This window comes from Emydura macquarii, unplaced genomic scaffold (genome assembly GCF_026122565.2).
Source record: "Emydura macquarii macquarii isolate MOO-44397 ecotype Brisbane River unplaced genomic scaffold, CSIRO-AGI_Emac_v2 contig_1390, whole genome shotgun sequence".
Taxonomy (NCBI): domain Eukaryota; kingdom Metazoa; phylum Chordata; order Testudines; family Chelidae; genus Emydura; species Emydura macquarii.
In genome coordinates, this window is record NW_027131527.1 from 12,493,091 (window position 1) to 12,637,269 (window position 144,179).

At 43.8% G+C, this 144,179-nt stretch overlaps 3 protein-coding genes and 1 long non-coding RNA gene across 6 annotated transcripts; 1 reads left to right on the top strand and 3 right to left on the bottom strand.

The window, feature by feature from the left end:
- Nucleotides 1-238: 238 nt before the first annotated feature.
- Nucleotides 239-45,909, top strand: MACROH2A2 (macroH2A.2 histone). 3 transcript variants are annotated; one of them, XM_067552658.1, is made up of 10 exons: nt 9,162-9,189; nt 9,877-9,989; nt 14,123-14,359; nt 20,788-20,894; nt 21,662-21,859; nt 24,701-24,811; nt 26,695-26,794; nt 34,377-34,466; nt 37,806-37,980; nt 45,744-45,909. In XM_067552658.1, exons 3-10 carry the CDS (start codon nt 14,188-14,190, stop codon nt 45,907-45,909), a joined length of 1,119 nt encoding a protein of 372 aa, XP_067408759.1. In that variant the 5' UTR covers nt 9,162-9,189; nt 9,877-9,989; nt 14,123-14,187. The 3 variants fall into 3 exon arrangements, with proteins under 3 accessions (XP_067408757.1, XP_067408759.1, XP_067408760.1); XM_067552656.1 differs by lacking the exons at nt 9,162-9,189; nt 9,877-9,989 and adding an exon at nt 239-836; XM_067552659.1 differs by lacking the exon at nt 9,162-9,189 and having other exon boundaries at nt 9,819-9,989.
- Nucleotides 45,910-47,254: 1,345 nt separating this feature from the next.
- Nucleotides 47,255-69,921, bottom strand: AIFM2 (apoptosis inducing factor mitochondria associated 2). The gene is made up of 9 exons (XM_067552655.1): nt 69,821-69,921; nt 67,340-67,561; nt 64,947-65,062; nt 63,193-63,312; nt 54,024-54,116; nt 53,429-53,537; nt 51,569-51,721; nt 49,212-49,412; nt 47,255-47,468 (listed from the first exon to the last, which is right to left on the bottom strand). Exons 2-9 carry the CDS (start codon nt 67,512-67,514, stop codon nt 47,314-47,316), a joined length of 1,122 nt encoding a protein of 373 aa, XP_067408756.1. The 5' UTR covers nt 67,515-67,561; nt 69,821-69,921; the 3' UTR covers nt 47,255-47,313.
- Nucleotides 69,922-75,949: 6,028 nt separating this feature from the next.
- Nucleotides 75,950-76,862, bottom strand: LOC137156218 (uncharacterized). The gene is made up of 2 exons (XR_010920700.1): nt 76,650-76,862; nt 75,950-76,566 (listed from the first exon to the last, which is right to left on the bottom strand). It is a non-coding gene; the product is annotated as an uncharacterized lncRNA (long non-coding RNA).
- Nucleotides 76,863-123,317: 46,455 nt separating this feature from the next.
- Nucleotides 123,318-126,698, bottom strand: CHST3 (carbohydrate sulfotransferase 3). The gene is made up of 2 exons (XM_067552946.1): nt 126,525-126,698; nt 123,318-125,054 (listed from the first exon to the last, which is right to left on the bottom strand). The coding sequence occupies exons 1-2, from the start codon at nt 126,659-126,661 to the stop codon at nt 123,806-123,808; spliced, it is 1,386 nt and encodes a 461-aa protein (XP_067409047.1). The 5' UTR covers nt 126,662-126,698; the 3' UTR covers nt 123,318-123,805.
- Nucleotides 126,699-144,179: the final 17,481 nt, after the last annotated feature.

Genomic DNA, 144,179 nt, shown 5'->3' on the forward strand with positions numbered 1-144,179 from the left:
CCTGAATGTGTGTAACTGAGAACTGGAAGCTCAGCTAAAAAATAAAATAAGCTAATTTATAGCTTTTGTGATTATAGAAACAAGATTGAAAAATCCTAAACACTTTCAACACCATGTGACAAATAAAAAGAACCCCACAGATGTTATTTTAAAAAAGCTCATGGTTTTTAAGCCAATTTTGTAATATTTGAACTTTTGGGGTTGGCAATACTGCATACTACTGACCCCTTGCAATGCCAAGATGACCAAAATATCCCACTGGCTGGCAGGTCACACACCCTCCCATCTTGGAATAAGTGGCTCCCTTGACACCACTTGGGGTACCAAGCCCTGACCTCGATCTGGATGCTACGGACCAGTCCTGCATATAAGCGTCCCACCAAACATACCAGCGTTTAAAGGACCACTAACTAAACCTCACAATGGCGCCAAACCGCCCCCCAACTGGCAGGCCAGGCTGCTTCTGCACTCAGGAAAGCGATGTAACAAGGCCTGCTTTTTATGCCCTGCCCCACCACAGCACGCCCGCAGCCAAGGCCGGGGACCCCTTGGATCATCAGTGGGTCGGTTTTGAAGGACAGGAGCGGCTCTGAGAGAGGCAGCGCGACACGTACGAGCGGCAGGGGCTGTTGCAGGCAAGCTGCAGTGACTCCTCCTAGAGGCGGTATGTGGAGAAGAAGGAGCCCCCCCTCCGCCCCCGTCAGAGCTGCCGCCGCCATTGAAAGCAAAGATACAATACAAGGGAAAGCTAGCAGCATCAGGCGAGAGCAGCCTAGGGGCGTCTGCGGCAGCAGGAACCTCCCGCAGCTGGGAAGGCAGCGGCGACCTCCGGGCAGGTGAGGAGAGCGGCCCGGCTGGTGCGGGGCATGGCGGGCAAAGCGAAAGCCGGTGCTCAGCCGCTGAGGCAGGGAGGCTGCACCAACCCGCTAGCTCGGGGGTGGGGGGGCGGAATCCTCCGAGGACGGGGGCAGGGCCGGCACTAGGCGGGCCCTGACTGGTGGGAAAGGCCTGGCCGTGGGCGCGGAGGACCGAGGCAGGTCCCGGACTCCTGGCTGCGGGAAGTCCGGGCGCAGGGGGGGGAAGCGGAGCCGGTACGGTGCCCTGCGGGCCACGCTATGCGGGCCGAGCAGGGCCAGGAGCGATTCCCAGCGGCGTGGTCCGGAGGGAGTGTGTGATCTCCCTCTGTGACTTTTCTCCCCGGGACGGGCCGGGTCGGGGCGAGGTGAGGGCACTCCCATTCCGCTTCCCTTTCCGGGACGCCCTTTCGGTCAGAGCCCGGTTAATGGCAGCCTCTTATCGAGCTAAGCCAACAGCACAGGCTCCCTCGCGAGCCCTGCTTTGGGGGCGGGGCTGGCAGCGGACCTTCCGGCAGCGGACCGGAGAGCTTTGAGGGTTTGCGCGGGAAGATTCCCCTAGGGCGCGCCGTTCACACAGCCCCTTCTCCGAGTCCTCTGGTGCGCGGCGCGCCCTGGGCTAGGGCAGCTCATACAACCCTGTCCCCGAGCCGTTCCGAAGCGCGCATCGGTCCGGCATCCCCAGGCCCCCCCATTATGCCCTCGGAGTCGGCGCGCGCCTTTCACCACCCACGTCAGACTGAGACGATGTCCTTCACATGCCCGCGGCTCTAGCCCTCCGGCCAATCACTTCGCGCCTGACACCCTCCCCCTTTTTCTCCTGTGGCGCGCGCCGGTGCTTTAATCACCGGCTCGGCCAATGAGGGCGCGCACCATGCGTACGGGGGGGCGGGTCTGTTGTCTGGCAGGGAGTGGGGCGGCCGCACAGCGCGAGGAAGGAGCCTTGGCAGTTTGCATTTGAAAAAAAAGGCGGTTCAGATTTGACAAAAGGCTGCTCTTGGACTAGAAGCCCGGCCCCTTAAAGAGACAAGCGCCCCTTGTTGTAGAGGAGGCTACCATACCGCTCGGGAAAGAAATAATCTCTAAAGTTAAGATTTTGTCAGGGTTATTTTTAGTGAAAGTCAGGGAGAGGTCAGGGGCAATAAACAAAAATTCAGGGAAGCCTTGACCTCTCCCTGACTTTTACTAAAAATAATCCTGACAAAATGGGTGTGGGGAGGATGAGAGCAAGGGCAGGGTACCTCCCCCCCTGCAGAGGCAAGGAGTTGGGAGCTCTGGGTCTGTAGGCCCCCATTGCCCAGTGGGACTCATGGCTCAGAGCTGGCAGGAGGCTCCAGAGTTCCCCCGTCCCCTGTGGTGGCACAGAGTTCTGGAGTTTTGGAGCTGCATGGGGCCCTGCTCCCTATGGCAGCTCTGGGGGCTCCCCACAGCAGTGGATCAGAGCTCCAGGGGGCCCCTGCCATCCATGGCGACTAGCTGCAGAGGCTGCCAGCAGCAGCTAGGATCTCTGGGGTCCCCCACTTCCCTGGCTGCCCAAGGTGCCTGGGAACTGCAGGGGCAGCAAAAGCATGCTCCACAGGTCCCCCATTTTTATAGGGGGGTACTGAAAGGCATTGAACAAACTGTAAACCCTGTACATGATGAAAACCACTTCAAGCCAGGGGTGCTGCACCCCTAGTTTCAGCACCCCTGCCTGGGGAGACTGAGTAGGGGGATAGCGAATTGAAACATGCCCTGTGCACAAGCCCTTCAGAGCCTGTTGAGAGAGGGCACGCCAGCAGTCACCAGTGCTGGGCTGTCCTGGCTACCACACTGTGGGGGGTACCCACATGGGCTGAAAATGACCCTTAGTTCAGACCCTCAGTTTCCTTTTGTTGTAGAGCTGTTCTGGCTCCCCTGCCGTGACTGCTCTCTCTTTTCTCATGTTTACATTAGTGTATGTCTGTGATCCTGCAGAGGAGACACATGCCCTCAGGCAGATTTGTGCTGCAAACTGCTGCCACCCACTTTATACAAACTCACCTGGGGAAAGGGAGGCTGCATTGTTGGCTGTTGATTATCTACTCTCTCAACCAAATTCATCAACTCCTATTTCTCTTCCATAACACTTCAACTCTCCTGTAGTGAAGAAGGGTTTGGCTTCATCTCCATACTCTAGTGTCTGTCAGAAATTTGACTGTCACCAACTTCAAAACATCTCACATGTTTACTGTTGTCTCAGTTGCTCTTCTGCTGAAGCTGCTACTAACTCCATAGTTTTTTATAACTACTGTCATTTTTGGCCAGTGGCCTTCCTTAAGGGCCTGCTTTAAGGGACACTGTCAACTTGAAATCCAGAAACAAGGTGAGTGCGGTAGTATCTTTTAATGGACCAACTTCTGTTGGTGAGAGAGACAAGCTTTCCAGCTTACACAGAGTTCTTCAGGTCTGGGGCATGTACTCATATTAGCACATATTTCAAGGGGATTCACCTTGAATGGTCCCTTGAAATATGTGATAATTACTTATTGTAAACAATCTGTTCAGATATTGTGTTTAGCTGTGACACAGAGTCACAGACCCGAAGAAGATCTCTGTAAGCTCAGAAGCTTGTCTGTCTCACCAACAGAAGTTGGCTTCAATAAAAGATATTACCTCACCCCCTTTGTCTCTCTACTATCCTGCAATTGGCTACAATAACATGGCACACAACCTGAAATCCAGTTAGTTTAAAAATTGAGTTAAAAGTAATTTCAGTTACTACATCTGCCTCTGTGTACCACTGATGATTTGTGTGGATTTATAATCTTTATTTTTTTACAAGTTTATCTTAACGTTGCTGTGTGAAAAGCCTACATAAACAAAAAGGAATATAACTGAGTATATAGGATAAACAAACAATATATTGCCAAGTACCACAAATTAAGCAAAATGAAAATAATATTTTTGAATCACTTGTAGATATAGTATTAGGTGTTATATGAAACAATAGTAAGTAAACATTTTTTCAGACAAAGAATGGTTTTAGTTGTCTGAAGCTTTCCAAGCCCCTGCCTGTATGTGCTATATTTTTCCTTATTGTTGCCTATTAAAAGGAATATATCTTCCCTTTCTGTTAAATTTTCACAGGTTCTTGTCTGTTGTAGAATCCACAACAAATTCTCCCTCCTATTCAAAATACACTTTGAACTTTTCCTCTTCTCCACTTTACTCCTTCCTGTTCTCCAATCTATTTCTTGTGCTACTCCAGATATCTTTTTGTTCCACTTCATCATTTTCAGAATGGGTAGTATGGCCTGGATGCACAAAGGGACCTAGATGTTGCAACACTCAATGTTGCTATGTGTGACTTTAAGCTGGTTCACACTTACCACGCAATTCAGCGGCAGTCAACGGGAGTTACGCAAACTACACAGAATAGTTTGCGTAACTGACGTCGACTGCTCCGCTTCCCTTCTGCGCGCTGTTCTCACTGCACTGAGCCGACGGGAACAGCGTTCCCGTCGGCTCAGCGCTACGCTACTTGAGGGGGTGGACTTACTCAGTCAACTTCCTGATCGATTGAGCAGGTCTCACTGACGGCTCAATCGATCAAGAAAGATGGATATGGCGGCGGTGAATTTGCCGCCGTCAGTATAAACGTAGCCTTAGAAACCTTGACAAATTACAGGAACAACACTGCTATCCACAAGTTAGGCATCTAAGCTTCCTAGGCAATGAATGGGGACAGACAGGCACCTGAGAATGCAATACACAAAAACCAGCATTGTAGGTAGGGAGCTGCCTAAGCTAGCTAATATAAGATACTGAGAATAGGAGTGTGTCCTAAGCTAGTGGTTCTCAACAGTTTTTTACCCAAGGACCCCTAAAACTTAAATAGACAAGCCTGCGGACCCCCAATCAGAGGTGACATGGGGGGCACCCGGGGTCATGTGCCCCCCACCAAATTTCTGTCTTCCATTTGGCTCTGTTCCCTGAAGAGCTGATGTAGCAGGGCAGGGCAGAGCAGTGGTGTGTCTCCTTGGCTAGCTCCTGCCTGCTCAAAGAGTCAATGGGTGTGAGGCAAACCCTTCTAATGGCAGGGGGAGATCTCTCTTCTGCGGTGATGTTGCAATTTTTGGTGGACAGGCTGGATGGCCTACTGAGGTGAGTCGGAGTAGAGATGTCACCCACAGCTGAAGCCTGAGCTCCACCACCCGGGGCTGAAGCCTGATTTATTTTGGCAGACCTCCTGAAATCTGCTTGCAGCCCCCCAGGGGGCTGTGGACTCCCAGCTGAGAACCAGTGTCCTAAGCACCTCCCCTCATGGAGATAGGAGCCCAAGTCCAGGCTGCAGGGAGGCACTGACCTAAGTCATTTGCTATGAGAATGAGTAAGGCTGCAAGGCACCTGCTGCACTCCATAGAAAATGGCTAGAGGAGAAAGTGGGCAGTGGCACCACAGCCTAACTTAACCCAGTGGTTAGAGCATTCACCTGGGGTGTGGGAGATCCAAATTCAGTTCCCACCTCAGGCTGGTGTGGAGAAAGGATTTGAACAAAAGTCTGCTTTAACCACAGAGCTGTGGGATATTCTGATATGGGGATCCCTCATTCTCTTCTACTGAAGCTCTTCCGCTGTGGATAAATAATTACAGTAGAACCCCATTTATCTGACCCTTCATTATCCAGCTTTCTGTTTTAACTGAACAGCCAGCGCACACAGATCCAGAAGTGGGTGATCTCCTGTGGCCACTGGACGGTTCTGCAGCCTCACACTTTCCCATTCTCCAGATTATCTGAATTTTTGATTATCCAATCTGGCCCTGGTCCCAATTAGATTGGATAAACAAGGTTCTGTTTAAGGGTCAATGAGCCAGCAGGAGAGAAGGCCTCTGTAGCCTGGTAGTTATGACACTCACTTGGGGGGTGGGAGACCCAGGGTCCAGTCCCACTGCTCTCATGACTCATTATTTATTCACAGTGGAACAGCTTCAACAGGCAAGACTGTGGGAACCCTATAGCTCAGTGGTTAGAGCACTCTCTTGAGAGATAAGAAATTCCCGTTCAAATCTGTCCCCCATTAGCCAGAGGGTGGAAATGGAACATGGGTCTCCTCTGTCTCAGGTGATTGCTTTAACCACTGGAATAAAAATGATTAGGGGGGGTGGCAGTAGTCACTATCATCACATTTTAAATGGGACCAAATCTGGCAGGCAGCCTCTGAGCTCACCTACCGAATTGGGCCCTGCATGTAAGTTAGGTGAATGAATGCCTATCTTCCTTGGGTGTGTGGATCTCTCTGGGCCTTAGGTGGGAGATAGGTGTGCAACACCTATAGTGAGAAAACAGTGTGCATGCTCAGAGGCTTAGAAACTTAAGTGTCAAGGGAACTTTTACCATGAAAAAAAAATAGGCACCATGCAGGTTAAGGGGCCTAAAGGTTTCAGCTGGAATTCTGTAGATTGCAGTAGAGACTAAGTCGCAGATTTAAGCACCTAAGTATCTTTGTGATCTGTGCCTACATCATCTCACACTGTAGTCACTGTCTGGAACAACCTCTCTGTACCCAGTTTGACATTGATTTTTTTTTTCCATATCCTTTCCTAAGTACATGAAATATGGCAGTACATCAGAGCTCACTTATTTAACATACTTTGATTGGGACTGGATGAAATAAAGGGAAGTCCTACTTTCATAACTTAAGCTTTGCTACCACACACATACAGATCAAGTTGATTTGTTTTAGTGATCACACTCTGAGGGGTAACATCACTAGCTAGAGCCAGACAAGGTACAGGCAGATATGTTTAAGCTTTCTCTATTCCATTTGGCCAATGCATCTCAATCCTGACATGTTCTAACACCTATTTCATGTTCAGGTTTTCAGAAGTTCTGTTAATGCATCTCAGCCCTGACCTGAAGCTTATGGGGGAAAAAAATCTTTAGAATAGGAAGGAAAGAGTGTTGTAATCCAAAGGTTCTTTGACAGTTGGGAAACAGCAGTTGAGGAGAAACGCAAGAAGCATTTGCACAGAAATGTGTGAGTTGTGGGAGAATAAGGAAAAAGAATGGTCAGGTAAAGAAAGAGATGGAAAATTAGACAGTGAGGGAAGAGGAGAGTCAGGAAAGTGATTTAATTGCACAAAGAGAGAACGTATGTAATAATTTCTCTCTACTTTGAGGTCAAGTACTTATTTATACTCAAAGCTCTACCAATGTGCTTTGATGGGTTCAAAAAAGAAGTAGATAAGTTCATGGAGAATAGGTCCATCAATGGCTATTAGCCAGACAGACAGGGATTGCTGTTTGCCCAAAGCTGGGAATGGGCGATGGAAAGGTTCACTTGATGATTTCCTGTTCTGTTCATTCCCTCTGAAGCACCTGGCATTGGCCACTGTTGGAAGACAGGATAGTGGGCTAGATGAACTATTGGTCTGACCCCGTATGGCCATTCTTATGTTCTTATGATCTTTTAACACAGATGCTGAATACAACCACAATGTTTCTAATGGGCTAAACCCTGCTTCTATTGCATTTTTCTCATTGACTTAGAAAGAAGCAAGATTTTGTCGTGTAAAACCAATGCAAGCGAGATTTAGTATGAGTTTGAGCTAGATAGATAGATACTTGCTAATCATTTGAATGACAATTATCACAAGAATTAAAAAGGATGTGTTAGAGAGGTTATTGAATGTCATAAGATAAAGTGCGGGTTTAAGACACAATATCCCAATAAAGCAGCTTATGTTCCGTATTGCGAAGGAACTTGCTTTCATCGTTATTTTGTAAAAAGCAAAAGTTTATTGAACAGTCACTGGGTCTGAAAACACACAGAACAATTACCAAGGAGAAATTCTGTTAAAATGTTGTGAAATAAAATTGGAAACTTTTGTACAGCCCTGGTAATAAGTACCTAAGTTCAGGAGTGAGATGCAATGGCACTATTGTGTGGCAGTGTACAGATGTTTCCTGAAGTCTGGCATAGCGTTTATCATAGTATTTATATTGCATCTATCATCTGGATATCCCTAATGCAATTCATCCTTTGCTGCCAGAATGTTAAATTCAGCCACAGAATTAAAGGGGGGGCAAGAGGGGGAAAATCAGTTAATGACATAATAAAATAGCAATAACATAATGAAATAGCATTAAAATAGCATGATTGGGTAGCATAGATTTTTCATTTGGTAGCCCCACCACTGACTTTTTAGTGCAAATATTTATCCAGTAAATAGATTTCTAGATCAAACAGCAATTTTATTGGATCCCATACTACAGCATTTGATTCAAAATTGGTAATTCTTTAAGAACTCATGATGGGGTCATGAGTAACTTGGATTCTTAGTATATCTGTCTACCAGGCTGTTCATTTATTCTCCCTTAGTCTTAGTTACCATACCTATATAATCAATACATGCAGAAAGGAAAATCAGCAGCATGATGGACAAGGACACACTGGGTGTATTTTAAACCCCTGTAGATGGTCAAGTGTTTTTCTTTCTTAAATGTGGCATAAGTGTAGTCATAATTCAGTTTAGATTCTCAAAGTGTCTTTGATTTCCCCATGGCTGTTAAAGATGAGCAGTTTTTTTTGAACATCTAGACTAGTATTGGACAGGTGGGCCTTTTCATATATTCACTCACTTGGAATAAATAGAAGAACCAGACCTGGATTTCAGTAGTGTCCTCAAATGGATTTTGAATCTGTCTTCGTGGTGCAGTGATATCAAAGGCTGTTAAGATTCTGATCACAGTAGCACAATATATTAAGTTGTTATCCCCGATTATAGCTTTGTCCTTCACTCCCAAACTGGTAGGGATTGCAAGAGCTGTTGAGGCAACAAGCTTAGCTTCTGCACAGACTGAAAAACACATCATAAAGCAGAGCCCTCCCCTCAGTTCAAGAGGTTTGGGGTGTCACATGCAGCCCTCCTCAACCAGTTTTGTCATGACAATGTAGGACCTTGAAATTGCACATATAAAAATTGGGAAAGATCAGAGAGTTTGTGGCAACCCCCTCCCACCTCCCTTAGAGCATAAAAACTGAAAGCAAGCTGAAAAATGTGGATGTTCAAAAATAAAAAGATTTGAAGGGAGTGGGAAGAGAGAATTCTGTGTTGTTCTTTCATCATGCTCTTGAACCAGAAAATGCCCTTATCTCCAGCCATAAAATAGATTTCCTACAATGCCTGACTTCATGTTACCATAATGCTTTTCAGCTTAACCTCTTCTTTTTTTTTCTTGTTCCATTGCTGTGAATGCATATAACAGAAATTCTTCATCAGCAGAATATCAGATGCTGTTGCCAAATTCTTCATTTACTTCAATAAAGTGACACTGGACTTACTGTGGTGTAACTGGGATCAGACTTATGCTGTAAGGTGGACAACTATCTTTACAAAATTAAAATGTAGCAATTACTTGACAAATAGCTGAAGCTGTATCTATAACTAAAAGCTTTTTATACTGTTTTAATTAAAATGGCTGACTCCAGAGTCATCATAACATTTACCTGGGAAACTAGTTTATCGTTTTCACAAAACAGGAAGGAGCTAGATTTTATTTTCTTTGCTCCTAAACGTAGCCTTGATTGGCCCCTCCTGTGGAAAACTTCCGCAGAAGGAAGCCAGAGGGGCAGAAAAACTGGTAATCATTCTCTTTCGAGTGAGAGACCTCTTCTCAGCTCCATGGAGGCTGGCTCCTTTGGCTGCTCAATAGCAGCTGTGAAGGTGACCCAGAGGAGGGTGTTAATACATTTCTAACTCATATAATCTGCTTCCCAGAGTTCCTGCTGAAAAAGCAGGCACGGAACAAGGGATGGTTCTGTGGAGTACAGCTTATTCCCTGTTTCTCCTCAGTTCTTCCCCCTGAACTTAGTGGACCTCCATTCACATAAGACACAGCGAGAGGGATAGTGTTATGGAGGTGGCTGTCTCTGCCACAAGGAAAGGAGGAACGTTAAAAATAGGCTTGGCAGAATTTGATTTATTTTATAATTTCAGTGGCTAAAATTGATGCTTATTTCTAATCTATTTTTACCAATTTAAATTTTCATGGTTGCAGGAAATTAGGGGGGAGATCAGACAATAATTATGAAGTGGCAGTAGATTCAAAAGGTTAAAGCTTTATAACTGTTAAAAGACAAATCATCAACGTCACATGTCAAAATATACAAGGTAAATATCTTTATATCAAACTAATATGTTTTCAAGCAGCATTTTTCTTATTTTGCCTATCTGTAAAATTATTGATGGAAATATTTTTTGTCAGTTTGTGTGTGTATGTTGAAATCAGTGTTTGCCAACATTCACTGATAGTTAAACTTGGAAGGATTAGATATTTATGTACATATTCACAAGGGATGATACAGTTCCCTGTAGTTATTATAGGCAGAACAGAGAGTGATGCCTGTAGTTCAGCTTGCCTTTCACCATAATACCCTCACCATAATACCCTGCTTTCAGTTGCTTATAGCCTTGCCGAACTTAATCATTGGGGCTGAAATTTTCCATGTTCGTGTATACCACAGGCTGGGTGTTTAACAAAAATAGTTCAGCCATTTTAGAGAATGAGGTTAGGGGAGAAATATGTAGCTTTGCTGGTGTTAAAAAATTCTTACAGCCTTTTAATTGGGAAACTTTAATTCTTCCATGCTTTGAGGTGTGGCAGGAGGATTGCTATGGTGCCAGGGGATCATTTGCTATTCCTGTGAAAATCCATCCAACTTTGACCGAACTCTGCCTCATTCAGTGCATAAGGTAGATAGAGCTCAGGGAATGAATCAGGGTTGAGTAGTGAATGAGGCTGTTGTCTATAAGATCCTGGCTTCATTTGTTGTCATAGTTGGAAGCAAGTAGATTGATTTAAAAAAAGTTTCCCACTGATACTTCTTCACATATTTCTTAAATAATGGTGCAAATCTGATCACTAAAACATGTTAATTTACGACTCAATACAGCATTTTACAACATCTAGGAGGATATACTTTGTGTAATTTTTCAGATAACTTGATTTTTATTAATTTAGGAAATAGTACATATAATACTCATTACTTGTGTCAAGCTGCAGATGCAGCAGCAGTACATTAGGAATGGTAAGAACTAAATCACACACACAAACACACACAGTAGCACTTATATTTTTTTAAACTAAATCTTAAATGTTACATAAATGTTTCACATTTGCAATTACAGCAGTCTCCTGAGTGGCCGGCTGATGGCTCTCCTTAAACTTTTTTTTTTTTTTTTTTAATTTTCATATTTTATTAACTCTAACAGACAAGTCATCACAACACTAAACGTATGCTGTCCTTAAAACTTCTACAACTAGCTCTTATCTTCCCCACTCCCACTGTCCTTTTTATTCATAGACTGAAACAGAAATACGAGTTTTCCTGCTTTTTCAACTCTCAGTCAACTTCTTAGCTTTGAGCGAATAATACCAAACAATGAAAATATTTTCTTTGTGCCTGCAGAGGAAGCTACTGCTGTGAAAAGTTGGCTTAGCAACTGAAGGAACTCTGTTTCAAGGTGCCTGGCTAATGATTTCCACCAATGCAGGGTAGTGACTTTGTTCAAAACATCATCGGTAAACATGTACTGTTTAAATGGTTCTGCTCCAGCCCTGAAATTTATTATGACTGGCATAATTGAGGAGTGATTTTGAGATACCCATGCCATAGCAGTAGCATCTTCTTCAGAAGTCATATCTGGGGTCAAGAATGTTCGCCAGAAAGTCAGGTGGAGTTAGTGCTTGATCCATTCACTTCTTTATCACCTACAGTTTAACTTTCTGGTGAGGTATTTCTTTGTTCAGTGTCTCTTGAAGTGCCTTCCAAATTTCAACAGCATCAGCAACTCAGCAATAATTTATTTGAAGTTTGTTTAAGGCTATGGATATAGGCTTCAGTATACTGAGCATATCCTCTACATTCTTCTTTAATCCAGTGTCAGATACTTTGGATAAGATACTTCCATCTATTTTATCACGGTTTTCTTCACAAAGTTTTATGAGAATAGGCCAGTTCTTAATAAATTATTCAAAACAATTAACCACAGAATTCCATTGAACATCTTGAGGAAGAATTAGTTTGGATCCTTCTGCTCTCTTCAGTGAGGCTGAAGCAAAATACGAAAGTGTTTTGTGACTTCAACAACATTTTCTTTTATTCCTGGAGAAGTCGTACTTAAGACTTGGCTAAAAGATGCATTAAATGGACACTGCAGCCGTATGTTATTAAGGAGCTTCCTTCCGTTTCTTCTTCTAAGTATCTTCTCATCTTTGCCATGTTTGCAGCATTGTCTGTGACAAAACTGTGCACGTGACAGTTTAATTTTTGTTCACAGTTTATTACAGCTTTCACTGCCACTTTTTTAAAATATTCTGTTGTGTGGGCATTTCCCGATGTATCTATTGTTTCTGAAAGATATGCAACCCCATCTTCTGTTGTCAGATAGGCACATATTACTGGATCTTGTACATTGCTCCACCCATCAATGGTTAAACTGGCAAATTTCCCCTCAGTATTTCTTGCACACTGTTCAAGTTCCTTTTCATACATTGTATCTAGCAACCTTCCACCAATGTCTGTTCTACCATATAGTGTGTAGCCTGGTTGTAAGGACTCAACCATATCAATGAAGTGTTTATTGTTAACAATGCTAAAAGGAGAATTTGTGTCATAAATGAACCAAGCAATCTTTTCATCTAGGGTGTCTTGTTGGTATTTGCTGGTCCTTACTACAAACCCATCCATGGTGGTGGTTTTACTGGGTGATTGAAATCTTTTGCTTGCTCCTAGAGCCATTAATTTATTTTTATGAGACTGTAAGTGTAGGTTTAGCGTGTTTGTGATTAGATTTAATTGTAACTATTATTTTTTAAACGAGAGAGAAACTTAGTATTTTATTGAAGATTATTTTTAAAAAATCATTGATTTTTATCCACTCTGGTTGGAAAAGATGTAGTGAATGAGGCAGGGAATTGTAGCAAGAGAAAAGATGGCTTCATGGTTAAGGTAGTTGATTGTCACTTTTGAGAACTGGATCTTATCTGCATCTGCCAGAGTTTCTATGTAAGGCTGGGAAGGTCACTAAAACCAAAATTTTCACAGGTGGCCACTTGTGTATTCCTCATTATCTGGGTGCCCCACTTGATTGAGACACTTGGGGCCTGATTTTTAAAAGTGCTGAACACTCACAACTGCAAGTGAAATTAATGGGAGCTGTGCTTTGAGAATATGAAGTACTACAAAAATGACAACTACTCTGAAAAATCAGATTTTAAGCATCTAAAATTGGACACCAAAATTAGTGAATATATTGACAACATAGGCCTTAATCTCTCAGTTCCCCATCTATTAAATGGAAATAATACTACCCTATCTGATATGTAGATAAATTCATTAATGTTTGTGAATTACTCAGATACAAAGATGAGTGCCATAAAAAAGTTGGTGAAGAAATAATTCTGTATTGAATGCATGTTTTGAATGGTATACAGTAATTTAAAGCATGTAGCTACACACTGAATGGTGAGGATAAAAGAAATATTAATAGCTACCATTCAGTAAGCATTGCTTTTCCAGTGTGCTAATGAGACAGGGGCCTTAAAGGGGAAAAATAAAAGTATGTGGTCTTTTAATGCAAGACTATATAAGAATGCATCCACATAAGGCAACTGAATTAAGTTTGCATAGGCAACCTCATTTCTGGCATTTCCTAATGTTTGAGTGTTTTACTTTGCAACCTTAACATACTTTTAATGTAGTTTTATTTTTATGTAGTTTTATTTACTGTAACAAACAGAACCAAATGCAACTTTCTTAAATAATGAGTGTTACATGCATATCTCTGACCATGGGGTGCTGAAAATATCCCTCTCACTTTGTAAACTGATTTTAAGAGGGTTAGCAAGAATGAAATCCTTCCACTGCAGATGCATCATCATCTACTATGCACAACAAAGAGATGTTTACAGATCTATTGAATAGCAGCAGTTTTCTCCTATATCGTAATCAGTTAATGTGCATTCAATTTTCTTGTATTCCCCAAACTGCCCTTTCTGATCTATTTCTGTCTTAATGTAGAGTATTCAAAAGAACACAGATTATACTCTTTTGAGTGCTCAAATTTTATGTTGTTTGGTAAGGGATGCTTCTGCTTTAATATCTGTATTATTGTGGCCATATCATTGGCTGTGATCTTGGTTTTTTTCTTCTCTATGAGAAGGCACAAGCAAGTCTATATTGATACTGTTCCTTAGAAGTTTCTGCAACACTCACTCTCAATCCATCTCTTTTCCCTTGCAGCTTTTGTGTAGGTGCAAGTAAAGAAAAACATTCTGTCTGCAAATTGAAAGGAACATAGCAGCAAGATGTCTGCCCGAAGTGGGAAAAAGAAAATGTCCAAAATGTCACGCTCAAGCAGGGCAGGTGTTATTTTCCCGGTGGGGAGGATGATGCGCTACTTGAGGAAAGGAACATTCAAGTACCGGATAGGTGCTGGAGCGCCAGTCTACATGGCAGCTGTCATAGAATACCTAGCAGGTAAATTAAGAGGCTGATTTTTAGAAGTGCTCATCATGTACAGAGCCAAGTACAATCGATGGGTTATGCAGTTGTGCAGCACCTCAGAGGGAGGGGAGGAAGCTCTGAAAGTGTATAGAATATACCAAAATGCATTTAAGGGGTTGAGGTTGATTCATTTCACATCTTGGAGCAGCAGGGGCAGCCTGCTTGATCCCTATGTGGAAGGATTGTTTTACTGTTTTGCAATGATCTCTTTGCCTGATCTAAAAGTGCTGAGGCCATAAAGGGAGTTGCATTCAGCAATTTTTTGGCTGAAAAGAGACTCATGTGATGTAGGACTTTGAGAGAGTTGGATGTGCATAGCAGAAGAGAAAAAAAGAGAATTCACATGTTCGTCTAATAGTATGTTCTAGTTAAATTAAACTACATTGTCTTTAGCACCATCTACTCTTACAAAAAAGAAAGAATAAAAAAAAAAAAAAGCCCACAAACAATACTCAAAACAACAAAAACAAAACTTGTTAAAGTGGCTGTGAAATGTGGTTGTGGTTCAGCTTTGTTACGAAACAGTTTCTGCTTGCTTAGATGGCCAAAAAACAAACAAAAACCCAACCATCCCCCCAAACCCTACACACCTTTAATAATGTTAGAGAATGTGTTTTAACCTGGGTAAATACCTAAGCTTTATGTTGTGCCAGGAAATTTAACATAATGCACCAGGAAATGGGAGGTGACACAGGTTGCTGTTGCTGCACTAAGTTTTCCCCTGTGAAATCATTCAAGTTCATTAGTCTTATTTAGACCTAGAAGAATTTAGCCTCAGTTTCACCATAATATAAATTTGTCCACATCACAAAATAGCCCCTGAGCATAATGTCATTATACCTGTTGGGGAGAGGACTCAGGTTGGAATTACAGGTGTGTCACAGATGACGACTGAAGTGTATTAGGAGAACTGTGAGGAGTCTCAGCCCTGGACTAGCAGAGTGTGTTGCAATTCACAATTACAGTTTATTGCAGGATTGCATGAGGGAAGCTTGAATGGAACCTGCCTGCCCACATAACAGCATATGTGTCTGTAGCAACTGCTTTTACACATATTTGATGCTTCTTCTGTTACAACCCCACTCTCTGCCAAAAAAAATCGTAAGGAATACAAATGCATAATACGGAAGGGTTATTTTGACACATTGAAACAATAAGCTGAATCCAATCGGATTTCAGGTTTTTGTTTATGTGCAAGCAATTTTGAAAGTACTTCTGTTCACCCATGGCTCATCCAACTACAAGAAAAAATAAATCCAGAAAAATAAGTTAAGAATGAAATGCCACAGGTTAAAGATCCAAGCTTCAGAGAAATAGTCTCATGTCTGAAATGTTGGTTGTGCATTCCTCTCTTTCATTTTTAAAAATATTAACAATTAAGTTGTTTGTTCCAAAATCTCTTTAGTGTAGATTCTTGAGTGTGCATACGTAAATAAACTCATACTTTCACAGTCCTCTTTTTATATATTAAGGGAACATTCTTTCCCTGATCATTGTAGGCACAGAAGTCTCTTACAGTGGAACTGGTGCATTTGTGCTATGGGAGGGCACGGAGACGGGAATAATTTGAGAAGACCTTGCAGAGCAAGTTTAGCCTTCTGTGGCATGGCACACAGCTGTAAGGGTGTACTTTCATGGCTGAGAGGGGGATTAGGAAGAAGGGTGAGGCCAAGAGGATCCATTGTTACATGGATCCTCCAGTCTCTCCCCCCCGGCATAGTAGCTGCCATGGGCCTTCGGAGGTTGCTGTAGCCATTATGATGGAATAACTGCTGCACAACTCCCTACAACCTGGGGAGGATTCCTTCTCTTTTCCTGTCTCCATGGAGATCCCCAACACTCATATGAGTTTTTTGGGCTTTGCGCTTGGGGATTTTCTCCTAAAGACTTAATCTTGCCCTGATCTCTGGCAGCCATTACCAGGAGGTAGGAGTATGTTGCCAGAAACACACTTGCACAAGGGGCTTCCACCCTTGCAAGGCAGAGTGGCTTATTGTGAACTGTGATAATGTGCTAGTAGGTACTGTTTACTTGTCCTTTTAGCAAGAGCAATTGACATATTGGCTCCATTGATGGCTAGTAAGTTCAGCATAATTTAAAATATTCGCTTGAGAGTAGTTGATATTCGTGAGCCTATCGCATTTTGGAAAAGATTATAATCAACCAGTCAAGTAAATTGATAGATAGAATTTATTTGGTACCCAAAAATCTACAAAGGAATATTTCAGAAAGGTTGATTAAGCTAAGATTAAATAAACAGTAATTGAGAGATATTATAGTTGTCACAGAAGAGTGGCATTTCAGCATGTTATTTAGGGGATTAAACATCTATTGTTTATTGATACTGGCATTTCCAAATCTAAATTCCTGTGCACTGTGCTAGTGAGTTTTTTTAGACAGTCTTATGAAGAGGGATAGTTTAGTTAAAAGCAGATACTATAATTGCTAATGCTGTTATTGTGGTAACTCTTAATACTCATACATGAATCCTATCTGTGTTTTCAGGATGTCTTTGGAAACTTGATGCTTCTCCATGAAACTGTCAGGAAATAAGTAATTATAGATGGGGCTGGTAGCACTGCTTAATATTAAGATTGTCCAATACTTACTAAAGTTATAAGCAAATGAAAACAAGGATTTATAATGGGAAACTAACTGTTTAGCTGAAGTTTTCCATGGTGGGCGTCTGCCTCTGGCTGAATTTTTTTTTTTTTTTTTTTTTTAATTTCAGCCAAAATAATTTATCTATTTCCAAGGGGGGAAAAGTGTTGTTTTGCCTGTATTAAAAATTATGAGACCTTTTCTTTGAAATGCTGCAGTGCTTTGGAGCAGGTAATTGAGATTTGGCAGAAGATGACTTTTGTGTCAGGAATGTGCCTTTTGATGTCCCTATGAAAATCTGGCCAAATTTGGCTAAGGTGTAAGCCTTTGAAAAAACTGCGGTTTGCATATGCTTAGTAGAGAAGTCTTTCATTTGTAACAGCTAAAATCCTTGAAGAATCAATCCTCACTAAGCATGCTCGAGCCTCACAGCTCCTATGTGTGACCAGACTGTGCATGCACCATCCCCACACAGCCTCTGAGCCTGCTACTGCCCACCTCTCAGAAAGATTTTCCCTGTAATTGCTGCTCCAGGCTAGGGTGAAACTGGGTACTGGAACAAGGAGCCTGTCTCTCCTGTGCTCACAATGATCCCTCTGCTAGTACCCAGGCTGTGTGGAGGAAGTCATCTGAGTTGAATACAGAAGGGATAAAAGCTGGACTGTGGGGGAAGAGGAGGAAGAAGTACAGCAGAACCCTATTTATCCAATCTAATTGGTACTAGGGCCAGATCTGATCATCAAAAATTCAGATAATCTGGAGAATGGGAAAATGCGAGGCTACAGTGCCACTGAGAGGCCAAAGGAGAGATCACCTGCTTCTAGATCTGTGTGTGCTGGTTGTTCGGTTAATGCGGAGAGCTGGATTATGGAGGGTTAGATAAACTGGGTTCTGCTGTATGCTGGGACAAGCAATTTGGTGAGACTGGGACTGGACGGGTGGGGGGAGATTGGGACTGGTTAGCACGGAAGACTAGGACCTGGGGAAGTGAAGGCAGACTAGGAATAACTGGGCAAAAAGATTGGGACAGGAAGTTGGGGGAAGGGAAGTTCGGACTGGTTGAGCAAGAAGACTAACTGGAAGTCATGGGGGTCAGTTTGGGACCAGGAACCATTTGACTGGGGAGGAAGGAGCACTGAGATGGGACAAGAAGAAGTGGGGAAACTGGAACTGGCTGGACAAGGAGACTGGGGCTAAGACCTAGTCAGGAAGAATGAGCAGGGGAGGAGAGGCAGATATGACAAGGAGATAGAGTACTGGGGGAGAAATAGGACTGGCTGGGCAGAGCTACTGGGACAAGGAGCCAGGAGGAGATGAAGATTGGATGAGGAGCCCTGTGAAAGACTGGGAGCTACTGAGGGTAGGGGGACAGGAGGAAAGAGACAGAGTGGACAGGTAGCTAGGAGGGAGGAACTAGTACTGGCTAGACAAGGAGACTGGAACAATGAGTCTAAGTAGCAGAGACTGAAAAGGCAAAGAGAATGGAACTGAGGCAAAGAGCCAGGGATGAGGATTAGACGGGACTACGATAATGGCAGAAAAGTAGAAGCGTCTGTGCACACTCCCCTCTACAGCCTGGGGTGGAATTTAAGATTATAGAGTTTTACCATTCCTCTTCTGTCAGTCAACTTTGAAACTCACTGGGTAAATGTGTCTCTTCTCCCTCTAATCTGCTGGTCCACATGGAAGATAACAACCTACTACTCTGTTAGCTCAAGTATCTGTTTGACAGATTGAAGGGTTCCAACCCTGCTGATGACCAGTGTGGTGTCAATACGATACCACATGATGGAATTTCTGAATTTGCTTTAAAAAACAGCTAGGAAATCAGACACGCAAAAGCTGCATCAAAAGAACATTTAAAGTTGCAAAGTCAAGCAATCACAAGTTAGGAAACGCCAGAATGAAAGTTGCCTGTTCAGAATAAAGGTTCCATAGGTTCCCTGCTTCCTTCAGTGCATAGGATGGACCTGCTCTGGGATGAATGTATATGCACAAGGCATATTGCACAGGCAGATTGCACAGGCAGCCTTAATTCTAGCATCTAACTCTTGAGTGCTTGATTTAGCAACTTTAATAATGTTCTTTTAACATAGGTTGTGTTTAGCAGCTGTTTAATATATAAACTATTAATAATTTTTACACAACTCATTACTAATTCCAAACATCTTCTACAGCTTTAACATTCATATTTTGCTTAGGGTTTATTTTGTACACTAAGTAATAGTAAAAACTGAAGGATAAGTTTGCCGTTTTGTTGTCCTGTCTGATGGAAATTGAAGGCCTCTTTTCCTCCTTTGAACTGGTGTTAAACCTCCTGCTATTGTCCCTGGATTGTAGCCAAGTAGTTTTCTATAGATTTCCACTGAGTCTTCCTTGAAGATTTTTGTATTTGTACCTCTTACAGGTTTTTTTTCTAAGACAAAAGAAGTACAATGTCACCAACAAAGGACTGATGTAATTGTGACTTTGACCCCTGTTAACAAATCAAGAAAAGTAAGAGAAGAAGGGGATATTGGACATTCTTAAAAGGAATCAGTGCTCCCATATTATTTTTATGCTTGCTTTATGCATAAAGATACCCAACCAAACAACCTCCCCCCATTAGTATACTAGTAGAGATATCTGCCCAAGGAATAAGTTATTCCTGTTATTTGCTCTATACAAGGTTAAAGTTGAGAAGTTAATGAGTTACACTGAGTGAGTTTAAAGTCATTTACAAAAATTGTAGCAAATAAAAATCATATCTGCCTGTATGTTATCTCTAGATACCTTTTTTTTTAATGATTTAACAGTGAGGTTGTAGGTCACAGCTGAAATCTTATTTCAAATCTAAAGGAAATACTTTTCACATGAACTGTGGCATGACCTTCAACTCCTGGGGTTTCTGGAAGGGATTCATACATAGCCAATAGTTCATGCAGTCAGAATCTCTAAGTTATCTACTTACATCCAAATCAAACTCTTCCTTATGTAAAATGAATCTTCACACAGATTAGTCAACGCCCCTCGATCTAGATCTGTAGCCTATCCTTTCTGTTCTGTTCTACTGGCCTTCAGCATAGTTATATCAATGCACCTTCAGCAGCACTGTTACTTGTCTAGTTCTAAGAATACTCACTGTCAAGATTCTCTTTACTAGCTTTTTGTTTTTTCCATTGGATGCTCACACTGCTTTATTGTTGTAGGATTATTTGTGAATTTTGGAATGCTGACATTTTTTGAAAGAGCTTTTTAACTGGAGATTTGAAGAAAGCAATATAGAATTACATGAACCAATTTTTAGCGCCTAAGCTTCTTACAGTGTCCCTTTAGAGAAGTAGGAAGGGTTCACAAAATACTTTTTGTAAATTCACATAAACATTGACTGTTGTTTTGTTTCTATGTTTCTCAGTAGGCGTGGTAGAATTTTAATAAAAAGATTTTTAGCCTGATTTTCATTTACCCTAAGGTCACTTTACACTGCTTTGGCAATGGAAAGGAGCCTTAAAGTGGCGTTAGTGTAAATGAAAGTCAGGCTGTTTTTATCTTGAGAACATTTGCTGCCATAATAGGATAATTTCTAAGTAGATCAAAGCTGGGATTTCAGTTATTTTCTATTGCCCCTTTAAAGCCAAAAAACCCCCACATGTGCAAACAATACCTCACAGGAAAAGTTGGTCAGAAAGGTGCTACTGCATATCAGATTCTGGGGTCTGTGGAGCAAGATGCTTGATTATTCCCTGAAGGAAGCTTGCACTGCAATTTTGCTAGATTTGTTGCTTTTCTGTTGCTGATTTTTATTCCCAATATGTTTGCAGCTGAAATACTAGAGCTAGCGGGAAATGCAGCAAGAGATAACAAAAAGGGAAGAATTGCCCCCAGACACATCCTCCTGGCTGTTGCTAATGATGAGGAACTGAACCAGGTATGCTTTCGGTATTTTAGTGTACAGGCTTGTTTGTACACTGTAGCTCAATACAGCTGCCGTACGTAAAGTTTAGAAACAGTCCAGTGTGGTATTCAGATGAGTCCAAGATGGTTCCCACAACAGAAAATGAAACAAGAATCTGCCCACCAACATCAGAACAAAAATGATTTTTATGCAGCGGACTTCTGTTTGTGTAAGGAATGGGAAAGGACACCAGAGGTAATCCCTTGTTCTTCGTGTCTTAAATGGCCACCTGCATGTTTTGTCAAGTGTTTTACCACTATTACACAAATGCATAGTTGACTTTGTGGGTGAGATTTTATTGGGTGTGTACTTCAGGGCCCCATTCCGTCAATGGATCCATAAATAGGGCTGGGTGTGCCAGAATCCATTGTTGTCACTTAGAGTATCAGCAGTACTCTCTCACTAATTTATTAATCTGATCCATAGCTGAGTATTTGTCATGCTAAGATTGCCAGATGGAGAACTCCTTAACTGCTTTCATGTCTGTAATTCTGTATTCCTAGCCATCATCTTCAATTTTAGCCTGTTTACTTTTGCTATTGAATAATTATTGTGAAGTGCATTGTCACTTTTGTATGAAGGCAACAGTACAAATGCGACAAATAGAATAAAATGAGTGTTTTAAATATTGTATTAGATACTTGTGTATAGTGCAGTGAAGTCTTTGAGGATGGTTCTAGTAAAAAATGAGGGACTTTAATCAGATAAGTCATTCTTCTTTACACTGCTTCTCCCTGCAGTTGCTAAAAGGAGTGACCATCGCAAGTGGAGGGGTCCTGCCCAGAATTCAACCAGAGCTTCTTGCCAAAAAACGAGGTGCCAGAGGCAAATCTGAAACTATCCTTTCCCCTTCACCTGAGAAGAGAGGGAGGAAATCCTTGGTGAGCAAGAAGAGTGGAAAGAAAGCCAAGGCTGCCAAAGCCCATACACCCAAAAAAGTAAGCAAGAACTAGATTTGGTGTTTTGGGAGATGGGGGAGACTCGAATGAAGAATGACATAGGAGAGTAGGAGAAATTAGATGCGTGCCTTCCCATTGCTTATTACTTGATTGGTATCTTGTTTGTGACAACTGGAAGTGGGAGGTAGAGGTTGATAACGAGTGAGAAACACATGGTCCAGTATTTTCTCTTAAAATATTAGAAGTCAGTGGAGAAATGAGCCATCAAATTATTTCTGTAATGAGCTTCCAGAGTCGTGGCAGACAATGTTTAGAGTTGTTTAAAATACACCTCCTCATTCCCCACCCTTGCTTTTTCCACCCTTCTTCCAAAGAAGCCCAACAACAAAGCAGCAGACCATCACCACCTTCTAGATGACAACTATAAAGTTTTCAGACATACCACCATGACAAGATTTCTGGTTATGATTTCCAGTAGTCAGAGAATTTGTCCTGACATGGGATATAAGCTTGGTGCTGAAAAGGATGCACTATTTCAGCCTTTTGTAATTCTCTCAGAGTAATGTCTCTGCAAATTCACGTCACTCTCCACTTTCCCCTCTTACCCTTTGGTCTCTTGCTGGAGATATGATTTCAATGCTTTTTAAATTTTTTTATCGTAAATTGCAATTACATCTGTGAGAAGGATGAATGAGTTGGAGGTTTTGACTGCTAACCATTCCTTCACTCTATGCCATAGGGACAAAGCTATCCTATATCGCAACCCAAAGCTTTTACCAAAAGTAGTAAATGTACTCATCATGAGTGCACCTCCTAGTGTTAGAGTGCAGTGCTGTCCGTGATCCTTGTCTCTAGCACCCCCTGCAGGCACACCCACTCACCTCTAGGTTCTTCTTTGGCTTGGTCCTCTGGTCAAATCACATATAAGTTCAAAATCCATTCCAGAGCAACAAAAAGTTTCCAACAAAGACCAAGTAAATCTGTAAACTAGTAACTTTTCCACCTTCTCAGGGTTAAGGTGACCAGATAGCAAATGTGAAAAAAATCTAAACTAGGGTAGGACGTAATAGGTGCCTAAATAAGAAAAAGCCCTAAATATCGGGACTGTGCCTGTAAAATCGAGACATCTGGTCACCCTACTCAGGGTCTACTGAAGTCCTTTTACTGGCCCTACCTCAGGGCCTCCCTCACAGAACCCTAATCTGCTTCTGCAGAGTTCTTTCTCTGTTGCTTCTTGTCTAGCAGGTTTTCCCCCCACTGACTCCTGTTCCTGGGGACTCTAGTAGCTTTCCTTAGGGATCTCCCTGCCACCTGTAGGTTCTAGGTAAAGCATCCCGACCACATGAGCCTGCTTTGCTCCCTGTTTGTCTCCCAGCCTGCAGGAGAATCCTGTCTTCTCTGCAGTCTCTCCCCTATTGAGCTTTCTCAGTCTGCTTATAAGGTCCAGGTGTCTAATGGATCATAACATACCTCTGCCCCTGTCTAGCAGGAGGCAGTCAATCACCTCACAGGTAGAGCATGTCTCTAATTGGCTTTTTTCCCCATTGCTAGCAGATGCAGCGGGTTCACCCTTTCACAGTAGTTTGAGTTCCACCTAACTCAAAACATTACTCTTTGGATTTTTTTCCCCAAAACCTAATGAGGCTACAGACCCTATATGTTAAGAAGTCTATGAGATTTTGTTTGGATAGTCATTTAGATCCTCACCTAGATTTTTTGAAGTCTTGGGAGATAAATGTAAAGATAATGCCATTTATGTACATCATCTGTTAAAATGGATGAGATCATGCACTTACACCTTAGCCAGAGTAACAATATCTGAGCATTTTAGGGGTTCCTCTACAAAGGCTATAATTGTGTCAATGACATGCCTCTGTAATGTTTTCATCATAGAAAATGACTATAGCTGCTCTCTGGAGTTCTGTTCACACCTTTATGCAGCACTATTTTCTTGACTTGCACTCAGATCCAATATTTATTTTGGAAGGGGAGTTCTGCAGTCCTTGCTCAGCCCGTCTTTCTGGGTTTGTACTGCTTGCCATACTCCCAGAACTGGGAATATTCAGAGACCACTTCTAAGAAGAAAGTAGAGTTACTTAACAATAACTGTAGGTCTCTGAGAGTAATGCCTCCTTTGCATATTCACATCACTCTCCACCTTCCCCTCTTACTCTGAATTCTACACTCTCAGAACTCTGTTTAGCAGGAGGAGTTGAGGTGTTGGTCGGTATGGCATCATTACATCCTTTGATCTGAATGTTCAGAGCTGTAAGGGATGTTCATGCAGTCCCAGTGGGCATGGTTTTTTCCCTTGAAGACTCCTGAAGCTAGGCTGCACCGAGGGGTGCATCCCACAGATGTGAATTTGCAGATGCTACACTCTTGAAAAACTAGTTACTGGTGAGTAACTTTTCTTTACTGTTTCTGTAGGTCACCTGGGTGATTGTGTGATGGGTAAAAATGTGATAGAGGTGCCACTGGATTATGATTTATTTTCAAGTTCTAGTAGCTGCTCCCAGTTTGTTTTGGCTATATAAATTAGAGCATTTAGCTTTGTTATTTGGTTTGAATGCCCATAAATAAATACAACTTATAAGTAAAGTAACAGAACTAAACATCCTAAATAAGCTGCAGACATATGTACGTACTACTGAGTCTTACAATACCACAAACCTCCACTGTGCTCCACCTTTCTTCTTACTGTGTTTGGAAAATAGTAGAGAACTCTTCTACTACATAACTTTTGGGTAGTAAAAAGCTACGGTATGGCTGTCATCCTATGAAGTTGAGATGAAAAGGATGTTGTTTTTATCATTTGAAAGATTATAATCATAGGCTTTTTTCTGACCTTGCTTCATTTTGCCTTTTTTACCCCAATAGAGCAAGCAGAAGGAGAATGAAAAAGAAGGTGCCTCAAATTCAACATCTGAGGATGGACCTGGGGATGGATTCACCATCCTGTCTTCTAAGAGCCTTGTCCCAGGACAGAAGGTAATAGAAATCAGAGAACAGATATTATATAGTAAGATATGATCACACCAGTGGATTTTAAATCAGCAAAAGTATGTTTCCCATCCAGCATGAACGCAAGCTCTCCCCCAACATTCTGGCTCAGTTATTTGGGATTTAAAGCTGGAATCAAAACCCATTAAAATCAGTGAGTTTTGGATCAGGCCCTTATACGATTTGTCTGGAGAGTAAAGGTTTACAAGATCAAGACTCAATATTCTTTCTTCCAGGTGAGAGTGAAATGATGATCTGGATCTCCCAGTTTAGCTAAATTGGAGGATTGGGGCTATGTTTAATTAAGGCCTGGCTATGCTGCTTCTTGTTGTGTTAACAAAGCATGATTAATATTCCAGATAAAATGATTTCTAACAGTTTGGCTGGCCAGAATTCTAAAAAGGTTCTAACAGAATTTGCCATGTCCACATTGTCCAGCCAAACTTTCTAACAAAATTCTTTCCTTCCTTTTTTTTTTTTTTTTTTTTTTTTATGGTGGTCAGGATAGTTTTTAGCTTCCTTAGCCTCTTATTATCATTCCATTAGAAAGATACTGTATAATTTCTTACAGACTTAACTATGGAGAGCTTTTTCATTTTAAACGGTAGGATCTTTCAAAGAAAAATACATTTCATGAAATTTCTTCTGCAAATCTCCCCTTAGGAGTTGCATGCCTTGCCATATAAATCTCAGAACCATTTAAAAGTACTCAATCACTGGAGCCATATGTACACTTTGTCAGGCCCTCTTTGGCACTGGCTCCATTTGAGATCAGCACCTAGGGCTGTTGGCCTAGGCCCCTATATGTAAGGCTCATGCATTGGCACCAAGCCTCCAGCACCTCCCCCAGGTTTCAGTACTCCAGTGTCAATTTGGTTTGATTCATCAGCAACTGGATGTGTTGGCCTGTAGTCCCTCTGGTTTTCCAGACCCTGCTAAGCCAGTACTTTAGCATATGAAGGAGTAGCCCCAAGTTACAGATTGCATACCACAGCACATAAAACTGGCAGGTTCTTTTAGAGCAGTAGTGTGACTAAGTGGATGAGCTTTGGGTCTGCTCTGTTTGAGATAAAGGTCTTGTACCCAATTCCACCAGAAGTGACTTTGTGCAACCTCCCATTTACTTCTGTAAAATGGGGAGGACTGATACTTACCTTGCTCCTAGAATAAAGTTATTAGGCCTTGCTCAATAATAATAGTTGTGAATTGCACAGAATTATTAACACCAGTCAGTGGAATTGGTTAGACTCACTGTTTTCTTGCTACCAGCCCAGTGTATCTTCCCCTAGGCCAAAGAGCATTTGCAACAGGAGGAGAATGCATTTTGTATACATCCAAAAGTTCAAGTCTGTGTTTCTGCTTCAGAATGAATTAGGGAGACTCAGTGAGGTTAGGAACATGCTCACTGCAAATGAAGTACTCTCAGTCAGAATTTAAGAGCAAGTCTCCAGCAAGCTATACTTAATATATGCGATTAGTGAGTTTCCAAAGCTTATGGAGCTGTGATGTCATTTTTGTATGATAGTCTCAATATTTCTGTCCACTTTTTTTGTTGTTGGGAGTGAACTAGGAGAGAAGTGAGACTATAATCTATACTTAGAATAGCCTTTTGGAACTCTCATTAAGGCTTCAGTTACTGCTTGTTTCCAGTTCTCTGATTGATGTATGGGAGAGAAATTAGGCCTGGTTTACACTAGAGCATATAAAAATAAAGTTTAAAAGTTGGAATCAGACAACTGGATTACAGTGAAATAAATAACCCATGAAAGAGGAGTCCATCTTTCTTCTCTTCTAATCATTTGGTATGAAAATAATTTCACAGTTAAAATTATTAGTTTAATTCTTTCTACATTCTCATCATTATCTTGCAGCTTTCTCTGACACAAAGTGACGTCAGCCATATTGGCTCCATGAAAGTAGAAGGCATTGTTCACCCAACAACTGCTGAAATAGACCTCAAGGAAGAAATAGGTAAGGCTCTGTTGGAACCAGCAGAGGCAAATCTAGCATTGGACTGATATCTGGTCTACTGTTTTGACTGCTGAAATTTAATACTCCTTTATGTCTGTCCTGAAAACCAGGCTGGAATAGAGCAAGGATGGCAAATTTCAGATATTTGCAGCAATCAATGACTTGGTAATGATAGCCAACATGCAGATGAGATGACAAATGCCATGATCAAAATGGTATACGTTCAATATCTTATCATTTTGCCTTCCAAGTCAAAGGTTGTTAAATCCTCTATGGTCCATAGTATTAAGACTAATTGTGGACCTAGTTGGTGGCTGCAGCTATTTTTTTTATTATTGCCTTTTAAAAGTTTTCCTCTTTTTATACTCCATGGCAGCTAAAACAGTTAAATAACCAATTTTTCTTCATTAAGTAGTGTCCCTCTGGGTGCTCCACTTGAGGTGCGCATGCACCTCTGTAGTCCTTGATTGGAGATTTTCAGTTAGTAGTGTCCATTCATCCCATGCATGCACTCTGTCTCCTCATGCCAGACACTGAGGCTATAAAAGGAGTGCACAGATGAATCACCTTTACTTCCTCCTCAACACTTCAGTCTGAGACAGAGCCTTGATGTGTCCACCTTGAGCATGCCTCAGCTTTGTATCTCTCTTACAATACTTACTGCGGTTAATTGTTAGTTTTAGTGTTATTATAGTTAGTATAGCTAAGTAGGAAGAGGATCGTTTCTCCTCTTTCTTTCTAGTGCAATGATTCTCAACCTATTTTTACCTAGGGACCCTTAAACTTAAACCTGCAGCAACCCAATCAGAGGTAATGCATGGGGGGTCACATGGGGTGACATCCCCCTCCTCATTTTCTATTTGCCCTGCTCCCTGAAGTGCTGATTTAGCAGGGCAGAGCAGTGGTGTGTCTCCTTGGCTAGCTGCTGCCTGCTCACAAAATCAATGGGTGTGAGGCAAACCCTTCTGATGGCAGGGGGAGATCTCTCTTCTGCAGTGATGCTGCAATTTTTGGTTGTGCCCACCCAGCCCAGACAGGGTGGATGGTCCACTGAGGTAAGTCGGGGTAGAGGTGTTGCTCCTTCCCTGAGCTCTGCCATGCGGGGCTGAAGTCCTGTGCAGTGGGGCTCGGATTGAAGCCTGATTTATTTTGGCAGACCTCCTGAAACCTGGGGGGCCGTGGCCCTCTATTTGAGAACCTGTGCTTTAGGGAACTTGTTTCCTCCTGGCAGGGCATGCCTCGCTTCTCCAGGATTTAAACACTGCCTCTACTGCTGAGAGACCATACAGTGAGCAACAGCCACTCTAAGTGCTTCCATTGCTCAGGGAAGTCCCACATCTCCAATAAGTGCAACTTCTGTCTAGCAGCCCTCAAGTCCAGGGCAAGGAAGAACTTGAAGATTAAGCTCAGACTGTTTATGATGGAATGCTCCCTTCAACCTGCGCCTGAGCCAGATCAGGAGATCTCCCCCTTACATCTATCTCCAGATAGATCCAGCACCCCTTCTGTCTTGGCACATCCTTCCCTAAGAAAGGGGAGACTTCCAAAAACAGGAGTGCAGATTTTCACCTTAAGGAGCCAACTCTGAAAAAGACCAGGTCTCCAGAGAGAGCTACAGTCTCTGAAGCCTCGACTTCTTGGCTCAGTACCATTGAGTCGAAGAACTCCTCCAATACAGGCAAATCCATGAAGTCCCGGAGCTGTAAGGAACAAGTACACTGTTCTGATAAGACCTCGTTACCATCTTCAAGCAAGAAGGGAGAAGACAGATACTTGGGACAGGCACCATCAGGTTTGGCCCACCCATGGTACCTTCGTGTTCCTCCCAACTGTTACCTATGTAATCTGCCCAGCCATCGGTACCTCTGCATTCAGCTCCCTTGGCACCAAATATGCAATGGTGCCAGGTATCTTTGGCATCAATTTCAGTACGCCCACCAATGGTACCATTGGCGACTGTGGCCTCAGCTATTATTTCAGTACCAATCTCTTACTCAGTACCACAGGAGTTTAGATATACAAGAGGCCTCTCAATACCAATGAACCAGAGTCCCCACTCCTAATGGGTACCGAGCATCTGTAGGTGCCAATTCCCTCATCTCCAGATTACTGCCCTCCAGTACTGCAGGACTTTCCACCATTTTTCTGTGGGTGCCCCCGCATTGAATGAGATGGAGGAAGATGAGGGAGACTTTGGAACTCTCCTCTATTTCTGTTCAGGGCTCTCCAACATATCCCTGCAGGAACTCTTTGACTGATAGTTACAGGGAGGATCACGCTTGCTATCAAGGGTGGTGGAACCAACCCTGCATGCTGCATTCACTTCCACGTGGGCCCCCCAATGAAGCATACTGGGACCCCTGGTCTGCCTATCAACAGCAATTTGCCAAACCACTGGTACCATCTTATAGGGAGGCCTGAGTTGTTCAACCTTTCCCTCCCCAACCTGCTGCCCCCCTCCCTCTTCCTCCACAGAAGGAGACAGTTGAGGAAGAGGAGGGTAGGATGAATAAGGAAGTCACCCCTCAAACAGCTATTTCATCCTTGTTCCTGGACGAGGCACTTATGACACTGCCATTATCCACGGTCGATGACTTCCAGCAATTTCAAGATCTCATTAAGAGAGTAGCTGACACTCTTCAAATTCCAATCAAAGATAAAAAATTCACAGTATAGACTATTGGCTAGGTGGGAGTCAGCAACACCTTTCAGAGTGGCATTATCCATCTATGAGGCATTCCTAGATCTGGCTGTGATGGTGTGGCAGACACCTGCCACTGCTCCACCCATCTGTAAATGGGTGGAGAAGAGGTATAATGTTCTCTCTAAGGATTCTGACGTTTTGGTCTCTCATCCTCCACCCAGCTCTCTGATGGTGGATGTAGTAAATGAGCAGGGTAGGCATAATTTTTCTAAGTCTACCCCATATGATAAATACCAAAAAAGAGATTGGACATCTTTGGATGAAAATCCTATTTGTCCACAACTCTACAGTTCAAGATCATGATCTGTCAGGCGGTCATGGCCAAATATATTTTTACAAATTATAACAGAGTCATGGTTTTATTGAATATCTGCCACAAGAACATAGGGAGCAGTTTCAGTCCATCATTTCAGAGGGCCAACTGGTGCTCTTCAAGCGTCATTGGATGCTGCCTAAACTGCTGCCAATCCATCTCCATGGTGATGTTATGTGCATGGCATCATGACTCCACCTCTCAGGGTTCCTGAAAGAAGTCCAGAACACTGGAGGACCTTCCCTTCGATGGTCATAAATGTTTCTTTGAAACCATGGATGAGTCCTTGCACACTGTGAAGGACTTAAGGGCTATCTTATGATCCCTGGGTATATACATACCTACAAATACGAAAAGACTTAGTAGGTCACAGACTGCCCGGAGATTGCATCATGTTCAGTTTTCCAGGTTCCATAGATCAACAGACCTCCTCCTCCTCCTTCCCCCCCCCCCCCAAAAAAAAAGGCATAGATTTCAGAGGAAGAGAGCCACCCAACCACCCTCCAGGGCCACCCAGCCATCATCAAAGCAACAGTTTTGACAGGTTGGTCAAGGGTTCAAATCCTCCCGCACCAGTGGGTTTACAGCTGTGCCCATTAGCCCACCTCCCTGCCCTTGCTTACCTCCCACATGCTTGGAGGCAGATCACTACAGACAAATGGGTCATAGAGGTCGTTACATTGGGCTATACCATCCATTTTATGTCTCTCTCTTCCAGTCCCATTCCCCATCCTTCTTCAGGGATCTCTCTCACAAAAATTTACTGAGGCCATGTCTATACTAGTTAGCTTACAGCAGCACAACTGCACCGATGCAGCTGTGCCACTGTAAGATCACTTGTGTAGCCGCTCTGTGCTGACATAATAAAACCACCACAAGAAGCAGCGGTAGTTATGTTAGTGGGAGAAGGTCTCCCACCAACATAGCGCTATGCACACTACCTCTTACGCCAGCAAAGTTTATGTTGCTCAGGTTTGTGGGTTTTTTTCAAACCCTTGAGTGACATAAGTTTTGCCGACATAAATGGTAGTGTAGACATGGCCTGAGACAAGAAGTGAACTCTGTCCTTTGATTGGGAGCAATAGAGCTGGTTCCTCCCCCTCACAAGGGGCACGTCCATCTCCCTCCCAACCCCCCAGGTTCATGGCTCCCTGCTGGAAGCATGGCAGGTGCCCAGCAGGGAGCCGAGAGCCCAAGGGAAAGCTGTGCTCCTGGCATGGAGCCTGGGGGGAGTGGGAAGCCAGGAGCCTCAGGTCAGCACCTGGGCTCTGAGGGGAGGGGGGGGTTGGGGCAGCACCTGGGCTCCCCATGGGGAATGGAGAGCCTGGGGGGGCAGACCAGCTCAGAGCAGGGAGCCAGGCATCTGGGCAACAGCCCGGCTCTGAGTGAGGAGCCTGGGTAGGCAGCCCAGCTCAGAGCAGGGAGCCTGGGCAGCAGCCTGGCGGGGAGCCTGGGGACAGCCAGGCTTTAACTGGAGTCCCCCATTCACCAAGCTTTCTTGTCAATTTCAGGGCTCCAGCATGGAGCTGTGAAATTGACAAGAATGACAACCAGCAGCTGATGTAAGTAACTTGCAGGTCCCACAGGGACAGTGCTTTGCCCTCACTACACCGACATAAGTCCTGCACCTCTCGGGGAGGTGGAGTTATTATGTCGGTGTAATAGAGCACTTACATTGGTGGGAGCAGGGCTGTAGTATATGCACTGACATAATTAGGTCAATGTAAGCCACCTTATGTCGACTTAACGCTGTAATGTCGACCAAGCCGCAGTGACAGCCAGAGCCTACCGTCCCTCAGACAGATTCATAACATTGTCAAGTCTGGTATGGGCAATTCAAGGGAGCCTTTGGACCACAATAAGGGACTGTCTTCAACTCCTGGGGCACACATCCGCTTGCACCCTTGTGACTGGCTGATCATGGAAGGCTGTTTCTCTGATTCTTCCAGAGATGGCTCAGAACAACCTGTTCTGCAGTCAGTGACCCTTAGACAGAGAGGTGATGGTTACTTTACAAGTGAGGAACAACTTAAGCTGGAGGAAGGATCAATTCAGTGTCTATGCAGGCATTCCTTTCTGTCGCCAGCCCCATCAGGGACAATAACAGACGCATCTCTGTTGGGATGGGGAGCTCACTTCAGTGCCCTCATAACCCAGAACTGAAGAACAATATGAGAAACCAGTCTTCACATAAATATGTTGGAGCTCAGGGCAGTCAGGAATGCTTGTCTTCATTTCTTACCCCTCATCAGGGGAAATCAAATCAGGGTCATGACAATCAACATATCCTGCATGTTTTATATCAACAAGTAGGGAGGAGCAAGATCTCCTTCCCTGTGCACCGAAGCCATGAATATATGGAATTGGTGCATAACTCATCAGATTCAGATTTCAGCAGTCTACTCCCCAGGTATTCAGAACACCATGGCCAATGTCCTCAACTGACACGTCTCACAGGATATTCCAAAGATGGGGCCTGCCAAAGGTGGATTTCTTCACCACCTCCAAAACCAAGAATGGAAAATTCCTGTGATGCATTCAGCAGTGTTTATGGACACTCCTTTCTGCATCAGTTTTGCGTGGGGTGCGATGCTGTCTGATATATGAGTAACCATTTATAATATTATTGATGTCAACATTGCAAAATTACAACAAATCTTGCAAAATATGCCATGTAAGGTATCAGTGGAAAAGTTACGACTTACTGAATATGATAAGCTCATCTATATGTGTGTATCATCTTTGTGTTGTAAGCTATAAATATGTGGGATATTTCTGTACCTAAAACTTGTGCTGTGCTACTGGGTGACACCACCAACAGATTAGCACCAGCACTGTCCAGCCTGATTGAGGGCCAATCCAGGGCCATCAACTACCTATGAACCTAGGGAAGAAAAGCCAGGGGCTATGCCTATGAGTCATCAGGACATGTAGGGAGGGACATGCTTGTGGTCAGGGGGGACTGCAAGTGCTTTTCCCTGCCCATGTGCTGTGAGCTGTGTTTGGGACAAGCCACATGGCAGAAACTATAAAAGGCTGCTTCACCATCTCCATTTTGTCTTCATTCCTGCTTCCTACCTCTGGATCAACTATTCTACATCTGAAGCTGTGAAACAAAGGACTGAGACCCATCCAGGTCCTGGATTTACTCCAGAGGAACTGTACAAGCCTGCAAACTCCACAATTCTGCTAAGAAACTGATATATATGGACTTTGAAGTCATTTGTATGTATCTGATTGCTTTGACCATTTAATATCTCTCTGCTTGTTTGTTTCTTTTCTTTTATAATAAACCTTTAGTTCTAGTTACTAAAGGATTGGCTGGCAGCGTGGTATTTTGGGTACGATCCAAACCAGTATTGATCTGGCAATGTGGCTGGCCCTTCGGGGATCAGGAGAACATTTTGGTAAAGGGAATAGAGTTTTTAACTTCTCTTTACTGGACCTAGATGCTGATTGGGAGCCAGAGACTGAAATGCAATAAAGGGGGCTGTGTGTTTCTTTTTTGAGGCTTCTTGATAACCAGTGTGGGAAATCAGGAGCTCAGTTTGTGACTGTTTGGTGAAGCTAACTTCAGTGTTAGCCACCAGTTTTGGATCTGCTCTCCTTTTTGTAGCCTGCCCTGATCCTGGCATTTTCAGGGGGCTACCCTAGGCACAGACGGGTCACACTGTGCACATCTTATTTATGATCGTTTCTAGTATGAGAAATATGGTTACCATGCTTTCATCCTTCTCAGGCCTATCTGAGGAGCAAGTACTGCAAATCCTACTATGCACTTTTCTTTAAACCTATACTGTGAAAAAGGTGGCATATTTTATAGAGAACTAAAGGTCAGGTACTTCAAATAATGAAATACTAGTTCACTGTATCAAAACTAGTAAAAAAAGTGTTACACACTCTATTATGTTCAAGAACTCAAATAATAAGCAGCCATAGAATCATAGACATTGTTGGACAGTCCCACAAAAGCATGTCTTAACTTCAAGATTTTAGAAAAAATTAGCACATTTAAACCTTTTTAATTCCCTATTCACATGTATCCTCTCACTTTTTCTGTATTATAATACCAGAAGAACAAAGAGAGGTGGCTTTCTGTTTGTGATGTCAGAATCTAATTTTTACAACATAACCTGAGAATTGAACAGGCTTCATGTACAAAAATGCATTTAAAAAAAATTAATACGACATTATTTCCTCTTGGTTGTTTATATACTAATCTCTTTTTGCTGAGTGGAGTAGAAGAGAGGACATTTTTTTAGTTTGTTCAAGTTGAAGAATATGTGGTTTAAACTTACAATTTTTATTTCATACATGTTTAGTTTACACATTAACAAACCTTTATTCATTTGGCTCTTGTAAAATGAATAAATGTTAATAAAAATAAGCATTAATAAAAACAGGCCGTTTAGGATTGATATAAATCCTGGCTAATAGAGTGAATCAAGATAATACATGTATAATTTTTGTTCTTGAAACAATTTGCTGTTGTATTTTCTTTTTAAAATAAATACAGTTTGGTTTGTATGTTTCAAATAAAAGCTTATTGCTTTGTTTCCTTGCAGGCAAGGCCTTGGAAAAGGCTGGAGGGAAAGAATTTTTAGAAACAGTAAAGGAGCTCCGCAAATCACAAGGACCTTTGGAAGTTGCTGAAGGTAAAAAGGGTGCTACGTTATTTTTTTGAATGTATCAGTTTTTCTTCCTCCCAAATACTCATTGCTTTCTCCTGCCACTCTGATCTGTGCTTGGGTCAATCTAAGGCTTTATCACACTGGGAAATATATATATTCATATCTCTCTTTTTAAAGATCTCAGAGAGGCTCCTATGCCTTCCTCCCTAAATGATGCTGGCATAAGGGACATACCTGGATGACAAAGAGGGAGCACGGAGTCCCTGTTCTGTGCCCATCATGTGGTTTTGGTTTTTAGCACATTGGCAGTAATTAGGCTGCCTTACCTTACACCAGGGGACCATTTCTGCCTGTGGCAGCCCCAAGATTGGGGGAATGCAAAGGTGAGCTTTAACACCTTTGCTCTATCCTCCATCTCCAGACTTCCACAGGGTGTGCTCCTCAGCCATAGTCAAGAATCTAGCTCACAGTAAAATGCATGCAGTATAAAAAGAGCCGTAGTTCATAAGTTACCTTGTAGTAAATCAATTTTATTAGAACTAATAATCAAAGCAGAAGTTTTCCCTTACAGTATTTTAATTGTTTGAATACAAATATAAATGTAAATCTTGTGATTATCTGTCTTTTTCCTTAAATTGCTATTCTCCCATCCCTGGCACAACAGCTATATTATCAAAAATATCATTAGGAAAGAAATAACTTGTGGAAATTTTAAAATATCTGTGGCAATGTATAGTTCTCAGCTTACTTTGTAGAGATTGCATCTTACTTGTGAACAAAATTAACTGTGATTTATAGGGATTGGAGATGGAAAAAAGCTTATGTCCAATGTTCTTTCAGATCCACCAATGGTGAGGGGGGAGAAGGCAATTGCCCAGGGGCCCAGCAATTTAAAAGGCCCCGGGCCTCTTCTGCCTGTCACATGGGCAACACTCCACCCCCCACCCCTGCTGCTTGTCCTTCCCACCATCAGTTACTGCTTACGTCCTTCCTCTCCTCCTCTGCTCTCCTCCTCTCCCCTCCGAGCTATCACTTGCCACATGAGGGAAGGGGGAGTGTGGAAGAGAGGAGGGGGACCGAGCGGGGAAAGGAAGAAGCTCTGGGGTGGACCATGGTGGGGCCGCAGGCGGACGAGGCAGGGACAGGACTGTTCTGCCCTGGGGCCTGGAATTGCGGTTGGTGGGCCTGTGTTATCTACAATACATTTTCTAATACTTAATCCAGTCTGGTGCCTCAAAACCGTGGAGAGTGGATGCTTTATATAGTTTAATTTTAAAAATCCCCAAAATAAACAACCTAATTTTAAAAGTCCTAAACAAAGGGGTGGGGCATCCACCACTCCCCTTGAGAGACTTGCTACAACTAATTTCGTATCACAGTCAGACTGATTCTTAAACACACACTGAACCTTTGGAGTAAACTACTTTTTTACCCATCTACATCAATGGAAAAGAAATTCTCTTCATTCATCCTTTTGCCAGGGAAGAAAACAACCCCAATAAAATTAGTGTATTTTACCATTTGTGTGGTCAAATGCTATGTGGTATTTTTAAAATTGCCACTTTCATTGTTCTAGATGCTAGTGTATGATACTAAAAGTTTTTTAAATGGCCGGAGCTCTCCTGTAAACTACTATGCTCCATCCCAAATATTGACTGTATGTCAGTGATGGGTCAGAAAATTCCTGTGTATATTTTAGGTAGCATCACCTGTAGATAAAGTTTCCCAACACTTTCCATTATAAAGTGAATAAGGAGGAGATGTTATTTTACCTCTGTATTTGGCACTGTTAGAATACTTAATCCAGTTTTGGTATCTGCAGTTCAAGAAGGATGTTGATAAATTGGAAAGTGTTCAGAGAAGAGCTATAAGAATAATTAAAGGATTAGAAAACATGTTTTATACTGATAGACTGAGCTCCTTGAGCCTATTTAGTTTAATAAAGAGAAGGTTAAGGGATGATTTGATTACAGTGTACAAGTACCTACATGGGGAACAAATATTTAATAATGGGATCTCTAATCTAGCAGAGAAAGGTATAACACAATCCAGTGGCTGAAAATTGAAACTACCGTATTTCCCCATGTATAAGATGCACCTTTTTTCAAAAAATTTGGGGTCTAAAAACTGGGTGCGTCTTATACAGTGGTACTTACCGGTGATGTACCGTAATACATTTATTTTCAAATTTCGGGCCCCAAAATTAAGGTGCATCTTATACATGGGGAAATACGGTATATAAATTCAGACCGGAAATAAGGTGTAAATTTTTAACAGTGAGAGTAATTAACCATTGAAACAACTTACCGAGGGTCCTGGTGGATTCTCTATCACTGATGACTTTTAAATCAAGATTGGATGTTTTTCTAAAAGATATACTCAAGGAATTATTTTGAGAAAGTTCTGGGGCCTGTGTTATAAAGGACATCAGATTAGATAATCACAATGGTTTCTTCTGGCCTTGGAATTTTTGCTTACTACTTTGCTAAACTTTATCCATTTCCTTGAAATTGAATGGCACCCTGGAGAACTGGATTCTATTGTAGCCTCTGCAAGTTCCTGTGTGATGCTGGGCGAGTCACTTAACCAAACTTTTCATAGTGGGACACTAATTGTATGTTCCTCATTTTCTGTGTGGTCAATGTGAGACATCTGGTGACAGCTTTGAGGAAGTGCTAAATACTCACAACTGCAACTGAGGTTGATTAGAACTGTACTTTCAGCATATAAAGTGCTATAAAAATATTAAGTACTCTGAAAAACAGCCCCTAAGTGCCTTAAATTGAACACTCAAAATCCTTGGACACTTTTGATGCTTTTGGCTTTAATCTCTTTGTGCCTCTATTTTCCAAATGTAAAATGGGGATAATAACACTGCCTAATCTCACAGGGGTACTGTGAAGATAAATTCATTAAAATCTGTGAAGCACTCAGATATTATTGAGAGAACGCCATAGAAATGCCCACAGAAAATTAATAATACTGTATTCAGTGCAGGGTTTGAATGATGTGTGTTAAATAAGGCCTGAGCCCACGCACTGAATGAGGATAAAAACAAATATTAAATAACTACCCGTTCATTGAATGAGGCAGGGATTCTTGTGGAAAAAGTATCGGATCATGTAATTAACAGCTGTATCTTAACATATAGCACCAGGGGGGAAATCAAGGTTGCACGTGCAACCTTAATTCGGGAACATATCCTAATTTGTGAGTGTTTGATTTTTGCAGCCTTAATGTTCTTTTAACGTAGTGTTTTGGAGTGCACTATAATTAATGAAGTGAAATGCTTTGGATGGAAGGTACGATAATTGTAAAATAATTTTATTAGAAACTAATCATTGCCTTTTCTTTATGCATTAGCTGCCCTCAGCCAATCCAGTGCACTAGCAGCAAAGTTTGTCATCCATTGTCACATCCCACAGTGGGGCTCAGACAAATGTGAAGAGCAACTTGAGGAGACTATTAAGAATTGCTTAACAGCTGCAGAAGACAAGAAACTGAAGTCTGTGGCTTTCCCTCCCCTCCCCAGTGGCAGGTATGAGTCTTTACTCAGAAGAGGCTTATATATTATTGCAAATGGACTATTGTAAAAGACATCCGTGCCAGGAAAGGGGATAATGATAGAGGCCAGATTCTACTTCCGTTGAAGTCCGTAGCAAAACTCCAGTTGACTTCTGTGGTGCAGTTTCAGGTACAAAGGGCTCTTCTAGAGTAAAACAGTAGAAAGTATAATTTTTGCATGAAGTTGTCAATAAAAAAAATCTTTATGATAAATTATGTTGAACATAATCTAATTAAAAGAGACTTAAATCTGGTAGATCAAAAATTGGGCCTACCAACTATGTTTTGTGTTGGTGAATAATTCTCTTACTCCTTGGGTATGATTTACCACTGCATTACTTCAGTTTTATGCTACCTAATTATGTTTCTTACTATAAAACCATGTTAGTTTCAATGAAGTTCTGCCAGCATAAAATTGGACATAGACAATATAGTAAACCAAGCACTTAGTCTACTTGAGCATTCTATGTCCGAGCAGTTTGGTCCGAGCATCCTATGTCCGAGCAGAACCAGGTAAATTTAGGTTTGTTTATATAGGTTATCCCAACAGCATTCATTAAACAAGATAGTTGTTCAAAATCTTTTTTTTTTTTTAAGATAAAAATTGTTCTGTTTTAGAGTGTGATTCTACTCTGAAAAGCAACTGTAAAAGTCATTGTGGGATTGCAGGTTTGTCTCCCAATAATTTGCAGATCAAATGTGCTTGGTTTACAAGCAAAAGGCAGTGTTTTGTTATTTTTAACTGCCTGTCCACTAACCGCTTTTGGCTCTGACTGTAACAAAGCTTATGCAGAACAAATTAAGCCTTCATTTACACTTACACAACCCTGCTGGCTGTAGCAGATGCCCTTAGTTACACTTGAACAACCTTTTATGTTTGAGTTTGTACAGTTTTAAATGATTGGACCGAAGTAAACAATTTTGTTAGTTACTCACAAGAAAGAGTAGAATCTATCCTACACTCTCTCATTGTGTTGGCTCTACAGTGTTAATATATATAAAAAGAAAGTAAAAAATGTATTTTTAACACTAAAATGAGCAGATGTGTCTCTGAATGTACAGAAAGAGCAGATCTGATTAGTAAAATGCCATTTTTACATAACTAGGATCATAATTTTAAGGGAACAGGATATAAGTGTAAATGGAAATGCAATATAATTTTAATGGATGTGTTTTGTGTCATCACTGTTTACGTCCTTGGTTTGACTGTGTTTTAGTCATGGTCAGGTTTGATAGGTCAATAGCGTTCTCTCTTTTATTATTAAATTATAGCTTATAAAATAAATTTGATTTATAGTTTTCAAAATAGTGTAATCTCCATTGTGACCCTGGTCTCTTCTTTAGAATGCTTGTTCATATATATTCCATGGCTGGTGCACACATGCCCCATCCACTCAAGACTGGAGGTTTTGATCAGTAGCATCCATTGGGGCTGCACATGTGCCAACTGTTCTTGTGCTCCTGTCCTAAAGGTATAAGAGGCAGAAGAGCCCAATTGCCACTTTTCACCATCTGTGACTGTGAGACAGAGCCCCCCGTGTCTATCTCTCAATGTATCATTTTTTTCATAATCTGTAAATTTAATAGGTATTTATTAGTGTTCATTAGGATAGTGTTAGTTGGATAGTTACCTGTTGAAACATTTGAATAGGCTTTCTTTTGTTGATAGTTTAGAAAGCTTTTATATTCCTTCCTAATGTTTATTTTCCTCACTGAGAACTTTTTCCTGTTAGCGGCACTTGGGGATGTTTCATCCTAAATCAGAGTTTTACATATTGCCTCTCTTGTAAGACAGCAATTCCTGTTTCTCCTGATGTCTTTTTCATTTGGGGGAATCCCATATCTCCAGCAAATGCTTGGTGTACAAATCCTTTTATAAAAGGACTTTAAAAGCTAAAGAGGAAAGTCTCAAAATATTTTTTATTAGATTGTTCCTTGGGACTGGCCTTTGATCTGGGCACAGCTGGACAAGTTCCACCATAACCCAGAAATGCCCCAGTGAATTATGGATCCACTAGATTTGAGGCTTTGTCTTCAGATTCTGGTAGGATGGTTCTTCTTTGAGTGCTTGCTCATGTCTAGTCCATGTTAGGTGTGTGTGCGCCACATGCACAGGTGCTGCAGATTTTTCCTTCAGTGGTATCATTCTACCACCCTCTGGGATTGCATGGGTATGCGCCCGTCTAAGGGGCGCTGCTGGGCCCCCCCCCCCCAGTCCCTTCTTACCACCTGTGGAATAAGTATAGTTAGTAAGTTGTGGAGTTTAGTCCTTTTGGAGCCATCCCTGGGACAGGGCATGCCCCAATACCTGGGCTTCAAACTGTGTGCAACTTGCAATAAGCTGATGCCTATGAGTGACCTCCATTTGAGCTGTTTGAAGTGCCTCGGGGCAACTCATGTCTGTGATAAGTTTTGAATTTGTAGCGGATTCAGATCACACACAGAGAAAGATAGAGACATCAAACTAAACGCCCTGCTGGTGGACACGACTCTTAGACCGGCCTCCAAGCCAGGCTGCTCAGATTTGGCACCAGCACATCAGCGTCTGTCTGAAGCACCCCCTACAGTACTGGACTCTTCCCAGAACTGCTCCCCATTGCCAGTGCCGAAGAAGAAACAGAGAAAACAGTACGCCATGAGAGGATGCTCCCCCGTGGCCAAGAGGAACAAAAGAGGAGTGGGGGATGAATTGAGTTCTGTGCTGGTCTTCTCCAGAACTGAGGTCAGCTTCATCCCTCAGAGCTCCAAGCCTAACCCCGGGACTCACAACCAACTCACAGGAGTGTGTTGGGGTACCCGGCCCTGAAGGGTTCCTTTCATGCTGGAGGTGTTTCAGGAGGCCAAGGACCTTTTATCGCTCCCATTACTGCCTGTGCCTCGTGACCCGCTGTCTACTAAGGGCACAGGAGAAGGGAGATCACAACACCAGGACCCATTTACAACGTTGATGATTGCAGGCCCATCTAGAGGCAAGCCAGCTATGGGATCCCTGCAGCATTCACCAATTCTGCGGCACTGATCGCTGGCTCTGTGCCACCAGTCATCAACCCCTCGTCAGCGGTTTCCACCATCCTGATACTGGTCTCTGGACACCCAGCACTACTCTATGGATGCTTGGTCCTGGTCTCTAGATCCCTGGCACCATTCTCTGGAACCTAGAAGATAAGAATGGCCATACTGGGTCAGACCAGTGGTCCATTTAGCCCAGGATCCTGTCTTCCAACAGTGGCCAATGCCAGGCGCTTCAGAGGGAATGAATAGAGCCATCCCATCAGCCATCTCCAGCCTCTGGCAAATAGTAATCCCTGCCTATTTTGGCTAATAGCCATTGATGGACCTATCCTCCATGAACTTACCTAGTTTTTTTTTAAACCCATTATAGTCTTGGCCTTCAGAACATACCCTGGAAAGGAGTTCCACAGGTTAACTGTGCATTGTGTGAAGAAATACTTCCTTTTGTTCGTTTTAAACCTGCTGCCTATTAATTTCATTTGGTGACCCCTGGTTTTTGTTATGAGAGTAAATAACACTTCCTTATTTACTTTCTCGACCCTCGTCATGATTTTTAGATCTCTATTATATCCCTCCCTCCCTTAGTTGTCTCTTTCTTGGGCTGAAAAGTCCCAGTCTTATTAATCTCTCCTCATATGGAAGCTTTTCCATACCCCTAATCATTTTAGTTGTCCTCTTCTGTATTTTTTCCATTTCTAAATTTTTTTTTTTTCAGATGGGGTGATCAGAACTGCAGGCAGTATTCCAGATGTGGCATATCCTAGATTTATCTAGTGGTATTATGATATTTACTGTCCTTATTATCTAACCCTTTCCTAATGGTTCCCAACATTTTTTTTTTTTTTTTTGCCTGCCGCTGCACATTTTGTGGATGTTTTCAGAGAACTATCCACATGATTCCAAGATCTCTTTCTTGAGTGGTAACAACTAATTTAGACCCCATCATTATATATGTATACTTGGGATTATATTTTCCGATGTGCATTTATCAACATTGAATTTCATCTGCCATTTTGTTGCCCAGTCATCCAGTTTTATGAGATATCTTGGTAACTCTTTGCAGTCTGCTTTGGATTTAGCTATCTTGAGTAGCTTTGTATCATCCGCAAATTTTGCTTCCTCACTGTTTACGCCCTTTTTCCAGATCATTTATGAATATGTTGAACAGTACTGGTCCCAGTACAGATCCCTGGAGGCCACCACTATTTACTCTCTCCATTCTGAAAACTGACCATTTACTCCTATCCTTTGTTTCCTCTCTTTTAACCAATTACTGATCCAGGAGAGGACCTTCCCTCTTATCCCATGATTGTTTACTTTGCTTAAGAGTCTTTGGTGAGGGACCTGGTCAAAGGCTTTCTGAAAATCTAAGTACACTATTTCCACTGGATCATCCTTGTCCAAATGCTTGTTGAACCCCACAAAGAATTCTACTAGATTGGTGATGCATGATTTCCCTTTAAAAAAAAAAAAACCCATGTTGACTCTTCCCCAACAAATCGTATTCATCTGTGTGACTGATAATTGTGTTCTTTACTATAGTTTCAACCAATTTGCCTGGTACTGAAGTTAGGCTTACTGGCCTATAATTGCCAGGATCGCCTCTGGAGCCTGGTTTAAAAATTGGCATCACATTAGCTATCTTCCAGTCATCTGGTAGAGAAGCTGATTTAAATGATAGGTTACATACTACAGTACCTAGGCACTGCGCTCCCCAATGTAGTCAGAAAGCGGAGGCAGGAGCAGCACCACTGTTGTCCCCAAGAGAAGAATCTTCCTCAGAGTGAGAGGATGAGGGCATAGCTCTGCCCAGGAGACATGGAAACCATGCATATGTGCCAACTACTCTGCGGACCCTACAGAGGGTGCCTAGCCACCAAGGTAATGGCTCATGCCCTAGCAGCATTGGAATCTGTGGGGGTTCCCTCCAGCACTAGGTCCCCATTCTCAGCGGTCTTACACTGGTGCGCAACCTGATCCCCCTGTGGGATCGGAACCTGGTCTTGTCAAAACTCATGGGACCTCCCCCTCCTTCGAGCCTATTGCATCTTGCTCTTTACTGCTCCTCTCATGGAAGGTTGCCTTCCTTGTGGCAATTACCTGGGCCAGAAGGGTCTCTGAAAGTAAGATGTTAATGTCATAACCCCTTTACATGGTGTTCTACAAGTATAGGTCCAGCTACATCCTCACCTGGCCTTCCTGCCCAAGGTGGTGTTGCAGTTTCACGTCCATCAGGACATTTTTCTGCCTGTCTTCTTTCCAAAGCCTCACAGCATTGCTGAGGAGAGGCAGCAACATACTTTACATGTTAGACAAGCCCTTCTACATCGAAAGAACCAAGCTCTTTTGTACACAACTTCTACACAACAAGGCTACACAACTTCTCATTGCTGTGGCAGACAGAATAAAAGGATTCCGGTGTCATCCTGAGAATCTTGTCTTGGATTACCACCTGTATCTGGGCTTGCTATGAACATTAAGTCCTCAGAGAAAAAGGAGCATTGCTGCTCTGTTAAAGTGAAGGGTAGATCCTCTATGGGAACTTCTAAAAAGCTGTCCAAGTCTATTTACTGCTCCCATTCAGAAGAGATTCCACGGCCCAAATTGGGTACTGTGGGAGCTCAGAGGGAGCATGGTATGAGACTTTGGTATTGTATGGCAACCCAAAATTAGCTGCCTCAGATACTCCAACTAGAGCACCAGAGGTTACTTGGGCACTGAGTGTCAACCAAGAATTGCTCCAAGTGAAAAGGACCCAAAATTCCTTGACCTATTTGGTCAAGTGTTTCTCTATCATCTTACAATTCACAATTTTAAATGATCAAGCATTGTTGATTATGGTGTTTTGAACTAAAACCAATTTTTCAATTTTACTGATAAACTACCTCAGGAAAGCAGAGAGGAATTTAAATCTTTACTTACAAAAGGAGAATTAATAGCTAGAGCATCCTTACAGGCAACTCTAGATGCTTCTGACCCTGCTTTGCAATCCACAGTGACACCAGAAGTTATGGAATGGGCAGCCTGGCTCCAAAGTTCTTGTTAGAGTCAGTCAAAGGGCTTGGACCGTCTTAGCTCTAGAACTGACGATGCACTCCACATATGAAAAGATTCCCAAAGCACACTTCACTGTCTTAGGGTTCATACACTTGCTACCAAGAAAAAACAAGTTCCTGAGTTCCCACCCAAGATAGTTTTGTTTCAAATGATGTCTGCCAATATTCCTTTCCAAATCACATTCAAATCAAGGAGAGTCTAGGTTGTACTCCCTACAAATTTGCATGGCCTTAGCTTTTTATTTTCAAAGGACCAAGCCCTGTGGAGCTTTCCTAAAACCATTTATAGCATTAGCTGAAAGAATGAAAGGGTCAACTTATTTCAGACCAGTGTATGGGTTTAAGCTTTGTTATGAGTTAATTATTTTAGAACCCCCGTTATATTAGAGCCTCTGTTGCTTCCTTGCAAAGCATTCTCATTTTGGACATCTGTAAGGCAGTTACTTGGGATTTAGTACATACTTTTACCAAGCATTACTCCATAGTGGAAACATTAAGATCTGATACTTCCTTTGGCAGAGCTGTGCTGCAATCTTTATTAAGTGATCTCTGAGCCACCCACCTCCACACATCAGATCACTACTTAGAAGTCAACAAGAATGGACTATACATGGACAAGCATTTGGAGAAGAAAGGTTTCTTACCTTTACAGGTAACTGGAGTTCAAGAGGTGTTACTCATATGTATATTGCCTGACCCACCCTCCTTCCCTACTACTGTGAAGGCCTATTGCGCTGGGATTCTGCAGTGGTGAGGGAACTAAGTGGTGAAGGAACTGAGTGACGGTTGGGCCCACACCATCCCTTATGTCCTCTGTATGGGAGCATGAGAACATGCAGGGTGCACAGGCGCAGCCCCCCAGAACTGCTAGTCAAGACACCAATCTCAACTGCATAGGGAGCATACGCATCAAGAGTGGAATATGTATGGACAAACTATCTCAGAGAACTTCAATTACAGAAAAAGGTAAATAACTTTTCTTTTCACTTAAATTTGAGAATACATCCCGCTAAATAAGCAAAGGAACTACTCCTGAGAATTATATCCATACCAAGTTTCAAATGTCAAACATTTTTGCTGCAGTTTTGTTCAAAAGAATGTCAGATTTTTGCTGGCAATTTTTTTTTTAAAAAAGGAGGAGAGGGGGAATGTTTGAGTTCTTGTTTTAAGTGAGAAAATATTTTTTTCCACTTCTTTTTGTAGGGGGGCGGGGGATAAGAGTTACTTAAATTTCTATGTCTGGGGCAGGGAAGGAAGGGGGGTGGGGTGGGGAATGTAGATATAGACCAGTGATGGAAAAGGTCAAACCTAAAAATGAACATTTCAGAAAGTTGTGTGAAAACAAATGATAACTGAAACTGTTTTGCAACATTATAGTAACTGCTGCTGGTGAATATAATACAGTGTCATTGAGTTCATGTTGCTATGAAAACCTCAAGTTTTATTTCTTGGCTTGTGTGTTTTATACTTGCAACTAGCGTTGCATTAATGCAGTATTTCTCCTGTCAGTGTGTGTCTCTCTCTCTATATATATAGAGACACACACACACACACACTTTGAAAATGCATTTTGTTTTTTTCAGTGTCATGTGTACAGTGTTTCCATGCACAATTGGAATGACTGAAATTGAGACTAACTTCAGTCTTTTCCTTTTCTTCTGCTGCATAGAAACTGCTTCCCAAAACAGACCGCAGCCCAGGTGACTCTCAAAGCCATTTCCACCCATTTTGACGACGCTAGTTCTTCCTCCTTGAAGAACATTTACTTTCTGCTCTTTGACAGTGAGAGCATCGGAATCTACGTGCAAGAAATGGCCAAGCTAGACACGAAGTAGCAATGGCAGCCAAATGAAGCTTTATTTTTCAACATAAATTTGAGTAGCATTAAATGAATTAGAGGTCGGTTTTATTTTTAAAATGTGGTGAGGAGAGGGAATGTTAGTAGTTTGATGTTTTGTGACTTAATTGAGAGCTTTTGCTATGGAGGAGAGGGTTTAGTCTGTGATTAATTCTTGCTGTAGGCACCCCCCCTACTATTTTATATCACCTTAAAGAAATCTTCAGTAGTTAAGTTGCCAGCTCTCTTGAGTTTGTTTTAATGTGTCTTGCTATTTTAGTTTAGGATTCATTTTAGATTTGTAGCTTTGAATTTTTACACACACACATGAACACACTTCTTTATCCCCCCCCCCCTTTTTTTTTTTTTTTTTTTTTTTTTTTTTTTTTTTGAGGGTGGATGGCAAAATGTTAATTTTTTTGTCTACATTCCATGTTGGAGAGAGAATTTTAAAGATGTATTAGGACCTTCTATTTTGTTTTACCCCATAATAATCTCTGTAATTACTGAGAATATTTCATCTTGTTTTTTTGTTTTTTAAGAAAAAGAAAAAAAAAAAAAAAAGAAAGTGTCAAGTGTACTTATTATAAACCAGACCCTATTGCAGATACTTTTGCCCTAAAATGAAAGTTAACAATACCCCTCAAGTATGTGGAAATATTTGACATGTGAATACTTAGGGTATAGATATCAATCTGTGGCCACACTATACTTCCATGTAAAAGACACCGAATTAGACCTTGTGTGGAATTTTGCCAGGTAATGGGTGCAATGCTATCTATTGATTCAGGATGGTAACCATCTGTTCTGAGTGTCTCTGTGCCAGACTCGGAGAATAGCATTGTCTTGAAGACTTAGGCAACCCCAGGCCTTCTCTTGGACTATAAATTCTGCAAAAGCAACTATCTATTTTGGGAGGAGACAGGATTCTCTGTAGGCCTGAACCAAACTGAGCAAAAATAGCAAATGGGGGTAACAGATTTGCAGAGATTCTGAATCACACATTTCACTTAAAAAAAAAAAAAAAAAGACCGGTGGACAAAAGCGAATGGACTTTTGAAAACAGCATATTCTGCTACTTATTTTAATTTAAAATCCATTTAAGTTGAATTCCTTTCTCAACTCCATCTTAGCACATGAACTGAGTGTTGAAAAAGTTTCAGCAAGAGATACAGTCTTTGTGGCTCCACTTAACATAATGGAGACCCACTATAAGAAGACGTGCTTTATGCTGTTATAATGCATCATGCTGAAGAATGGCATTCAAAATACATGACATTTTGGGACAGTATTGATATAGCTTGTGTCCTTTTGGTAATGATGCACCTTTTACTCTTTTCCAGCTTTGTTAATGCCAGTTGATACATTTATTCCCTTACCACTTCATTGTTGTCCTTTCTATCTAGCAGGGCATAGTCTGTCCCATAGTCTTCCAACTCTTACAAACAAAAAGGTCCCGGCTCTTGGCAATAGTCACCAAAAGACGTCCCACGTAGCATCCATTAATCTGGCCTACCCCATCATTCCGGCCCATCGACAGCAGGAAGGTTAGTGATCCTAGAAGTGAGAAATATACACAGGTAGCAGTCAAAAAAGTTGCAAATAAGATCAGCATGATGAGCAGCACTCATCTGCTTCCTAACACAATGGGACCAAATTACATGGCAAGAAATACAAAAGATTTTTTTTTTTTTTTGGCTGTACTCTCTAGATGGCCCAGCTCTATGGGACACAGCAGTCATAGGGTTTTTTCTGGGCAGCCTGGATCAGAATCTCTTCCCCCATTTATTCCAGGAAAGGGGGAATCTTGTCAGCATCAGCAGTTCATCTTATCTTCCTGGACCTCAGCCACTGCTTTGTTTTCCAGGTAGTCTAGCTGTCCAGCCAGTACTTCTGATTCCCAAACCCCACGCGGGCTGGTTCTACATAACAATGAAGGAAGCATGCACCGTTATCCAGTTACTTTTCCCTTGTACAGACCCAGGAGAACTTCCAAACAGGTCCTTCAGGGTAGGGAGACAGAAAACAAAATGTTTGGTACCAGGCTGTGGCAAAATGAATTAATTCTGTGCTATTTTGGACAAATGCTAAATTCCACAGCTGTGGAATCATGAATTCCATTGGGCCCTGAACTAGCTAAATGGGTCCGTTCACAACTCCTCAACCATAGTCTCCAGCTCCTTGCAGACTCAGATGGGCATTGGTTGCACTTGATTCACATTTTTAAAGGTTTTTGCAACCGTAGAGGGTAAGCACCTAGTTTTGATGATGATGAAAGCTGAGATTCTGGAACATAGTTCCGTAAAAAAGGGCAAATTCTGCTGCAAATGCCAAGGAACCATAAACTACACAGGACCCGGATGATGATTTTGCACAGCTATATCCTTTATTCTTATAACTTGGAAATAAATGTGGGATGTGAAACAAGATTACCTTGTTTTCTCCCTCTCCCCTAAACCAGAGATAATCTTCAGGTAACAGATGTTTCCATTTATAGCGGACTGGTTCTTATCTTTTATACTGGTATAACTCCATGAATTCAATAGAATTATTCTGATTTAGAGTAACATAAATGAGAGGAAAATTAGGCTCATTGGCATCGTGACATTTATGCACCTCTTGTCCTAAGCGTTGGTATTAGAGTGGGTCAATCCAAGACCCTGAAATGTAATTTAAGAAGATCTGGAAAGCTATCCCAGAGTGCCTGAATAATATGTACACAGACTGATATCAAAAGCAAGTGTGCAGTACACTCTGGATGTCCTATTATCCCACTGCTACAGCAATTAGCAAGGTAAGGGTACTGTTAAATATTCACACAAGAAATGCCACTGACTTAAATGGGACTAATTGCATGATAAAAGACTATCCAGGTTCAGGTCATAAAAGAGTTTTTAAATCATGATATTTTTCTGGTCCAAGGATGTAATATCATAGTTTGATAAATTCATTAAGATAATGGTTTCTTTTATAAACTATAACCACCATATCCACTCACCGATACAACAGTAATGAGCAGCAAAGAGAAAGAACATTTCTAAGTACAGGATAATCAAGTAGTGCTTGTTTTGTTTCTGTGTCAAAGAACTGCTGAAGAGCTGGCAAGATTTTTTTTTTTTTTTTTTAAAGAGGAAGTAAGAATTGTCAATGACAGAATATTCAAATCCAAATTCTTATGAACTTTCCTTCAGCTCTAAATACAGTCCTGTGCAAGTTATGAATTTCTTACAAATTCTATATAGAGAGATGAAGAAAGGATCTCATCATCTAAGACTTGTTATGAGAACAGCCCAGTTTTACCTGGCTGGTAGGTTTTAAGAGGTTTCTGTGTCAGACTGTTGATGATATTTGTCACCACGATATTGGCATGGAGCCCAGCATGGTAAGCCATCTTTGGTTCCTTCACATCAGCACAATCACCGATAGCATAGATGTTATTATACCCTTCCACCTGGAGGTACTTGTTGACCTTTATAGCATCATTACTTGCCAGCTTGGCCCCTGTTTTAAAAAAAAAAAAAGGTGCATCACCTTAAGGCCTGAAGAGCTGAACAACAATGCATATCCAGTGACACAGAGCAGGTGAATCACTACCAACAGCTAAATCATTAACTACTCAGTAGAGTAGTTGTATAATTTATGGTTGTCCCTGCAAGAGAACGAATCACCTTGTAAGAAGTCATTGCTAAGTGATGCATGATAAATCATGCTTACTTGACCCCTTCAGCTAGTACTTTCATCCAAGAGCCAACAGTGCATGCAAATCAGGAAAAGAATGGGCCAAATCTTCAGCTGGTGTAAATAGTCATAGCTCAGTTGAAGTCAGTAGAGCTATGACAATTTACACAAGTAGAGAACCTGGCCTGAAAATGCCAACTTTAGACACAGTTCTCAGTATCAGGCTCTCTGAATTGAGTTTTAGAGCTAGAGTCAATGCATGGCCTGAATAGATTTGGTAGCTGAGGAATAATTAACACTCCTAGCTTTGTCAAATGGTAACCTGTAATATTCTAATGAGAAGTACAGTGTTTAAGTCTATATTATAGCACATTAATTCTAACATACACACCCCTGCTCCTATTTTCAGGCACCCTACATATTTCTGGGTGATAAGTTACACTTTGGACTGAATTTTTATATGAATTTTCTCAGCTAAAAGGTAAGCTTTGGGGAAAATGTTAATATCTTTTCCATGAACAAATGGTGATTTTCACTTTTTTTTTTTTTTAAGAGCATCTGAACTTTTTTTCACCTGAATGACTCAATTACCCTTTTAAAACAGTAGATAAAGCATGGGTTTCATCCTCTGAGGACTACTGCTTTTGAGATGCTTGAAGGAATTTCCTTTGAAAGTTGTTCTTTGTATGGGTACAGCACACTAGTTTCTATTTTAACCACACAGGGTACAATTCTCCAGATACACAACTGAAATACAGTTTGAGCCAGATTACTCTGGATCCACCTTGTACAATAGGTAGCATTTGTTTTCATATCCCTTTTACCATTTCTATTATAAGGTGATCATCTGAATGTGCAACTGGTACAATATAAAATTCTTACACCCTTTCTAATGCAGCCTAAAGGAAGAGGAGTTAAGGACATGCAAAATTTGAATTAGATGTGCACTTGCTAAATTACATATTTAAGAAAATTCACATTCAAATGTGCAGTTGCACTAATTCTCACATTTTATTTTCTTCCCCTTGAAAACATGGAAGACAGATGAGTAATATTTACTATATAACAAAATCAGCTTTTAATTTTAAAATGCAAAATACTTTAATTGAAACAATACTCTTGGAAGTATTTTGTTGCATAGGTTTTTGAATAATTCACCAGGTAGTATTAGTTGAATGCCAGGGTGCAGATACTCAGGGGGCGTAAAGTGTCATAACTCCACTGACTTTAATGACAGTGTTATAACAGCTGAGGATCTGCACCCAAGCATTTTAGTAGGTGTTATGTAACCCTTCACCTTAGGTGGAGAGCACAAGTGTTGCAGCCCCTCTGCTAACTGCACGAACTAGTAAAGTTTCTTCCTCATTTCCCCCATCCACCTCCAACTACTTTGTCTCTAGAGCACTGTATTACCAACACATTGATAGACTCATCACAATCATAGAGAATATGGTTATCACACTGCTAATCACAATTTAACACATTTGGCATTCTCTGTACAGGATCACTCCAGGATTGGAACAAGAGTGGGGGTGCTTAGGACGGTGATGCACTGACAGATGAGTTTAGCAGCAGGAGTGAAATCTTGGCCTCACTGAAGTCAGTGGGAGTTTTGCCATTGACTTCAATGAGAGCAGGATTTCACCCAGGACTACAATACCAGGGTATATTGGGAGTCCAGCAAAAGTTAATGATAGGGAAAAGTGAAGAGATCATGCAACCACTTAGTGCATAACATATGCCCTCTTCCAGAAACTTCCACCAAAGGGCCACATTTTTTTTTTTTTTTTTTTTTTTTTTTTTTAAGTGTAAGCTTTAACCACAGAGATTAAATGTGCTCTGACTATACCAAGTTAAATGTCAATACCACTTGTATCTGGCCTCTAAAATATTGAGTTGGGATAAAGTTAAATTTAAAACATTTTATCATCTGTGCTGAAGAATCAGAAGCCCCACCTTGTCCTGTGATTTTAACTCACCAAACGCACTGCTGTATGCTGCTGAATTGATCTTTATACCAGTGCAGAGAACCACCAGGTCAGCAGCAACCTCTGTGCCCTTTTCTGTCTTGACTGTCATATTCTCTTGGAATCGGTTTAAAGTCAGCATATGCAGGTTGCTGACTCTCTCACCTGTCATAAGAAACAGCATAGGTCTTTGTGATCGTTAGCAGGGATGGGACGTGCAAAGTGTCATTAAAAAAAAAAAACCCCAACACTTACAAAGATTGCACATTTAGAACACTGACGCTATTGATTATGATATCTGTTCTACGCAATACTAAAATATCTCCCACTGTTTCGTTTCAGAGAATCATGTTTAGTTTCCGCCATTTGTTCTTTTCCTGGAGTTTATCACACTTTTCATTCCGAATTCCCACCGTCTCTTTTATCTTCTGGGAAGTGTCTTCACATCCAATTGCAAATCCTCTTGTCTCTGCAGCTAATCCAATCACTTTTCTATTATCCAGGCAGGCCTGATTTTATAGAGTGCTGAGCACCTCTTGGTGATGCTGAGTGCCCTTCCTTTCCGCCAACACTCATCATCTTTGAACATCATTTTGGTGTTGAAATGTGAATTTTGGAACCTAACTTTAAACCCTAAAGTTGGGAAAATGTTGGCCAATATATAGGCATGACTGGTAGCCTGACATTTTCTGTTTTAAGACCCTGTTTTCAATTGCTTATTTAGATCTTTGCCAAACTGTTTAGGCTGAAATTTTCCATACCTGGTGTCTCCATCAAACTGATTTATTTTTCCCCTCCCGCAAGTTTCAGCTAAAATTGTTCAAGCCATTTTGGAACGCAAGATTGGGGAAAAATACATTGTTTTGTCCATGTTAAAAACCAAAATATTCAACCTAGAGCCTCCATGCTTTTGAGCAGGGACATGAAGTTAGGCAGAAGAGTTGGCTTTTTGTCAGAGATGCGTCTTTTGCCATTCCTATGAAAATCCATACAAATTTATCCAAGATATAAGCCTCTGCAAGACTCAGTTTGCATATACTCAGTAGAGACTTGAGAGTGTCAGCTAACTTCTCTGAAGATGCCATCTGCTCTGGGCATGCATGACCCATTCAGGACTGCAGGGGCTGAGCATGACTCCTGTAATTGCTCCTTCCAGGTGTCATGGAGTGCCAAAGGCAAAAACTGATCAAGGAGACCATCCCTCCTGTGCTCTCTAGATCCCAGGCAGTGAGGAGGGGGGGAAAAAAAAAAGAGGAAGCAGCCAATTTGAATGCAGAGAGATGAGAAATGGGCATGCATGGCTCACAGAATCAGCTCTGCCACTGCAAAAATGGTTCTGTCCTGCATTGCCTGTGGCAACAACTTCTTTTTCCATCATAAGGTCTCAGGTATTTTGAAGTGTTTATCCCCACCTTAGCTGCTTTTCACCCCAATATTGCAGGCTGAGGCACGTGCACTTCATCTCTACATTTTGTTCCCATGCTCTGTTAGTTTTCCCAACTGACATGGCATGTTCAGGCCCTCACTTCTCATGGACATGTTATCACCCTAGAAAGGCACTTTATGCTGGGTCACCTAATGTAGCTCCAGAAATCTATCAAAGGGAAGGTCTGTTTTATCCCATTACAGGAGCAGTCAATGACTCTGATTTTGCTCTGGGAATGCAGGGGAAAGTACAGTGAAACCTGTTCACTCAGCAGCTACCTTCTAGCAGATCTGGATGAAGAGGTATTGAAGGGAACCCTGTTCAGTCTTCCTTGCCAAAAACAAGCTTTAGAGACAAAGGTTTCTTATAGGAGAGGAAGTTAGAGATGGGGGTATGGGGCAGGAAGCTTTGTTAGGATTTTGAGAGACAATTGGTTAAGAACCTACTTAACAAGAGACGCACTTCTTTCCTGAGAAGAATCTCTTTCACCTCCTGCCGAACACTGGGTAGGAGCTCCACGTCAGCCAGTGCGATTTTCGAGTGAATGAGGGTGACCTGTGGACAAATGCAAAATAACTACAGCCAACTGGGGAAGAACAAAAACAACCCTGAGTCAGCCAGGGACAAATATTACTTAAAGGGGAGTGGGGCTGACTGCTGTCTCAGCAAGCAGGCAAAGAAAATGATAGCCAAGCCTTAGGTTGGCTTCTGACTTTCAGCATGCATTTCTTGGCAACAAAGGCAGAGTGGGGTGGATGGGTGAGGGGAGGATCTATGGAAGAACACTAAGTTATTTTGCTTCCAGCCTTCCCCAGCATCAGGAGACACTGCAGGAATGCTGGCTGTGAGGGAGCTCACAGCTCCTCCACTTCCCGTCTTGCTGAACAGGAGGCTCTATGGAAAACGGTTGCGAGGGAGTTCATAGCTCCAGCAATCCCAAACTGCTCTAGCAGGAAACTGTGGAAGAACACCACATTTAAGTCACCAAATAAAGGAAGCAGCTGGTGAAGTATTATTTATTGTGCAAGTTGTTCCTTGTACCTCTTTGGCTGGATATTCTGTTTTGACCTCTGCAGCCATCTCAACTCCAGCAGCACCACCGCCTACTATCACAATACGTGGAGATTTCTGGATCTTGCAAAATGAAAGCAACAACAACAATAATTTGTATCTCCACGTTACATTATTTCATACATGAAGGAACCTAGAGTGAGACATGCAGCTGGAAGACTCATTCTGGCAGAACCAGTCATGCACCTTCCCAACTTGTAGGAAGCCCTTCTTATAAAAGTGGAGTCCACAGAAAAACTGCTCTCAACAGAACACCCCTTGTGTTCCACCCTCTGGAATGAGAGGGGAAGCTGTCCCACCACAAGCACCTTCTAAATCCCATCCTAACTTTGAAACACGCTTGGCAGATTTGTCCCTCAAAAAAAAAAAAAAAATCTCGTATTTCAGTAAGAGACATTGATTAGAATACCTGAGTCCTAGGGAAGGGCTGGCAACCATCAAATGCAGCTTGTTTACCAGATTTCAGATGAATTTACCACCATGAGAATCAAAGACCCATTCATTTAGATCTAAGAAGAAAAATAATCTGAAGGGAGAGGGGGATAGAAGTGTTGTGCAATGTGTCTTTCCATGATTAAAAATAGTACTTGGAGGATGATAAATTAATAGGCAAAAGGGAAGTGGCTACTGTGGGGGCAGATGTGTCCAGCATTTTAAATATCCTGCTTTTAAAAAAAAAAAAAATCAATCTCGCCTTTTTAACATAAAGGGGTGGAGGAATTTTCTTCTTTTGGGATGATATCCCAACTGTGCAGTCTGAGCTGATGCATGGCTGTGGTATCACCAAAGAGGTGTTTAATAGGTGGCTTGCCTATTAAGGTTGGAAGGCCTAGTCCCAACTACTGTTAAGGAGTCACACCTGAGAGGAATCAGGTGATTCTTCTTCGAGTGCTTGCTCATGTCCATTCCACTATAGGTGAGTGCACACCTCCGTGCACAGTTACCCAGAACTTTTTTCCCCTTAGCAGATCCCATAGGGCCAGCTCCAGCGCCCCCTGAAGCCCCGCATACATGCTGCGGTATAAGAGGCGTTGCCAGCCCTACACCCCCTCAGTTCCTTCTTTCCGCCTGTGATGGTTGCTGGAACTAGCCTTGCTCACAGCAAGTACTATGCACCTTGTTTAGGAGACTTGTTTGGTATTCTAAGTTTGGTTTTATTTAGCTAAGTAGTTGTTAAGTGTAGTTAGAGATTAGGCTGTCCCTGCGGGGACTTCGCACGGCCAGGCCATGTCCCGGTTGCCGGGCTTCAAGCTGAGTGCCTCCTGCGGGAAGGCCATCCCGCTCAGCGACCCCCACGACTACTGCCTTAAGTGCCTGGGGGAAGCCCACAGAAAGGACAAGTGCAAGATCTGCAGGGCTTTCAAACCGAGGACTCAAAAGGACAGAGAAATCCGGTTGAAAGCCCTGTTGAGGGACGCAGCGTTCTGCCTGGCGTCTGAGCTGACCCACTCCGCCTCGGCGCCGAGTGTGACTTTGGTACAGAGTGCATCGTCAGCGCCGCCCTCCACTTGGCACTGTGCAACATCACCGGCACCAAGGAGAAAGAAGCAGCGCACGGAGCGCGGACACTCCCCTGCGCCATTGGTATGGGCAGGGTCGAGTACGAGATGCAGCAGACCTGGCCCATTGAGACTTCTCCAGTGCCTGCATCTCCGGTCAGGGAGCCTCCCCCGACTCCTGGGAGTTGGAGAGTGCCCCTGCCGACGCCGTCAACACTGGAGGATTTTCAGGCGGCAAGAGCCTTTGTTGACTTTGCCTATGCCAACTCCGCCTCCCCCTTCGCCGAGGGAGAAGGGGTCGGTGTCACAGGGGAAACCCACGTTGAGTCCCCCTGAATGGCGGTGGAGAGCCCCTCTACGGGGAGGAAGATCTTCTGCCGGACACTCTCCGAGGGTAGAGCAGAGCCGCTCCCCTAGTAGTCGCTCCAGGTTGGCGGCATCGAGCCTCCCAGCACCAGAGGCAGCGCATGCCAGGAGGCGGCACCGGTCAAGGTCTCCCAGGCGGTGCTCGGACAGCTCCCCTTCCAGATCCCCGGCACCAAGGAGTTCGCCTGTACCCAGGCGGCACAGAACTCAGTCGCTGCCGGAGGACCCAGCACCGATGAGTTTGCCCACACCGAGGTGGCGTGGAACCCGATCGTCGGAGAAAAACCCGGCACAGCAGAGTTCATAGCACGGAACCCGGTTGCCGGAGTCTGGCTCGGTACTGAGGAATTCAGGATAGCGCCAACCTCAGTCACCAAAGGTGTCTGCAGAGCTGCAGGGCAAGCAGCAGCGGAAATCATCAGTACTGAGACGATGCTCCGGTACCTCTAGCTCTTCGGAGCGCATCCCTGCTCATTGGCACTGCTCACGGTGACGGAGGCAGTCCTTGTCATCGTCCAGGTCAGAAGCATCAGGAGGGCGGTCACTGGCCCGCGATCAAGGACAAACACAGCACCGCCGGTCCAGGTCTGACTCTGATGATGCTTTGGAGTCTCCCGGGGGGGACAGTCGTCGGGCGAGTCGACACCCCAACAAAGCATTAGAGCCTGTGGCGCAGTTAGCCCCAGGTTGGGCCCAGGGACAATGGCCGCAACAATGGCCTTATTGGACCCCATGGGGTATCCAGGTAGGGCTGAGGCCCCAGTCCATTAAATTGTCAGGAGTGCAGTCCATGCCTCCAGCACAGAAGAAGGCCCATTGACACCACTCCTCAGACGAGGAGTCGGACCCCTGGAGGGAACCTCAGCAGGTACAATCCTTCGCCAGGAGGCGGCACACCCGCAGGCTATACCTTTGCAGTCCTCTTCCTCCTCACCTGATGAGGCAGTCTCCCAGGATCACCCTGCGCCACTGGAGGATTTAAGGGCGCACCAGGAGCTGCTCAAGAGGATGGCCTCCAATCTGGGACTGGAGGTGGAGGAGCTAAAAGAGGCCACAGATAGCCTCTTTAATGTGCTGGCAGCAACTGCCCCAGCGCAAGTGGCCCTCCCAGTCCACAAAGGGGTCCTTAAGATTGTGAAGGCCCTGTGGCAAACCCCTTCCTCAGTCGCCCCTACATCAAAGGGCATGGTCTGAAGGACTCCAGGGCCACGCTTCGCTCCCTGGGCCTTTATACGCCCCCGTTTTCCAGGCGTCAGTCACAGCCCCAGGCGCAGCAGCAACCAAGGCCGCAGCCCAGGCCGTTCCAACCTTATAGGCATAGGGATAGAAATAGGAGGTTTAGAAGAAGAAATCAGCCCCCTAGCTCATCCTCAGCTCCCCAGCAAGGGCCCTCCAGGAGGTCAGGCAATCAAAGAAGACAACTTAGATGGTGCGCCCGAGGATGGCGCCCAGACTGCTCTCCTGGATCTGTCCCGCCCCTTCCTAAAGAGGTTAAGGACCTTCTAACCCGAATGGGGAAAAATCACTTCGGACCATTGGGTCCTTGGGATAGTCTTGGGGGGCTATGCTCTACAGTTTACATCTACCCCCCCCAACAACCTTCTCCCTCCATCCCTTTTCAGGGACCCCTCTCACGAGCAACTCCTCTTGTAGGAGGTGGACACCCTCCTCAACATAGGAGCGGTGGAAATGGTCCCTCAAGGCAGAAGGGGGATGGGGTTCTATTCGAGGTACTTCCTCATCCCCAAGGTGAAGGGGGGTCTGAGACCCATATTAGACCTGCGTCGTCTAAACAAACATGTCAAACGTCTCAGGTTTCGCATGGTCCCCCTAGCCTTCATAATCCCTTCTCTGGATCCAGGAGACTGGTATGCTGCCCTCAATCTCAAAGACACATACTTTCATGTGTCTGTCCTCCCCAGCCACAGGCATTTCCTTCGCTTCACAGTGCTGGCTTCCACTACCAGTTTACAGCCCTGCCTACCCTTTGGCCTATCTTTGGCCCCCAACGTGTTTACAAAGTGCATGGCGGTAGTGGCTGCCCACCTGAGACGAAAAGGTGTGCAAACTTTTCCTTACCTGGACGATTGGCTGATCAGAGGCAAGTCCAGGTCCCAGGTGCAGGACAGCATGACCCTCACTCTCTGTGCCGCAGGTTGGGGCTACTCGTAAACGAGCAGAAGTCCACACTGACCCCAGTGCAATGCATAGAATTTATTGGGGCTACCCTGGACGCTTCCCAGGCCAGAGCCTTCCTGCCTCAGCCACGTTTCGAGGCGATGGTCTCTATCATCTCCAGCTGCACCGATGCCCTCCTACAACAGCCAGGCACTGCCTACAGCTGTTAGGCCACATGGTGGCCTGCATGTACGTAGTGAAACTAGCTCGCCTGAGGCTCAGAGCGCTCCAGGCATGGTTGGCCTCGGTATATGTTCCGAGCAGACACCCATTAGACCGGGTGGTCACAATTCCCCTGCCTGTCTTAATGTCCCTAAACTGGTGGCGGACTCCCATGGCAATGATGAAGGGAGTTCTGTTCAGGGGTCTGGTCCCGTCGGTCACCCTAATTGCCGATGCTTCGGACGTAGGATGGGGAGCCCACATCAGCGCCAACCTAGGCACTCAGGGGCTCTGGTCAACGTGAAGGAGCTGAGGGCCATTTGCCTAGCGTGCAAGGTGTTCCTCCAATTCCTGATAGGCAGAGTGGTGCAGGTACTAACGGACAACACCGCAGCCATGTTTTACATAAACAGGCGGGGGGAGGGCGGGAGCACGCTCCTCAGCCCTCTGCAAGGAAGCTATCCGTCTGTGGGACCTTGCCGTGAGGCACGATTTCCACCTGAGGGCCTCTCACCTCCCAGGAGTGAGGAACGACGAGGCAGATCACCTCAGCAGGTCGTTTCTACCCCACCACGACTGGTCACTACACCCAGAGATGGCGGCCATGATCTTCCGGAAGTGGGGTGTTCCCCAACTGGACCTGTTCGCGTCAGCCCAGAACACGAAGTGTCCGAGATTCTGCTCACTCTGGGGTCGCGAGATCAGGTCAATTTCCGACACGTTTCTCATCGACTGGATGGGGACTCTCATGTACGCGTTTCCGTCCATTCCACTCCTGCTCAAGGTCCTGCTGAAAATAAAGAGGGACAGGGCGGACGTTATACTCTTCGCTCCAGCCTGGCCGAGACAGCACTGGTTCAGCGTGCTGCTGGAGCTTTCGATCGCCACACCCCTGGAGTTCCTGAGGCGGCATGACCTTCTATCCCAGGACCATGATCGCCTGTTGCACCCAGACCTGGACTTCCTGCACCTCACAGCCTGGAGGCTCTGTGGCTGATGGAGGGAGAGAGAGCCTGCTCGGTGCAGGTCCAACAAGTCCTGCTTGGCAGCAGGAAGCCTTCCACATAGGTCGTGTATCGGACTAAGTGGAGATGGTATACCTGTTGGACGGAGTCCAGGGGTATTCCGCCCAGCCTCTCACCTATACAGGCGATCATGGAGTACCTGCTCCAGCTAAAGCTCCAGGGTCGGCGCTGGCCTCGCTGAAGGTTCACCTCGTGGCCATTTCGGCCTTCCATCAGCCGCTAGAGGGGAGATCGCTGTTCTCCCATCCCATGTCGGTCAGATTCCTCAAGGGGGTGGAGGGGCTTTATCCATAGGTCCATGACCAGTGCCTCCCTGGGATCTCACTCTGGTCCTCTCAAGACTCACGGGGCCCCCCTTTGAACACATGGCTTCACACCCTCTGCTCATGTTTTCATGGAAGGTAGCCTTCCTGGTCGCCATTACCTCAGCTAGGAGGGTCTCCAAGATTAGGGCCTTGACCTCGGAGCCCCCTTATATAGTATTCTATAAGGATAAGGTGCAGTTGAGGCCGCATCCAGCCTTCTTGCCCAAGGTGGTTTCCCAATTTCATTGTAATCAAGATATTTTTCTCCCCGTGTTTTTTCACACACCGCACGGTTCGGTGGAGGAGAGGAGATGGCGTTCGCTGGACATGAGACAAGCCCTGGCCTTCTACATCGAGCGTACAAAGCCGTTCCAGAAATCGACGCAGCTCTTCGTTGCAGTGGCTGACTGGATGAAAGGCTCACCTTTCTCCACCCAGTGCATCTCCTCGTGGATTACATCATGCATCAAGTTCTGCTATGAGCAGGCGAGGGTGCCACTTCCACGCGGGATTTGGCAGAGCGGTGCTGACAGCAGCTCACCGGTAACTCCTACCCACCTCCAAAGGTATTGCTTGTTAGTCACCTATAGTGGAATGGACATGAGCAAGCACTCAAAGAAGAAGAAAACAAGGTTACTTACCAGTAAATGATGTTCTTCAAGATGTGTTGCTCATGTCCATTCCACAACCCACCCCTTTCCTGCTGCCGAAGTTGGCAGAAAGAAGGGACTGAGGGGTGTAGGGCTAGCAGCGCCTCATATCCCGTGGCATGTGTGTGGGGCTCTAGGGGGCGCCGGAGCTGGCCCTACAGGATCTGCTAAGGGGAAAAAAGTTCCAGGTAACCATGCACGGAGGCGTGCACACACCTATAGTGGAATGGACAAGAAGAATCGGCAAGAAGAACTGAGAATGCGGAGGGTCAGCAGGCCCTTATATGGAGTGCTATGGACGTGCAACTCCAGGGGACTCTAGAGCCGACTCTGTGGGTACTACTGGGGGAAAGCCTTCCGGCAACCATGCACGAGGCATGCGCACCCCTAATTGGAATGGACATGAGCAACACGTTTCAAAGAACAACAGTTACAGAAGGTTAGTAACTATCTTTTTTACTAGTGCAGTAAGACGTGGTGGGCAGTCCATAAGAATGAGGCAAAAATAAAGTTTACCAACCAGTTGATCTAAATTGATGATGTAGACATGTCTGAACAAAGTCACTGCCTTCTGAAGAGCATTTTTCATAGTGTCTGGTTCTGACAATCAGGCCTTGCATCTCTGTTGTACTGTTTACATTTGACACGTTCCTTTTATCAAGAGTTACAGGGTATTCTTGAAAATATTCCCAAATTGGGCCTCTTTACGACTTGAAGCCATGGCAGCCCTTCCCTATTCTCCCTGCCCTCCCCCCACCCAGTTCCCAAGTGTTAAAATCAACACTAGAGGCTGCACTCTGAAGAATGCTATCCCTTCTCTCCCCCATGCCCACATCCTGTTTTGACATCAGTATTGTTCCTTTCTGGTTGCACACTCTGCTCCTTCTCCCTTGTCACAGAACTCCCCTTATGAAATTCCAGTGTGCAACCCAGACCAGTGAGGGGCTGTGTCATCCCTGCCCTGCAAACTTGGTACCTCACAGTGCTTTGTTGCTCTAGCTCCCACCTGGGTCGCTGACAAATAGCCTTCCAGCATGCAGGAAACAAACACCCTGAGTGTCTGTGTATAGCTGCAGCCTGCCAGCCACACACCAGTCACACTCTGGCTTCCACCAGTCTTGGTTACCACTTGCAGAGCGACCCCCAACACACTCCCGGTTCTTGTTTTTCCCCTCAAAATGTGTGTTCTGCACTGTCTAGTGCTCTCCTGAACAATACAGATACTAGGTCTGTTGCCCCTCTAAGTGGATCGATATACAACAGTTGCTACATAAATGGAGTTACCCCCACAGTTCAGACAACACTGGATTAGTTTTAATTAAAGAATAAAACAAGTTTTAACTCCAATGAGAAGTTTTGAGTATAAATACAAGGGATTAAACTCAAATGGTTACAAAATAAAACACTTCCTAATATTAAAACTTAAACTAGACTTGATTCCCTTACCACACGTTCCCAGTAACATTGCTGACCAAATTCTCAGGCCAGGATCTGCTCCCAAAGGCTATTTGTTTTGTTGTCTTAGGTGAAAAAGAGACTGATAGGGAGAGAGACCTTGGGGTGTTTTAGCCTGCACTTTATAGGCCAGTCCCCCTTGAAATTAATTCTCCTGAAGTTTACCCCTAGATAAAAGTTCATTCCCACTGTGAGGCTGGAGTCATGGAGTCTCGTCGTGAAAGGTTTCATGGTTTACTAAGATGTAGATCTCTTGGCTTCTGCCCTCCTTCCTTGTCAGAGAATCGACACTTGAAAGGTGATTGCCCATCAACTGACACCTGGCTAAAGGCATCAGCTTGTCCTTTGTCTTTGAGAAACTGGTTTATCCAGACTTGTCTGACAAATACATTTCAGACTTAATTTCAGCTTATGTTACTACGCACATTTCATCATATTACTGAAGCTATAGTGAGTTAGTTCAGATGATACCTCATTAAGACATATTTTGTACAAATATTACAATAGTATGTAGGGTGTGAATACAGGGGTACATCACACCCCTGCCCTGCCCCATCTCCAACCTCCGACAAAACCAAGGAACTAACAATCCAACTTCTGCTTGTGTAACCCATGTCTTTTGCACTCCAGTATTGTATTTGTTTAGAGATGGTGGCAGTTGAGAAATAATGGATGTGTTTGTGTCTGCCTGCATGTATAAGCAAGGAGATTGAACAAGGTTATTTACCTGAAGTGCCCACAACTGACCAGAAGCAAGGGCTGGTAGTTACTGGGCAGATCCATTTTTCCATGAGCTGGAAAGTTTTGATGGTGGGTGGAGTCATAAATATTCCTAATGTGAGAGCTGAGTCTATCAGCACTCAGCTAGGGAGACACTATAAGTAGGAGCATGAGATCACCCAAGCAGGCTCAGCAGATGATACTGATCAGATATAGGAGGGTGTATCCTGGAGAGAGAGTGAGGGTGAGTCCTAACACCTGGGATAACTTTCCCAGTCTCTTACAGTCAGCAGCACAGCCCCAGGGTCCCTCACAAGATCGAGCCCTTAATACACTACATGATCATTGTGCCATATTTATAAAGTTTGACCTCAAAAAGTTAAAAGGTTTCCCACTGATTCTATCCAGAAAAGCAGCCTTTCACTCAATTTTTGATGGAGGCTCATGGATTCAGCACTTTTTTATTAAAAGTTTTGAGATTAATGCAGAATGTGTTAAGGTCTAAAATTATAATCATTCAAATTTCATTTTTAAAAAGAAATTTCAGTCATCTGATTTAAATGTATCCATCTTGCTAGCACCTTCTCCGATCCAAGCACCACTGCATTATAACACCCCACCCACCCCTGAACTCTAAATTTGGATGTCTCCAGCACTCGTTAGTTCATACTCCCTCATCTGGATGCCAGTAAGAGCTCTCACCATAATTATAATTTCTGATCTTTCTCAAAAGAACTGAGCCACCCGTCACTTTTTCGACTGATAGTTTTCAATCTCACCTCCTTGACCAGGTCTTCGTAGGTCTGAATGGCAGTTTCCATGTCAATGATCTGGTTAAATTTCCCAGGAAAAGGCCCATCACTGCCGGTAGCAATGATGAGGTGAGAGTAGAAAAGCTCCTATAGGGGGGAGAGAGTGGGATGAGATGTCACTTTGAGATGCCCTAGGTAAAGGATATCAAACATTGGAATCACTTTGCACGTGGTGCTTTACACCTTCCCCTACCCTGGAACTGAATCGCAACACTCAGTTTAAAAGCAAACATCTTTTGCATATAATTGCTTACCTGTAATCAATCTGAAGATATTAATGGGGACTGGGTGAGTCAGTTTGTGATGGGATATCACAGCCTCTTTTCTAGGTGTAATTGCTATACAAAATGGGTGGGGTGCCTTCAGTCTATGTTGTGACAGACAAATCTGTACATAAGTTACCATCAGAGTTGGCCCTCTTACTGGCAATCACTGTAGCATCCAGAGACTGAATGGAAAAGATACATACATAGCTACTCTCTCCTTTACAGGTGGTCTCTCCAGAACAGGGTTGCCTGTGGCAGGGCAGTCCTAAGAAGCTTACACTGCTGCTGTCCATATATTTATCTAGTCTGTGATTAAGCATGATTTCAGGACTGTTAATTTGACATTTTTTACCAGCAATAAGGATGAGAACAGCTTGTCTGAGGGCCTGATTGGACCCGTGGTGCAGCATTCAGTCGTGTCTTACTGCATAGTTGCTGTGCTCCACTTCCCAGCTCAACCCAATGCCCAGTCACTTTGATAAGCAGGAAGCTGCCACATAAGACGTGTTTTGGGAGTGAAGGGATTCAGGGGTCTGTCTGAGGAAGCAGTACAATTAAAGCTGGGCAAGTACTCCGAACACTTCTAGAGTCATTGGCTTGAACTTCAAAGTGAGTTTGCTTGGGTCATGCTCTGCCCTCCTTTTTATGGTCACTTTGCACAACAAGTGAGTTATTTGCACAGAGGCTCACAGAAAGCTAGTTTGTAGCTTGAACATTTGAGTATTTGCACTACACATAGGTACATAAACAAACCCTAATTATCCAGGTGATGTGTCAAATTCAGAAGAGCTGGAACTTCAATTCTGGAGTCCAAATTGAGTCATCCAAATATTGGATAATCAGAGTTCAGATACTCAGTTTACCTGCATTTGATATGTGAATGAGCTCTGTTTCACACAGCAAAGGAACAAGGGGGTCACAAAATGTCTTAGCAAACTCAAGGCACAGAGCCAAATTAAGTGAGACAGACTAGGATTTGATTATATCCAACGTGTAAACATAGCTATTTTATGTGGATGTGACAACAAAAAAACATGCTGCATCCATCCAATGATTTACAGTAGAGTAATTTTTCTAGGAATCATGCCTCATGCAAGCTCTGTATGGCCCAAAAACAAAAGAAAGTTAATACTCTAAAATTCCTTTATCCTTCTTAACCTGCTACCATTTTGAGAGATTCAGAGCCCAGATCATTGTTTTACACCCTCCTGATTCTGAGTCACTTATCCAGTCAGGCAACAGAAAAAGAATACCACATGAGCAATCACAGATGAATTTCAGGTGGTATTCACTAAGCTAGGAGTTTGTGATCAGTCCAAAGAGATAAACCTGACAAAGAAACAGAGTATATCTGAACATGAGAGGGAGAAGAAAGTCATCTGCTCACTGCTGCATTTGCAGAGTAAAATTATGCTTTGCAAGTCATTTAGTCAGCTCTCTCCCCACTGCACTCACATCATCATCATTCAGCAAGACTTTCTGCCTCAGTAGGTCTATTCCAACCACCTTGGCTTGTCGGAAGCACTCCTTAAAGGTCACGGAGTAAGAAATGAACGTTTTCTTGGCAAATCCTGCAATGAGAGGAGGTTAATGCCACCTATATAGTGGTTAAGAAAAAAAGGAAAGTAGAGGATTAGAAAGCCCATTTTCCACTAAGTTTCCAGAAGTCCTAATGTCAAATGACCCTCCTTTGGTTATAAGAATTTCTTGATTTCTTATTACATAGAATAAAGGCCTGCTCCATGGCACCTGTCTCCTGACATCTATTTTCTCTTTGCCACATGACAAGACCCAGAAAATTTTTGCTTAAGTTGACAAGAATTGAAAAAAGAAGGCATACAATTAAGGGTGTGCCTACACAGAGACATTATGGAAAACTAATCAGATTAAGTAAAAGGTGTAAATTTGAAGTGGATTAGTTAAACTGAATTAAATCCATGTGTGATGCTGTTATTAAAGTAGCTTTGAAAGTGAATTAAACAAAGGAATTAAGGCCAATTTAATTCAAAGGGCTTGTCTTCTCTTACAGCTCTGTAGTGCTTTTGTGAAGATGCGCCTATGCTGACAGGTGAGCTTCTCCCATTGGCATAGTTAATCCACCTCCCCAAGAGAGAATCTCTTAAATCGACATAGTGCTGTCTATATAGGGGGTTCGGTTGGTATAGCTATGCCTCCCAGGGGTGTGGATTTTTCACCAGTTTTATACTGATATAGGTCTGTAATGTACATCTGGCCTCAATTAGAGTGTTCACACATGGGGTTTAAATGCTGTTTAATTAATCCACTTCAAATTCATACCTTTACTGAATTTGGATTAGTTTTCTTGGAAGTCCCCAAATAGACCAGCCAAAAATCTCATGGAATCAACTCATTGAGGGAGAAGTGTTTCATGAGAAAACAGCAATTCAAGCCAACAAGGCAAAGCTATCTTAACTTTTGTCATCATCTGTATCAACTTTGGGGACAGGTCAGCAATTTTCAAACTATGGTCCATAGACCTCTAGTAGAGCCTTGACTGATGAATGACAGAATGAATATTGACACCAGAGCCCTGGACAGTCATGGGGCTGGAGCAGAAGTGTGTCCCTGAGAGTCTCTCTCTCGAAGTCTGCAGTCAGTCAATTTTAGAATAAGAGAGTTGGAAAACAACCATGCTGGTTAGTGTCCCCTCTTCTTTGCAGGGTAATCATGGGCCACAACAGCAGCTATTTTTCCTTAAACTGTCTCAGTAGCAGAGTAATATATTAGACAAAGATATTAGATGTTGGGAAGCATTCCTTGCTAGAGTATACCATTTTAATATAGATCTAAATTTGGTCTCATGCTATTTAATAGCATTTCTTTTGTGACTTTTTACATTAAGTCCAGGACTAGGATATGTACTGGAACACTGAGGCAGGCTGAGGGAAAGGAAGTTTTTTTTTAAAACTAGCTGTTTTTTTAAACTAGTCAGTAAGTTCAGTCACATTTTCCACCAGTGCAGCTTGTCTATAGTACGGGATTGAACTGGCATAGCTACTCCAGTATAGCCAACTCCAAGCATTAAAAAGAAAGAAAGAAAAGCAGCTACACAAGTCAGCTGCCCACCGCCACCATGAAAACCGAAAATATGCCTTTAAAATCATTTGATTTTTTTAGAAGTTAAACTGAAAGTTCTTATTTGCCTCTGGGGTGTTGAGCTTTTAGTGTCACATTGCCAACACTCTCTGCAACCTTAAGGGCTAGATTCTCAAGTAATCCCATGACTCCTGGAGCTGAGGTTTTGAAGGAAAAAAACAAATATTGCAAGACCCTCAGCAAAATTATGTCACTAAAACCCCAATGCAGACAAGCCCTAAGATCCTGAGGAATCTCAGCTGCAGGACTTAGCTCCCACTGTAGAATGAGAATACATTCTAAGTATCAAAGAGGATAAAGATAGCAATTTAGAATAGAAGGAGTCTTTCAAGTTCTTGTTTATGGTACAGTGATCATCTTTAAATGATAACAAATGCCTGTGCAAACAGTGCTCCCTATGCCATGGGAAACTCACAACTGGCATAATATAACACATTTGCTTTTGCAGATAACTATTTTGGTGGCAACAATTTCATTTGTGCTGTTGCTGTGCAGGTGATTCAGAAGTCTGCAGCTCAGATTTCTCAGAAGCAGTAATGATCTCAAGTTTTATTGGAATACAGAATTAATTTAACCACAGCTAGAGACATTTTTCTGTTTTATAATCTTACAAGAGTTTTTAAACTGTGCAGTTCATCTTTCAGATGGGAGTTCCACATCTCCCAGTTGTTGAACAGATCACAAGGCACCAGAGATGGTTCACAGACTTTAAGAAAAAGCAAATAAGTTACCACTCTCTACAGAGGCCCGCAGGGCGCCCACGTTGTGGTGGAATGCATCTTTCATGTCCACAAGAACAAATGGGATTCCCCAGGACTTTAGTTGTCTGGCAGCCGCGATTCCCCCGAAACCTCCTCCAATGATCACAACACGCACCGAGTCGTCCACTGAGAGCTTGGATCCCATCTTAGATAACAGAGCTTCTTCTTCAGGGGGGGGGGGAAAAACATACACTAAGGAGAAGGGAAAAATAAGGGTGTCACAACAGCTCCTCACCTGTGAAAAGTAAGGACCTGATCCTGCATGGACTTAAGTAGTTCCTGTGACAAATCATGTACTCAGTCAAGTCTATGCAGGCTTGGAGCCTGCGTCAGTGTTTTGAAGAATTAACAACACAAAGATCTTGTATAATCCAGCTGTAATGACCATATGCCAGTCACTGAGTTAGTTCTGCATTGCACCCTTGCTTGTTTGTAGTCAGGGCAGCAACTGTTACGTGTCTGGCACAGTTCACATGTTGTACAGTATTATACAGAACAGCAAGAGTCCTGCAGCATCTTAAAGACTAGCAAATGTATTTGGTCATAAGCTTTTGTTGATGCATATTTCTGCCCACGAAAACTTATGCCCAAATAAATTTGTTAGTCTTTAAGGTGCCACAGGACTCTTGCTGTTTTGCTAAAAACAGACTAACACGGCTACCCCTCTGGAACTCATCAACATGCAAAGTATTATACAAGGTACTTGCAGCACTATGTAAATAGGCAGCACAGACATTACAAAAGTACATGACATCAAGATGGGGGGAGATCCTGCATTCTTCAGCATACTTGTCAACTGTCCTGTTTTGGCTGGAAACTGCTCTGGGTTTTTCGGCGCAGCCCCTGAGTTTAAAGAACAAGATGGCCTCCAGACACTGGGGCCATAGTGCAGAAGAGTGAGCTCTATGCCTGATTCTGCTCCCTGCCCTGCCTCAGCTAGTAAGGCAAAGCAGCAGAGGCAGGGAGAGTGGCCAGTAGTAGCCACAAGGCCTCTCACTTCATCCTGGGGGGAGGGGGGCAGTTACTATGCAAAACCAGTGACCAGATGACTCAATTTTTAGGGACAGTCCTGATATTTGGGGCTTTTTTTTTTTGTTTGTTATATATAGGTGCCTATCACCCCCCACCCCATCCTGATTTTTCACACTTATCTGGTCACCCCCACCACTCTCCTCTTAAGGTTTCAGTGAGTCACTGGGGGGAAAACTGAAGTAGCTTATTTCTTTCCTCTCCTCAACTCCCTTGTCCCCCTCTCAAAGTAAGAGAGAAATGGGGTAGGAGAGCGATGAAGAAAACCAAACTTCTCCAGGAAAAGAAGGCCCTGAGGCAAAGCAAGAGAGAAGGAAAGCACCTGAAAAATAGTGCCATAGAATTAAAGGTCCTTTTCCAGGTTCAGGCATTGTCTTATTATACTGGTATTCTAACCAGGGATTCTGGTTGTCCATTTAAACTCAGCCTGAAACAGAATTTAACGAGTTAGTTAAAAACCAACCAGCACACCACATTGACCCTTCCTTTGAAAGGGACACTTACCATAGCCACATGGTGCTCATGCTAGCTGCTACAACCTTTACCCATTTCTTATTATTCTCTACAGTTCATTGATTGGTCACGACATGGCAGGTACGCAGCTATGATTTTGTTTCATTAGACACAGCATGGGACCATAAGATCCAAACCATCAATCAGACTGGAAAAGTCATAGGGTTGTTTGTTTTTTTTTAAATGTTTGTTCAATTAACAATAGCAGATTTCTGCTCAAGTTTGTTTAATCACAATTCGAACGGGCTCTTCTAGGAAGTTATGTAGCCAAGAAAACATTAACAATGAGTAAAATAAAAACCAGAATATGTATGGTTCCAAGTCTCACATTCAGAACTTTCTGAAGCAGGCACTACCACAGCTCAGCTTCTTACTGACTCCTTGGGGTAGCTAATGAACAGGATCTATTTATTGCCACCCAGTCAGCTGACAGGAGTGCAGCAAGGAAGACAGGGATGAAACAACAAACACAGAAACTTTAACCATACTAGAGGCAACAGGAAAAGTTGCCTGAGATACTGAGTTTTAATCCTATTTTGCTTCCAAAACTCCCTTTGTACCTTGTGAAAAGGCAGAGAAGAATCAGGCCCTGTATGCTAGTTTGTTGCCAACAGAGTTTGTAAGAAAATATTTTCATTATGTATTGAATGTACCAATATCGTATAGAAGAGCACTTCCTGCTCCCTAACGCGTCCAGGTAGTTACAGACACGTTTCAGTAGTGGGAGGAGATGTTTTTTAAACACACGCACACCATTCCTTTAATTTCTCACGGACTGTATGTTTACAACTCCTTGACTTGCCTAGGACTGGATTAAATTTGAAAGCAAAATACCCAGCCCAGCACAGGCCCTGGGAGGAGTCAAAGAAATCCCTTTGGATCCTAGTGACCACATGCACTAGCACTAACCTGCAGTTTCTTAAATGGTTTTCCCTGCCTCTGCTTTCACATAAGAAGAAGAGAAAGGCAGAGCCTTACGCGCTCAGCGTCCTGCAGAGGTTGCAGCCTTCCCGCCCCGTTTCCAGCCTCTGATTTCTTCACTTACCGCCTCGCGAGAACTGCAGACCCCGGAGCTGAAACCCGCGGCGCCGGCCTGTCGCTGCAGTCACCAAGCAAAGCCGCCCGGCGAGGAAAGGCAGCCGAGCCGCTCGTGCACACGGCGGGCACAGGCAGCTGAGTCAGCCGCCCGCAGCCCAGCCTCGGTCGGGGTCTGAGTCAGAGCTGTGCTGTGCCTCAGCAAACGCGGCTCAGGCGCCAGACGGGCGATCCGCGCCTCCCTCCAGTGGAGCCCTGGCCACGTTGCAGGGCCTCGAGGGACTTCTGAGGCCAAGGTGCTCGCAGTCTCCTGTGTCAGAGGCAGTAGCAGGGCCCCTGCCCAGACATAAGAGAGGCAGAATTGTGCTGACGCTGAGCGAGGCTCAGGCGGTCTGGCTGTGTGTGTGGGGCAGGCCATGTGGGAGCCATGGCTTCCAGGATTGTTCCTGGGCTGTTGGGTTAGATGTCCAGCTCCAGTCTAAGCTAGTCCCTTGGTCCTGCAGGGGATGAAAGTAGCAAACAAGGGAACCAGCTGCTGAGTTACAGCCATGGGGTAACCATGGTGGTTTGTCACATGGCAGTGGTGGGCTGTGGAGGCTGTAGCCTCTTTGGGTTCAAGCGGGAAGTCACAGCGCTCCCGAGGCAGTGCTGGCGGTGTCTGGGCACCATGGCCATGCCCCTTGCACAGGCTGAGGCAGGAAACCAGCACCTCTTCTCCTGCCCCCCACAGTCTGAAGTGATTTCACCCTGTTTACTGGATGCCAGTACATGGGTTTGTGCCGTTTCATTGCAAGTAAAGGGTATTTTCATTAAAATAATTTAGTCAGTGACTTGTGGCAACTTACTTTGAATGTGTGACTTGCCTGTTACTACACCCAAGTTTTAGCTTTGCCCTGAAAAACAACTCGCCAAACTCTTGAGTTCAGAATGTCCCCTGGGAGGCATTTGGTGTCCGTCAGTATTCTGTGATCTGTATCATACTAAGGGTACCTCTCATAGGAAAAATGCAAGAAGAATATATTGCAAGGCTTCAGGGACCACAACAAACATTTTAAAAACAACAGCTGCCTTTTTAATAGATCTTGGTGAGCAGAGGGGACTAAAGTGCCGTTTACTTCAGTGTGAGCTGTAACTACTAACACCAGGGCTGAATTGGACCCCTAATTTTCCTTTGACAAAGAGAGAGCACAGAGGCCATCTGTGCAATTAGCAGTTGTACTTAAGTGCAGGTAATTTTGACTTCAGCAATACAAGCTATTCCAGAAGACCAGTTGTTACATGACACATACAGTCCTGTGAATGGGTGTCCTGTCTAACAGGTATGCAGAAAAGCTCCAGGTTTTCCTAGGGAGGCAGCAGGTCAAATAGCAAGCCATCTTATGCTCTTCCCTTTACAGCTACGTAAAGATTATTTTTATTTGATTGGATTTGTTGGTTTTCTTTCCAGTGTTGTATTTGCCACATACTGTGCTATTGTCACAATTAGCTGGGTTAGCCAGCTGGTACTGCAGTTCTCTTACAGTGCTAAAGGCTAGAGTAAACCAAATTCTCCAGCTGCCAGGCTGGTCTTCAAAGAGAAACTGACCTCCCTCAGGGAAGAATGGGCAACCTGAGATAAGGATCATAAACAGATGCTTTGCTCTTGCTTTCAGTAAAAACAAAATTGTCTGGTGAATACTGAAATCTTGTTATATTGAGTATTTCTCCAGACAAGTTGGCCTTTTCTGACTCCCCTGTGAAACGGACCCAGGCAAAATGGAAAGTGAACAGGCTACCCCATGTATAGCTTAAAATGGCCTTTCAAAATGCCCTGAGTGGAATCTTTACTTCAGAGTCATTATACTATTCAAGCACCTTAAAGGTAACCCAAAGAGGCAAGCTTGGGTTTGTGGCCTTTTTTGCTTAGTTGGCTGTCTACATTTGGGAGCAGCCCTGATTCAGCAATCATTGAGCTGCAGTGGTGCTGGTTCCTTAGCATAGATAAGGGCATGCAGGGGCTTGCATCAATTGAGCTAATACACCAGGATTAATTCAATCACTGCCAGGCCTGACTTTCGCTTGTCTATGCTTAGGATCCGAACAAGAGCAGCAACACAAACAAAGGAGACTTGAAGATTTATTTTTTCAAAAAGTAAGATTCCTCCTTCCGCCCCATTTTAGAAAAGTCAGGACACCTCACCCTGGTTTGCAAGAGGTCTTTCTCAGAGGACCTAGAGCAGTGGTCTGGAAGCCCTCTCAACCCTAAACTGAAGGAATAGGGTGCTGAAACTTTAATAGAATAACTCTTCTTCCATCTGTTCACTCAGGGCTTTGAGTTAAACAAAAGCACACTCAAACCAAAGAAGATTAGCCTGATTAAATATCCCTTCCTCTCTCACTTAATCTGTGATGTCTTAAACCTGCTTGTTCTTCAATCATGCACAGGCCTTTGTCTACATACACTACAGAAAGTAGGATCTGTATCACAGTACCTGTCCTGGTGTAACAAAGCTGTAAATGTTAGTATAGACAGGGCTCAGATGTTTTTTCTACAATGTGATGAAAGCCAACAGATCACTAGACTTCTGGCTACTGAGGCTGCATCAATGCCAGTACTTCTGTAAGATAGGCACTGATTTTTACTAGGGGGGGCTGCATCCATGGAGTTTGTCAGGAAAGACCGCATAGATAAGATCTGAACTCCTGATGCAAGAGACAAGCCAGAAGAGTTAAGGCCTTTCAGGACCTATTTATGCATCATAAAGAACCCAAAAAGGGCACAAACAGTTTCTGTACCTTCACAGATTATCTTTAATAGGATGGCCCACAGCTGGACATTCAAATCAGCACATACGTGGGGAAGTGCCCATCTTACACAAGTGACAATCTGAGCATCCAAGAACAAGCCTGACATCCCACCTCAAGCATTCACAATTCAGAGGGAGCTTTTTTTGGTTTTGGTTTTAAGTTCGGTTCTTTTTGTTTGCTTCCTGGTTTTGGGGCCTGTAGGGTGCACTCACGTCATATTTTCAGGCTTTTCACCACAGCCATTAGGAGTAGAAATTTGCTTTTTAAAAAAAAGGACAGGGGAAAGCAAATATCCTGAGAAATCAGGACAGTTGGCAGCACTGGATTGCAAACATTTCATGTGAAGAATAGTACTTTAGGAAAACAGTGGGACCTAGGGGAGTTTGCAGTAATGCCAGAGGCCAGAGGCTTTCTGTAGAAACTAGAGAACACAAGTAGATTCCTGATTCAGTTGGATCAGGCACTACACCTGCAAGTCATGTGTACCTTGAGAAGGATGTGCTGAGGTCCTGGGGGAATTTTCATTTAGCTGTGTCAACAACCAACAAGGACTTTGCCAGAGGCCAGTGCGCGTGACAAGAAACACAGAACTCCAATGTCCAATTGAACTGTGATTGTTATTTAGCTGGAGAGTTATTCCAAGGAAGGGAAGGAACTGTCCAGGGACCCCTCCGTGTAGCTGACGATGGTATAGACTTCTGCCCTGTGATGAAGAAGTTGTGAACTTCCTGCCCTGCCCTGCCCGTCTCAATGCGGTTCTAATCATTCATTGTTTGGATTGTAATAGTACAATTTTGGGTGCTAAGTTTGTTCCAAACATAAAGACAGCACATCCTGAAGAGCAAAAAAAGAAAGGCAAGCACTTTTTTTAGGGTTGCCATGGTCAAGCAAAGCAATCAGGGTTTTTTAATCTTGGGGTTGGCTTCCCTGTTCAGCTCTCATCTTTTTCCTCATACTAATTCCCAGTTTCAGCCCCTTCCTCCACCCATATGAACAGTTTACTTAAGATAGATTAGATAAAGAACAGGAGGCTTGTTCCAACTTCCACAGACATATATATATATATATATATATATATATATACAAGTCTTCCTGTTGATTTAAATGAGGAGAAGATAGAACCTTTGTGGACCAGCTCAGGAAGGGCCTGCCAAGCATAAGAAGGTTAGGGAAGAAAGCAGAGAGGGTTGTGGAAGAAACTGACAAATGGGTGAGGCTGGCACATTGATAGAATGGAGGGGATGTGGTTTTACAATAAGAAACAAGAATGGAAAAGGAGGGAGGGCCAGAGTTCTGCAGGGCCTTGAAGGCATTCAATGTTGACAGGGAACTCAGTCCTCTGGAGAGGAGGTGGAGGGACGGAGAAAGAAGTTTACAGGATCTGACAGTGCCCTTTTATTGTAGTGGTAAATATGGGTCTTCGATGTTATTTTGCAGCATAGAAATTATCCCTAAGTGATCCAGGTCCTGTGGCTTTCCAGATAAATGTAACCAATCACTTGGCTAAACATAGCTTTCATCCACTCTGTAGTTATTGTGAGCTGATAATTCTATATGAATCACTCTACAGATGCACTCTCGCCAGTTTCTAGGGGCCAAGTTCTGCTCTTACACCTTATGCTAACCCACTAACTTTGGGCCAAATCAGGGTCACCCTTGAGTCAATAGCAAAATTCCCATACATTTCAATGCAGCAAGGATTTGACCTTATCTTTAACAGGGCTGCACAGAGTCAAAGTCAGCACAGAATTTGGCTCTTCTTCCTGCTCTTATTTCTCCTCTTTTTTTCTGCCCCCTACCTCCTCATTTGTGTTGAGGAAGAGTGGCAGCGGATTGATAGGCCCTTGAAAACAGAAGTTCCTTAGCCACAGAAAAGGGAGAGTGTGGAAGAAACTCCTACCTTTATGCCTTAACCCTATCCTAAGGGGGCCCCTTTTAGACAGAGAGCAGTTTGTTTTCTGGGCTCATTAAATCCTTGGTCTAAGGAGTCTGGATTCAAGAGTCAGATGGTGAAGCTATGAATCCTGATTTACTCCTTTCCTTCTGGAGAGGTGACAGGAGTAGTGTCTTTCTTTGGGTTCTTGTGTTCCCTTACATGGGCTGCACATGTACACAGGACTGGCAACTGAGTGCCCCTCATTCACTCAGGGAATGGGGTTGACCCGCATCCTTGTTGTAACAGAGTTTGCTTCCCTCAGCTCCCCAAACCACAAGATCCCCTTGGATATTGGGGGAATTGGAGGCCAAGGCCAGTCACATGGAGGCCCTATACCTTGGCACACAGTCATAGCCCCATTTGGCCCCTTGGTAGTATTGCTCTTGGGAATTGTACTGCCCTCTTCTGATAGCTATTACCCATGGAGGAGTGAATTCTACTGCACAGAGAAGGAACCTGAGTCCCACAAGAGCCCCTTGGAGTTAGGGGTGGGAGGGAAGGATGGGAGGAAAGGGTTTCTTCAGAGAATAAAAAGAGAACGTGCCAGACCCAATATAGGGAGGCTGTCAGAGGAGAGCTGCAGGAGCGTGGCCACAAGGGGGCATAACTGACCCATCTGCTGCAGAGTCACCACAGTCCTGGCAGGCTCAGCCTGGGAAGGAACCTTGAGGGCAGCTCATGTGTTTTTGTCAGTCAAAAATCAGAACCTGCCTGGTGTATCTCTGGTGTCCCATCTCAGTGTTGGTTGTTTGTTTGTTGAAAAATACCAACATGTGGGTTTGGAGGCAATGCCCGTGTTAGAACACCAGAGCAGGTGAAAGCCTTTGAATTCAACTCCCCCAATCTCCTTGTGTTAGCCACTGAATGAACAAGTTGTCATAGGCCTCTCCTTGCCCCACCTTTTCCTCCCATTCTTCCCTGCCCCATGTGCCCCTCCCCCTCACTTTTTTTGTAAGTGCATCATGGTTCATTATTGACACTCCAGAGCCACCAAGAGCAGGCTTTAGTTAGGAACAAGGCTGCTTTGGGAAAATTCCGCCTCACTGCCCCCCTCCTACTCTGTCAGCAAAACTTTTGTGGCAGCATGGGCCCATGGGGGGTGGAGATACCTTTGCTTACAGAAAGCACAGCCTATTTGCATGAGTGGGTTGTCCTGTGTCTCAGAAGAGAATCACATCTGGTGGGAGCTCCCAGGTGTAGCAGTGTAGCCACTTATCGAGTGCTCCTTAAGCCTAGGGGTCGCTTTGTGAGTACCCTGCCCCTGTTGGCCTACTATTGGAAGCCCCTTAAGAACTTTCTTGTTGCTCCTAGCGCTCCATGCTGGGGCTGGTTTAATATTAAATAAAGCTCAGCACTCTGAGTCCTTAATCACAAAATAATCCAACCAGTCCTCAGCATAAAGTCCAAAATCAGAATTCAACAGTTCATAGCTAGCTCCAGTTCTTCAGCCACATCCAGAGCTCTTTCTCCATCAGTCTGCTCCGCCGAAGCTGCCAGTCCCCAGCCCTTTCTGGCTCGACACCTCAGCTGTCTGACCTTGCTTCCTTCTCTTGTATCTTCTAATTCCCAAGCTTTGCTCAACCACAGCCTCCCTCTAGTTTTCTGCTGTCTTTTATATTTGAATGACCTGATTCCCTTTGGGTAGGGGAAGGGGTTCCCTTTTAATCAGGGCTGATTTAGCCCCCAGATTCTTCAGCCCATGGGGCTTTCCACCCTGCGACAGTGGGCAATAACAGATTCATTCTATATTCAAGGAGCACCTAAAGCAAAGGTTCGGCTCTGCTTTTTACTGAATAATGAGAGCAGAAATTTAAAAAACCAACCTGGTCGATCTAGTTTAGCATTTCAGAGCTTTGAAAGAATAGCTTCATATCTTTACACATGATGTCATCATTTCCTGCAAAGAGGATAAATACATTTGTTTTTGCATCCTGTGTTGTTTTTTTAACCCATCCCCTTTAACAATAGGTTTGTCCTTACCCTCATGTCACGCTGCTGGAATCTTTCCAGGCTGGGAAAACTGGTTAGGTCCTGAAATCCTAAGGCTTGGTCAGTAAGTATGACAGAGTTTGGGAAGAAACTACAGTTTCTTGAGAGCTAACCATTTCCCCTTATCCTAATACTCCTGTGTTAACATGTACAGCACTTATTGTCCTTATGTCCATCTTCCTGGCAGGAACACCAAAGTGCGTACTGTTCAGAACTCTGCTAATGGCTCTCCTGCTCAAAAAGGGCACCCACAGATTGAGGTACGCCAAATCACTGACTACTTTAACGACTTTGGTCTTAATATTTATATAGCACCATGCATGGCATGGCACTTTACAGGGCAGATCCTCAGCTGGTATAAATTGTCATAGCTCCATATAACAATTTACGCTAGCTAAGAGGATCTGACTTTACATGAATAAAAAGATATAATCCCTGTCCCACAGAGTTTTCAAATCTAATTCAATTGTATCCCTGTAATCCTATTAACTAAATCCATAGCAGACTTCTCCACCTGGGAACACTTATGCAAACCAATAATTAACTCTCACAAAGGCAAAAATGTGCTTGTGTATTGACAATGTTTTTTTCTTAACCTACCTTTAAAGTCAATACAATATAAGTGAGAAATAAATAGAGTATTAGAACCCAGAAGGCATTTCTCCAGTTAGATAATAAACATTTTAAGGTAGATCAAATTTTAAACCAAAACTACTCAACAGTGCCCCCTTTCAGTACTTGGCAAAGATCAACTTCTGCTGCGTCAAAACAACTTTATGAAACATGTGGGCTGTAGGTCTGGAGCACAACCAACGAGGGAGAAAGGGCCAATGTCAAAAAAAAGGCCCAAACACAACAGTTGATCTAAAAGAAGCCTTTATGAAAGGAATAGAAAATCCAAATTCTGAGGCAAAGCATCAAACTACAAGAAATTCAGAATGCAGAAAACAGTATGGTCAGATTGGAGACTTTTATGTGCACTCTGCAGTGTGTTTCCACACTTTGCAAATATTGTTGCATACCTCCTTGTTTTGATGTTATTTTTCCTGCAGTCTGCAAACAAGACACCTTAAGTAATGGCTTGACTGCTTCAGAGAGAGATTTGTCTTATTTCAATGGTCTGTACTACAAAAATATATTTTTAGTCTTCAAATGAGATCAGGAGCAGATGTGAAGAGGAAATGGGTGGCCATCTATTTTTGACTCACATTTGCCATGCTCATAATCCCAGACTTCCCCACTTGTCACACCCACAAAGTAAAACACAGAGCTCTCTGCTTCCTCTCCCCCCCTGCTCCATCTGCTCCCCACTGCTTTGATCCAAACCAAGCAGAGAAAAGGAAAGGGGCATAGGAAAGGGCTGTATCTGAAGCACTAGCTCAGAGCACTCCTGTCCCCTTCTTTGTCGACAGTGAGAGCACTGGTGCAACAGGCTGCATAGCACCTCTGCTTCCATGCTGAGTTCAAGTGTGAGGAGGAAGAATGCTGTGCTACCTCACTTCCTTCCTCTCCGCTTCAAGCTGTAAGTGTGATGCAGGTTGCTGGGAGTGCATGGATGTGATGTATGCCTGTGTGTGAACATTGTATGAGACCATGAACTGGCCCCAGCCCTTAACTTAGCCTGGGACAGTGAACTGGCCCCAGCCTGAGCCCATGAACTGGTGATAACCCTAAACATTAGATGGACTCTCCAGCCAGGCCCAATGCTAACGCTTGCACAGGCCCACAGATGGGCACCAACTCTAACCATAGCCAATGCCCACAAACTGGTTCAAACCCAAGCCTGGAGGCACAAACTGACCCTACAATCACCCTAGGCTGAGTCCATGAGCCAGATCCAACCCTAAAAGTCACCTAAGCTAACAATCTAGTCCCAATTCTATAGATAGCCCTGACTTTGAAACTGGTTCCTACCCTTATCTTAGCCTGATCCCATAAGATGGTCTTAGTCTTCACCCTACCTTGGACCTTCAAACTAGCTCCAACTTCAGCCCTAGTCAGATCCACAAACTCTGTGCTTAGATCTGGCCCTCAAACTAGCCCAAGCCCATGAATTGGCACAACCCTACTCCAGGTTCCCGAGCCAGTTCCAATTTAACTATAGCCTAAATTTATGAACTGGCAGCAAATCTACCCTTAGCTCAGACTTACAACGCAGCATCAAAACTTGGACTCTGTCTACGAGTGACCTGTGGATGTACATCTGAATGTGCAAATGGTGCGTGTGCATGTGTGTATTTGTATGTAGACATGCAAATGATGCCTGTGTTATGGGCTTGATGCAAAATTTACTGGGCGAGTTTCTATGTGTGACCTGTGATATACAAGAAGTCAGATTAGATTATTTGAATGGTCTTTTCAGTCTTTATAATCTACAAGTCTGTGAAAATGACTGACCAGCAATCTAACAAAATACCAGATTCCGCAGCATTCAGTGACTGCTTCATTCTCTTTACAAGGTTCAGCCCCTGTGACGTGTAAACATCCACACACAGGAATACATTGCAGACAGTGTTCAATTTATTTAGGCTTGTCGCATTAGTTCTGAAAGTAAAAAAAATTGCTTGAGCCCCGGCACCTAATTGCTTGAGCTCCAGCAGCCCTTTCATTACAAATTAAGCACTGACTACAGATGGTATGGTAGGATGATTATCCCATTTTGCCCCTCCCCCCCTTTCTGTCACACTCATTCTTGTTTTCATTGCAGTTGCTAAACACCATGTTCTTTCCATCTCTTCATTGTAAGATAAACATATATTTGTCTCTGTTTCTTTTACACAAAGTCCATCTGTAAAATAGGGATAATGAGGGAATTCCTTTTAAAAAATCTTTGAGAGCTACTGATGAAAAGTCTTAATAAAAGCTGTTATTAGTATTATTACTATTATTATTAATAATAATTAATAATCGTAACAACAACATAGTACCTACCTTTAAAAAGGGGGAATAAAGAGGACCTGGGAAATTATAGACCCATTATAGCCTAACTTTGATACCTGGAAAGATACTGGAACAAATTATCAAACAATCAATTTGTAAGCACCTAGAGCAGTGGTTCCCAACCTTTTAGGCTCGAGGGCCACAAATATCATTTTTACAACCCTGAAGGGCCACCAATCTTTCAACTCATAAAAAATGTATTGACGTACACACCATTAAGGACTACAAATCACTAGATATTTAAAGTAAACATTTTGATACTGCTGTGCTCATTTTTACATTCACTATTTTACACCTACAAGTTACTCACAGTATGTCACACACTCACAGACAAAACACTAGTGTAGATGAGTGACTGTCACTACACACTGAAGCACATAGCCTGGCAGCTAAGTCACAGTGAGTAGCCTGCTAAGTGCAGGCCAAACCACAAGGCACTGATTTTTAGAGTCCTGCCCCTCCTCAAGCATGATAGGTCCTGGCTCCTCTACCAGCAGCCCCCCACTGCAGCCAGACAGAAGGAGTTCAGTGAGGAGGTAGCCTCCTAGCTGATTTCCCATCCCTCTGGCTACAGCAGAGAAACCGCACGCATCCTGTAGCCCTGTGTGCTCCAACTGGGTCCCTAGGCAGTGGCTCTCTTCTGCAGCCAGGGGGACAAAAGATCAGTGCTCCCGTCCCTCTGGCTCCAGCAGGGACCCCAGCACCTAGGGACTCAGGCAGAGTGCTTTCCTCTCTTCTGGAGCCAGAAGGAGGGGAGCGCTGATCTTTCCTTCCTCTGGATCCAGCAGGGACCCCAGGGCCTATTGACCCAGGAGGAGCCCTTTGTTACAGCCAGGGGGAAGGGAGCACTGATCTCCCGTCCCCTTGGCTTAGCAAGAAGCCTGCACCAGTCTTGTAGCCCCGTGGCAATGTGCTCCACCTGGGTCCTTAGGGGGTAGCTCCCTTATGCAGCCAGCAGGAGGGGAGCCGCGGGCCACTTTGAAAGACCCTACTGGGCCACAGGTTGGGAACCACTAACCTAGAGGATAGTAGGTGATAAGGAATAGCCAACTTGGATTTGTCAAGAACAAATCATGCCAAAGCAACTTAATTTCGTTCTTTCATAGGGTTACCAGCCTAATGAATGAGGAGAAGCAGCAGATATGATATATCTTGATTTTAATAAAGCTTTTGACACTGTTCCATATGACCTTCTCATAAGCAAACTAGGGAAATGTGGTCTAAATGAAATTACAATAAGGTGGGTGCACAATTGGTTGAAAATGCATACTCAAAGTGGTTATTAATGGTTCTCTGTCAAACTTGGAGAATATATCTTGTGGGATCTCACAGGGCTTTGTCCTGGGTCTGGTACTATTCAATATATTCATAAATGACTGGGATAAAAGAATGAAGAGTATGCTTAAAAAATTTGTGGATGACACCAAGCTGGGAGGGGTTGCAAGCACTTTGGAGGACAGGATTAGAATTAAAAATGACCTTGATAAATTAGAAAATTGGTCTGAAATCAACAAGATGAAATTCAGTAATGAGAAGTGCAAAATACTACACTTAAGAAGGAAAAATCAAATGTACAAGTACAAAATAGGGAATGACTGGCTAGACAGTAATACAATGTGCAAGGGATTGTGCTCCCTCACAGCCTGCATCCCTCCTTGGATTGGCTAAGACTGGATCATCAGAGTCCATGCTATAGAATTCACTACATCAAAAACAAAAGGGTCTTCTTCAAATGTCCATCATTTCATGACTTGAATAAGGAAAGGGACAAAAACGCCCACTCACCAGAATGGAGTATAAATGTTTGACCTGTTTCTAGTGATCGATTTGTTAATGAACTGCAACTTCAGGTTCATCACCACAGAGGGACTGTGTAACAATATACATTTTTTGGCATGTAGATTCCTTTGGAGAAATGGAGCAAAGAGCGTTTATGTGTCTGGGGATGGAGAACAACCCAGTAGAGATTCTTGGACTTTTAGCTATGATCACGGATACTATCTGATACAACTGACAGGAGACTATATCCTACTTTTGCCTCAGAATAGACGTGATGATCTAATAGGTCTTTGTTATCCTTGGCATCTGTGCCCCTATTCTGGGGGATCACATCAGGTTAATGCAGGACAGAAAATTCTCTGGAAAAAAACTAGTTCAGCCTAGTTTCTGACTGTTCTCTCAAAATCAACACTGGCTATTTTTACTTTAAATAAATCCCACTTTTAACAAAAACCAACAAACCTCATTTATTTATTATTTTCCCAAACAACTCATTTCTCATTTCCATTTTTTCTGTGACATCAGCCAGAGAGCACTAGGCATAGGCTCATGTCCACATCCCACACTCCTAGGCCAAAAGCATCCTCTAATGTGTTGGGTGGGGTTAGGCTATATATAAATAAATATATCACCCTCCCATATATATATATGCATGTGTGTATGTGCGAGATCATACAGGGTTGTAGAAATCCCACTGGAAAGGGGATTCTGACACAGAAAAACCCAAAGGGGGTGAATCAAGCCACCACCCCCCCTCCAAGATATTGAATTAATCTTTGTGTATAATATACAGTGAAAAAAATGGCTTGGGTAATTTGCCAACAGGGGGTCTGGTTTGTCCTCAATTTTACCACAAGACTTTTCTCCCTGTTCCAATGCTATGAAAAAGGCTTTGTGCAGCAGGATGGATGTAGGAAGGAGCTCACTGTATGCTCTGTGACTGGGCTAGACTGCTGAGACAGAAGGGCTCTTAAGAAGTCCCTCCACTCTTCCTGCTGAGACACACACACACACATACACACTACATTGCAAAACACATGCTATAAAATCAACACCTCTCCCTACTCTGGCCCTTCTGCTCCTATTTTCCATTCCCCTACACAAAACAAGAGAGGGCTGATAGCAGTTTTGTGGGCATGAGCTTTCCTTGTGATGTGACTGAGCATCTGAGTTCCAATCTAACCCACAGTTACAAATGAGATGAGTTTGCCAAACTCAGCTGAACCCTGCATGTATGGCCATCTGCATTAGAACAGAATAGGTAGGCCTGCCCTCTTTGGTTTACATCCAGATATTATCCTGAATCAAAGCAGATGCTTAGTCCTTCCCAGTCCCCCAAAGAAAGGTTGGTGTTTCCAAAGAGTTGAAAAAGTGAGTAAGCTGAAAATGGAATGACCATGGAGACTGGAAAGTGAATTCCATTGTCACTCCAGCAAGAGTTTATCCAAGTCAAGACTAGCATTCACTGAAGTATCATGTTGAGGAAGCCCAGAAGTATAAAACCATGGAGTAGAATTTCCCTCCTATGGAAGGAAAGGGGACACATCCTCTCTGGGAATGTTCCCAGAGCTTACCACAGCAACATACAATTTCATAGAATCATAGAAACATAGGGCTGGAGGGGAACCTTGAGAAACCATCCAGTCCAGCCCCCTGTGCCGAGGCAGGATCAAGTAAACCTAGACCACCCCTGATAGGTGTTTGTCCAACCTGTTGTTAAAAACCTCCAATGACAGGGATTCCACAATCTCCCTTGGAAGCCTAGTCCAGAGCTTAACTACCTTTATAGTTAGAAAGTTTTTCATAAATTTTAACCTAAATTCCCTTGCTGCAGATGAAGCCCAAGACTTCTTGTGGTTCTATGCTGCATGGTGTGGAGGGTAGGAAATAAGTTTAGGGGCCCACAATTGTGAGTAGGACATATGTTCCCACACCCATTTGGTGTGGTGTTCTCTCTCCCTCTATTGGTGCTGCTCAGCTCATATCGAAACTGATGAGCCTGCCACAGCTTTGGTGAACAGACCTGGGTCTTTTAGTTCAGGCATCAGAAGCTTGTGCTTTAAGATGCAGAAGGACTCGGCATAACACATACAGATGGAGAGCACAGAGGAGGGAAACAGAGCCAACTACTGGGTATGTGCATGCGCACACACACAATCCTATAGAAGCCTCTTTACCCAAATAAAAAGATTTTCACGAGTGCTGATCCCCTGCAGTTCTCAGTGACTTCAAATGGAGTTTGGGGGCTGGACATGGCTGAAAATCAGGCCCCATATGATTGGGAATCTTTGAGTTTGGGGATGTGTGTGTGAGGGGGACAAGTGCCAGGGGGGGATAAGGAGGGACAAGTGTGAGAAGACAATCAATCAGACTCACGCCTCTCTTCATCCACCAGATTTTCTAGTGGTAAATACCACAGAAGTTTATGATGCTCATGTTCCATGCGTTTGTGAGCCACGCATCTAGGGGCTCTTTAGCAGCATGACCATTGAGCTAGGATCAGAACATCCATGGGATAGCACCAAGGGCCTTTCAAGGGTGTAGATGCCTTGCGACCCAGAGGCCTGCGGCCACATGGATCTTTCCACATGGATCTTTCACTTTCTGTGGGTGAGAAATCAGGACTTCTAAACCCTGGGGCCAGCACTGATTCCTGGGGTCAAAGAGGAGAATGAGTCAGAAAGCACCTGTTTGAAATGTGTTTACAGAATCTTCTAAACAACCATCTTTATTTTTTACACCTATTTGTTGGCTGGTGTTTAATCTTCATTAATCTTCTAGATTTAAAGACAAATATGTTATCAATACTTTCATAGGAATGACAATGCCTTTCATCTAAGCTGAACTCCACAGGTTCTGAACAGACATTAACCAGTCAAACCTCCACAAGTGTCTGCACAGTAGGTAAGGGATACATAGAGAGGTAAGTCAATTTTCCTTAGTAGGTTAAGGACTAGAAGCAGGGTTGAGAGAGGGGGTGAGAGAACGTTCTGACGATGGGTCTACTTAAGGAGTGAAGAACTAGGAGTAGACTAATTAGCTGATGTTTCTCCTTAGAGGACAGAGAACTGATTGGGGATATAAGAGAATATCAGCCATTAATTCTCCTTTAGAGATAGAGAACTGGAAGGTGTGTCAGTGGATGCTTTTCCCTAAGGAGTAGAGAAATGGGGGGAGGTGGATTTGGGTTACCTACTGCTCTTTCTTCTCCACATGTGCAAAGTTACCAGTGATAGCAAATTTCACCCATCGATATTGTTGAGAGGGAGAATCCTAGGATTAAACTAATCCATCCCTCTTAATCAAATGGGAGCGATGGTGGAGGAGGTGCTGGTGGGGTGGGAGGGAAGTGGAGTGTTTCTTTATATTAAAGCTTATCTCACACAAGCTTGATGAAATCCCCCATTTGTCCAGATCAGTCTCTGTTTTTGACCTTCTAGTATGGCAAACACACACATAAATACTTAATTGTAATAATGCGTCAATGCGTCAATAATCAACTAGCTCTTTTAATCCACATTCTACATTGTCTGGATAGTATTTCTCTATGCATGTTGACCTAGAGTAAAATTTCAAGTGGCCTTTCTAGGTCACTCATCTTACATAGTTAACACTGGCATCTTCTAATGTTTTTTCTCTATGCGCTTGCATAACTCCTTTATGCATAGTTGCTGCCTTTGGCAGAATGCGTTCCACATATTAATTGCCCTCTGTCTAAAGAAGCGTCTCCTGAATTCCTTTCCTGATCAAGGCTTTACTTAGTTTTCAGCTAAACTATTTTGGTTCTGATCCTGTACCCCTCTCACATAGTTGTTCACTATCCATCTTTCCTATACAGTTCAGAATCTCCATAACTTGCTCTTTTCAGCTCCTCTATTCTAATAGACAAAGAAGACTGATTTTTTTCTAACTTCTTATCATGACTGTAATCTCCAAGCTCCTGTATCATGACTAGTAACATCATCTGTACCTTTTTCAGTTCTCCGATATCCTTCCCTTGATAAGAATCCCCAAATTGTGCACAATATGGCCGTCTCCACTCATTTTTCTTTCTGTCCATTAACTATTATGTCTTTGGATACATTTGTATTCTATATTTTTCTGTGTGCCTAGACAGTTGTCTGTTTGACCTTCTGTTAGTTAACCATTTGTCTCTGTGTCTGTCTATCATCCTGCCTTGTACTTACTTTACCTGTGTGTGTAAACTAAAGTCCTGGGTCATCTTATTCATTTCAGACTCTGGTAGGAAAGGAATTCAGACAATACATAATATGAGTGAAAGAAATATCCTCCTAGTTTAAAGCCAGGAGGAAACGACTTGGATTTACAGGGAAAGGAAAATTTTCATGTTCTCCAAGCTGCTTGGTCTCATTAATTTGTTTAATGGATTTTTTTTTAAATGGCTGTTTATATTTTTCCTGCAAGTGAGGGATCCTTGGAACTTTCTCCAGAACCTCCTGCTGGGGCCAACTCAAACAAGAATTGTCCACTTTATGGCAAACCTAGCAATGCCAGCACTGCTCCTGAGTTTCTTAGAGGAAAAGGCAGGACATATCTGCTGGTCCAATGTCAAGTTTGAATTAGACCGGCAGAAGGAAAACACGAGTCAGACAGCCACATTTAGGCTGGAGCAAAGGTATTTGTGAACTCTCCACAGCTAACAATCCTACACCGTCTCCCATGGTGACTCCTTCTGGACATGACTGGTACTGGAAGAATTGTGAACACCATCACAGCCAAGAGCTACTCCTATCACACAAACTCCAGTTAGGAGACATTAGGACTTGCGTAGCTGCATACAGCCCTCCTAAATCTTCCACAGCTACATCACAGCCAGGGCCAGATTTAGTGGTAGGCGACCCAAGCGACCGGGCTTGGGGGTCCTGTTTTTGTTGTTAGCAACAAAAGGGAAAATAGAATGTTTGAAGTAAAATGTTTCAGGTATTCCATATGTAGATTCATTTTTCACTAATCTCTTAGCATTTTCTGGACCTTTGTAGAATCTCATGGAACCTTCCAGACTTCCTGAGAACTAAATTTTCCTTGAACCTCCTAGAATATTGTCAGCCATGCCCTCCTGGGTATATAAGGGGCGAGGCGTCGCCAGTCAGTCAGTATGATATAAGAATGCAATTTTATAATTTGAAAATGCCATTGGCCAGTCTTTGTATCTCTCTGATGCTGTGCTTCAGTACGCGAGGGCAAAAGTGAGAAAAGCGACCTTTTGAACTAAAGGGCGAGGGTTACATTCTAAGGCTATAACCTATTGTAACGCTGTTTAATACTAGTCCACCCAATGTTGACGCACAGTTCAATTTCTTGATGTTAGTACATTTCAGTTATTCTTAAAATTAAAAAGTTTCTTTATGCTTAGAAGAAACAATTTTTTTATTTGCTTATATGTGGCATGGATAAATACAGATTTACAGATCCTAGCGTGCAAATTTGTCACCTTATATGATGGATAAATCGTGCATGCAATGCATCAAAGTCATGAAATGGGCTACAAATGCAATAAAAAATAAGGTATTAAAATGTTTAACAAATGGAGGGGGGGGGCACCAAAGACGCTACTTGCCTGGGGCACCATTTGGTCTAGGCCAAGCCCTGTGTGCTCTCACATCACCCCCACATGAGATGATGAAGGGAACATGGTTCTCCAGCTGTGTACTGCCTTGTAGAAGTCATGGCTGCAGCACTCATGAATTCTCACATTCACCCACCACAAAATGTTTCTTTTTAGATTGCACCTATGCCTACTGCTTCCCCACAGCTAATGCTCCTATACAACCCCACACAGCTCCTCCACAACTGGTACTCCTGCATTATCCTTGACATCTCCCCCTGGGCTCCTATACCATCCTGCACAGCTCCCCCAGAGTCCATGCTCTTAGATTATTCCCTACAGCTCCCCCATAGCCAGTGCCCCTATACCGTCATGGATAGCTTCTCCATTGCTCCTATCTCTTTCTGTATAGCTTCTCCACAGCCTGCACTTCTGCATTATTTCTAACAGTAAAAGACTAACTCGTTATTGATATAAGTTGTTTTCTTTATTAGGCAAAGCTTTCTTTGTGGGTGGAACAGAGAAAGGTAAATAATATCAGGAAGATATGCCATTTGCATTCAGATGTTTAGAGAATCTATCTGTGTCTGTTGCCTTAACTATCTGCCTCTATCTTACAGCACAACTATATCTGCTTCTAACATCTGCATGCTTGTATCATTCACCCATCCTGCATTTGTTGTGGTATATTTACGTCCCAGTATACACCAACACTTCCATTTCAATTTCTCCTACACTACCTGAAATTCCAAGCTTGCCGTAGCAATGAGTAGCATAGTATATACAGTCATAATGATTATCTGAGTGAGACGGGTATTCTAAGGCAAGCCTAACATATTTGATGTATGTAGTCTCATCACAAAAAATTACTAAAGGAAACAAATGATTTTCTGGTTTAAGCACAGACCTAGAAATCAGGAGATCTGGGTTCTATTCCCACTTCTTCAACAGACATTCTATGTGAATGTGGACAAGTCATTCAGCCTCTCTGTATCATCCCTCTTCCAGGGTAATAATACTGTCCTGCCCCTTTGGGTGTAATTGTGAGGCTTAAATCCATTAATGCGTGTAAAATGCATGGAGTTTCTCAGTTCCCAGTGAACCCAGTGGCGTAGGGTCAGGCCTATGAAAGGTGCTGTATAGGTGCAAAGTATTTCCTTATCCCTCTGTGGGATTCCATGCTGGACTCTGTCCAATTCTCTGTCAAAGCGTGTATCTCACAGTTCGAGAGCAGATGAAGAACACAGCAGCTACCTTAGCATCCCCATGGACGTTTTTTTTTTCTTTTTGCCGCAGTTAAAATAAATAGCAAGTGTCCTTAGAAGCACTAGTCACATTTTATTAGTGAAAATAACCATCTGAACTATGACCAGCAGTTCTGAGGAGACTAAACATCAGAGTGCCTTCTTCATCCCGGGTTGTAGCCTCTTCCCAGGCCTTTCGTAATTCACCATATTTCCCCCAGACATAAATTTTTTCCTGTCTTTTGTCTGGCTGAGGTGGCTAACAGTTTCCATTCCATGATCACCCACTCTCTGTCTCAGAATGAGGGGGTCCGAGAATGAGATGTTTTTATGGCTGAGACTCACCTTGCAGTCAGTACAAGTCAGGTGTGTCATGGAGGCAGGTGAGATGCTTGGACTTGTGGTGTGAGGACATCTGAGGGCATGAGGTCAGTCTCTCCTCACCTTGCTAGAATCCTGGGTTTCCTCTAACAGCTGCCATGGTGAGGCTTATAGTCCTGGGTAAATAGTGGTCCCGGGGTAAAGTGAACAAAAGCAGGGAGGATCTTGTTTCAGTCAGTCATCAGGGCAGATGGGAGAAGGCAGAAACCAAGTTTAAATGCGTAGGAGACAGGACTGTTATCCAGCTGCTTCAAAAAACTAAAGGAGCAGCACATCTCCCTGCAGTCTACCAATTCCTCTGTCTCAGTGCAGCATGTTTCAACAGACACACTGAGCAGAAATATACAAGAGGGCGCACTGGGAGGCAGAATTAACAGAATTCTGGCATGCTACAAAAACTGGGAATGACCCTGACTGCTGTCCCAAAAAGGAAGTGGGGCTTCAGTGGCCAGGAAATGGGAGCAATACCACAAACTTTCAACCAGTTGAAGTCATATTCATTCAGTCAACAAGGAGCTACTCTCCAGCAGAGAGGCCAGCTCTGACGGTCAGTGCAAAGCCTCATCTTCTGCAAATGTCGTGGGTGCAGTAGGTCAGATTTTCAGTCATAGATGCAAACGCTGAAACCACAGAAACCCACATTGTGCAAATCAATTTATGCCATAAGGCTTGGGGGCCACTCTAGGAAAACAGAACCAAAGCAGGTTTTTCAGCCCCTTCACTATGATATAATGGGAGACAGAAACATACCATGCCTTTGAGGCAACTCAAATTCATCCACCTAATGAAAGCAGCCCTCTGTTGCTCCTCTCCAGGGTAACTGATATAATCATTGTTGATGTTAGATATAATCTCCAAATATATATGCTTGGACAGGTTGCAGCTATCCCAGGAAGACAAGCTGCTGCTGCTTATTAATGTACATGACAGTGAAGACTGTGTTACTAAATATTGTTGCTGCTGAATATTATATTCCAAGCCTTTCTGAAGTTACTTGGTGTCTTGGAAATCTACCTGTTCAGGATGAATACATGATAACAATTAATAATGTTTTGTGCTTCTAGTGTGTCTTCTATCAGAGGACCTCAAAATGCTTCACAAACAGTAATTGCTGAAGCAACACAACATTAAGTATTATTTTCAAGCCTCAACAAAGGCTCAGCTTGGCTTGTGTTTTGCACAGATGTTCAAGTGACTTCTAATTTATTCAAGCTGGTTATTATCTTATTTTATTCAGATGGTTCATTTTATTCCTCCCAGCACACACATACTACAGTGTCTGTTGCTGTATGAAAATTCAATAAAGACATTTTAATCTTTCTTCTAAGAAAGCTCTGCCCTTTGATTTGAACCCAGCATTCAGAAAGATCAGAAGGTACAAGTAAAAAATGCTTCACACCCTGGGTGCAGAGTGAATGGAAACTGCAAATAAAACAAATAGGACTGGAATTTTTGCACACTCTATTGGCAGTTTCCATCTTCCTGAAAAATGACACCCTTTGTGGCATCTCCATTTTAAATCACTTTCTCTTTGACTTTACTGTTGACTCCCAAGAACTATTTTACTATTACTGTTTAAGCAAACAGTTTTGTATTATATTTAGGACTGTAATTCTTGCAATTGTGAATATGATAGTAAAGCTGGATGGAACCTGGCTTGGTATCCTTGATGCTGGGCTCCCTTTGAAGGCTTCCAATTTCCTTTTAAGTTCCTAGTGCAAATCACTCAGCCTGAATTGTAACGAAGGCTATATTTTTTGGTTTTGACACCTCTCGTATCACTGTCTAACTCATAAAAAACATAAATGTGCAGAATAAAGCTTCATTATATTAGCCATGAGATCAGGTGCATACCGCCGCTGCTCTCGCTATGGGACACTGCCAGCTGGAATTCACTTTTGACAGTTCATTACACATCCATTAGCAACTTCTGTTCTGTGCAGTGGAAAGTCAACTTTGGAAGCCTTTAGTGACTATACCACACACTGGCAATTTATCTTTTGATTGCCTCACACAAAACCCTCAATTTCTGCTAATCTCTCTCTCTCCATCATATGCAGAAGCTGCGCTTTCAATTTCATTATAAAGATTCTGAAGTAACAAAAGAACAAAAGAATGACCATACTAGGTCAGACCAATGGTCCATCTAGCTCAGTATCCCAATGCCAGATGCTTTGAAGGGAATGAACAGAACAGGGCAATTATCAGGTGATCCATCCCCTGTCGTCCAGTCTCAGCATCTGGCAGTCAGAGAGGTTTAGGGACATTCACTGCATGAGGTTGCAGCCCTGACCATCTTGGCTAATAGCCATTGATGGACCTATCCTCCCGGAACTTCTCTAATACTTTTTTGAACCCAGTTATAGCTTTTGGCCTGCACAACATCCTCTGGCAACGAGCTCCACAGTTTGACTGTGCATTGTGTGAAGACGTATTTCCTTCTGTTTGTTTTAACCTGCTGTCTATTAATTTCATTGAGTGACCCCTGGTTCTTGTGTTATATGATGGGGTAAATAACATTTCCTTATTCACTTGCTCCACACTATTAATGATTTTACAGATCTCTATCATATCCTCCCTTAGTTATCTCTTTTCTAAGATCAACAGTCCCAGTCTTTTTTATTCTGTGCTCATATGGAAGCTGTTCCATACCCTTAATTATTTTTATTGCCCTTCTCTGTACTTTTTCCATTTCTAAAATATCTTTTTGGAGATGGGGTGACTGGAACTGCAGGCAGTATTCCAGATGTGGCATATCATAGATTTATCCAGTGGCATTATATTTATTGTCTTATTATCTATCCCTTTCCTAATGGTTCCTAACATTCTGTTAGTTTTTTCTGACTGCCGCTGCACATTGAATCATTTGAATAGTTCTCTGAAAACATATGCCATATCTGGAATACTGTTGGTGTTATTGGACAATAAAAGCAAATTAACTATAGCTCAGAAATGTATTGTTCTCTCCTCAGAAACAGCAATAAATTAGTTTATTTATAAATGGAGTAGAGCAATATCAAGCTAACACTGGCTAGCCATAGTATATAATATATGCTAGATTCCCCCGGCAAAGAGAAGGTCAGTTATAAGACTTTAGTTAAGACCACAGGATGAGAATATCATGCCCCTTCTCTGTTCATTTTGCCCCTCCTCCTCAGACTGACTCTGGGGCAGTGAGGATGGCAGGGTCTACTCGTCCAGTACTCCCTGCTGTGGGTAGGTGCACAGGGACATGGTGGCAAGGGCAAGGAATTGGAAGTGCCCTGCTCTACTCCCTCCTTCTCCATCTACCAGCCTGAGGAGCTGGCTTGGTGCACAAGGGAGTATGCTGTTCCACAAAAAATGGGGCGGTACCTGAGTCAGCAAGAGTGGACAGATGACTCGGTGAGTCACAATGTCTTCTCTGGTCTGGGACCCAGCCAGGTCCTGTGGCAGTCCAGCTATGCACCACCCCTTTATTCAGGGCAGATTGTAAAGTCCCAATCTAGTCCACAAAGCCTAAATCCAGAGCCTTCCATTCCTGCAAAATAAATATGTTGCCACTCTCTATGTTCAAAAGGCCGAGAGAGCCGATATAAATGAAATAAAAATGTGGACCTAGCGCTGTAAAGAGCATTAAGTCTGGAATAATAATCTGAAAAATGTTGCCTTTAAAGAATATATATTACTGTGCAGTCTTTTTGTGATTTCATTTATATTATTTAAAAAAATCTGTTAGTGAGCAGCATGCAGATGGGCTATGGTTTATCATCACAATGTGATCATGACTAAAGCAGCGACAATAATGCATTTAAGAGAAAAGCTGCAGCACAGTTCCAGACCAGAAGGTGTCACTTAAAGTAGGAGCTGAAGTGCTGCATTATCAGAACAGGGGGTAATGATATGAAACAGTGTGCGAAACCCTTCTAAAAAGTGGGTGTGAGGAACATGGCCTAGAATTAACCCATGGTTTGCCATACCTTGGAAGAATTTGAACAATAGAATCATTTGCCAAGCTGCACACTGCAAAAGAAAAAAAAGGGAAGCATTTGCTGTATTGTCAGAGTTGCTTTTCACAACATGGTACACAGAGGAGGTTAATGAAGATGTTAATTGATATGTTTTGCTTTGCTTATTGACTATGGGTGCCAGTATAGAAATACGCCACAGTAATGGATCAACTACAAAAGCCCACAAAAGTGTGTAAGTGTTATTACAGTGTTTGAGGACATCGCTATAGAATACTGAGCATAGTGGCTGTTGTAACAGCACCAAGGATTACACTGATTAATTTATTAAAGGAACGAAAGCAGTGTCTGGTGGGTAAAGTGCAGGACTGGGAGTCAGGTGATCTGAGTTCTGTTCTTGGCTCTTTCACAGACCTTGAGCAAGTCACTGAATCTGTCTTTGCCTCAGTTTCTGTATGTAGAAGGTTGGGAAAATGATACTTCCCATTCTCAAAGAGGGGTCATGAGGCTCAATTTGTTGGTGTTTGTAAAATTCTTTAAAGTGTGTGGATGGAAGGAGCTCTCGAAGTGCACGCGGTATTGTTGCATTTATCACAGTTCACAAATGGTAGAGCACCTGTGAGAATTTCCCCTTATTTTAAAAGAAGTCGCTAGTGATGTCTGCCATGTGGAGCACAGGTCTGTGTGGCTCCCTGTGGCTCCGTGTGGAGTAGGCATGTGGCGTGAGACATGAGGCTGTGGATCCGTGACTACATGGATGTTCCCCTGTGGTTGGGGGCGAAGCAATCATTCCCATCATGGAAGGGAAAGTAGCTGACACTGATCATGGAATGGGGCATAATAGATGTGGCAGTGGGGGATAAGAACAGAAGTGGCTGTGGACTGGCTGTAATTGCACCCTATGGCCTGAGATTGTGGATCACGTCCTCCTTTATTCCCCCACCAGATTCTTCGCTGCTTCATGTCTTTTACGCTTAGAACAATATGCAGAAACCCCATGGGTACAACAGGGCCTCAGATAACTGTGTTTACTAAATAAACACAAATATACAAAGCCTAGCCAGATACATATTGCTGCTCCAACTAGTTTCTAATGACTTCTAAAACACAGAACCCAGTCAGCACTTTAGAGGGCTCATAAACTATTTAAAGGGATACTGCCCTGTTCCTATATACTACAATTACACAGCCTGCTTACTTAGCCTGAGAACAGGATTTGGCCCTATAAACACTAAACCATGTCTTCTGAATTCATGGCATGGGCCCCCCCGAATGCTGGTGGTATCTGAACACTCTGCCCCTGATAACAGAAGGTTTTAGCATGCGTTTGCCTGCCTAGACGCATATGTCTGGTTTTGTGAAGCTGCCAGATTCCACAGTGATCATGACCTGTGGGATCTACAAAGGTCAAAAGCCAAAGCTTGTGAAAGAAACTCCGGTGATTCACCCTTGGACTTGGCTGCACTGTCAAGAAAGGGACTTTTGGTTCTTAGCAGACATTTGATTAATCCAAGTGTTGGTCTGTCTCAGCTGGTTTCCAAGGAAAATGATGTTTTATTTATTTGTCTTGCTGCATCACGCACAGACAAGAACTTCCAAGATAGTAATACGGTCTCTTGCAAACAGCACACAACCGAAAGTGTTCTCCCCATCTACATGTATACAGCCACCCCACCCCAGGAAAAAATAACAAAATCTATGGCTAGGACTAAAATAACATATGTGACAAGCCAGAAGCCATTCCCACAATTAAGAAATAATTTCTGGGCCCTAAAGTGAGCCTCTCCTTGTACCTGCGCTTTACATTAGGTTGGAAAGAAGTTCTCTTTTATTTGGTTGTGGCCTTTAAGGGCCTGCACTGCATAGGGGAACAAGCCTCTCAGCCCGAGTAGACAGCCTCGTGCTAGGGAGCTCCAACTAGTGCGCTAAAAATAGAAGCGTGGACATTGCAGCTCGGGCTCTCAAGCCTACGGGGTAGGTGGATGTAAAAGCCAGAGCCACAGCCTGAGCTGCAATGTCCCCGTTGCTATTTTTAGCGTGCTAGCTTGAGCCCCGCTAGCGTGAGTCTGTCTACCTGGGCTGGAGGCTCGCTTCCTGCTGCAGGGTGGACATACCCCTAAAGGGGCAGGACATTCTTTACATGTACTCTACCAAAGGTGTTTAAATTCCCAATAGGAATCATGGTTTATAAACACCTACCTGGGGAGAAAAGTGCCGATAATAGGGGGCTCTGATCCAGCAGACAAGGGCATAGCACAGTACAACAGCTGGCAGGACGCTGAAGCTAAACAAATCCCGACTAGATATAAGGTACACATTTTTAACAGTGAGGGGAATTAACCATTGGAACCACTAATGTGGAACATGGTGGATTCTCCATCACGTAAAGTCTTTAAATCAAGACTGGAGTATTTCTGAACGAGATGCTCTAGCTGTGGGCTTGATGCAGGAATCACTGGACGATGTTCTTGGCCTGTCATGCAGAAGGTCAGACTAAATGCCTATAACAGTCCCTTCTGGCCCTAAGATCTCTACTGTCTAATAATCTATTTCATTTTATTGCCAACTACTCTTTGTGTTTCCTCCTTCTGTCTGTCTGTGTTCTCCAATTTTTAAAATTGTCTGTCCCCTGCATCTGTCCCCCTTTCTTTTCCTCCTCAGGAGACTCATCCACTCTATACACCCTTTTTCTCCTTGTCTCCCTCAGAGCCCTCTGTAACTTCGATACCCAGGAGGTATGCAGGGGGCATTGGGATGGGAAGGACACTGAAGGGGCTTCTGCCCATTAGCAGTGTGGGACAAGGGAGGATCACGAAAGGCAAGTCAGTGGCTCCAGAGATCCCTCTGCTTTACTTTATGTGAGCCTTAGGTGTGTATGTGCTAGGTCTTGTTATACAGCTGACATCTCTACAGTCCAAGTAAGCTGTTTTCGTGTGCCCCAGAGTGCATAGCAATGGCATGATTGATTATGGCAGCAGCACCTGGAGATCCAACCAACCGCACAGACCACAGCCAGGCTTGCATTATCCATTGAAGTAAGGAAGGGATGTCAGACCAAAGGAGGCCCCCCCAAACCCACCTATCCTAATCTGCCTTCCTAGACAATTGTGTATCTCAGATCCTGGCTCTACTTCTACATCTTCCCTCAGCCATGTGAAGCTGACAGTACATGTCCCCCAAAACCTCACAAAGTCTCTTAAAGCATCCAGCTCCAGACCAGTGCAGGCTGCAGGAAGATCTGGCTTCCAACAGATTGAAGTTAAAGCATTTGGCCAAGATAATCAGAATTAGGGTTGAATTTCAGCTGAATTCAAAGCTAAATGCTGGTACAGCATGCAAAGCCTACTGAATTGTTTTACAGGCAGAGAGACCCAGACTGGGAACCACTTCATGACACATGCAGTTTACAACTGTGTAACCCAGTGATGATGTGATGCAGTTCTCCAATGTACATCCAATGTACATCTTGAATGCGGGTTTCCAGCCCACATTGACAGGGTGCATGGCATATACTCAGCAGAGCAAAGCACTCCTTCCTCAGCAAGCAAGGATGTATAGCTTGGGTTAATATCGGGTTTATATTAATGTTTAATTCATCTTTCAGTTTGCTTGTTTAACATAATACAAACCAAAGTAGGAATTCCAAAGAGAGACACAAACACAGAAATGTGGGTGCTGTTCTGCCTAACCACTCTTTTCCTTGTATTTATTGTTGGATGGTTTGTTTAGTCTTTTATGTCAGCTGCCTAACTATATAAATCAGATCAGACATCTAATCCTCCATTTTCCTGCCCTCCATGCATTTCAAATTACCTGGAAAATATAGGGTCCTTCTTCCTAAGATCCATGCTAGGCGTGAGGAGAGAGATCTTCAGAATAAGCTGTTACTTTGGGAAGCAGAAAAGTTAGTGAGCTTTCTGGGAAAGAGAAAGAGTCACACTTTTTAACTGTTCAAATTGGACTGTTCCCATGCCCAGCTGTAAATATAAGAATAGTATCCTGTAATTGCCCATGAAAAAGCCCCTATCTTGAGAAGCAAAGGAAATAATTCCATTTTCTCTTGAAAGAAATGAAATGGAGTCATGTATTGCAATGCTTAAATCAGACCCCAGGGAATGTAGTTTTTCTTGGCAGAGACCAAGTGAAAGTTCCCAGATAAGAAATGTTTCCTCTTCAGTAAGGCACAAGGGCTTTAGAACAGTGTTTCTCAACATTTTTGATACCAGGGTCCAGCTTGCTGCCTTCCTAAACTGTGTCAGTGAGATCTCAGGGACCAGCGCCAGTCCCTGGACTGATCACTGAGAAACACTGCTTAGAACAACTGCATCAGCGTGTGCTCGAATATACCGCAGCACCCAGGAACAACCACCACTTAGACATGGCCGGATCATCTGTGCTGTGCTGCAGCACAGCATTATTGTAGCTGTAGCCGGGAAAGAGAAGCACTGAATGCCTTATATTTGCTATATTTAAAGCGGAGCCTTCAGGGACCTCTAGCACTGAAGCCCAACTACATTACTTTGACTATATCACAGCCTAGTGTCCACCAACATCCAGCACTGCAACATTTCAGCATTATTCTGTCTCCTTTATATTATCACACAGGACCTGAAAATCTCCTGTAGATATTACTATGGCTGTGTGTGAGGAGCTCCAGAACTTGAAGTACTATATTAATTTGGTAGCTTATCAAAAGATCTATTTAATATAAGCCTGCTCACTTGAATGCTAATATGTCCTCTATTCAGTTAAAGTTAACAGCAATGCCAATGGGCCTTTATAACTTAGTATCTAATAATATGTTGGACTACAGTCCCCCATGAGGTCACCACTATTTGGATCTGCATTTCATTACTTTAAACATTTCCAGGTCCCTTTCCTATCCCTGCAGGCAAAAAGGAGGTTCACCCCTGCAGTTCTCAGCATGAAAAACAAGACACATGTTTCCTGTGGTCATTGCTTTTGTGACAAACTCTATCGCATATAGAAAAGCTGGCCATGCACTAATGGATAATGTCCATGCTTTATTCTATGCAGAGTAGTCCAACATTGTAAGTCCTACATTGTTTGGTCTGTGTACGAGACTTTAATTTTACAGGACCAGTTCCTTCTTACATATAGAAGAGGAATTTGGTCTTCAGGCCTTTCAAAACTGACCCAATTGTGTATCTTGAACATGGCTTGGAAGTTCTCCTAGGATGAGAGGGTAATTCATTCTCAGTACTATTCTAGGTCTATTGATGCTACTGCCACCAACTCCCAGCAGCAAAATACATGTACACATTGCTCCCCTTATTCATCCCAGGCATCATATGTCAAGCTTCTTTTTATGTTGAGATTCAGATATGGAGGTTTTTATGCAGTGGAGGGGGGTTCAGATATGTTTTTCCTTCAGTCTATATGCTGTGTGTTAACAGAAAGCATGTGTCAGTGTGTTTCTGGTCTGCCCTTAAGCAGGGGCACAATTTGCTATGGAGTAAGGAGTACCGTGCTCCCCCAACCTTGGTTCCCCCTTCCCATATTTTCATAGATCTATATGCTCCACTTTTTGCACCCTGCTCTCTTTCCCCCTCCCCACCTTGACTTTGCAGGACGTAATATAATCACATATAATGTTCTACATGCTGACACAACTTTGCCTCCCCCAAGAATGTTTCTGAAATAACGCCCCTGCCCTGAAGGTAAGAATAACAAAACCTTTTGAAAGGACACGGCTTTGCTTAACATCCACCCCCGTGCAAACCCACAAGCTGAGAGCAGCCTTTTAGTTACAAAGGTGTGCTTAGAATCTAGGAGAACAATTAATCCTGTGAGCCTAAAACTCACAAGCAGCTACAGCATCTAGCCAGCACGATGTGCTCAGTCACATCAAAGGCATAGCTCCATCCAACAACTGTATTCATAGGGGACTGATCACAAGGTGATGGAGTAAGTCTAAAAAGATGTAGAACTAACTCAGGGATGGGAGATGAGGGACACACACTAGAGAAAGCCACTCCAGTTTTAAAAATGGAGTGGTGAACATTTGCTAGTTAAAAGCTGCAAGATCTCTCGATTGTGAAATTTTCTCTTTCAAGTACAGTAATGGGTTGTATGGCTCTGAAATCAATTGTCCTTCATTTATTCTCTGGCTATTATGCAAGGGCCTGGTTGTATTTTTACAATGCTAGGAGGGCTGGACAATGTAGGAAAGTTTTACTTTATCAGACAATTCGGTTCCTATGGGTTGGGCCTGTTTAAATTCTCAAAGTCTGGCACCCAGTGAAGTGCCAGTCAGTGGTGTCTCTGGTGATGGCACTGAGGTGGCTGTAATGTGGAACGGAGAAAGCAGGACAATCAGTGCAGAGACAATCTAGTTCTGTTTGGAGGGTCTGATTTGGAGGGCTCCAGGCTTCAGATGCGAATGGTGAAAGGAGGGGCAGTCAGGAAAGGATTATGAGGTATCACAACAGGGTCTTTTTCATGTTGGCGATAATAGGGCATGGGGAAGAACAAGCTAAGGTGAAGCAACCTCCACCCCATCCTATAAAAAAACTTAGAAACTAAATGTAGCTTTTCCCTACACCCCTTCCCATTTGTGTCCACTGTAGGTCTCTGCAGTCATGCTCTCCTAAGACCTCTGCTCTTACCATGAAATCTGGCTTGACTTTCCTTGATCCAGGTCTTAACCTATCACGAATAGAAAGGTCCAAGATTTACATGGGGTTTCTAGTTGCATGTGCTGCTCTGATTGGTACTAGCAGGCCAGAATCCTATCTAGTTGAGAGGAGTGTGAATCCTGGAATTAAGCAGGTAGCAGAGGCAGCTCTCAGCTCAGCTCACATCGTCAGTCATAGCAAATGAAGCAGGATACCCAGAGCAGCCCAGCAGCAGTCTTGTGGGACACAAAACTAGACAAAAAGCTTTGACTATTATCATGGTTAGCCAGGTTACTGCCCAGTCCTGCTAGTGGTTTTTAAAAGCTGTCTTAACTGCTTTGTTCTCTTGCGAAACCTGGAGCTAACTGAAACCACATTCAAAATTTGGCTTTTAAAAATGGTTTCTAGCAGAATCTCCATTGCAGTGTAAGGAATACCCTCGAGGCTGATGATCTGGCCTACAAGAGAGATGAAGGTCCAGACATTGGGAGGGACACCAGCCATCCTCACAGGAGGTCAGCAACAGCACGAACGTCCAGCCCAGCAAACTAAAAGAGACATCGGCTGAGATGAGAGAATCCTGAAATGCTGAGAGCCAAATAAATCCCTGATGCAGATAATTTCACTGACTGTACTGCCGTTGCACCAGAGAGGGATTTTTTCTCTCATATGGAGGGGCAATAACACCCCTATATGCTCAGCCTGGTGAAGACGCAAAGTGCAAAGGTTAAATATCTCTTTAACAGTCACCGAAGTCTGAATAGTTTAAATGCTTTGGTGCCCTACATTTACATGCTTCAGGGATATTTACATGCTCATCAACTCAGATCTCTTACCTTAACTCTGCCAGACTAAAAATAAAGGCTCCTTTTACTTGATGGCTCCAGCCTCACCTGCTGAACCCACCACGTGGTAGAGACCCACCAGGCTCTATAACGCTTGGAGCGTCTACGGTACTTGTCTTGGAGGTGTGTGGTGGGGTTGTCCCTGCTAGCAGTGCGGGCACCGCGATTAGCATATTCTCAGGCCTGTTCTGAACAAGAAGGCGTTTGATTACTACTTTTACCTCAGGGTTTGGGGCTGTGTTCCGTTGCCTTTGGACTGGTATTTACATTTCTGTACTGAGGTACAGGCATCCTTAATCAGAGCTGCTCTAAGTTCAACCCACAAGGGCCATTCTAGTGACTGGAGTTCAATAGAAAGGAGGAGAACCTGGCCACTCCATGTATGCCTGGAAGAACTGCTCTGGAATCTTCTGTGGGGCAGTTAAACTGGCCTTCCAGCATCTTGCAAAGCAGCTGGAGTGTAGGGGAAGATCGGTGCCATTGTTGTATTGGGATTTGTTTATACACATCCTTTACAACTTGGGGGATTATATCCACATTTTGAGAAGTGATGCTGCAAATTTTTCATCTTTTATTTGAGATGTAGAATCCTATTTATTTGCTTTTATAACTGGGATTTATACCTTTTTTTTGTCACTGGGGAATGTATCGCTTTTTTTGTCATTCTTTGTATCATGATTCATATCTTGTATTTCCCACAATTATTGTTCTGGGGCTAGCAGTGTTTACCCCTCATGATAGCTAAAGAGATTTCAAATGACAGAGTTACAAATTCTTCCCATCCCTGAACACATTTGTGGGATATCCAGCTGCACTCAATGACATTTCCACTTCCCCAGCAGGAAGGTTAAAACAAAAACTAATTCACTTGGGAAGCAAGCTGTGCTTTGAATGGCAGCTTTGCATTTCAGAAAGAATTCAAACGCTATGTCTGAGAGTGCATAAGAATCGTTGTGTAAACAAAAAGAACCACAAAAGCAGCTAACATGAATAAGCCAAGATCGTGGCACAAGAGATATTTATTTATCTATCCATTGTTACTGCCCTCATCAAAGTGGTATCTGAGCACCTTCAAAATGCTAAAAGTAAATATATCTACAGCTTTCAAGACCTAGAGCAGAGGTTCTCAAACTGGGGGTCTGGACCCCACAAGGGGTCACAAAGTTATGATGCGGGGGTAATGAGCTGTCAGCCCCTGAGCATGCTGGGGCTGCAGTTGTCAGCCCTGTGCATGGCTGACAGCGAGTGCCCTTCACAGCTCGGTGTCCAGAGAACAGTGGCTGCTGGTCGGGTGCTCTGAAGGCAGTGCCACCCCCAGCAGCAGTAAGGGTGGCATGCCATGTGGGGGGAGTGGTATGGCTTGGGGAGTTGACCCTTTGGTGAGGGTCATCACAGCCTGAAATATTTTCAAAGGGGGTCCCAGCAAAAGACGTTTGAGAACCCCTGACCTAGAGCCTAAATCAATGTAGGGCCACTGACTTCAGGGATATGACACTGAGTGACACTAGCTGAGGAGCAGCTGTAGTCTTCCAGAAGAGTGAGCAGAGGAAGGATGATGCAGTGACCAGGGTGCTCGCTTAGGATTTAGGAGATATGGTTTACATTCCCTGCTCTGTAACAGGCTTCCTGTGTGATGCTGGGTGAGTCATTTAGCCTCTCAGTGTCTCAGTTCCCCATCGGTAAAAGGAGGATAATAACGGGTATTATGAGGATAAATGCATTAAAGATTGTTCGGTACTCAGAGACTATGATAATGGGAACAATATAAGTACCCCAGATACGAACCCAGAAAGAGAAGAATTTCACTCTCACACAGTTAAATACAAAAATAAAACCTCTCTCTCTAATATCTTCCAAACCTTCCAGATTAAAGACAATGGCTTGAGTTTATTAAAATCAGTCACATATTGAGACCAGATGCTCCACAACAACTGAGGTGGTCATGGTTAAAAATAGGGAAGAGAAAAACGAACAGGCATGACAGGATAGCCTTCTACATGTTTTGGATTGCTTTTCCCGCCCAGTTCTCCCTTCAGTTCTTCAGTATCTCTCCTGTTCTTCTTGCTTAACCATTCAATCACACGTTTTTAATATACATTTTTATAACCTTCCAGGTCCCGTTCAAACACCAACTAATTAGAGAAACCCATACTGTTAGAACACATTCCATTTCTTTAGAGTGCATGCTCAGTATTCAGAAAATACGGGGTGTGGAGTCTGTACACATTTTGTATTTAATGACCCTCTTTCTGGACATTTGAAACAGAGCTGCTTTCACCTTGGAGTGAAAAACACCATCGAGCCGTGACCTCCAGTGCATGTCTCACAGCTGCATGGCAGGGAGAGTGGGCAAGGAATGGAACGAGGGTGCTAAAAATGTGGTTGCTTAAAGAACTTCTGATGCCTTGTAGAAAACTGAAATATATAGAAACAATCCTTCACATTATTAAATTTTATTATTTGTCCCACGGTAGAGCCTAGAGGCCCCAGTCAGGATTGGTGTTTCATTGTGCTAGGTGCTGTACAAACATGCAATGAAAGACAGTCCCTGTCCCTAGAAGTTTGCAATCAAAGGCCCTGATCCTGGAAAGTTTTATACACGTTTAATTTAAAGCATGTGAATGGTCTCACTGAAGTCCTTAAAGTGAAGTGCATGTGCAAGATCAAGGCCTAGATACAATCAAGAGGCAACAAGAGGAGCAGAGTACAATAGATGGAGAAAGAGGGGAGACAAGGGTGATTGCAAGAGGGACACACGTTTGAACATGTTCTTAGCTACGTGTACAAACTGGAGACATGAAAGGTTGTTTCTAATAAGTTAAGTGGAAAGGAGATATTAATGAATCACTAACAGGCTACCTGCCAAGTCAGCAGCATTAAGCAGTTTACCATAGAAAGTATGGAAGGAGGGGGTCCTAAGAATGGCAGTGGCCTTGCAAATTGATGCGTTCATAGATAGCGCATATTAGATTTTTCTCTTCTCTCATTCATCAGGGTAAATAGACAGTGTGCTCTTGAAAGTTCAACTTGCCTTGTGGCTTTTTCCTTAACTAAAGCCTTTGTTACAATTAGCTTCTGAGGACATGTTCAGGAAGTCACAGAGAGAGGATTTTGATTTCAGGTGTGGAATAAACAGCGAGAGACAATGAGCTCTGAAGAATAAAGGCCAAGAGGTTCATATCTGGGTGCCTAAAACTGCCTCCCTAATCCATATTTAGGCACCTAACAAGAAGTGGCCTGATTTTCAAAAAGCAGCACCTCTAGATCCCACAGGTTGTTGGGGTTGTTCATCACCTCTGCTAAAGGGAAACCTGTGCGGGGGACCAACATATGGGCTCTAAGGGCCAGGTTTGCAAAAGAGCTCAGCATGAAAACCTAGCCTTCACTTAGGTGTCTAAATGGGAGTTGAGCCCTTTAGAAAACCTGACTCAGATTGGATGAGCTTTTCCATTGAATTGTTCTCTCCTCCCCTTCTCTGCTTCTTATTTCACGCTCTTGATTTGTTTTGCACTCTGCCTGTTCGCTGATCTGTGTTTTACCTTGTTTTTTCATTGGATTTTAGTTTTCTCTGTCACCTCTGGGCTCCTTTTTTCATAGTTTCTCTTATGTGGAATAGGAACTTAATAATAACTGAGTGTGAATTAAATTTTTAAATCAGTAATGTTGGAGGGGGTATTGATGTTAGACAAAGTGAGTTATTCGGTGTGTTTTCAAAATGAACCACTGAGGAGGTGATCCTGCAAATCCTTCCTATACAATTATTTCAAGGGGACTTACTTCATGAGTAAGGATCTGCAGGACTGGGCCCTAAAAGACAAAACAGCAGCCAACCAGCAAGTACCTTGTTCTCTGGCACCTCATCGTGCACTTTAATGCCTCTTTAACGTGCTGCATTTTCATAACTGGGGACGCAGAATGCTCCTAGGACTCTGTGCTGGATCCAGGCCAATATCTCCTTGTTGGTATTCCATGACCTGAACAGGAAGCCTGTGCAGCTGTTCCTGGCCTACAGCTGAGATGGCAAGTTCCAATTACTCCCAGTCATTCCTTGCCGGTTTCTACTGAGGTTTGCATCCTGCTGGTAAATCTCAGGGAGGTCACGGATGCCTTTTTCCATGTATAGTGGACAGTCTCCTCTGCTCTGAGCAATCCGTGCTACTGAATCATATGGTTTGGTCCTGCTAGAGTATCAAAACAAAAGGTCCACTCATGGTGACAATCATTCTAATGTGATGTGTGTATATGTACACACACACACCCCATGTTAAAGGGATTACATTTGATAGACAGGTAGATGGGTGATGACTGAATCTAATCATTCATTCCTATGGCACAGTATAAATGAGGAGTTCAGCTCTGATAAAAGATGCTGGATTTTCAGCCCTGGAAAAGGAAACTCCCTGTTGGTTCACAGAAGAGCACCACAAGAAACCTGGCACCTTTCTGCTAATACTCCCCAGATTTAGCCTGAAAGGATCATATCTGTGGCAGTGGGACGCTGAGTCAGATATAAACTAAAAGAAAGCAGGGGGAGGCATATTTAGTGGATTTAATGCTGGATAGAAACTAGCTAGTCCCACTGTTTGCAGGTCCTTGGTTCTCAAAAAGATGTAGTGGCCAATTCAGCACGAGTGTGTCAGGTGCATTCCTGGGGGCATGACTGGAGCACTGGCTGCTGCAATGACCCCTGGGTCATAGGTCATTAAAGCAGACAACTTTCATTAAGGCATAAAGCAAGGGTGGCCAACCAGTCAGAGACGAAGAGCCCCAAAATAGCTATAGAAACCGCAAAGAGCCACATTTAGTTTGCGCTGATCCATCAATTTCAGCGGCAGCTTGTCAATTTCACATTTGAAAGTAAAAAATGTTTGGCGCCCCATTCAATGCGCAGAGCTGCATTTGATAGATCAAAGAGCCGCATGCAGCTCGTGAGAGCCGCATTTGTATGAGCAAAGAGTCGTATGCGACTTGCGAGCCGCGGGTTGGCCACCCCTGGCATAAAGTCACATGTGCCTGTCCTCCCCAGGGGCCCTGCACTAAGTCCAGCTCCAGTGCAGGGTTGAACTGGACACAGAGAAAGAGAGCCAGAGCTATGTTGCCCTGTGGGAGGAGAGATTACATGGCAGAAGGCTGCATGGTCTGGTGAGGGCCTCCATTCACTTGGATAGACATCTAGGCTCTAGAAGGGGTCTCCAAACCTTTTGGCTTTTCTCATCATAGGCTTTAGAAGCAGAGACCCTGGGAACAACAGTTCGCTGCACAAAAGCAATGACAGCTTGCGTTTAACAATATCACGTCTATTCACATAACCCAGAAGTCAGAGCCGGCGGGTAGCGGCTGCCAGGAGTTCTCTGGTGTGTCCCTGCAGCCCAGAACTCCATCTCTGCTCTCAGCAGCCACAGCCGTATCTTTATACGTCAGCAGCTCCACGCAGCCAGCTGAGGGGATGCCCAGTGGCACCTTTCATACTCTCCCCTTCCTCATGAATGTGAGACTTTCCATAATGTCTCCAGTCCCCATCTGCCACTTCTGTTGTGTGAGCAAGCCTGAGTGTGTAACACGTGCCATAAGGTGGTCACAGACACCTAGGGCTCATCAGCTGCCATGCTGAGCCTGATTTGGGTGGAGCAAGACTGTGTTGTTAAACAGTGTCACATGTCCCCTCTCTGACCTGGGAGGCTTGGACAAGAGAGGAAAAAGGCTTGGGGGATTGTACCTGCTGTTCTCCTCTCTGGCCACTGCCCTGCAGTGCTGCTGGGGAACCAGTTTGTGCCCTGTTTGCTGCCAGTCTGATGGCTTCCCCGCTCTGCATTCAACACACTTCAGGATAAGGCAGCAAAACAGGCCTTTGGCTGACAGCCATAGCTTATGCACCCTGCGGAGAAAAGACAGCTGCCCTAGGGAGGCTGCTCCAGAGGGGAGGGGATGAAGGAAAGGGTGAAAGAAAGGGGGAGACATCAGAGCGGGCAGAGGGCAGGTGCCTGAATGGGGTTGCCATTCTCCCCCTGGAGAGGTGGGAGCTGGAGGTGCCAGTTGCTGCCACAAAGCCAGTCCCCCCAGGAAGGCAACAGTACATAGGGGGGAAGCCAAGCGCTGTTGTATGAGAGGCGGAAGGTGCATGGCAAAAGGCTGTGTGGTCTGCTGGGGGTCTCCACTCACTGAAACAGGGGTCTGGCCATTAGGATGTCTCCAGACCTTCCGGGCTCTCCTGTCACAGCTGGCAGGTTGTATGTTTGCCTTACTGATTGATGTTTAGCTCTTAGTTTTATGTATGTTTGCAACTCTCCCTGCTGTGAACCAACAGCATTCCCAGCGCAATAGGCCATGAGGGTTGCAGGATATAGGACATAGTGGATTTTTGGTAGAGAAGAAAACAAATTGTTTTCTAAAAGCCTGAATACTGCACCAGCTGTGAGGCCCTGAGAGTCACAGTATTGCCAATCCCCGAAGCATTCAAATCATGAATCAGGGCCCCAAAAATCATGAGGTTGGCTTAAAAATCATGGGATTAAAAAAAAAAAAAAAGTTGGGTGCTTTTTATTTACCTTCTGGTTTTTGAAATTGTAGTGTGCACGCAGGTCACATTTTCCAGCTTTTCTGTGCAACTGTGCAGAATTCTTTACTAGGAACTTTTGGGCGTTGTTTTCAATGAAAGCTGATAGTCTGACTCAATCACATGAATCCAGGAGCTTGGACTTTATGAAAAAAACACCAAATATTGTGAGACTAGCTATAAAAATGCATGAAATGGCAGTCCTGCATTTGTATAACAATAATCCAAAACTCATCTGACTGCAGACAAGACCCTTCCAGCATCTGAGAGACAGAGACACAGCTTATTTGGAAAATTCCCCTGTCAAAATGTTTCAAATTCTGTTGGCAGCTCTCCATGGGAAAATCTCAGCCATTGCTTATAGCATCTACATATTCAGCATTCAGAAAATAACATGGAGTTCCCTGGGAAGGATTCAGACTGGCCTAGTAGGGAATACGAGCAATGCTGGAGCTTTGCCTTAAAGGAAAGAAACAGCAGCCTGTCAGTGGTTAAAATCCAGGCTCATTTCTCATTTATGTATTTTCACACTTTTTGGTAATAATGTTATTCTTGCCCCTCTCTCCTCACCTGCCTCTTCTCTTGGCTGCTGCTTAGGTTAGCCCTCCATTAGGCAGTCAGGAAAGCCTCTTTCACTAATGGGTGTTAGTGTGTTTCCTTAACCCCTCAGAGGCAGCACTTTCTTGCTGTCTTTCTAAGGACCCTTTGTGGCATGGAGGGCTTTGCAGGCAACACAGTGGAAACCCACGCCCATTCTGCTTCCCAGGCTCCATTTTTCAGGCTGCTTGTCTGTCCCCAGTTGCCCCAGTGTGGTGGCTTGTTCCTAATTTTAAACCCCATTTTTCAAGGGAAATGGCATAAGGGATTGAGAGGAGCATTTTGAGTAGACTGGCCTTGATTAGGGGCCATGAGACTGATCTGCTCATTTGGGGTTGGGCCTGCTTTGAGCCTGGGGCTGGACTAGATGACCTCCTAAGGTCCCTTCCAGCCCTGATCTTCTATGATTCTATGAGGGGACGGGCATCGCTGTTGTTAGGAATGAAATGGGGTTCAGCTTTGGAGCAGGAGTGAGCCCAGGCTTTGGAAGAATTTCCTGGTTCTTGTTTAAGGTACTGATTTTATTCGTGGCACTGTTCTATTTCCCTTTCAATGTCACCTGACTATTCCTATCAAAAAGCAACGCAGCCACACTTGCTTTGCCATCGTGGCCTCCCAAGGCTATGTGGCCACCAAGCCTACTCTCTGCTGACCCCCACACTGTCTCAAGTGGTGCCTGACATGCCGTTCTGGGACAGTAGACAGGAGGATGTCAGGAAGTGGTTGGGGTCCTTGAGTGGGGAGAAAAAGAAAAGTAACCCAGAATTATACGCTTGTGGAGATTGTGATCAAGCACAAGGGCCAGCTGATATATATTTCTTGAACTGCAGCCAGCTTAATATTGTGATGGCCATGGTCTTGCCAGAATCACGTTATATAGAAAGTGAGGACGATAATAGTTAGCTGTTTGGAAGCTCTACTGCATAACCTGCCTGTACAGCGGGATCGTGTCCATTTGAATGGTAATGTGAGTTTTTCTTCCACTTATTACCAGGCAATCATGCTGACAAGCTTTTAGGTGAACAGATGAGCTCAAACTTAGCACCTGATCCTCCTGCAGTGAGAGCCACACAGAAAGACCCCAATGCAGAATTGGGGCTTTTGTGAAACTGGGTAAGAATTTTATTAAATGTAAATGATCATTCAAAGACACACTGGAATGGTCTCCCTTCCCCCCATACCCTCTAAAAAGGACCCAACAGAGTGTTACGTGAAAGCATAATCTTAAACCTTGTCTACACTACAAAAAAGACTGCTGCCAATAACGGGTGTCAGCAGTAGATGCAGCTGTACTGGTGTGGATGAACGTGGTTTAGCTGCAAGCATAGACAAGATCAAATCATGTTCAGCCCAATTTCAGAAAGCTCCACACAAGTGCGGGGAGGAAGTATAACTTACAGGAAATGGCATTAAGGCTTGTCTAAAGAGAGAAGTTGCACTTATTTAACTAAAATCAGTGTGTTCTTTCTTCTTCTTCTTTTTCATCCTCCCACACCACCAGGTGCACAGGCATCCACCGGTTTCCACCATTTATTTCAGACTTGTGCTGGACTGTTCAGGCTTCCGGGTGTCATGTCAATGGATTTAGCAGTGAGTTACAACAATACAAATCCTGGCATGGACTCTCTTCTATTTTGTTTAAAATTAATTCTATCAGTTTAGCTTCTGCCTGTAAATTTCCAGAGGAGAAGCCAAACTGATGTAAGCCAGGCTAACCATTTACGCGTGTCCCCACACAAAGCTGTGCTGGTTGAATTGAATTGGTATCAGATCCCACCTTTAGTTGAACTAGTACAACTGTGTGTGTAGACCCAGGCCTAAGCAAAGAAGGAATATATGACAGGAGTGAACCTGTTCTATTGATACACACTTTCCACCTTAACTCTTTCCTATGGAAGTTTTTTGGGTACTAATTTACTATAACTGGAGATTTGTTCACTGAAATGTTGGGAGGAAAGTGGTTTAGGGGAAATTTGTATTATTTCAAGGAATTCATTGGAACAGAGATGTATGCTTTAGATTGGAGGTGGGGAGAAGGACTAGTATAATCAGTATATTGTGTGCAATCTAGCTTAGTCTAAGGAAATGGAACAGGATCCAGGAAGAGAGATGGAACAGTGGCATAGGAAAAGACCATCTGCCCTACTGCTTATTCTACATCTCTAGTCAGAATCCTTATCTGCCTGACATCACAAGCTTTTTCTCAGCAATCAACTGCTGGTCTGACTTGTCTTAATGGAGAGAATTACTTGCTCTGTGCCCAGCCTGAACCATTTGGCCTGCTAATGCCAGTCTTCTGCAGCTTTTTGGATCACATGACAAGGCACTTTTGCTTGTTTAGCTGTGGCGTTACCAGGCAGCAGGGAGATGGCCTGTAGGATCAGTTTGTGATTTTCAGATCTAGGTGTTGAACAGGGTGTTTGTGTTCACATAGCAGACACCCTTCTTCATCATAGTGGAAGGAATTCATAGTGCCCCAGTGTGTAGGATATGTGTGAATCACTGCAGACATTTTTTGAGTACATTATTTCTTCTGCCAGGCCCCACAATGTATCCATGCAAACACATACATACGGTCATTTCCTTGTTTATGCATATTCACAATTGATCGCAGAGACACATATACACAGACTGTTATGTGCATGCACATATACAGGCTCATGGATTTACACATTTGCAGACGCACATGCTGACATACATCTGCCTGCAGATACACGCATGTTCACAGACACTTACATACACTTTCTTACAAAACCAGACACAAACATGCAGGCATGCACCTGAATGCAAACTGGCAAGTCCATACCTGCTTTCTTTCCAGGAGTACAGTCATATATAGCCATCTCTTGTCCACCTGTCCCCGTGAATGAGGAGACCTGCTCCGACTGCTGCTAGTCCTTTCTTCTCCAAGCTATGAGCGCTTGGGTAAACCTTGTCCTGCTGAGATTTTACTACCTGCCTGTTCACTCAATAAACTACAGGGCTGCATTTAGCAAGTCTTTTACTAGCTATTAAAAGATTACACCTCCAGGGGACCTATTTACTATTTGGAGCCTGTGCCCAGCTATTCTGAAATGTATACCCCTTATGAGTCCTTGTATACAAGCACCTTAATAGATTCGTGTGAAATTCACAATTGTTGTTTCACAAAGTTTGGCACAAATACTCTCACTGGTGTCTCCTTCTTGTGGTTGAATTTTATTGACAATGCTTGTGAAGTGGCTATTTTAGCAATGAAAAGATGGGAACACATGAATTTCCCGTTTTCAAAGCAAAATCACTCTTTCTCCAAAAAATCAGTCAATTTCTGTTGTTTGCTGAGGGTGCCCACTCGTGAGGTGAGGACAAAGCGCACTGGAGGCAAGAGGTCTCGTTATCCTTTCTGCTGAGGATTCATTTTGGGAAATCTGGTAAACCAAGTGCCAGCTCTGGCTAAGGCCATAGGCATTAGCTAAGAACTAACAAACTCATAGCTGGAAACCAAGCCAGCTCACCGTTTGTTAGTTTTGTTCAAAATAGGTATTAGTCCAAGGGGAACAGTGGGGGCAAAAAAATCTAACTGCCGTCAAGACTGAGCCTGAGGCCTTTAGCAGTAAACCACTTCCTGGTTTACAAACAGAGTCAAGACAGAGCCTGATAACTTCATGGAGAGGATGGTATATTGAGACTGCCTATAATGGCATGCAGCCGATCTGCGACTCCTAGCAGCAAATATCTCCAATGGCTGGTGATGGGACACTAGATGGGGAGGGTTCAGAGTTACTACATAGAATTCTTTCCCAGGTGTCTGCCTGGTGGATCTTACCCATATGCTCAAGGTCTAACTGATTGCCATATTTGGGGGTCAGGAAGGAATTTTCCCCAGGCTCAGATTGGCAGAGACCTTGGGGGTTTTTCACCTTCATCTGCAGCATGGGGCACAGGTCACTTGCATTTAAACTAATGTAAATGGTGAATTATCTGTAACTTGAAGTTTTTAAACTATAATTTGAGGACCTCAATCACTCAGGCAGAGGTTAGGGGGTCTATTACAGCAGTGGGTGGGTGAGGTTCTGTGGCCTGCAATGTGCAGGAAGTCAAAGAGATGATCATGATGGCCCCTTCTGACCTTAAAGTGTATGGGTATATAGTCTTGTAAGAATGTATTCAGTGTTTTGACTCTATGGAATGCTTGTAAATTGCTGTATGTGTTAATCTAATTTATATGGTCTGTATTCCGTGGTATAAGAAATTATGTTAATTTTGCTTTATAATTTTGAAAATGTTTGCTCTTAACTTGGGAACCCCAGTCACAAGAAAATTTCCCCTCTCTTTGCTTTTGAACTCTCACAGGGCCAAAGACATTAAACTAAGGCAGAGATCCCCAGGGGTTCCCCTGAAAGGCATTTTGAATTGAGAGATTACTACATCCCTGTCATCTTTAGAAACCATAGATGGTAACTGATTTGTGTGTCTAGGCTTGCTTGCTTTAACCTGTACATAACTCTCTCATTTCTTTTTCCTAGTTAATAAATCTTTAATTATTTTATTACAGGATTGGCTATAGGCGTTGTCTTTGGTGTGAGAGCTAAGATACAAGTTGAACTGCTGTAAGGGACTGGTCTCTTGGGACTGAGAGCAACCTGAATATTTTGTGATTCTTGGTGTAAGTGACCATTTATCATTTAGTCCATCTTGCCTGGGTGGCAAGATAGACTGGAGAGCCTAAAGGGATTGTCTACTTCCATGGTAAGAGTAGTGATCCAGGAGTTCATATTTGTTATGGGGTTGGTGAAATCTAATTACATAACCTACCATTAGCTTGGGTGTCTGCTCTGTTTTTGACAGTCTGCCCTGAGGTAGGCACTCACGATCATGAACCATTCCAGGCAGCGTGCCACTGCCATGGTAAGATTTGCAGCTGAAAGATGCCTAAATCTGAGATCCCAGGACTCAGAAAAGCCTCTTTTCTTTAGCACCATGGAGCCTTGTGGGGAAAAAGTGGCATATTACAGTCCTCAGACATTAGCCTGCAAAATTTTGGCAGTAAACCATTTGTATCTGAAATTGAGGCAGCAACACCCCAAAGCATAGATATTTCACAAATGATTGGATACTTGGGCAGGACATTTTGGAGCTGAGAGATAGAAACAGCCTTCTTACAATCCAGAGCTAATGGTATTATTCCTCCGACTAGATGCTTGTGTATTTGGGGATGGTTGGGTTCCAATATTTCAGTGCAGCATCTTCCTACACCAGTTCCAGGTCTGGCCATGGGTGTGCAAGGCCCAGAGCAAAGTGAGACCGAGACAATGGTTCTCTCTTCGAGTGATTCGATTCCCGCACAGGTGCTGTCCTCCCTCCATTGGTGGATGAACCCGAGGGAGGTGCTCAAAGGAGTCCCATTCAGAGATCTGGCTCCGTCCGTAACCCTTATCACGGATGCCTCGGATGTGGGATGGGGAGCCCACATCAGTGGCAATCTGGGCACCCAAGGGTTATGGTCACCGATGGAGAGAGCCCTACACATCAATGTCCACGAGCTCAGGGCGGTCCGTTTAGCCTGCAAAACCTTCCTCAGATTCCTGAAGGGCAGGGCGGTACGGGTCCTCACGGACAATACAGCAGCCATGTTCTATATGAACAGGCAGGGGGAGCACGTTCCTCGGCCCTGTGCCAGGAAGCCACGCGTCTCTGGGAATTCGCAGTGAGGCAAGACTTTCATTTGTTTGCCTACCTCCCGGGGAACAGGAACGACGAGGCAGACCGCCTCAGTCGGTCGTTCTCACCCAGGCACGAGTGGTCACTGCACCAGGAGGTGGCAGCTTTAATCTTCCGAGAGTGGGGAGTTCCCCAACTGGACCTGTTCGCGTCGTCTTGGAACAGGAAGTGCCCCACTTACTGCTCGCTTCGAGGTCGCGAGCCGGGCTCCCTATCCGACGCGTTCCTAGTGGAATGGGGAGGGGCCCTGATGTATGCATTTCCCCCATTCCGCTCCTCCCTCAGGTCCTTCTCAAGATCAAGAGGGACAAAGCGAATGTCATACTGATTGCCCCAACATGGCCGAGACAGTACTGGTACAGTACACTGCTCCACCTATCTATCGCCACACCGATTACACTCCCCAGGCGATACGACCTGCTCTCCCAGGACCAGGGGCGCCTTCTGCACCCGGACCTGGATTCCCTCCATCTAACAGCCTGGAGACTCTCTGGCTGACGGAGAGTGAAAGGGCCTGTTCTTTACAGGTCCAACAGATTCTGCTTGGTAGCAGAAAACCCTCCACACAGGTTACATACCGAGCTAAGTGGAGGCGCTTTACGGGTTGGGCAGAAGCCAGGGGTATCACACCAACCTGCTCACCTATACAGGTGATTCTGGAGTACCTTCTATACCTTAAAACCCAGGGCCTAGCCTTGGCATCCCTGAAGGTACACTTGGCGGCTATTTCAGCTTTTCACCAGCCGCTGCAAGGGCGGTCGCTGTTCTCCCACCCCATGTCGGTTAGATTTATGAAAGGGGTGGAGAGGGTGTTTCCTCAGGTTCGAGATCCAATCCCCCCCGGAGATTTAAACCTGGTCCTCACCATGTTGACAGGACCCCCCTTTGAACCCATGGCTACATGCTCCCTGCTACTCCTCTCTTGGAAGGTAGCATTCCTGGTGGCCATCACTTCGGCCAGGAGGGTCTCTGAGATAAGAGCCTTAACTTCGGAGCCCCCCTATACGGTCTTTTACAAGGATAAGGTCAGGTTGAGGCCCCACCCGGCCTTCCTTCCCAAGGTGGTGTCCCAATTCCACTGTAACCAAGATATTTTCCTCCCTGTGTTTTTCCCAAAACCCCACGGTTCAGAAGAGGAACGGAGATGGCATTCGCTGGATGTCAGGCGGGCCCTGGCACACTACGTGGAGAGGACCAGACCCTTCCGTAAATTGTCACAGCTGTTCGTAGCAGTGGCAGACAGGATGAAGGGCTCTCCCGTCTCCACCCAGCGGATCTCTTCTTGGATCACGTCTTGCATTAAGGCGTGTTACGAGCAGGCGAAAGTGCCTTTGCCAGGAACGGTGATGGCACATTCGACTAGGGCTCAGGCCTCATCAGCAGCCTTCCTGGAGAACGTGCCACTGCAGAACATCTGCAGGGCAGCCACCTGGTCGTCAGTTCACACTTTCACGACCCATTATGCCATTGTTCAACAGGCGAGAGACGACGCAGCGGTTGGCAGAGCCGTATTGAGTAGAGCTGCTCGTCAGTGACTCCTACCCGCCTCCATGGGTATGGCTACTCAATCACCTACATTGGAATGCATATGAGCAATCACTCGAAGAGAGAAAACAAGGTTACTTACCAGTAACTGTTGTTCTTCGAGATGTGTTGCTCATATCCATTCCAAACCCACCCCCCGTCCCCACTGTGGGAGTGGACAGAAATAACGGACTGGGGACCCGCGGGGCCAGCAGCGCCCTTTCTACCGCGACATGAGCGCGGCACTCCAGGGGGCGCCTGAGCTGGCCCTGCGGGCAGGTTAAGGGAAAAAGGTTCCAGGAATCTGTGCACGGGGCGCGCACACACCTACATTGGAATGGATCTGAGCAACACATCTCGAAGAACAACAGTTACTGGTAAGTAACCTTGTTTTCTCTCCATCCCATCCTTTCCATGGATGCCAGAGTATGGCTGAGGAAAAGAAACAGGATGGAGCCCAATAGCTTATCATTCTCTGGTTTGTAAAGCCCTCTTAGTTCCTGAAGATAATATATCCTGTATTTATTTTAGCCTTTTCTTTCCCTTTGATGGGTGGTAACCATTCCTCTGTATGTCTATGGATTTGAAACCAACATTTCTCTCCATCTCTGCAGCACTGGAGATAGTGCCAGCCCTTGTGCACACAGCTCTGCTACTAAGGTTTGCCAAATAGCTGCTGCACATCCCTCTGGACGCCTGGCCCTGACGGGAAACAAGCACCTGCGACTTGCATTAGAGCGAATGGGAGCTGAGTGCTCAGTACCACTGGGGCTGAGGGGCACCCATGAAACTGGCACCTTCTCTTGTTTAAATTCTTTTCAGCCAAGTGGTTTCTTCTTTCATCCCGATTTTATTTTCTCGAGCGTCTTCCAATTTGCTGACTCTGAGAGCTGTTGCTGCTGCTACACAGATAAGGAGAGCAAGTTACTGCCCCAAGGGAGCATGTTACACAGAGACTCTTACCAGCTGCTGCTGTGAATGTCTTCACTTCTCTCGCTGCCAGAAATAACAAGTGAATAAATGCCAGGCAGGAGATGTCTGTTTGGATTCTGCTCCGTTGTGTTTTTAATTAAATAAGTCAAGTCAACCATCTTCTAGCAGGTAACAAGGTTCACATTCACTTCTGTGCAAGGAAGATTCAAACTAGAGCACCGAGTACTCTCCTCAGAGCACGCATCTGTCAGCTCTTCCAGTGGCTGGCAGACCACAGTGGCCCTGGCTGGTTTCAAAAAGTCTGTGTAACATCACTGCTATGGACCCAGGCTGGCCTCTAAGCCAGCGGCTCCCAAACTCTACCACGTTGCGTACCACCAACATAAAACGCTACCACCCGTAGTACCACCATCAATTCTGGCCATGTGGCCAGAAGCTGGAAAGTTCGGGAAGTGACCAGCCGAGGAACTAAGTTGCCCAACGCACCAGTTGCCAAGGTAGTTTAAACAGAGCATCGGCAGCAGAACTTCGGGCTAAGCTGCTGCCTACGTGCCGCTTAAGCTACCTTGGCAACTGGAGTGTCAGGCAGCTTAGATGTGTACTATTGGGAGGTGGCCTGTGTACCACTGGTGGTACGCGTACCACAGTTTGGGAACCTCTGATCTATGTCAGTGTTTCTCAACGACCAGTCCATGGACCCGCACCGGTCCCTGAGATCTCCCTGACACAGTCTAGGAAGCCGGTCCCTGGTATTAAAAAGGTAGAGAAACACTGCTCTAAGCTAAAACCTCAACACAGGGCCACTAAGAAAACATGTGGAGATTGGTTTAGCAGTTGATTTTTGTAAAAACTCCTGAGTGGCAGCAGATTTCTCTGCATCCAGGCAAATAAATGAGGGACATTGGACTCCCTGACGTGCACACTTCCCGCTGCCCAAGGAGCCCATGTCAGTGTATTGTCCTTTGAAGCCTGCCTGATGCTGTGGCTGATGCTCCCTTGCCTGTCCCCTTGTGTATTCCCCAACAATGTGGAGAACCCCTGCAGCTAAAGTTCCCAGTACAGGTGTTCTGATCTTAAACAAACAAAACAGCTCTTCTGGCTGCTGTGATGTCAGCCATTGAAGAGGGATGAAGAGGGACAGGCGCTTGAGATTCCTTCCTTTGAGCTGACAGGCAAGAGGAGGAAGAAGGGAAGGAAGATAACAGCTGAAGTAATAAAGCAGCTTCCCGTTTTACAGTCTTGGAGCCCTGATGGGAGTTGTGAGCCTTCCTCTCTCTGCCTTGCTGTGGTGACACGCAGCATATAAAAGGCCCTGCTGCCAGCTCGTTCTTTCTCCATGTCTATCCCCCACCTGACGTGTTAGTGAGTGAAGGGCCCCTCCCCCACAAAATGTCCTTCTCCAGGCAAGCCTGAGTGGCTATGCTGCACTACTGGGGTTCAGGAGGGCATGACAGGCTGGCTGCGAGTAGTGCTTTCTTCTAGCACCTGAGCCTGGTCCCTGTCTTATAGGACAGAGAAGGGGGCAGGAGGTGTAGATCTATAGAACACAGGAGAGAAAGAATGTGTCAGAAACCTGCCTTTCCACATCTAGTAACGGGAACACAGCGGAATAGTCCCTTTTATTTGCCAAGGTCAGTCTCTCTCTCTCTCTCTCCAAGCCTGAAAATGTGTTCATGGAGTGAGAAAAAATATTTAAATAAGACAAATAACTGGTGAATGACCCTCTTATGCTTGGGTAGGTTGACTGGCTGAGCAGAGAACTGAATCCCTCTGTCTGTCCCATGGCTATACAGAGAAGGTAGCTATCCTGTGCGATTCCCATGAGCTGCTAATGAATTATGCTCTGTCCTGAGGGACTGCTCCTGGAAGGAGACAGGATTCCAGTTTCTAGGCCAAATCCTGCCCTGATTTAACCTCCAATGAAATCAAGTAGTATTGCAGTGGGTGTATAATCATGGCAGGATTTAGCCTTCCATATCTATTTAATCCTGGCATATCCCACATTCATCTACCAAATAACCTTAGCTGACTATTGCAACCTTCCCCCACACCCATCTCCTGGGATGAGGGGATCTGGTATCAGCTCCAGACTGGGGGGAGGGACTGAAACCCTCATTTATTTCTCATTAGGCACAGGTTTGATTCCAGACGGGCTCCCCAGAGGCCAACAGTCATTCCTGTCCGCCAGTGCAGCATGTGCCCGTTCACTTCCTGTGCCCTTCTGTGTTTTCCCATGCCATAACATTAAATCCAAAGCCTTTATCTTGTCTGGAATTAATTGTGTTTCTCAGATTGTGAAAAGGGCCCTTTGAAAAGCTGTCATTTAAAAAAAAAAGTGCTAAAAGTAGTTTCATGTCCTACAGCCTGAGTCCCCCTGACAATTTTTGAAATTTTTTTCAACCACGGTTTCTATAAAAAAGACGTTTTCCGTACTCCTGCTGCTGTATGAAGCCATCCTGATTCTCCCAATAACAAGGAACAGTGAACCTAATGAAAGGGTGAAGAGGATTGTGTGAAAATATTTTTCTCCAATCTGGTTGTTACAGAGAGAGTTGGTGTTACTTTTAACAATGGCAGTTAGCAGTTTCTAGACAGAAGTGTGATTTTTGTTTGTTTCCAGGTGTTAAGAAAAACAGACTTCTCAAAACAACAGCATTTTGTTTGAAATCATAACTGTGCTGCTCGGGGTTTAATTGTCATCCATTTTTCCATTTCTTGGGATATGTGTTATCTGTCTGTTTTTGGATGTAGCTCAGACTCCCTGCTAATAAAATATTTCCCCCCATTTTTATATAATAAATAAATAAATTCCCCTCGCAGTTTACAATATTAAACCCTCCATTCTCTGAACGGCTCTACATGTTGCAGGAAGTGGCAGCTTTTTTCCTGCCAGGCTACAGCCCTTGTACACAAAAAAATAAAAATAAACTTTTAAAAAGCACAAAATGGAAAAGCACAAACAAATTAAACAACAGCAATAATGCATTTCATCAGAAACCAAAGTGCTGGTTGGAGCTCCAGGTAAACACACTCTCCCCTATCGACTGCAACAGGACCGTTTCCACTAGGGGCACTCTGCTGAAGCTGGTAAAGTAAGTTTGATCAAGAAGGAGAGGTATGGGTTAGGGATTCATGGTTACCCTGCACCTGGTGCTGATCCGCAACCTGGCATAGTCAGTGGGAGTCTTTCCACTGCTTTAAATTGGCTTTGGATCAGGTCACCTGTATGATCATGTAGTGTAAAACATTGCCATTTTGTTTTGGGAATGTTTTACAGCTACTTTCTACTGATGTAAATGATGACACAAGGTAGAGGGCAATTGCAAATAGGTCCCCTCGTGCTGTACCTACAGCTCTTGTTGTTGTGAGTATATCAAAGAAATGCTCCAGTATGCAGTAAGGCCCTAATTCTGGAAAGCACCTCTGTTCAGGATAGCTTTAATGCACTTGCTTAACTTTAAGATGTGTTTAAAGTTATGCCATACTTAAGTGCTTTCCTGATTTGAGGCCTAAGTCTGCAACCTTTCCAAAGATAAAAACACCAGACCCTGCCAGGTCTTGGAGTTGTAGATTGTGGTGGGGCCAATGGCAATTGACTGAATGTTGATTGGTGCAAATCTCTATTCCCATCCCAAAGCTTTCTGGCCAGTGTCTAGCCTCTTAACCTTGGCTGAGAGGTGAGACCATTTTGGGAAGATGTAAATGCATCCCGGAAGCTGACTTTCATGCTTATTCAAATACAAATTCTTTATATTTATTAAATAAAGACTAAGTTTCTGTTTAGATTCAGCTGCTTTTCTTGGGGGAAAAAATGACAAATATCCACCTTAGGTAAGGGCAGGAGGCAACACTCCCCATGCACAGAAGTAAATTCTCTTCAAACATTAGTAGGGAGAGATGGAGACTGGAGCAGACAAGGAGGTCCCAAGCAATCTAGGATACACTGGTGCTAATAAAACACATAAGAACCATTCTAGGATCATGGGGGAAATGGTTTTTCCTACTTTTTTGTTACCTGAGGTTCCAAGACCAACCGATTATCGCATCTGTATTTAGGCCCCGATTCAGGAAAATATTTAAATGTACTTAAATCACATCCAAGGGGAGTTAAACACATGCTGAAAATTCAGAATGTGCTTAAGTGTTTTCCTGAATAAGGATACTTTCCTGAATTGGGGTCTTAGGATTATAAATTATAATACAGGATGTGGCAGTTATATGACAGAATGTGAATAGTAAAGAAAGAGAAGTAAAAAATTGTGTGCACCGGATGGTCTGTGCTGAAGGATGAACCTGCTGTATATTTGCCTTTTGTGGTTTATATATCTGGGGTAGTAGTTTAAAATATGCTCTTCAGTGGGTGCAGCATTTGGTTTTCACAAACAACTCCACATGTGAGTTGCAAGGGCACACATACAAAAGCTCCCTTTGAAGCATGTGTTTGTTAATTTATTTTCATTTCTCCAAGCTTCATTCAGCTATAAGTAATTCGTTGAAAAACTGTAAAAATGTAATGGTAATTAAGACCCCAAATTTAGGTTTAGAAAAATTAAGGGTTTTTTTTTTTTTTTTTTTTTTTTTTAACCAAACCTGCTATGAGCTAATGTTTTCGTGATTATTTTTAAACTCCAGTGGAAACAGTTTCTAGCTTTTTGTATCAACTTTCTCTTTGCAATATTTGCAACCCAAACGCTGCAGATTTGTGCTAGTGCAGGGGAGCTGAAAAGTGAAACTACCTGGCCTGTTTTCATTGTCCAAACTGAGACGCAGAAAGTAAGCAAACTGCATAACTAATGTAAAGTAAATTCAGATCTTTAAAAACCAATTTCAGTTTTAACATGGAAGGTATTATCTCCAGGAGGGAGATGTGGGTTGTTGCCTTATTTGAAAAAGAGGACTGTGATGGGGTGCATACCCTACACAGGCCCTGGAAGGATTAATGTGGAACTGAGGGGACAATGAGTGTACCTGGTTGCACCTGCAGGGAGAGTCAGGTTTACCTGAACATGAGGCTCAGCTGGGCTGGAGTAGGCTGGATTATAAAGCCAGGAAGTTTGCAGAGGAAGGGGGCTGTAGGGATAGTCTGCAGTTGCTAACTGGGAGCAGAAAGAAGGGTGAGGTGAAAACCCAAGAGGATGAATAATCCCAAGGGTTCTAGAAGAAGGGCCTACCCCAGTGGGAAAGGAAGCCTGAGAGGGTTAGGTAGGAAAAAGCCCAGGAAAACAACAGTAAGGGATAGGATTGTGCAAACCTTGTTATAGGGTCCCTGGGCTGGAACCCAGTGTAGAGGGCAGGCCTGGGTTCTCTTACCAGCCATGGGGAAGTGATACAGAAGCACTGGTAATATGAACTGGATACTGTCCTGAAATGCTTTGTTACCCTGGAAGGGGAGGACTATAGTGACCTGGCTGGAGCGCCAAGCCACAAAAACAGGGATGAGTGGGCTCTGTGACAGGGACATTGTCAACTTTTTCTTTTTTTTAAATGGGTGCATGCTGGGGAAATACACTTTGTTAAAATGCATTGAGTACTGAGAATTTCAGCCATTCTCCTGCATTTATTTTTGTATGTTTCCCTTTCCCTTGCTGATTTCATGTGGTTGCTCAAACAGGGGTGTGCACTCAAGCACAACAATGGCTTTAAGCAGAATGTGCATGAATCTCCTCCTGCATTAGCATCTCCCCTTTGTTGATCACCCATGTCAACAACAGCTTACTCTTTCTACCTGCTGTCCAGCTGCAGTTTACCAGTCCTCCTAGGCTGTGTCCATGAATGCATGGGAGTAAGGGGAACTGCTACCTTGCCCAGCTGTGCTTCCCCCCCTCCCCACTTGCCCTGGTGCATGAGAATTCTGATATTATCTCAGGCTAGTTCATGAGATTAGGAAGTGAAACCAACCATCAGCACATGGATGATACTGACCATCCAAAGTGCTGGTAAATACACAAAGTAAACATTCTGAAAAATAAAGAAATGTCTTTCTTACAATTGCTCTAAATTTCAATAATCTAAAGTACTAATCTGTGACAATAGTAAGTAAAGACAAGTTTGAGAGAAGTTTGCTGTGTTGACAGTATCCCTTTAAATGTGATTTAAAACAAAAAACTGATCCTGCCCCTTGGAAAATTAAAAAAAAAAATTCACTTTGAGCTCAGATGTTGTTCCAAGTTTCTGCCCTGAGAACATATATAAGAGTGAGGGGACTCAATGGGTATCTCAGAATAGTGATGGGGCTGAAGATGAGTCTGATACCCCTTCTGGATTAGTCTCTGGGTTGCCTCAGGAAAAGATCAAACTCCAGGAAGCAAAAACCAAACCAAACTGTGGATAGGCCAAGGAGTGGCACAGACTAGGAATTCATCTGTTGCAGTCTGAGACCATCTCTTACTATTACAGAAGCTATTCCTGTTGCCTAATTTTGGACAAGTTCCAACTTGCCTACATCCCAGTCTCTCTCCTCCCCCGACTCCTGCCACAAAATGCCAGTTGGTACAAACTATTGCCTTCCGCTTTGGGTAGATTTGGTGGCAGCCTCCAACAAGCACTTCAAAGGTACACAAACAATAGCAAGGAGAAAACATAAATACAATTCAGAAACACTCTGCCACCATCAGCCAAGAAAGTGACATGGAGGAACCCAGCCTGCAGACTCTTTATGTGGTGGTGGAAGACAAAACAGCTGATGCCACCTTGGAAGGAGATGGGTTGAATCCCCAGTGATGGAGGAGTGCTTTCTCTCTCTCTCTTTTAAATAGTATTTTCATTGTCTCCCTGGCATCTCTCAGCTGCTGACTTTGGTGCGTTTGATAAGAGACAGTAGCGTACCGAGGGGTGGAGTGGGGGAAAGGGGGGCAGGCCTCCGGGCACCGGCCTGCGGAGGAGGCACCAGGCCGGCCCTTCATGACGGGCAGGGGCGCAGGAGGCTCTGAGGGGCACAGACCCTCCTGCGCCCCTGCCCATCATAAAGGGTTGGCCTGGAGCGCACTTACCCGCCACTTCAGCCCCGCAACCTGGCCCTGGCTTAGATGGGATGGCCTCACCCTCAGCCTGGGAGGAGGGCCAGTTAGGCCCTTCATGACATGCGCCCGCGGGGGGGCTGCAGGAGTGGAAGCGGGAGCAGCCGCCCCTCAGCTTCCATCACTCCCCACCCTCCGCCCGTCTTGAAGGGCCAACCTAGCGCCTACCACCCGCTGTCTGGGGGGGTGAGGCTGCCCCATCCAAGTCAGCGCTGAGCTGCAGGGCTGCTGGAGCAGCGGGTAGGTGAGGGGAGGGGAGGGCACCGGGCTGGCCCTTTGCAACAGGTGTGGCGGGGGGTGCAGGAAACTCTGAAGGATGCCCCTCAGCGCTTCTCCTGCCCTGTGCGTCGTGAAGGGCTGGCCCAGTCCCCCTCCCTAGGCTGGGGGAGGTAAGGCCACCTGCGTCCGAGCCGGCGCCGGGTAAGTGCAGGGAGTAGAGGGCAGTGCAGCCAAGCCTGCATTTGTGCCCCCCCTACCCACAGGTACAGACCCCTCTCCCCAGGGCAGCTGTGGGGCAACACTGGGACCTCTCCTGCCCTACGTGTGGGGGGCACAAATGTAGGCTTGGCCCCTGAGCACCGGAGACCCTCCATACGCCACTGACAAGCAAAATGGCAGCTGAGGTGGAAAACAACACACTATGGCCAGTGACTATGATGCAGCTGTTTGCTGGCTCTGCTACACGATTCCTGATGTCCTTGGTGTTTTGCTCCTCCTACAGCACAGTCTGAGGGAGTGTGCTCACCCTTGTAGGACTCAGTCACATCTCAAGTTTGAACAGGCTGTTGGTATATTTAAGGGTCTGTAGACATGCACAAAGTGTCCCATACACGGGTGTTTGTCAGCATAAGGCGGCAGCAGTCAGCATGGGGGGAGGGAGTCCCCCAGACTTCCCTCACGGGGATTTACTAAGAGGTTTCTTGTCAACAAATCCCAACCAAGTCCCTTTCTGATAGTTCCGTCAACTCACGATATCAGTGCAACCCTCGGCCCTTCTCACTCCTCTCCTGCTTGGCGAGATGAGGGATTTTAAAGTGTACAAACATTTTTAAAAAATACAATTCTCTTTGGATGTTTAGTGCAGAAATGCCCTTTGAAAGAAGGGTGGCGCTTGTGCTGAGAAGACAGCTAAAAGGTGAGGTATGGAAGCTAGTACCTACTGCTTTGGTTCTCCCCACAGCCAGCTTTTGAGCTCCATTTAGTTTCAAAGGGAGGCTACGTTCTAATCCATCTAGATGAGCCATAGCTCCTGGATGCTACTACATTCCCCCTTCTGTCCACTGGAGAATCAGAAAACACCTCGAATGAATGAGGAGTGCATGGCAAACACAAGCCTTATAAACAAGGGTGTGATACATGTCAGCAGGAGACAGTGCCCCCTTTCTATTTGCCCCTTTCCTGCTTCCCCAGCTGTTCTTGTGCTCAGTTTTTCTTTTTTCAGTCTAACCATATGTTTCCATATGGAAACTCAGCAATGAAGGATCTTACGTGATCCAGAAGGTCCTCCTTTCCTCCAGCAAACTGATGGATCTGTTTGTGAGGGTCTCTGGGTCACTGGCCAGTTTGTAGCCAAACAGACTCATGGCTGGGCCGCAGACACTCTGCACGACCTGGGCCAACTTGAAGGGGATGCTGAAGCGCCACTTCTCGAACTGCTCTGAGGAGTTCTTCTGGGTGGAGTAGATGCCATTGCTGTCCTGAGGTGCCTGGGTGTTCTTCTGGATCCACTCCTCCACCTGTGGAGTGATGCTGATGCCAGCAAACTTGTACATCTCCTTGGCATTTTGGAGGGGTGACCTGGCAATATCCTCATAGCGGATCAGCATGTAGCGGCCCCGCAGCCAGGCTGGCTGCCTCAGGCCAAGTTCAGCCGAGAGGCGGATGCTCTCGCAGTTTCCCCGCAGCCTCTGTACCTCATCCTCATTAAGGGTAGCCGCTCCTTCTGAAGCCCATTTCTTCCAGGTTTCATACTTGCCCGAGAAGGCGACCATGCGAGAGGCCAGCACCGCCCGGGGGTCCCGCACCAACTGGATGATCCTCATGTCTAGGCGAGGATCTTCGACCAGGGGTCGCAAGAACTCCAGCTGCCGAATTCGCACTGTCTTAAGTGCCATGTGATCCTTTTGCAGGCAGGCCTCTGCTGCGAGGGTCACGTTGAGGGGGCCACAGCGGCGGTTCTTGCAGTGGTACTTCTCAAAAACCTTCTTGACAAAAGGGGTGCAAACAGGGTCTTCACACAGGGAGCGGCTTGAGCCCCGCCTGAACATAAACTGGGTCAGATGGTCCTCAGGGAGTGGAGTGATGAAGTTCTCCAGGATGTAGAGATCACAGAGGAACAGCTGCTTCAAGACATCTCGGTAGACGAGGGCCGATCCCACAGCATTTGCACCGCCTGGCTCGAATGACACTGTCCTCTCGATGTGCCACAATGGCTCAAAGAGGTAGAAAATGTTGCCCTGTTGGTTGAAGAACTCGCCCACAAAAGAGGAACCCGTGCGGGTGGTGGCCATCAGGAGCACATGTCTCCGGGGCCCCAGGACGCGTGCCACGGCAGGCTCCCTGGTCCCTCCCAGCTGCAGGGTGACGTTCTGAAGCCGGCTCTTGAGCTGAGAGAAAGCAGAGTCCAGCTCGCTGAGGGACAAGAGGGACCCATTTTCTGACAGCACTAGGCCAGGGTCTGTGCTGTTGGCCTCCATCAGAGATTGTGGGGCTTGCTTCAGCTTGTCTGAGACCCTGCAAACGAACAGAACAAACCACAAAGACAAACAATGAGGCAGTGGTTAAAATGATTAAGGGGGACAATTAGATTTTTCACCTCTGAGCACCTGAGTTTAAGTCTTATTTCACCTGAGGCCTAATGAGTTCAGTGGCTTCATACTCCTCCGTCATGACCCTTTGTCTGTGTCACAAAGCCAGACTGGCACGACTGACCGTCTCTCCTCAGGAGAGGTCCGGTTTGGAGGAGCAGTCTGAGCTGCGTGTCGGGATTAAAGGGCATTGCCGGAGTGGTAAGGGAACCCAGGAGTGGAACAGCAGGACATGCTGCAGGTCAGGACTGAGGTGCTTTGGTCGAACTGTTTAAAGGAAGTTTTCACAGCACACGTCCCCACTCTCTTCATCCTTCATTTTCACAATCATTAACATCAGGTTTTAAAAAAGCCCCAGGGCAGGTCTACACTGGAAACTTACATCAGCATAGTTACGTGTCTCCAGGGTGTGAAAAATCCACACCTCGGAGAGATGTAGTTAAGCTGCCCTAACGCAGTGTAGACAGTGCGAGGCGGACAGAATTCTTCCATTGACCTAGCTGCCGCCTCTCAGGAAAGTGGATTAACTACAGTGATGGGAGAACCGCTCCTGTCATAGTAGTGCATGAGTGTCCTGCACTGAAGCACTACAAGAACGCAGCTGCAGCTGCACCATTGCAGATGTGCCACTGTAGCATTTAAGTGTAGACATAGCCTAAATAAAAACCCGCTTCATTCCCTCAGTATGGGCAAAGTTGCAGCTTCAACTAGACACTCTGACAGCTCCTCACTTGGCTACGATCTTCTACAATGACCATCTCCACTCTGTTTGGCTTGTGCTTTCTCAAAGTGTGAGACTTACAAAGTAATCAGACTATCCGAGGGGTCACTGGAGATAACCAGGAAACTAAGGCATAAGAATGCTGGATTGATGGCGTGGGCAGTGCAGATGGGCAGCCTGTTTACTGAAAGCTGGGAAAGAACTGGAAGAACAGCTAAGCACGGCTGGGAAGAGGACCTTTCACTGTAGGTAGCTGGAGTGACAGACTAGGATTGTAATGGAAAGAAAGTGATTGACAGGAAGAGAAGGGAAACAAAGCAGAATGAAGTAATATGGGTAAAAGAAAAGAGATACAGAAATGAAAAACCTTACTAGAGAATCTTCTAGAAGAGACTTTAATTAAATAAGTGGTGTCCCTCCAACGCTAACATGCCCACTGCTGTGATAACAAGGCATGTAGTAATTTTGTGTGAGAAACTTCTTCAGGCTAAACCCCTGAATTTAGAAGCAGCATTAATGGGGTTCATATTGCAGGGCAGAGAAATGTATCCAGTTTTAAGTGGCTAGAAAGATGGCTGCTGAAAGGTGGGCTGGACATGGTGTCCTAAAGGCTACAGCAAGGATGAAGAGAATCCCCTCCCAACATAGTAAGAGCTTGCTCTCCCTTTTTCCTACCTCGATATGATATTGTTTTCCTTCTCGATAATGACAAGAGCTACAACAAACACCAGGAGAATGGCATACTTGCTCTTCATTCTCAGGCAGTGCCGCAGGTCCTGGATATTCTGGGGTGAAGCGTGCCCTTTATCCATGGGGAGGGACTGGGGAGTCCAAGGTTTTGCCTTGGAAAATCTCTCCCCCTCCAAGGAGAATAAAGGAGCACCTCCCCAGCCCCTAGTGCTCTGCAGCTATCTAGACGGCATCGTCCAGTCTTAATACATCCTTATCAGGCGGGTGACACCCTTGCCCTGCACAGAGAGAGAAAAGGGGAAGTGTTAGTGCTGGGAACAAGAAGATGGGTAGCCTGAAATAAACCAGCTGAAGAACAAAATGCTGACCCAGGGAAATATCCATCAAGATATACCCCTACCCAATCAGTGTGATATTTCCTCCACTATCTGCTCAGAGGTTTTAATAGGACAGCACCACACAAACACAAAGCACTTTTCCTCCCTCTCACCATCTGATGATTCAGTTAAAGCATTTCTTTACTGTCTCGGGAATTTAAGAGTGAGACAGCAGGGCTCTATATCAAGGGCCTCATAATGATCCCATTGCACTGTAGGAATAGGATTTCAAGTAACACTAATGATTACAATTGGCAATTCACAATTTAAATCAAAACTCAAACTCCTGCCAGGCCCACAAATGCTACCCACTTCAGCCAAAAGCAGTTCCACATCTCTCCCCAAAAATGTACACACACAAAGAGGCAGTAAAGCATCCCTAGTGTTATCTGTTTAGACTGTACACTCATCAGGACAGCAACTGTGGGCTTGATTCTGGTCTGACACTTGTGTAAATCAGGTGTAATTCCACTGAAGTTGATAGACTGGGTTGAAACTGGTGTGAGATTAGACTCAGGCCAACATGTCATCTTCTGTGTCTTGTACAGCACTAAGCAAACTGCTGGTGTTTAGGAGTAATGCTAATACAATATAATACACTTCAGATAGACAAGAGAGGCGCCGGGTTCATATTCTCATCTCAAGAAGCTTTGTCTGACATCCAGTGATCAATTCAAAGATACGGCTTTTGGCTATTAGAACCCTTGTCCTCACTCTCATCTTTCCTGCCCTTACCGTTTCTCAGTAGTTGTAAAGAGAAGTAGGAATAGATGGCTCAGGTGACTGAGGATAATGGGATATAAACTGGGGACAAATTTGGATCAGGTCAGTAATGCCAGAAACCACTGCACCAGGACAGCTGCTTAGCTCTTCTGGATAATAATTGGCAGTCTCCAGCCAGTGAGCAGGTGTCTGCATCAAAAACCAACTACCACAACTTGCACTAAGTTAACACACTTCCAGCCAGAGTAGCCAAGGATTCTGAATAAGTGACCCCTCACAGCCACTCTCTCAGCCCTAAACACAGGCCTTTCAGGTCAGGTTTGAGGCATTTTCTGTGACAGCTTGTAATACCATGACTATGCAGTGCCTCTAGGTATGACACCTTTCCTGAGCAGCACTGGAAGAACTTGATGTAACTGTAATGCCTGTTCCCAGTGGATTCAACACAGAGATTTACTTTACTTTCCTAGTTGGGCATTTATCAAATGCACCCATGGGGGATCCTCACTTTTTCCCTATAGGGACTGGCCTTTCTGTAAACATAGACCTTAAATGCAAAGGATCAACTTAATCCCTGTTGTAGGGATTAAGCTGTAGGGATGGATTGCCTGAAGTACTCTACTCCTCTCATATAGATGAAAGCAGTGGTCAGGGAAAATGAAGAGCATCTCTGAGCCGCAGATATGGGGAAGCAGGAACAGCATTTCAGTGCACGGATAATACTTCCTGTCACCTGACAATGACTGTCATACTTCAGCAAAAGAGGAAGGTGGGAAGCTATATGTGTGTGGGCAGAGGTGATCCCCTAGCTATAAGTGAATCAAAAATGTCAAGACTTGATGTTTTGGAAACACACTGCTCTTTGTTTAGCCCCTGGAGAAAAGTGCTCCAACAACCAGGAAAACATCTGCTGCTCTCAACATCTGGAGAGCTGGTGTCAAGGGCCTGTAGACAATTCCCTTCTGCTGTATGAACAAGATTTCAAGTAACAACGAGAGCAATAAAAATGCAAGGGGCCTCCTTCTCTTTATAACCTCCATCCTGCTCGGGAGGAACAGCTGTTGAGCGCATCCATCAACCTCTGCCCCTCATATTTCCCTGTTCCCCAAATCAATCTTGTAAAAGAGACCCCTTGCTGCACTTCCCCTCTGGCAGCACCCTTCCCCTACCCACATCACAGTCTCCATTCCCAGATCTGAATATAACCATCTACATTTTATGAGCACAGCTTTCCAACCCACCAACTGTTCATTTGCAGTGCCCTACAGGCTTCCTTGTGAACTACCAATGAGGGCTTGGAGAAGGGGGGCAGGATGACCCACAAGGGGAATCCCAGAAGGGAACAGGCAAAGGAAGGCAGCTCTGTTCTCCTTAATCCTGCCAATGTACAACAGCCACTGCCTCTCTGGAAGAGAACAGAGGGGAAGGAATATTTTCCTCATGCTGTGATTTGTTTGGAACAGTGCCAGAGCCAAAAAATTCTCTGTTTGAGAAAAGGCCTTATTCCCTTCTACTTGCCTGCCAGGCCTACCCATGGGAAAGAGATGGCACTTTCAGGTGCTATCTCTTGATACATGCTTGGTTTGGTGCAAAGGGAATTCCTGATAGATGAGTCATAATTCCAGCCTGCTGCTGTTATTTTTTGCTCAGGCCCCAACCTGGGGGCAATATATTTTTGGAAAGGAGTTTTACAGATTTTCAGCCATTAAAACGAAACAATGTGGGGAATCAAAGTTTTCTGTGCTGATATCCTTCACACTTGATTTCCTAGAACACCAAGCAGCATTCTCATTTCCCAAGAAATTTCACCAACTCTTTGCCTGTTGTATGGACAAGGACCTTTCGGGTTTTTATCTTTTTTAAGTGATAGCTTCTTTGATAATTTGGAACTCTGTATCTGTACTGGGGCCGTAACTTGTACATATGTCCAAATTTATATTGTTGTGACTGGACCTGTGCATGATTTCCGTCTCTGCCAAGGCTTCACAGAGATAATTTCTATGGCCTCAGTTCAACAGAACGCTGCCTAGGTTCACCAAGAAGCTTGTGAGATGCAGCAAACCTTTCAATGAACACTGGCCCAAGTACTGGTTTAGTAATGAAAACCCCAAACTTGAGAGATTTGGCTTGGTTTTGGATTTCAATCGACACAAATGTGTGAGCAGATCCATTTGGACATACGTCTGAAGTCACACAGTAAATGGTTCCAGCTTTGGATTAATAGTACTTTTTAAAAAGTTACATACAAATCCTATGGATACAGCACATTCCACCACAGGGGGTGGGGCATATTGCAGGGTAGGCCCAGCGCATGTGTTTATCTTGCAAGTCATAGCCATGTGCTTAGCAGATTTAAAGGGGATTTTTTAACTAATGGCAGCTTCTTGTTTTGGTGATATTAAAATAACAATTGTTACACAGTGTTTTCCACTTTAATTATGGTGGAAGCCATTTCTTTAATATTTTCTTATGCTCAGAGATTATGCTGATTCCTCAAATGTTCCTAATGGTATTGTCACCTTTACAAAAAGCAAATACCCAGGCAAGCTTTGAACCGTCCAGTTTCTCATATGGCTTAGTCCACCCCCATTTATCAATGGGAATCTTTCCATTGAAATTAATAGCAGTTAAATCCATGCAGTGCCATGCAGTGTTATCTAGTGGTCTGAGCACAGGACAGGGAACCAGGAACTTTTATATTCTAATCTTGGCTCTGCCAGTGATTCCATTTGTTGCCATGGGCAAGTCACTGAACCTTGCTGCCTCAGTTCTCTCAACTGTAAAATTGGGATAATAATTCTTAACTACCAAAAGGAGAGTTTAGATTACATTGTATTTGTAAATCACTTTGAAGATGAAAGGCACTACATGATGTAGGTGCAAAGTATCCTTATTACGAGCATATGAAGAAGGAGTAAAGATATTCTTATGATTAGGGCATGGGGCTGGAACCCAGAAGATCAAAATTCAGTTCCCTGCTTTCCCACAGACTTCCTATGTGACCTGGGCAAGTCATTTAATCTCTCTATGCCTCAGCTCATCAGTAAATGGGGATAATAATACCTCCCTATCTTACAGTGGCGTTAGGAGCTTACAGTCATTGATGTTTGTGCAGTGCTTAGATACTACAGGGATGAGGGCAATGTAAATTCCTAGATGGATAGTTAAGGGCAATTACAGTTTATAGATATGATCCTCCTGCATGAATAAAACAGGCTGCTCCTCTCTTTTAAAACACGGCACCTAAAGTTGCAGTTTCTTTGCAAAGTTCTCTGTGCTTTCAGATTGAATCCACCCTCCTTTTGTCTTTGCTTGTACATTCTCTGGCAGTGTGAATGCAGGACAGTTACAGTGAGCATCTCAGTCAGCAAACCAATGTAGGCAGTCTGGGGCATTTTCTCCTTGGTTTTTGTTTCAATAAAAGTGTTTGGAGTGTCTGATTGGTTATTTGCACCCAGTCTCTCACCGTTAGGTGAAAGAGGAAGAGACTAGTGAAGAGCAGAGCCTAGAAATGTTCATCTGTGTCACTGTCTCTACAGAGGATATTATGAAATTGGTATCTGGGAAGATCACACTTTCTGCTTTGTAGAGACTCTGCTTTATCCTGCTTCACAACTGCACAAAACAGGAAGCCCCCTTCAATTATGGTGTCACAAAGACTTTTGTTTTGCTGCTGGACTTTGAAAATCATTTTGTTTGGTTGGTTTTTGTTTGTTTGTTTGATATAATGTTGTCTCTTTCCACAGTACAAACTGTCAGTCAGCAACAGACGCTTTCAATTACATATTAGAGCACAGCCCCCCACAGTGCTATAGATTCCTGTCCGTTTCTCAGATGGTGTGCTCTGATGAGAAACCTTAGTCACAGGAGATGTTTCTATTTGAATAATGTCTAAGAGCAAAGGCACTTAGTTTTCTGCAGCAGCTTTGGTTGGGGTGGAGGAGGGGTATAGACTGATTCAGAACCTCACTATACATTTTATTTGGTACTGTTTTCACATAGTACTTTTTATTCCCCCTTTCTACTGCATAAAAAAATAATTAATAAAATGATTACTGACAGTACATAGAAAAAACATTTTCCCCTCTGTATGCACTGGGGGCAATTTTCACCTAGATTTGATATTTTCTTAGGCTTGATTCCCCATTGCCCTGAATCTTGTGCGGTTGTTCACACCAATGTAAAGTGAGTGAAAAGTGGATATAAAACGTTGCCCTGTTGGAATGGATGTATTTTGCACCCACCTCTACACTGGTGTAAACGCCTACACAGGGCAAAGAATCACACACTCAGGGCTTGTCTTCACTTGGCTGCTCCGCCGGTGCAGCAACATCAATTGAATGGATCTGGTGAAGACATGCTCAATTGATTGCCAAGCCTTCTCCCGTCAACTCCTCTACACCACCAGAAAAAAAAAAGTAAGCTATGATGATGGGAGAGCGTCGCCCATGAACATTGCATAGTGAAGACAATGTGGCTACTTGACGCAAGGTATGTCGACTTCAGTTACATTGCTTACATAACGTAACTTGCGTACCTTGCATCGACGTAGTGATGACAAGGCCTAAAATTAAAAGAAAAGGAGTCAGTGTGTCAAGGACGAAGGGCCAGAGAGTGGAACAGTTTGCCTAACGGTCAATCACTAGCCATCTTTAAAGAAGAGTTAGATATGTTTGCTGGAGTAAATGACACAGGAAGCAGGGGGCTGTAGCAGATAATAAAAGAAATTCCTTCAGACCATTTCAGCTACGATTCTGTGAGGCTCCAATCATTTCATTTCAATTATTTTTTCAGGCAAACGATATATTTATTAATTAGAAGGGCCAGCAGGGACAAAAGTCACAGTTATAATGGTAGTGCCTGCTCTATCATGAAGCTATTTTTCAGTCCGTTTGGATTTTGTAAACTGCTGCAAATTGTTTTTGTTAAAACGATGTGAAATTTAATAGAGAACGATAACCTTGCTGTAGGTTTGGGAATAATCTGATAAAATTTAACAGAAAATTACATCCCAATATTATACAGGATGGTTTAAAAACCTATGGGAAAGGATATTGTTCTCTATTAAATTCTATATTGTTAAAGTCTATATTATTGATTTTATGCCTATTAATTCTATAGCATTCTTCAGTAAGGGTTGAACTCTGTCTGAGAAAGGGCCAAGACTATTTACTTAAAAGCTGGAGGGTCTGGTTGTAAATGACTGAAATTCTGGAGTAGTGCACTTGATTACCATTGCATAGTTATTTCTGCAACAGCGAGTAAGTGAATGCTACACTTGCTATTACAGCATCTCAGCAGCTGTGCTATAGTTATGACTGCAGTGACGCTTCCATTCTAAATCACCCCTTTTCAGTTACCTACAGCTTTCTCCAAAACTTACCTTTGGGCTGAAATTGCTAATGTTTAAAACAGCCTTGTATGTCCCTTCCCACACCGCACACTGAGTGCCAGTCAGAGGCTAGACTCTGCCTCTTCACTCCAGGATGCAACGCTGATCTCCTACCCCAAGTATGATCAGAACTGCATTATTCTAGCTTCTGCCTCAACCATCAAGCAGAGACGGGGCTGATAAATTCATTTTCAATCTAAAATAAAGGTACTTATTTTAAATATATATATATTGGGTTTTATACTACAGGTTCCTCCATATTCTGCTAAGCATGACTTTGAATGAGAACCAACCTTCAGCCTTCGAACCAGTCACCCCTACTGTGGCTGATGACATAACCAAATCCAGTCGTGAAAGAGCCTGTTGTACAGAACATATGCAAGGATGCAGAGTTCCAGTTGCTGTGAAAACCACGGTTCTGACTATTCTGGCTATTGTGCTACTCAGCTCTCAACCTTAATGTTGCGGTAACAGTTTTTTGCATACACTTTAAATGAATTCTAGGTGTTCCTGGCAGCCTGAGAAAAAGGCAAAACAAACTCAGGTGAAATCCACAACCGAGTCAAAATCCACTATTTGGAATCACAAGTATAGTGGGTATAATTTCATCTCTAAAATAGGGAATTTTGCAGAAGAGAATAAAATCCTTAAGAAAATGTCAAACATTCTGAACTGTCTTATAAAAAGGTCTTTGTTTTTTCACCCCTGCTCCCCCAGAATCAATGCTCTCATGGCTAACAGGAATTTTCATTACCTTTTTCACGCTGACAGTGAACATCACAGTTGCAATCTTCATCCATATAATATGTGTAGCCCTCCTTACTAATTATGCTCACAAACTTTGCCTGTACATTGTGTATGTACTCCCTCTCCCAGGCTGAGCTTTTGATTTTGATAAAATGACACGCAGGCTAGAACAAGCATCTGGAAAGTAGCACAGAGACATCAAATTCAGCAGCCTCTTTTGGCAACTTGTTTGATTTCGCACTGTCTTTTGTAACACCGTCTCTGAGATGCAACAGCCATGAATACAGAATCATTTAAAAAGCAAGAGACTGAAATGTTATGTTTCTTATTTCAGATCTTCATTCAGTACAACAGGCTCTATGTTGCCCTATGTTCTAGATAGCAAGTTTCCTTAGCTCCCATCTCTCTCTCTCTCTCTAGGTTCACTCAAAATATCTAATGAATCAATGAAAATATTGTCATTCCTTAATCCTAACGCTCACCTAGTAAATAGCTTATTGCAAGAGATCAATCAAAAAGACTGGAAAAGTGTGACAGTCACCGCATTTGCCTTGAGTGTGCTGATTTTCAGAGGGAAGTGTTTTGTGACAGAAGAGAGGTGGGGGAAGGCTCAGAGGACAGTTGCTTGTAGATTAAATTCTATACTTGTAGATATCAGGGATGTGTTAACGTAAAGATACAATCCCCACTAACGTGGGCTGGGGTTTAATGATGAAGTCTGGGAGAACCCTAGGACTGAATGAACATGGAGACTGCTAATTAATGTCCCATGTGTCAGGTTTGAAATGAGGACAAGTTCAAGGTGACACAGGTTGTTCACGGTGAGTTTGATCTTAATTAACTCTGGCCTTCTGGTTTGCTTCAGAGGAACAGCTCTAAGGATGGAACAAAAACAAACCAGCAAGAGCTTTTTCCAGTCACACCCTTGCCAGAACATATCTAACCTGCATAGCATATACAAAGTGCCAAGGCTAGAATATGAATTCCAAACTCAGGTCTCCTTCACAAACAGAGTGCTTACAAATATCTTACTCAGCTTGGGAAAGCCACAGCTGTGGTTAGCTAGGAAGTTTGCAGGTCAAAAGTGAGGTACTGAGCTCTGGGGAGGGGAGAACGTCACAAGACAATTAGCTACCGCACACCTTGCCGAATCTTTTAAACTGGACTAGCCCCTCTGCCTCCACATCCTTCTGGCCTGGTCTGTTGTTCCAGGGCAGGGTTTCACAGAAAAACAGGCTCCCTGACCTTTGCCTCACCACAGGCTTCCTTTTAAAAGTCATAGTTCTGTTTATGTGCTGTACTATGGATCGTTAAAAGCCTGCAGTGGCTCACAAAGCAACATGATCTGCAGTTTAATCTGAGGTTGTGCTTGAGGATGCGCCTCCAAACAGCTTTTCTCCCAGGAAGAAGAGAAAGTCAAGAGCAAGTGATCAGACAAACCTTCCCTAGGCCCTTGTTACTTGGAATGTATTTTGAAATATTTGGACTCTGAGAGGAGTGGCAGCTGAAAAAATTCCCCAGTTGTTTTGGCAACAGTTCTGTGTCTAGAATTCCTAGGCTCCTCAAATAGGCAAATTACAGGCTTTTCCTCTGAGAATCCCAAGTCTCTCTCATTGTCCTACCCAGGGACCAGAGGAGATTCATTCTCCATGTTCATTCAGTTCTGCTCACATTGCTCCTCCGATGGACCTGAACCGTAACTGTTCCTTACTGGGAGCAGTCTGTACACCAATTCTCCAGTTCCTTTTTTGTGCTCCACCAATGTGCCATGAGCATGCCCAGAAGGAGATAATGTAACTGCACTCCCCTGATTAACCATGGTTCGCTGTACCACAATCTGACCCTTTGAAGAGATGCACATGAAATGCCAGGAATCAGGATACAGCAGTTGCTAAATGGGACAAAGCTAAGTCTCAGCTGGCAATCAAGACAAAGGAATGTGTGAAGCAAAATAGCAATTGTTGAAAAAAATTAGGAACTGATTTATCAGGCTGGGCTTCAAAGGCATACAGCAAAGTCCTACAGTGTGAAAATCTAACACATATCCAAGAAGTTATTTACAGAGGCCAGTTTCTGTGACTACAAAACCTATGAAATCTGTATCTATATATGCAGATCTAAGTGACACTCTTGCAGCCTGATGTCACAAACTGTAACAGAGCAACAAGTTGTTACAGGATGTCACAATTAGCACATCACATAGTTCTGAACAGTATCCTACCACAGAATCAGAAATTCTAGAGATGGAAAAGGCTATCTATTTCATCCCTTCCCAAAGCCAGACTTCTCCCTACTGTACTTTTAGTACTCTGTCCAGTCTAGTTTTAAATGCCCCAAGCAACAGGTCTTTCCTAGTTGCTGCAGCAAAATTTCCCCTCCCACCTCAGAAGCAGGTGGAATTCACTGATGCTTTGTTTCTGGTTTGAAAAGTGCCTTGGGATCCCGGAGATGAAAAGTGCTATCTATATACATGTGCAATACTGTTAGTTTTTATAAAATGTCTTCAAATGTCTCCAGATGTAGCACTTTTTTCAAGAGGGAGAGGATAGATTTGGGGGGGAGGGGAGAAAGATGTGTAGATGATCAAATAAATATAAATACACTAAGATACAATATGTTATAAATAGTGAGATTTTCTAGTGCTCCTAACTCTCTAAGTCCCATTTGTAATGGGTTTGTGCTCCTAACCTCCTTAAGCATGTTTGAAAATCTTCCCCTAAATTCTCTAACTAAAAAACAAATGACATCTTATTTTCTGTGTCTGTTTTTTGCTTTCACCCAAATATTATAAATAAGGTTACACACGCAAACTGAATATAACATGTGGTTTCAATTTCATCTCAAGCTTCTGATGATATGAGCTTTACCTTTCTGGTTTATATTATCACCACTGATGAAACACAGCTTGAAATAGTGCAATTGCGTGTAAGTTATTCCCTTTGTCTAGTAAGGGAAAGACCAAGACTGTGTGATAGTTATTGCTTGACTGTGTCCTGCAGCAGGATGTGGGCTAAAAGAACTCTACTAAACATTGCATCAGGCCAGAAAACTCTTGTACAAAAACACATTTTTGGTACTGTATATCAGCTGTCACTTGCTACATAACTTTCCTGCTGTGAAGGAGAAACAATGCAGAAAAAGAAAACAACGCAGAGAATAAAGAGTAAAGAGTCAGATGGAGGGGGATGAAAGAAGAAAGCTAAAACTGACTGAGGTAAGGCACTGGTGCAAAAGAGCTATTCCTTTAAGTCCACAAAAAGGGCAACAGAAACACAGATAAATATTGAGCTGTTTTGAGCTGCTGGGGAAAAGGTTCATTCACCAATTGCAATTCTCCAGAACAGTGGAGATTCCATGTTCTCTGCAGAAGAACCTTCAAAGACAACATGAGGAATTACTGTGTTAGAGGCTTGGTTCAGCATGAGCGAAGCCAAAGAGAGATTTCGCTCTAAAATTAATAGAAGCAGGAGCAAGCCCCAATCAGTAAGGAAGAAATAAACAGGAAGATGATAATGATAAGCATCTTACTGTGTTAGAGGCTTAGTTCAGCATGAGTGAAGTCAAAGGGAGATTTCTCCACTGAAGAGAATAGAAGCAGGAGCAGGCCCCGACCAGCAATGAAGAAATAAACAGGAAGCTGATGATAAGCAGAACAAAACCAAAGATATATATAGAAGCTTTCCTCTCAAAATAAAATCTATGGTGGAAAAAACCTTTTTAACATAAGAAAATTCACATAATAGTCAGCCTGCATTTTACTCGAAAAAAAAGATGTGCATAGTAAGTGAGAATAGAAGTTTTCCCTTCTGAAGGAAAACTTTAATCCTCCCTGGTCCCACACCACACAAGTTTCTCCCCATCTTTTCCCCATCACTGTTCAGTTCCCTGCACAAGGCATCATATCCTGTGTAAGCAAAGCCAAGTAACTGTCTTTCTATCCAGATCCCAGAACCATTATTTTCTTGTGCCAGTGTAAAACAGGTATAATTCCACTAAAGTCAGTGGGGCAGGTGAAAGGAGAATTAAGCCCTTTGATTCCTAACCCATTCCTCGCTTTCTGTTTCTCTTTAAATAGCTGTCACTCATGATTTAAAAGTGTAAATCAATCAATGAATCTGTGTAATCATGAACTGATGCTCTAATAATGACATGGAAAGTCTGACTGTTCCTAAGAAAGTAGTGCAAACCGTATACTTTTTGTAACCTTTGGGAAAATTACTGATGGGTATTATTTAACTACCTGAACTGCATAAATTGTTGTTACTGGGTTTAAAGTTTATATTTACATACACATTTTTGAATATCAATTAGCTCACAGGGAGTTGCTTACTTTTGTTTTTACACTAATTTTAGCATAATATAACTGCTATGAGTGGAGGCTCCCTGTACTGCAATTGTAGTTCTGCACATTGCAATGCATGGGGGACAATTCAGGATTTTTGCTGTGCATCAGAGCTTTAAATGCGTTCTGCTGTATTTCAGTTAATGAAATGAGCTTGACACAAATATATTTAGCAGTCTTTTTTAATATACATTTTGGGGATATTCTGGGAGATTTGCAGAAATGACAAAGATGTGTGTATATGGGTGGAAAGTTTTATACTTTCACTGACAAAAGCCCATTAATTCAGCTACTTTCCTTTGATGTGCGAATCTGCCCTTGTGGCTCTAATTCTTAGTATTTAGGCACTTGAGGGGCATAGGACAAGATCTTCATACACACAAATGATTTATGGAAATCACATTCTAGTTTCAAACATAGGACTGCATCACAGCTACCCAATAATAAATCCACAAATCTCAGCCAAGTGTAGTACATGGCCCTTTCAAGAAACACTTCATTTAAGACCTGCAGCAGAAACAACTATAAGCAGCTATTTTACTTTGGGTCATACTAGTCAATTGAACACAACTGGATCCAAACGTTGTTAGAGTGCTTCCAATTAACTTCCTGGCTCCATGTGCATAAAGCAGCCTATTGAGAAACTCGCTGCATGTCTGCCGCTTGGTTTCTGAAACTTTGGTTGCTTTACCTTTGTAGTGGTGATCAGTAGTGAAAGAATCATGAACCAGTTTGTATATTTAAAGCTTTTGTTAGTTTAATTTGTCAGCAAACCATTCAGAGGGAATGTGTGTTTGGGACAGCTGCCTTTTGGTTTACTAGAGTTTGCCACCAGTCAGTTTTCAGCCAGACAATAAAGCTTTCAATGTTCTGCTCAGTGTCTAAGTGATGACAGGACTTGTCAGAATATTGAGCAACTGAAAAAGGAATTAAGTATACACCCCCCTCTAAATATCCCCTCCACTCCATTTCTGCTCCTAAATTTCATAAAGCTTAAAAATCTCTTCTGAACCTTTGATTTCTTTGTTGTGAGAGAAATCTGTTTTCCCTTCCATTGGGTTATTAAAAATAAAAATAGCTCATTGTGGAGTTAAGGTGGTCAATGCAGTCAAGAAGACAGGACAAAAGTGCACTGTACGTTATTCCTTCTGCCTTTCTCATGCAGGGTTGGGTAGGCAGACCAAAGGGCAGAGTGAGGAGCATAACATCAGTTGAGCTGAGCAAATACAAGAGCATTTTTTGCAAATAGTTGCTCAAATAAAATCATCAAATTTGCTGTGACTGTGTTTACGGTGTTTTTTTGTTTGCTTGTGGAGGATATTGCAGCAAATGGCAGAGAATGCTCACAAAAAAGTGAATTATAAGTGTATATGGGAGAGTATTTAAAGAAAATTAATTTCAAACTCATAATCACAAATATCTGCACCAGAAACTTGATTCTAAGGGTCAAGCTCATCCAGTCAGGCAACTGAACATTACTATAAATCCTGGGTGGCTAATCATCAACTAATTGATGATGCTTCAACATCTGATATAGCAAACTCCTTGCAAATAAGGCCTAGCCAAAAATTATTCAGTGAATTATTTCAAATGACTGTTTGTGAAAACTGTGATCTATTCACAGACAAGTCACAAACTGAAAAAGCAGCAAAATTAATTAAATTATTTGCTACAAAATATGCACCCAGTTCTATCCATCAGAAGGAAGATTATGCTGCTACCCCACAAAAGGAATGAGTCATCAGGTATTGTGAGGGAGAAAGTTACCTAGACTATTGCCCTCTCGCTTTCACTGTACCGGGAAATTTGAGATAGCTGAGGTCAGACAGAACAGGACTCCAACCCCATTTTGGAGTAGTGCTATAGCTCAGGACCAGCGTCACCTTACTTCACTCTAGAATGAAACTGCTGACCTTCTCATTTTCTGTATAGGCAGTAAAAGAAATTTTTGAAACTCAAACCATTCCACACAGACACACAGTTTGTTTTCAGGAAGAAATCCCCCCTCCCAACCCCTCAGTTACACAGCTGTCCAAGTGCATTATGGTTTGGTTTGTGCCTTACCCTGAAACATCAGATGCCCACTACTGCTGGAGACAGATTACAAGTTTGGATGGGCCAATGATCTGGTAAAGTAGGTTAAATCCTAGATAGTGACTATTAGCAAAGAGAGAGAGAGAGAAGAGACACAGTGTGTGTATGTATTTTGTGTGCGCTAAATTTCAGAAAATATTAAGCGTCTTCCAGATGAGATGTAAAGTGAGAATTATGACTTTTTGTATTCATTTAGATCCCATATCACTTCTGCCACGAGTAGGGATTGTGACAGATATTGAAAATGCATGCAACATACCTTTGGGGACCATATTGTATAAAGCTTATGAATGGTTTATGTATGGTTGTGCTCTACTCTATGCGGGAGGGCTACCACAGCTCCTACAGGAACTAAAAAATGGTGAGCGGGGCGGGGGGGAGAAGGAGGGAGGAGGTGTGTGTGATAAGAGTGATTCACATTAAACACCTCCAGAAAGGTGCCACTCACCCTGGGGAGGCTTTCAGATACTGGTTCAAACTGGACTGTCCAGAAAGCAACAGACAAAGAGCTTTTAGCATACACAGGCTGTCAGCAAACAGACAGGACCTTCTGTCCCAGGGAGCCCCCAACCCTTGTGGAAGGGTGGGAAAGACTTTGGCTTATTAGGGCCCCACAAGACAGATGGGTGATACCTGATGTGTTTAGTGTGTATTTATATCTGTTTGTTGTTTTTATTGTTTTCTCTGTAATGCTTTTATGCAAAAGATAAACATGCTTGCTTAGAAAGAGCTGCATGGCAAATGCTGGCAATACACTGTTCATAGTCCTCAGAGAGAAAGCAAAGTGGAAATGCTGGCCTTCAAGCAGACTGGTTTGCTGGGCATACTACAGTATAAGGCAGAGAGCTGTCAGTCTTAAAACCCTGGTCAGGAGGGACAGAGAGGTGGATTTCTACCTGAGAGTTGATGGTTTGGAGCCAGAAAGAAACCTTAAATGGGTGCTCTTGAGGGCCCATGGAGTGATCCTGAACATTTGACAGAGATGTTAGGTGTTTTGACAAACTTTCCGTTCCATTCTGCTTACCCAAATTCTCCCTGCAGTTTCAAGTAGATACGGTATTCTTTTCCAGTCCCTGTCAAAAAGTTGTGCCATGAAAAATGGCCCACTGCATTAATGATTGTTTCTGCTAGCTGCTGATGATGGAAGTTAGATTACCAATGCTAAGTCATATATTTTGAATCAATTATTCAAATTATTATTAGGTGCAAAACCTGCAACGAAAGGGAACACTGAGTTTTGAAACGTGTGTTTGACAAGGGTTTTGAGACCCTGTTTTAACATTCTTGAACATGAATTTGCTGCTGTTGGTTTTTTTTTCCGGTTTAAGGAAACAGAAATTAACTTCCCTTCATAGCGCATGTCACACGGATTGATTGCTTAGAAAACTGAAAGGTTTCAGCTGTCCCAGAGCTGCTTCTCTGAGCTTCTGGTACATGTGAACGTTATGATATCTGAACCTGAACTGGGGCAGAGCTAGCAAAGCCATGTGTGGCGGTGTGCCCATAATCTCCCATTGGGTGTGGCATGTCACAACACATGAGAAGCAGTACAGCAGACACAGACATCTGGGAATTCCCCTAGCGTAGGGGGATATGAAGCAGCATAGTCAGCTTGGCACCACTTGCTCCCACCTCTTCTGCAGTGAGGGGCAAGGTGGGAGCAAAAGGGAAGTGGCTGGAGTGCTTTCTGCTCTGGAGATCTCCAGCAAGCACAACAGTCCCTAGCTCCAAGTGACACGAGGGACCTAACTTGTCACCAGTGAGACCCAGATTAGAAGAATGGAAAAGTGGCTTCCAGACATCTTGTTCCTCAAGATCTTGCACTGAGCAGAGTTTGCATAGACCCATGTCCTGCCTGCCCTCCAAGACAAAATGTGTTAATAAGAGGCCTGAAAAGAATAAAAGAGCCCTGCCAGTGACTACAATTTCATAGATTCCCATGGCACAAGGGACCTTTGTGACCATCTAGTCTGATCTCCTCTATAACACAGCCCAGAGAACTTCTCCAAAATACTTCCTAGAGCAGATCTTTCAGAAAAACATCCAACCTGGATTTACAAACGGTCAGTGATGGAGAATCCACCAGGACCCTTGGTTAGTTGTTTAAATAGTTAATTACCCTTATTATTAAAAATTTACACCATATTTCCAATATGAATTTGTCTAGCTTCAACTTCCAGCCATCAGACTGTGTACCTTTTCTTGCTAGACCGAAGAGCCCATTATTAAATATATGTTCCCCGTGTAAGTACTTATAGGCTTTTATCAAGCCATCCCCTTAACCTGCTCTTTGTTAAGCTAGATAGATTGAGCTCCCTGAGTCTGTCAGTATAAGGCATGTTTTCTAACCCTTTAATCCTTCTTGTGGCTCTTCTCTGAACCCTCTCCAATGTATCAACATCCTCCTTTGACTGTGGGCACCAGAACTGGACACAGTACTCCAGTGCCAAATACAGAGGTAAAATAACCTCTCTACTCCTACTCAAGCCTCCCATTTATACACGTGAGGATGCACGTGAGGATACACACTTTAGCCCTTTTGGCCACAGCATCGCACTGGAAGCTCATGTTCAGTTGATTATCCACCACAATCCCCAAATCTTTTTCAGAATCATTGCTTCCCAGGCTACGGTGTCCCCATCATGTAAGTATGACTTACATTCTTTGTTTCTAGATGGATACATTTAGTCACATTAAAAGCATATTGTTTGCTTGAGCCCAGCATACCAAGTGATCTAGATTGTTCTGTATCAGTGACCTGTCCTCTTCATTATTTACCCAATTTTTGTGTCATCTGCAAACTTTATCAGTGATGGTTTTATGTTTTCTTCCAGATCATTAATACAGATGTTAAATAGCATAGGGCCAAGTACTGATGCTGTGGAACCTCACTGGAAACATCCCGTTGGATGTTAGTTCCTCATTTACAATTATATTTTGAGACCTATCAGTTAGCCAGCTTTTTATACATTTCATGTATGGCATGTTCATTTTATATCTTTTCAGTTTTCTAATCAAAATGTTGTGCAGCACTAAGTCAAAGTCTAGTATATTGACACTATTACCTATTATCAATCACATTTCTAACTGCATCAAAAAAAGATCTCAAGTTATCTATCTCCAAGATAGATCTCTATCTACAAGATCTATCTCCATAAATCCATGCTGACTGGCATTAATTATATTACCCTCCTTTAATTCATATGAGTCCCATATCAGCCTCTCCATTATCTTACCCAGGATCAATGTCAGATTAACAAACTTATAATGACGCAGGTCACCCTGTTCATTCTTTTTAAATTTTGGCAGGACATTAGCTTATTCCAGAACAGTTTTCTGGAAATTCTCTGGTGTTCCAAGACTTATTGAAATCAGCATTAATAGTCCAGTGAGCTCTGTAGCCGCCACCTCTTTTAAAACTCTTGGATGCAAATTATCTGGACCTGCTGATTTTTAAAATGTCTAATATTAGTTGTTGCTGTTTAACATCATTCTGAGATACTAGTAGAGTGGAAAGAGTGGTATTGTATAATATGACTACATCATCTCCTACGTCTAAGAAAAACAGCGTTACTTACCAGTAACTGTTGTTCTTCGAGATGTGTTGCTCATATCCATTCCAATATAGGTGAGTGCGCGCCCCGTGCACTGGTTCCTGGAACTTTTTTGCCCTTAGCAAGCCCCGTAGGGCCGGCTCCAGCGCCCCCTGGAGTGCTGCGCTCATGCCGCGGTATATCAGGCACCGCCAGCCTTGAGGGCCCCCAGTCTCTTCTTTCCGCCAACTCCAACAGCGAGGACGGAGGGCGGGTGTGGAACGGATATGAGCAACACATCTCGAAAAACAACAGTTACTGGTAAGTAACCCAGTTTTCTACTTCGAGTGATTGCTCATATCCATTCCAATATAGGTGATTAAATAGCCATACCTTGGAGGCGGGTAGGAGTCAGCGCCGAGCGGCTCTCAT

Coding starts and splice junctions, on each gene's coding strand:
- MACROH2A2 (XM_067552656.1), top strand. CDS start 14,188: ATGTCTGCCCGAAGTGGGAAAAAGAAAATGTCCAAAATGTCACGCTCA. Junction 14,360..20,787: donor TGTCATAGAATACCTAGCAG/GTAAATTAAGAG, acceptor ATATGTTTGCAG/CTGAAATACTAGAGCTAGCG. Junction 20,895..21,661: donor ATGATGAGGAACTGAACCAG/GTATGCTTTCGG, acceptor TTCTCCCTGCAG/TTGCTAAAAGGAGTGACCAT.
- AIFM2 (XM_067552655.1), bottom strand. CDS start 67,514: ATGGGATCCAAGCTCTCAGTGGACGACTCGGTGCGTGTTGTGATCATT. Junction 65,063..67,339: donor GCGGGCCTCTGTAGAGAGTG/GTAACTTATTTG, acceptor CTCTCATTGCAG/GATTTGCCAAGAAAACGTTC. Junction 47,469..49,211: donor TCTTAAAACCTACCAGCCAG/GTAAAACTGGGC, acceptor TCTCACTTCTAG/GATCACTAACCTTCCTGCTG.
- CHST3 (XM_067552946.1), bottom strand. CDS start 126,661: ATGGATAAAGGGCACGCTTCACCCCAGAATATCCAGGACCTGCGGCAC. Junction 125,055..126,524: donor GAAAACAATATCATATCGAG/GTAGGAAAAAGG, acceptor GTTCGTTTGCAG/GGTCTCAGACAAGCTGAAGC.